Raw genomic sequence first — 137,112 nt, forward strand, 5'->3', positions numbered from 1 at the left:
TCTGTGAGTCTACTGAAGCCGCCTAGTTGTTAAACAGGTCTTAAGACTTTTCACGCACCCACACGCACACGCATACACTCCTGGTTTAAATTTGGTTTTAAATTTTTTATTGTCAACTTGTTATGATGTTTAAATATGTTTTGATATGATATATATTTTAGTATTAATTTTAATATGTTGTTGTGAACTGCCCAGAGAGCTTTGGCTATATAGAAATTTATTAAATAAATAGATAAATAAAAACCAGCATGGCTTTCTCCTGAGCTGGCTGATCTGCCGAAATCAGCAGGAGAAACTTAGGGGTGCCGTTGTTATAATAAGCATCGTCATGCCTGCTGCTGCTGAAAATCCAGGATTTTAGGGTTTCTCTTCCGTAGGCGTGCTGGCTCCCGAGCGATCAGTTCTGACCTTTCCCTTTTCAGAAAAACATCACTGGCTTGCACCGACGAGGTGTCTGCTCACGGATGCCATGTGCTAAGCAACAATGCCACAACAACACACAAACGACAACCCTGGACAAAGCGATCGCGTGGCAAATGGCCCTTTGACTAAACCTCCAGGAAAAGTTCAAGACCTTGATGGAGCCGGCAATGCAGTTACCGGCCTGGTAATGAAGAAAAATGGCAAATTAATGGGAGTTAATCAGGTCTTCTGGCGTGGAACTAATTTGGGCTAATTCAGAGGACAATTTTTGCGCATCCCGGGAGACAGAAATTAAACACGGTACTCAGCGTAATGCACCCCTTGGAGTCAAGGAAAGGTGAGCAGGGAACGAGGTGCGGCTCACCGCCGCGCTCCTCCTCCCGCTTCCTGCTGCCAGTTGTCGAAAAGCCCCGGCCACGTCTGCTGTTAATGAGGCCCGAAGGAATCGTTCATGCTGGACGTGCGTCTGGAACCGAGCGGCGGAGCGGAGCGGCACCTCGGCTGGCCTCCCCCAAGCCGGTCCCTTCCACGTGCACTGGGCTGCAGTTCCCATCGTCTAGCCAGGATGATGGGTGCTGCAGTCCGGTACAACGGCCGGCACCAGCTGGTGTTCGGCTGTGAAGTGGCCCGGAGAAAGCTGCCTTCCGCTTGCCATGCGGCCCCCTGGGTGACTCTGGCCAGTTGCCGGTTCTCAGCCGAGCCTACCTCACAGGGCTGTCGCAAGGATTAGACGAGCACGGTTTGCTTGCTTCTCCATATCCATTGATCAAGAGGGAGCCCGGGCAGGTAGCGCTTACCTGAAAGGAGCACTGATCCCACACCTTGCCAAAGGCAGCCGCACGGCTCCAGGTGCCCCCCCCCGTTCCATCCTGCCCCCACTGCCTCCCTTCATGATGGCGCCGGGTTTCCTCTCCAACTTGCCATGCAAGCCGGCGGAGCAAGAGCCCAGTGGTTAGAGCCCCTGCAGGAAAGCGAGTGCCTCCCGGCCTTCGGGGTCCGGAGGAGGGAAGAACGTTCAGTATCGTGACTATTAAAGCCGATGGCAAAGACAAGCTTCGGGGCCCCAAGAGTTTGATTCAAACAGAAGATGGCTCCCCCTTTGGCCTCTACTCCAGAAGCAAGGCATGGCTGCCAACTTGCTTGTCAGTAGGGGGAGGCAGCCCCGGAGAGGGAACACTGCTCTGAGGAAGAACGTTCTGGCAGCCCCCATCCAGTCCCGATGAGGTCCGGGCTCTCTGCCAGCGGCTCAGAGGACGGAGGTGTCTGCCAGCCTCGTGCTTGGTAAACTGAGTCCTCAGCCCACTCCTGTAGCTTTTGGCTGAAAGGGAAACACCGGGGGGTTTTCCCCGCAAGGTGGGGGTGGGGGGAGCCCCTGCGGAGCTCCGGGCTGGATTGCAGCACTTCACCGGTGCCCACGCACTGGCCTCCCCACCGACTCATTCCAGTAACTCTTGCCCACAGCTGGTGGTTGGAGGTGAAACGGCCGTGAACTTTGGGGCATCCTTGGGCTATTGGGCAATATAGAAATATAACTGAAAACAACTGTATTTCATTATATGCACACAATTAATGATTGTATTATTCTATAGTGGTATGTATTATCTTTTGTACAATTATTATATGAATAGAATTAAGATAATTCTAATCCTTCTGATGCTCCCTCCGCAGCAATGCCGGCCGTTGCAGTCACGCATCATGCGGACTTGGCCTCCGAAGGCCACATGACGCAGTTGCAAGGGAAGATCTGCAGAGCTCTGGGAAGAAAGGCAAGAAAGAGGCTCGGCAGGAAGAAGCCACTGAATGTTTATTGGAAGGTCTGGCGTTGAGAGCACCACGTTGGTTTCCTGGGCCGGGCAGAGCTCAGGGCCCCCCCGTGCCCTGCCCTCCCCGCTGCCCCCAGCCAACCCTTCCAGCCTGCAGGCGTTTCGAGAGCAAGGAGGACAAGCCACATGCGGGTTAATGCAGGAGGATGCTTAGGCCGAGGTACCACAGGTGCAGCCCTGGACCGTGCGCTGAAAGACACGCGCCGGCCCGGGTGAGAAAGCGCTGTGGTGGAGCTGTGTTCGTATGGCTACGGGGACATCACACCAAGGGGAGGCAGACAAGTGACCACTACGTACAACACGCCCCCCCCCCCCCCGGTTGCTGCGTCACACCCCAGCTTAGAGCTCAGAGGAAGATGCAGCTGGAGGCGCCGTTCCCGAGCACCACGACGCGGAAACCTCCTCGGGACTCACAGCACGATGCAGAAGAGCCGCTTCTCGCGGAAGGGGTTCTCCGCCGAGGGCACGGGGGTCACCAGCGGGTCCTCCTTGGCGTGGGCCTCGCAGTAAGCCAGGAGGTCGGCCGCCGCCTTGGACACCTGCGGCAGAGAGCGCGAGAGTGAGAACGGGACGGGACGGAGGCGCGCACACTCCTGCAGGCTGGGGTGCAGGGGGGGGTGGGGACACATCCCCGCACCTCCGAGAAATAGGGGGGGCCCGTTGGAAGCTCCCCTGGAGGCAGTGTGGCGCAGTGGCCAGAGGGCTGGAAGGGGCCCCCGGGAGATTCTGGCACAGCGCTGACTCGGGGGCTTTGGGCCAGTCACAGACTCTCATCCTGGCCCGGGGGCTGCTGGCAGGATGGAGAAGGGGCGCGGGGGTCCGCCGAAGCTGCTTCGTCCTCCTGACGCGAGGAGCAAAGGCCAGGTGTAAAAGTAATAGTACAACAGGTAACCACAGACCTTCATGCGGTCGATGTTCACTTCCAGTTTGAGCTGCTCCACTGTTTTCCGGGCTTCTGCGATCTTGGCCATGCTGTTCGACATAACCGTCCGCAAGGCGAGGCTGAGCCTTTGCTGTCCGCTGGGGGGGGGGGGGGGGGGGACGAAGACACAGTGAGGGCCCCAGAACACGCAGGCCTTTGGGGCAGTGCCCCCCCCCCGATGACAGGCAGTGTTCAAGTGGCCATTTTATTTATTTATTTGTTTAGCATCTTCGTATGCTGTCCCTTCGCATAGCCTCGGGACGGCTTACATAAAATGAAATCAAACATCATACAAATAATAATTGTTATTATTGCCGCCCCCTGCTCTTCGCTGTGGCGGTTCTGGGGGTCATGGAAGCCCCCGAGGGGAGTGGGTGGCTCAGGCAACGGACCCTCTGCTGTCGCCCAGCGTCACCCAGCACTTCGGGACGTCAGAAGGCAGCGCAGAGGAGGCCCGCCGGGTTGGACCGAGCTCTCGTTCTGCGCTGTGCAGCTGCCGTTCGACACCCTGGAGGAGGGCCAGGCTGGCCTAGACCACGCCGGGCCCCGTAATCACGCGGCACCAGCCCTCCTGACAGGGCTACTGCAAAGATCGCCAAGGTGAGGGAAGCCAAGCACTTTCCATGAAGCGTGAACGCTCACTATTACGCAACGAGAAACCGCAGCGTGCCGCCACAGGAGTGTGCGAGAGCCTGGGTTGTGGGAGCCCTTCCACTCCAGAGGCCGAATCAGCCGCCGGACCCCGAGAACGGGTTGCAACCGGCTTCTGCCAGCCAAGTCACACCACCGTCTCCACGAGCGAGCGCAGTCCAGGGCAGGATCGCCACGCTGGGCTGCCCAGCGGGGAATGGGGAAACCCGACACTCTCGCTGGCCTTCAGCTCCAATTAGCCCCGGCCAGCAGGGCCAGGGATTATGGGGGCTGGAGTCCAAGGACATTGAGGGAGCCACAGGTTCGCCAGTCCTGGTGAATACCTAATCTTACAAATCAATGCCTTTGGGGAAGAATATTAAATCGTTGCCGTTCGTTCGTGCAGAAAAAAGGGAGCCCTTTGCAGGGATGCTCTTTAGCTTGATTCAAAGCTGCCCCCCCGTCTCGCTCCGAGAGAGAGAGAGAGAGAGAGAGAGAGAGAGAGAGAGAGAGAGAGAGAGACGGTCCCCCTGCCCGGGAAGGCGCATGCTTAAAGGCAAGGCGGCCAAAGGGAAGCGGCTTCGGGGAGGGGGCAGCCCGGCTGCTTGGTGCCCGGGCCGGCAGGAGGCCCGGAAGCTGGGGCGCGATCCAAGAGAATAGGCTAGCATGTCGCCACGGGAGGGCCCCCAGGGTGGCGGGGGGCAAATGCCACTAATTAGCCCTCCTCCTTCCCTGCCCTGCACCCCACCCTCATCAGCAATGTTCAAAGCCGCTGGCTAATTGCTCTCCTGCAAGGGAGAAGGAAAGGTCATTAGCCGCCTGGATGATGAAACCCCGAGAAACAGCAGGGGCTGCGCCGAGTCCATGAAGCGCGTGTGGTGGCGGTGGAGGGAGCACCGGAGCTGCCCTTTCTTCTCTTTTGTTTTTATTCTCTCAATATCAAGAACCAGCCCTGGCATAAAAGGCCAGCAGTGCCTCTGAGCATATGCGGAGTCATTCCGGCCACAGAGTAAGTCAAGCCAGACGTTTCTCACACACGCCCAGCTGGACCAAGCCTTGACGGGCTTGGCCGGTCTCATTTGCAATGCCAGTGGCCAGAGAAGCTGATGCAATAGCAGCAGGCCTCTGAGCGCATGCAGAGTACAAACACTTGTGAGTGGCTCGCCAAACAGCGGCTGCTGTTGGTAAGCCCTGGGGGGCATCTCTGCTTTGTCCCCTCCCTTTGGAGGAGCCAACTAGGCAGCAAGCCGCCCCGCCAGCTGTGCCGAGAACGTTCCTCGGTCCCTCAGCACCGCCTCCAAGCAGGTAAATAAGCAGAAGGGATGAGCTGCTACTGGGAGAAGACGAAACGGGCAGCCCCACAAGAAGCGCTATAAAACTGCCTCTCTCAAACCTGGTGCACTCCTGTTGGGCAGTATTGCAACTCCCATCTGCTATGCTGGTTGGGAATGATGGGCGTGGCAGTCCAACCCACCCGGAGAACTGCTAGGCTGCTTTAGAGTGTCCCAAAGCCAAAGTTCACAGCCCCTCTCCGGCAGTCGGGCAGCTCCACACCGCCCAGCGCCAACGTTCTCCGGGCAGGCGCAGCGTTCCTTATCGCCCATCCAGATTCCAAGCAGGGCCTGATCCTGCTCAGTTCCCACAGTTAAGCAGCGTCACGCACTTCAAGCTATGTGCAAGCGTCTGCGTGTGGGCAGAATCGAGGGGGCAGGACTTGCAGTGACCTCCAGGCACGGTCCAGAAGAGGACGAAGCGGGAGAGCCAGCAGTGAGCCCGCGAGGCCGGGACCGGGGCAATCCGGGCGCGAGTCCCCACTCAGCCACAAAGCGCACTGGGTGACTTGGGGCCAGCTGCTCGGCCTCGGCCGGACCTACCTTGCAGGGTTGTTGTTGAGAGGGGAAGATGGAGGCCCTTGTAAAGCATATTATGGGTCTGTGCGAGGGGAAGAAAGGCGAGGTATGCATGCCTTGTAAGAAAAATCAACGTGTAAAAGCGATACTTGATGAAGCAAGCATGAAAAAGACACTGTCCTGTGCCAGTTCAGGCAGGCCAAGCCGCATGTGGGTCTCCTCTCCCGCGTGCCGAAGCCCCTCAACCTTCCCCTCGAAGAGCCTCAAGAAGGCTTTAAGGGGGCACTGGCGGCGGGGGTGGGCTTCACTTCTGAAGCCCTCCAAGAGCTCTGCAGAACCTGAAGCTTTCAGCTCCCGTCACTCATGGACCATCTGAGGAAACATTTCGTGCGCTGCCGTCATTAAGTGTGGGGTGGCTTAGGAGCCGCTTCCACCCTGTTTTCCACACCGCGCACACACAAACCCGGCACCCCGCTTGCCCTTCCTCTCGTATTAGCTTGGCAAAACTTTCTTCCCCCCAAGTCACTTGGGGAGGGTCATTATGGCTCTTAACCAGCCTCCCCCCAACCTGCCACCGCCCAGATGGATCGGACTGCAACTCCTATCATTCCCAGCCGGCATGGCCGATGGGAGTAGGAAAGCAGCAGCTTCAGGGAGCCGGGTCCAGTCCTTGGGGATTCTGAGAAAAGCGTAAGTTGAAAATCAAGAGACAAAGGGGCTGAAAAGAACGACTAGTGAGACCCCCGGGGAGCAGAAGCCCCTTCCCTTCCCACGGACTTTCTGGGGGGCTTCGGATGCTGCACTGGTCTCTCCCGTGCTCTCCAAGCAGCTGGAAGAGCCAGCATTCAGCTCCCTGAACCCGGCCTGCCTGGGGCGCCCTGGCTGTCCCCCTCGTGCCCGCCAGCTGGGGTGCAGCAGGGCTGAGAGAGAAAGCAAGACGAGCGGACGGACGGAGAGCTGCGCCTACCTGTTGCCCGATGCGTCTTCCCAGGAACGACCCTCTCCGCGTCTCTGGCAGCAGTGAGCAGCTGCCTCCCGCGGCCCCCTGGGGCAGGCGCAGCTGCAGGAAGGGAGGCACCTCCCCTCGTGCCCCCGGGAGACTCGCCCGGCTGCAGAGCAGGGTGGCGGGGCACGAGGCGTGGGGGGGGCAGCGCCTGAGCCAGGCTGGGCGCCCCTGCTTCCCAGATGCTCATCAGCTGGCACAGCTGGGACTCGGCCGCTCTGATCCTGCACCCCTCGAAAGCAGCCCCCCCCCCGGGGGGTTCAGGCAAGGCACCTCAGAGGGAATTTGCCCGTTCTTCCTCCGACTTCCATGCCTCTTGCCCCCTTGCCCCCATCTGCCTCGCATCAGGACCTCTTGCGGCTGCCGGGTCCTTGGGAGGCACGGGCGGAAGTGCCCCGGCGCAGCTGCAGGGCGAATGTGCCGGGTGCGCAGCCGGCCTGGCGAAGAGCAGGGTGCCGTTTCACTCAAAGAAACAGGCGACGGGGGGCCCCCACTCTCTTGATGCTGCTCTCCCAGAGGTACGGCAATGCACAGCCGTTACCGTGCGCTTCATGTTGCTTCCCTTGCAGGCTTTTATGCACAAAAGGCTGTGAGTTGCATCTTGCTCAGGAAAGCCAAGGCATGCTCTGGAGCAGGGGAAGCAACTCCAGGATCCCCTCCGGCAAGCGGAGCGGCTCTCCCGGGCACCACCACAAAATGGCCGCTACTGCGGATGCGGCAAAGGGCAGGCCATTCCCCAAAGGGCAGGGCGCAAAGACTGCGCCCATGACTCCTTTGAACCTGCAGTTTTCAGCACTGGCAGAAGCCCGTTTCCCCGCAATCTCGGCGGCTGCTGAGAAATTTGGGGACTGCTTTTAAAAAGAGCGGCCATTTGGTGGCCATCGCGGGCTGGGGCCCCGCTGGGAAAGATACAGCGGCTCATCGGCAGGACTACGGAGAAGGCGCCCACCTCCAAGCCCTCCGCGACTTCGGGGCCGTTCTTTGTTCTTGGCACCCCCCTGCAGTGCCCTCTGCGCTCGCACCGGGGCGCTGCAGCCTCGCGGATGACGCAGGAATCCTCGGCATCCTCGAGGAACCCTCCCCGCTGCGTCCTTTGGCCTCCGCTCCGCGTTTGGGACGCGAAGGGGAGGATCCTGTGTGAGCTGAAAGGCCCTCTCCGTCCCGTTCAGAGAATGCCGGAGCCGTGGGGCTTACTAGAATCTCGAGGCCTCCTGTTGGACCGGGAAGGCTTTTTAGTGTTGCCCTACTTAAGGCACAGACCTATGCATTTTAGACAGGATAAAAAGTGGCAAGTTGTGCGTGGAGACACGCATAGGATTGCAGCCTTAAAGACAGGCGTGCCATCCAGCAAGTCTCCTGGACAGAACGCTGGAGTTTGACCGGGGAGACCTGGGTTTAAATCCTTTTTTCATCGTACTGTTTGAACAAGCCGCTCTAACCTGTTTTTCCCTTTGTCCGAAACAACCTCACAGGGTTGTTGTGAAGATAAAATGACACAAACCTTGTGGACAGTAACCCTTACGGTCCTTGGAAGAATGGCAGGATATACTTTGCTACATTACATTTATACCCTGCCGTTTTGTTTTTTTTTCCTTTTGCAAAGAACTCAAGTTCTACGCTCCATTTTAATTTCACAACAGCAGTCCTGCAGAGTAGGCTCAGCTGAGAGTCCGTGGCTGCCCCGAAGGCACCCGGTGATCTGCAAGGCTGAGCGGTGACTAGAACTCAGCCCCCACGTCCTACGCACCAAGCCACGCAGCTCCCAAAGAGTTGCGTTTCTAGCCTTTTCATATCGTTTTACCACCTCTGCCAACGGCCGAACCTTCATGCCCCTGCATTGTTTTAACTGGGTTTGCTGAGCACGGCTCCGTGGCGGAGCTTTCCAAACGACTGCGGCGCTTCCGATCGCCCTTCACCAGCTTTGGCTCTCCTGGGCTGGGGGAGCTTGGCCCAGGCTGGACTTGGAGGCGGCTGTTGGGAGCAGCTGTCCCTTTCCAGCAAGAAACTCTTCCCGGAGTGGCCTGCCCGGCCTCCCTTCCTGCACTGGTGTGTGCAGCCGTGGACAGCAAGGCACCAGGATGCCTGGAGAAAGCTTCCTGCCTTCGCCCACCTGCCCAGTCCCTGAACTCACTGGGAGGCACTTCCTGATGGCGAATCGTGGCCCGACTGGAGCCTGCCCAGAGAAGAGTCTTCCGTGTCGTGGCTCCTTTTGTGCGCGACTCCCTGCCTCTGGAGGCCAGCCTGGCACCAAGACAGAAAGACACCTCCTTCCCGATTTAATGTGCCGCAGCTGCATGGATATAATTTTTGAGACACTGTTTTGCCCTTTGATGTGGTTATCTTCTATTATCCCTCCCAAATCTCTCTGCTGGAACTGACAGTGGTCTATCGATCTTGTGAATAATTACACGCACAATCTCCCCCTTTATGATTGCACATAGGGGACCTCCAAAGAGGCTTGACGAAGGCTCCAGCCGGAAGCGCCAGGGAGCTGCTTGGCTGTCCAAGTTGCAAGCACCTCCGCTGCAGGCAGGAAGGCCAGCTAGCAAGGCACACCCTCTGTCGCAGTCCCTTCGGTGATCTGGGTTCCTCCCCATCCATTGCTGGGAGATCAAGAACGCGGAGAGAGTGAGAAAGGATTGTGCTTTCTCGGCCTCCTCCTGCAGCATGTTTCCTTGCAGAACTGGGGAGGGATCGTCACCTGTCAAAACTTCCAGGGAGGCAGAATAAGGCCCTCATCCTGTGCCGGCTGGACAGGAAGACGTGCTAAAACAGTAGGACTTTTCATCCTGTTTTGTGTCTAAGCACTTACAGGATCACACTAAGGACTAAACACGACGCCGGCATCACTTCTACCCCTCACAACACCCCTATATGCACTCCCGAAGGTCTGCAACCCTCCACAGCAGATCTGGAGCAGAAACGGAGCTGGGGGGGGGGGTCTCTGTGGGGAGAGGAAAACCCATCAGTCAGTGCCAGGTGTGTCCATTTCTAACAACAACTTTAACAAAGTGTTAGTCCGTGAGGCGCAAAAGAAAAATCTATCTGTATTGTTACCTGTGGAAGGGGGGGGGGTGCTTAACACACGTCCCCGCAGCGAGCCCAGGACGCTGGCTGCAAGAGCCTTTCCGCGGGATGCCGGGGCCTGTGCTGGGCCACTGCCCCCTCCCTGCATTGTTATGATTCCTTCCCAGCCCATAAAATGTGTTAATAAATAGATCGGAGGGCTTGGCCTCGGGGAGGCTCAGCACGCGGCCACTTCCAGCGGCATCCCGCTTGTTGAGCTAGTGGGGGCTAAGCCGGCCGATGCGGCTCCGCTTCAGACAAAGGGATGGTGCGGGCGACCCTGGCGCATCGTCGTGGAGGGCTTTCGCTGGGGGAGCTTTGCTGAGGGAAGTGGCATCTGACCGAATGCAGATGGAATGCCGGTTCCCTTGACTTGAAGTCCTCTGTGTGTGTGTGTGTGTGTGTGTGTGTGTGTGTGTGTGTGTGAGAGCACACGTTTGTGTGTGTGCGCACAAAGGCACACAGGAGCGAGGTGGTCACCTCCCGACTCCAGTTTCGCCATCCCCTCGACAGCAGCTGTGATAAGGATGCCGAGGGGCTAAAATTAACTCCAGAAAAATCCGGCCCAGTGTCTGGAACCGATCAGGGTAATCCCAGGGACCCGGAGAGGGCCGGCCGGCCAGCCAGAAGGGTGTGTGTGCACATAATTCAGAGCAAGGCAGTGGAAGGGGGACTGCGGGCGAGCGAGCGGAAGAAGGCGAGGGAGAGGAGAGAACGGGAAAGCCAGGAGCCCTCTAAACAGGCCGGGAGTGAGAAGAGCGCCCAAGGCAGAGCCTCACAGCGGAAGGGGTGGCTGAAGTCGCACTACAGCAGGGGAAAAGGGAGAGAGAAGCAAGCGGGGAGGGGGCAGGCCACTCTGCACATGCTCAGATGCACGTCCTATTTATCATAGGGAATGTCATAGGTTTGCCTGGAGATGCCAGAGAAGGAATCTGGAACTTCTTTCACGTGAAACAGGCACCCCACGGCCCTTCCCTGCACCAGGTCTCCTCCCTCAAGCCAAGAACCCTTCCATCCTTTCCTCCTCTTCCTGCAAGCTGTTGTCCACTTCTCTTTCAAGCCCATCTTAGGCTGGGTTCAGACAGTTCGATAGCCCGCATTCCACTGCTGGGTATGGGATGAGGGCCAGTGACTGCTGGAACCCAGTCTAGCTTGTGGCCTGGGTCCAGCTGGGAGAGCAAACCCGGGTCAACAACCCCCTGCAGGCAGCCCGTGGCTTGCCGTGCATTCTCCACATGGGTCGTTTGTGATGAAGGAACCACGGCTTGCTCGCACAGCCGGCTTCACGGGAGAGAATAACCCACAGCGCAAGGCCAGCCCAGGCCCAGCTCATGCTCAGCCCTTGTGCGCGAGCTCATGACTAACGTCTTGGAGCAAGTCTCGTAAATTAAGTCTGCACTGGGAGAAAACGGACTTCTTGTCTCTGCAGAAGTGAGTTCCCACCACCAGTTCGTTAAGTGGCTCCAGGCTGTAGTAGGTAACGAAGAGAGAAAAGCTGCCCCATGCTGCCCCAAGCTCCGTGCATTTATTTTGCAAGCGCTGCTCATCGCAGACTTCTTTTTCTCTAAACTGCACGCCCACAATGAAGAATCTGCCTCCTCAAACCTGCTGGATATTTTGGCTTCAACTCCCAGCTTTGCTGGCAAGAAGTGAGGGGAGCTGCAACCGAGGCCAGGAGGGACACCCGGCTGGGCTACGGCCTCTCCTTCCACGGAAGGCACTCCCATTCTGGCCACCCATGTGTAAAAATCGTTACTCGCTGTTGTTCGCCTGTGTACGGCAAATCAGAGAAACAGCACGCTCCCGCAGTCTTCTTTACAGCAACCCTGCAAGGTAGACCTGCTCAACAGGAGAGGCAATGTGGCGGAGTGGTTAAGAGCATGGGACTGGACTCAGATGATCTGGGTTCTAGTCCCCGCTCAGCCATGGAGCCAACTGGGTGACTTTGGGCCAGTCACAGACTCTCAGCCCAGCCTACCTCACAGGGTTGTTGTTGTGGGGATAAGATGGAGGAGCAGAATGATGTAAGCTGCCTTGAACCCTTTGTAGGAAAAAGGCAGGATATAAATCGAAAAATAAATAAACTGTCCTGACTCTTGGAGGAGGAGGGCATGGGGTGATGGCAGGAAGGGGCAGCGACTGGGCATCTCCACAGAAATACCGGACGAGCCCCGCTGGGTCAGATGCAGCTGCACCTCGTCCGGCATTCTGGCCACCCGGTGGCCAGCCACGGGCAACACCCAAGCAGGACAAGAGTACGGCAGCCCCCGTGGCCCCCGGCGTGCCCAGGCAGCCCCACTCTCTGGGGCTGGACTGCCCCCGTCCTCCCCCCACCACCCTCCCGCACCAAGCCCTCCCCCACAGTCTCCGCTGCTCTTTTCCTCTTTGGAGAGGCGAGACACCCGTCTCCTCTCTCCCACTTCCGGCATCGGTACTAGCTGGTGCCGTTGCCATGGCGACATGGCTGGCAGTCCCTGCCTCCTCCAGGCAGTGGGTGAAGGAGATGCGCACCTTAACCCATGCAGGGTACCCTGGGGGTGGGAGGGGATTCGGCACCAGGTTTGCAGCTTCTGCACGCAGGCCAGTGGAAAGTGGCTCATTTGCCATTGACCACGGCCCATCAAGACCCCGTGGGCCTCCAGATGCTGCAGTCCTGGGAGAACAGGGGTGGCAAAGGTCCAAAGACCCCCTTCCCATGAGGTCTTGAAGCACAGCTGGGGAGAGCCTGGGGAGAGCAGACTACATCTGCCCGCAGGATCAGTCCCTCAAGGCCTCATGTGCATGTGTGTGTGTGTGTGTGTCCGTCCTATCAACTCTGGAAGCAAACATTGCTTCATAGAAGTGGATGTGACAGAGAAGAAAGTGTGTGTGGGGGTGAACGGGGAAGATACCTTGTTTTCCTCATTTCGGGCTTTTCAAAAGCAGGCTCTGACTCTGCCACTTTACGGAGGTTTCTGCCTCCAGAGTCTCTGTAGGATCAAGATGGGCTCCTTCGCAGATCTCGCTCCTTGCTTTGCCTTCTAGCCATCCCATGATGCAACCTCCAGCAGAGCAGAATGGTGGCGATGTGAAGTCCAAAGGAACACACACTTTCCTCGCTTTGGCAAAATTTCTGGAAAGCCCGGGAAAGGCCTCCGAGGAGGAAGATGCGCTACACTCACCTGCAAAGGACCATGAGTGAGGAATCGCGTAGAGACGCCCTTCCACCTTCCACACAGCCTTTCCCAGGCCCTGTCTTGGATCGTTACGTGAAACCCCCCAGTGGTGTGATGGCTGGGGCAGAAATGGTGGGCACAGACATCTCACCAAGGGCAGCCAATTCAATTTCAGAGAAGATCCCTGGGCGCTATTCCTTTTGTTTACTTATTAGATAAAGTGTGAGACCGCCGGGGAATAAGCCTTGCTACAAAGCTGAAAGTCTACCAAGCAGTAGTGCTAACTACCCTGATGTATGCCAGTGAGACTTGGGCTGTATACAGGAGGCACGCTAGGCAACTGAACCACTTCCGCACGACTTGCCTCCGCAGACTTTTGAGGATCCAGTGGCAGGACAAGGTGCCAGACACAGAGGTCCTCTCCAGAGCAGGCCTGCCGTCAGTTCACACCCTGCCGATGAAAGCCCAGATGCGCTGGGCGGGCCATGTTGCAAGGATGCCGGACCACCACATCCCCAGACAGCTCTTCTGTGGTGAGCTGTCTCAAGGAAAGCGATCTCATGGGGGACAAAAGAAGCGATACAAAGACACGCTGAAAGCCTCTCTCAAGTCCCTGGTTATCGACACCACCTCCTGGGAGACCCGGGCACAAGACCGATCGACATGGCGCACGCTGATCCACCAAGGCTGCCAAACTTCTGAAGCCGGAAGGACAACCGTAGCACAAGAGAAGCGAGCGCTCCGTAAAGCCAGAGTTGCAAACGCTGCAACAGTGGTGCCCACACGTGTCTGCCCGACATGTGGCAGAACACTCCGTGCCCGTATCGGCCTTATCAGCCACCTGCGGACACACCGTGGACAACTCACAACCCATGAGATGTCAAGGTCCTCATCGAAGACGAAGGACGAACTTCATCACCGCCATCTATTAGATGCCATATCCTGCTTTTTCTCTGCAATGAATTCCATGGACCATTTGGGTCAAATGGGGAGGGGGGGTTGGAATGGACCCCTTATCTAATCTGATAGACCCTTATCTTATCCAAGGGTCTAATGTCTTTCAGCTTTAGACAGGCATTTCCATAAAACCACCAGGGCAGGGGAAAGGTGGGAGAGAGACAGGGGCCATGGTCATCTGGAGAGCCCGAGAGCCAGACTGGCACTCCGGGAGGGCTGGGGATCCCCCAGACGGAAGACCGCCCACCTCATGTTTTGTGGCCACCTCTGGGGGCACCCCTTCTGCTCTGATGCGCTGCAGACCCTGCAAGGGGCAGGAGGGCAGCCTAGCTGGCCCTCGAGCCGGCCTCTGCCTCCCAGGGCTGGATCAGCCCTTTCCCCTTGGGGCTGAGCTGTCCTAGCCCTGATTTCTGCACCTGAATTTCTGGTGCACACGTGCTGGGGGGGGGGGGGGCAAGGTCAATGGCAAGAGTTACGGGCAGACAAAACCCCAAAGCCCACCCTGCCATGTGGAGTGAGATATAAATCTTGCAAATACATAAATTTCGGTTGTTGGTGGGGAACAAGAAAACCTGCAAAAACTGGCTGATCTCATGGAGCGAAAATGAAATGAGCCGAGAGCGGCTGCCTGGTTTCCCGCCACCCCAGGAAATCGGATGTCCTTGAAGTAACCTTTGCAAACCCAAACCAGCCACGAATTCAACCAGCGTTTATGCTGGAAAGGACAATGATTCAAGGGGCAGGCAGGGGAAGCTCGGGGGAACAGCTGAGGTGCAGCACAATTTAATGCGTGTTTACTCAGAATTAAATCTCGCTGCGCACCGTGGGGTTTATTCCCAAGCGGGGTTTGGGTTGCAGCCATTGCTTGTTACAAGAAACGGACACAAATAACAGGGCCAGTGGCACCTTAAAAGGCCGGCCATGTTTCATGGAATACAGACAACTTTATCATCCAGGCTTCGATGTGGGAGGGGCAGCAGCGGAGGAGTCACATGCCCCCAGCTCAAATCCTAAATTCTTGCAGTACGAAGCAACTGAACATTAAGGGGTTTTTTAAGGGGTCCACTGTCTTCCATCTGGAAAGCATTAGGAGAAGCCCTGGGTCCACATGCCGTGTTCAAAGGGAACAGTCAGCCCTAGCCTAGACCAAAATGACTCCGAAAACAGTCTCCTCCCTCGCGTCTCCCTCACTCAGGTTTGCACGGCAGCGACCTGAGGAGAGTCAGATGGTACAAATTAGACACACACTTCATAAAAGGACACCCCCGCCCCCCGTCCTCTCCGCCCAGTGCAACTCCCAGCCCGTGGGGTCAGGCCAGATGAATAAATCAAACCTTGAAGAGCACCCAGATTTCTCACCAAGAGGAGAGTTCTCTCGTTGCACCCCTGCATGACTCGCTGAAGTGGCCTTCGTGGCTCCCAGCAGCCTCCACTGGGGGGGGGGGGTGTGGTGGAGCCCCGCCTTGGCACTGGGTGCAGCTGGAGTATTCAAGCGCTGCCCACACAGAGGCACGACGGAGAGACTCAACTTTGCACTCCACAGGTGGGGCTGCTACGCCACGTGAACCACGGTCTCGTCTCATCGGGGCATACAGACAATGTGAAGAAGCGCCCTAAATCAAGGCAAGCAATCCTCTGTCTGGCGCCATTATCACACCCGGACCAGTGGCAGGCCTCCAAGGAACCAGTCAGACAGATCCTGGCCGTTCCCCATCTCCAGCGCCTTTTCAATGGAAGAAGATGAGGTCACACCTGCATCGCCCGCCCCCCAATACACACATAGAACCAGAGCCCCCTGCCATATGGAAAAACCAGGGAGTTCCCTTTCCAAGAAAAAAGGGGGCATAAATCTAAAAATAACAATAGCCAGATGTTGCTCCAATTTTAATTCACAAGAACTCTCTTTCATTCTTCAGGACTGGGAAACAACTGGGTTAGGAAAAGCGGGGCTCAGGGCAGAAGTGCCGCCTCCCTCCCCCCGTGGAAGAGCCACTCCGCCAGCGTCTGATGCGGAGCACTCCTCAGCCCCCCCCCCCCCATGCCTGTCTCCCGGAGACTTTGACGTGCATCAGACATGAAGGGGCCAGGCTGGGGCCCCCGGGGTCTCTCCACCTCAGGGAAGAAACTGGGCAAGGCGGGCCGCATGTGGAGCGACCGACTGCCCAGCCCGTGCCCCCGGGGACTGGGCGAGGGGCAGCGGTCAGCGTGGGGCGGTGCGGTGCGGTGCGGGGACGCAGCTTCGGGGCGAGGCGGCTCGCTCTGTCCGGGCAGCGGCCATGGCCTGCGGGCGCGGAGGGGGCGCGGGGGGCGCGCTCGCCCTCCCTCTGCAGAGGCGGCTCTGCCAGCTCGCCGCGGAGGCCGCCTGGCCGGCGGGCTGAGCGGGCCGAGGCACTCGCTGCAGGGGGAAGCGCGCCTGGTGCGCCCCCGGCCCCGCGGGGGACCCAGGGCCAGGCGCGCCGCAGGCGCAGGGGCGCGCACGGCGACCCGGCGGCGGGCTCGGCGGAAGGGGCCCCGAGTGCCGCCCGGGAAGCCGTGGAGCCGCGACTGCTGGGAAGGAGGAGAGGGCGGCCTCTTCGCTTCCCCGACGCTGGGGGAGGGGAGGGGGGAGGGGAGGCGCGTGCGTTCCTGGGGAAGGAATTTCGAAAGTGCGACCGCTTTCCTGGCTGCGCACGGAGCATCTGGTTTTCATAAGGGGCTCTGCGCCGGGCAGACGCTTGGAGCTCAGCAGAGAGGAGGAGGAGGGAGAGGAGAGGGGAGAGGGGGAGAGATGCACCCCAGATAGGCAGAAAGTTGGATCCGGCCCCACGGCCATCTACAGCTGGCGAAGATGCACTCAGCGGATCAAGCACTTCGTTTTAAACGGGGGGCGTTCAGCGCTGCAGGGCTCGGACTGAAGGTCTCCTCTGGAGGGGAAAACAAGGGACCTTCGGGGAGTTTTGTGTTGCTTTCTTTAAAAAGGGACAAGGCGCGTCCCGGCTCTGAAACTACAAAGCGTTACCTCTGAGCAAATGCAGAGTGCCTTCCCCCTTGCAGCTTAGTCCACACCAGACACCCAGGATGAGGAGGAAATGCCTCTGTGGGACACACAAGCACAATCAGCGTTTTCCCATTACAGTTTCAGCCTTCACTCTGTCCTACAAGAGTCGACTTTGACAAACATCTGATCCTTCCACTTGTATTTCTTTCGTTTCCCAGGAAGGAAACACGGATGCGTAAACCCGTCTTTCTGCTTCCCACAGTCTCAAACCATCAGCAAACCCCTATTAAAAAGACACACCAATGCGAGAGTTAGTGACTCTCTGACTGGAGAATGCGCTCAGCCAGCAACTCTGCTTCATGGGTGTTTGGCTTTTTTTAAAGCCAAAAAAACCCCCCTGCCAAACCATTAGGGCCTGGGGCAAGGAGGGATCCCAGCCCCGCCTGCGGGATCCATCTTTCATCTTGACCCAACAGATGAAGCTCAGAGAAAGTTAGCTGCATCCAGAGATCTTACGGGAAATCGGCAGGACTGAGCACGGCTGACTTCTCAACTTACTTCTGGATCTTTACCGTGGCACTTAAACAAGAGAGCAAGTTCTTCTGACTGCACTGGGATTTGGCCAGTTTTGCTGTGGCAAACATGTTCAAAACTGGGAAGAGAAAACGTGCATTTCTGAAAGACGAAACAAAAGAATCGGCCGCTGGGCGCTCCAGGGACCCACTGGCTCTCCCCACCAAACCACCAGCTGCCAACCCCAGAAGCAAAAGTGCAAAGCCATCCCAGGTTGATCCGAAGGGACTTTCTGGCTGTGGGAGAACTCAGGACCGTCTTCTTTGAATGATCCTCTTATGAAGATACTAAGCAGCATCTCTGACCAAAGCACAGAAACAAAACCACAGAAGTTTTATTTACACACGCACACACACACACAGAAGGGATATTTGTGTTGAAATACAAGATTGGCAGCATGGGTTTGTTTTCTAGGTTTTTGCACCCAAAGATGGACTCCTGAGAAGTTAACTGTACAAAAACCATAATAAATACCTCTCCTTTAAAAATGGACTGGATGAGAAAGCTGGCCGGGGCCAGAGGAAGTGAGACACACGTGGTCTTGGCGACGTTCGCGCAGCTGAGAAAGCAAATGGGGCCCCAAAACCACAGGCGGACTTGCCCCCCTCCGCCGTGGGCCTTCCCAGGACGAAGGTGAAGCGGACAAGTCCCGGGTGGGAGCCAGATGGGATGCTGGCAATCGGAAGGGAGGGTGGAAAGCCTCTGGAAGGAACTTTCAGCCGGAAGGAGGGTGCAGGGAGATTGCGGGAGCCGTGACAGGATTCGGCTGGCGCTGCTCACACGGTCGTCATGACTTTGAGGGAGCCGGAGCGGAAGCGCATGATCTTCTTCTTCAGCGCATGCGAGGCCTTGATCTTGACAAAGACCTTAGGCTGCCCGCCGGCTGCCTTCCCAGGCCCAGAAGCCGACACGAGCTGTGGGGAGAGCTGCTGCGGCCACACCAGGCCGCCGCTCTCGTCCGTGTCGCTGGACGCCCCGCTGCTGTAGGCGGTGGGCGAGTCCCCGTCACTCAGGCTGGACTCACTGTCGCCGTAGACCAGGCCCTCCTCCAGGCGGCACATGGGTGCTTGGCGGGCTTGTTCACCTGAGCATTCGGAGTCGCTGCCGGCGTAGCTGTACCCGACGGGGCCTGCTCCTCGCTGGCCCCGTCGGGGCTCGGCAGCACCCCCCGGGGACCGCTCGTCTTGGCAGATCTCGGCCGTCGAGCGCCACTTTCGGTACCCGCTGGCCGAGCTACCGTGAGATCGCCGAGGCCGGGATGGCTTCAGGGCTGGCTCCTCCCGTTCGGCCGTCCCGTATTTGACTCCCGGCTTGTTCAGGAGGCTGTTCTCGGATTGGGACCGAGCAGCTTTCCGGGACCGGGGGGAGCTCTTCTTCCCAGCGCCCTTCCTCCCCACGGCCTCTCCCCCGTCCTCGGTGAAGCGGCACTTCTTGGGGGGCGCCGGCACCCGGGGCTGCTCCCTGGCGAGCAGCGGGACCCGCTCGGGCGAGAGCTCCACCGAGCGGCCCTTGGTGAGGGGCGGGGGCTTCTTCTTGCCGGGTCGGTGCGCCTGCTGGGCCCGCGGGGGCTGCTGGGCCGGGATGTACTGGGCCTTGACCATTAGGCACGCGCCATCCTCGTGCTCCTGGCTGCTCCCCCGGGAGGCCACGCCCCCCCCGTCCAGCAGCGGGGAGGAAGGGAAGGCGGCCTCATGCTGGTTCACCGAGGGCGGCCGCCCGTGGGCCAGGGCCTGCAGCTTCGGTGGCTTCTGGAGGCTGGAGTGGGGCGGGCTGCGGTCCTCGGCCGGCAGCGGCGTGGCCATGGCCCGGGCGGCCAGCGTTCTCTCGGCCGCGGCGTCCCACGAGGACCAGATGCGCGTGGCGGCGGCCCCGGCCTCGTGGCCGCAGGGCGAGGGGGTGCTGCTGCCCCGCTCCATGGCCGGCGGGGGCTTGCGCTCCGCCTGGGGCGGGAGCAGCTCCGGGGGGCCCCTGCAGAGGCTGTTCTGCCTGGCCAGGCCGCCCTTGGCGGGGGGCTCCGAGACGAGGCTAGTCCGGGGCTTGCTGCCTCTCACCAGCTGGCTGCGGCGGCGCAGCAGGCGCGAGATGTAGCTCTCCACCCTGTGGCCGTGCGCGGCCGCCTCTGAGTAGAGCCGGAAGTCGCCGTCGTAGGGCTCCAGGCCCGCGTCGCGCTCGGCGGGGAAGGCCGGGCCCGGGGAGGCGGCCGAGGGGAACGTGGGGTCCTCGTACAGGTGGCTCTGGAGCAGCGGGTTCTGCAGGGCCACGGCGTGCAGCGGGCTGGGGTACAGGAAGGGGTCTGGCGGGTAGCGGGGGGGCAGCGGCTCCGCGGGGTAGTCCTGCGCGCTGGAGTAGGGGGCCGAGAAGGAGCGGGGCACCGTGCCGCGGGCGGCCCCCTCCTTGTTGGAGGTCGCCATGTCACCTGTGGAGAGGGGTGGGGGAAGGAGGGGGGCAGAGAGAGAGAGAGAGAGAATGAGGAAAGGAACTGGGGCCTTCTGAGCCAGATCCAGCGGGAAAGGTGCCGAAGGAAAGGACTCGCCCTCAGCCTTGCTATCCCCGTTTGTTTATAGGGCTGCCGCTCTCCGTCTGCACAAAACTGAAGGAAACAGGTGCCCCGCTGTTTCATCAGGCAGCCAAGCTCAAAGTTAACATGTCGATAGAAGTACAAGGAAAGAAAAACCCCAAGTGGCTGGTGCCATTTGGGGGGGGGGCATTCCCCTCTCCGCCTCACCTACCCGCGTGGGAGAGGACCCCCTTCTAAGATGGTGCCGAGTCACCAAATGCGTGTTTCATGCTGAACCTGCTTTTCTGTCATTCACATTGCTTTTACTTATATGCCGATTTAAACATAAATTTGTTTGTTTGTTTATTTAAAACTTTGTATACCATCCGCTACCAAATGGTCTCAGGATGGTCTTGCAATAAAACCAAGTGGAACCTAGCATCTGTTCAATACAATAAAAAGCCACCTAAAATCTCAATCTAAGCCTCAAAATACTGGGAAAATAAAAAGGTTTTGGCCTTTGCCTTTTTGGTGACCACATCCCTTACTGGGAATTCACCCCTGCAGCTGTGCCCCAAGTAAGTACATAAATAAACCTTCTCACTGAGCCTTACACCTGCTCAGGACCAGGGTGTAGCAGATCCAGGGTCCAGAGCGACACCGCCCCAGGACCCTTCCGTAGCAGGAGCATGGATGCCCTCCGCCTGCACCCCAACAGCATTTCCCTCCCTTCCCCTCTGAATTTAGCTGTAATCTTGGGGGGGGGGGTTGCATTTTCCCAGCAGCTCTAGATTGTCCCCTATTGTAATGCAAAGTATCCTGGAGGAAGATGGGCAGCGCTTGTGCTCGAGCTTTTGCAAAGGTCTGAGCGTGCAGGTGAAAGGCTAAAGCCAGTTTGTTGCAATCGGTCATCAGGGCAGCAGCTTTCGGGATCCCCCTCCGGGCTCTGCGGACGAACGCGGCCTGGGCCTGGGCTTCAAAATTCAGCACTGCTCAAAACTGCCGGTCATTTCCCCACATGATCTGTTCCAACAAACCCCAGGCCTGTGGGCTTCCCACTCTGCCCCACTCGTGTCCCTGGGAACTTCCCCGTTTCCGGAAGGCTCATCCTGTTGCAGCCTGGAAACTTCATGGCCAAGCAGAGGACGGGAGCGGGGGGGGGGGGGGGGCTGGCTGCCTTCTTTTTGCGGAGCTCATTCTCAATACAGCATCTTTGCCAGAAGGCAGCTGCCCTGAGGTCTCCCCGGGGAGGGCCAGCACACCCCCTCCCAGCACGTCCAGCGAAACGTCCCCACAGATTCATTCTGCTCCGCGCACTCACCGACAGACTTGGGGCGCTCGCTGGCGTAGCCAAAGACGGACTCCGGACGGCCGATGCGGGAGTAGGACCCAGAGGCAGACGGGAAGCTGAACGACGAGTCCCCGAAGCAGGACGCGGGTGAGTCGGAGGCGATGGCCGACTGTGGCCCCTCGTAGAAACCTGCGCGGGATGGGCACCATCGGAGGGGTGCAGCAGTTCAGACCCAGGAGCCCCCTGCAGCCCCATCGCGAGGCGCTTGGGGCTCTGCCACTTCGCCCACCCCACCCATTCCCCCCTCCTAAAAGGTGGAAAAGCCCACAGTGCCCGGAAGGAAAGGAGGAGCTCGCGGCGTATTTTGGGACCACGCTCCTGCCCCTTTCGTCTTCGGCCCGCCTGCCACTGGAACACATTCAGAGCGTCCCAAAATGGACTCCAGGCCTCGGCCGGAGGAGGCCGCATGACCTGGGCTGCGTCCCGCCTTGGACCTGGCAGCCCAGCCCCGGAATCCAGCACCAGGCAGAGGGTTCTGCCAGCGCCTGGCCTGGCCTGGCCAGGCAGGGAGGAAAAGGGCCGCAGCTCAGCCTGCCGCCTGCAAGCCAGAGGAGAGCATGCGTCCTGGGCCATGCGCCATGCGGCCAAGGCCAGGGGCTCCTCTTCCTACCTGAGCTGGGCCAGCTGTCTGTCTCCGTGGCCTCCCCACTGGGCTTCTCTGGGCACAGGCGCAGGAGCCCCAGCTGCTGTTCCAGCTCCCACATCAGGCCCGGGAGGGCATCCTGCAAAACCGGAAGAACAGAAAGGTTCACCCTTGGAGAAGCCAAGAGCAGTGGGCACCCCAGGCCTGCAAGCCGCTTTCTCCCAACGCTGCGGTGGGACACCCGGCCACCTCTGCCCCTGTTTGTCATCTGGAAGACAGAAGGCCGCTTGTGCAGAGACCCGTGGCGGCTGATGTTGTCTAGGTAAAAGGAAAGCAAGACTGTAGTCCTCATGAATGCAAGGTTGCAGTCCTCATTGTTTCAGACTATGTATGTGTGCATGTAAACTCACTGTAACATTTTCCAGATGTGTTACACTGCAGTGCTGGCTGGGGATGATGGAAGTTGGTTTGTTTGTTTGCCTGTTTCTGCACTGGGCAATAGCTGAAGCTCCCTGCATGGGTTACAACCATCCATAACATACAATAAAAGACATAAAATCTGTCCAAACCGCCTTTCTTTCCCCTGCAGTCAAGCCACTCTCCCCAACTGGGTTTGGCAAGGGCAGAGCGGGGAGGGCAATGGTCCAGGCACACACGGCCACGAGCAACGCGGTCAGCTGGATCCCGGACCCCCGGCACCCCAAGGGGGGAGCCCAGACTGGGAGAAGGAAACCGCCCAGACTATGGGCGACATTTGCCCTCCAGACAGATGGGAGCACCGAGGACAAAGGGGGATCATTTGGGAGCGTCAGTCAAGCTCCGGCTTGGAGACAAAGGGGCAAAATTCTTACCCCACCAAGGGAGATTGAGAGAGAGGCGAGAGGAAGGGCGAACTTTAGGGAGAGTCCTGATACGGCCACGGGGATTTCTTCCTGCTAACTAACCCTGCAAACTGCTTTTGTAGGCGATTACAAGGGCTTGGGGGCACATGACCCACAACACCCTCTTTTAGGGACTGCGGCCTGGCAGAAAGTGAACTTCGCCAGAGCTGCCCCACGGCAACAAGGGGAACAGCTTGGGGGTCTCTCCCTGCAGCCCCCACACACGGGGACTCGGGCGAGGCTGTTGGGCCGTGCGCCGTCAGAAGCTTTGTGCAGTCAGAAAATAATTAAACGAGCATCACATCTGCACAGCGAGCGCTGCTCATTTGGAAGTGGTGCGATTGAACTCCGATGCAAATCAGAAGAGGTCACAGAGATGGCAAGCGGAGGGGCTAATTTTAAATCTGCATGCATTTAAATAAATTAGCACATTGGAAAGAGCGTGGCCTTCATCCTGACTCTAGTACACAGATGAAATGGATCGGCAGAAAGAGATGCTGAAAAATGGCAGGTCGCTTTCCCGGACCAGCGTATTTTGCAAAGAAACATCAAGTCGAGGGCCCCCCCTCCATCTCCCCCTCCTGGGCTCATTCCTTTTCCATTGCACCCAAGGCACCAATCTGATCAAGACGAGACCAGCAGCAGAATTCAGATTGGGATTTCAAGCATGCATAAAATCAAAATCATGTTGCCCTCTGGGCTTGGCAGACGACGGGGTTGCCGCGGGTTTGGGGTCTCTCCCCGCCCAGTCCTCTCCCGGATATCCTGGGGGGCACGGCAAGAGGAAGGGCTTGTCCACCCCACCCGATTCCGTGACCTGCTCAGGTTCCCCCTAGCGACTTTGCTGCACCGCAGGTGTCTTTCCCTGGGAGCCTTCCCAGCCGGCTTTCGCGGCCCCTGTGTCTACGGACGGTCCCTTCAGAGTAGCTCAGCAACACATTGAACGGATGGCCAACCTCGCTTCCATCACTCTTTTGCATAGAAAGTGCTTTTTCATAAAAGATGCCCTTCTATTCCATTTGCTGTTTCCTCGGGGGCAGTGGTGCCCATGTGGGGTTTCGAAGCGCATCTGTCAAGTGCACCTGTCTTGCGTGCCGAAGGCGGCCGGTTCAATCCCCGTGTGTCCAGGTGTGAACACCTGGAGAGCCACTGTTAGCAGCGGCAGCAGCAGGCTGGAAAGACAGAGCTGCAGCTTCGAGGGTCATGCATTTCGCTCCGTGCTTGTACCGCTCTGGGCCATGTGATTCAGAGGAGTTGGCTGAAGACCGAAGGCTGGATGAACCCCTCTTTAATTCCGGAGACGGCCAGCAGTCACGCGTCTGGGGGACCCTCGAGCCCTTCCGGTGACCCTCTGCTTGCTGCCAACATCTGCTTCTATCAGCCACAGCAGGCAGCCACCCATGGGCAGGGGAAGAGGGGTCCTCACAGCCCCCTGAATCAGTTGCCAGTTGCCTTCTTCCCCATAGCTAATGGATTTCTATCCATAGAAAATTTATTTTCTTCTGATCCTCTCTCGCCTCGCCGCGTCTGCTGTTCTTATGCCTATAAATTTCTAATCCCTCCTGGAATCCCGTTAAGCTCAAAGCTATCTGGCTGTAAGAAGCGCCAATACCCACAAACATTTAAATCCATGCAAATGAGGCTTGCGGAAGCCAATTGCTTGCTGGGGTTCGCCAGAGCGCCCTGTGTAGGCTCCGGCCCAGGCCTTGCTCCCAGCCACGCAACACGCCATCGCCGGGTCTTCAGAGACGCCGCGGCCTGCGCCACGCCAGCGCTCCCGGCCAAGTGCGCGGACTGAGCTGATTTCTCACCTGGCTGAAAATGCATTTGAGAATTCAAAACAAGGCTGCACCAAAGCTGCCATGCCATGTACGCCTGGGGGAAAAGCAAAACGGAACAACCGGCTGGTTTCAGAATTCAGCTTCTGCCACCCCCTTCCAGGCCCACTCCTTGGCACCTTTTCTCTCCACGTCGGCCTGCCTGTCAAAATTAAAATCTAATCTACTTTTCACCCGATGCCGTTTTTGAGATTATTCTAGCCATTATAAGCAGGCAAGCATCTCTCAAGGGAATAGACAGGATAACTTCAAAGCCAGGGCCTTTTTAGAATTCCTGTTTGTGATGCTGCGGCTTCATTCCGTTTGGCAAACCGATGCTGGCATGAGATGGTTTCTCTCTCTCTCTCTTTCTTTAACTGACTTCTAAAACAGACCTAATTCGTTCCACAGGTGGCTCCATGCCAGCAGTGGAGAACCAAGTGCGATTCACTGCTACGTCCGTGGCTCCCTCCTGGAGCTACTTCCTTCTCGAAAGCTCCCACGCTGCTCCTCCTCCATGGATCAAAGCTGCACGGGCGGGTCCAGAGTGTCTCCCACATGGGCAAGGCCCACAATTTGGAAAGAAACGCATTCACAATGCCACAAGAGCAATCAGTGCGCTGTTGCACTGGCCTTGCCGGACCGCAGGTGCCACCGACCTGCTCCTCAGGTTCAGCAAAGGTTCGGCAGGAGCGGGCTTGCCTGACAGATGACAGAAAAATCAAAAACAGAAAGAAAACAAAGGCATTGGCAGCTCTTAATGCACTTTTGGCTTTTGGCCACGATCTGAAATAAGCCTTGGTGATATCAAGCGATGGGGCTTGTCTTTCTCCTTGTGCTTTTGGAATGGGAGGCCGCGTGGACAACAGGGCAAGACATCGAGACGGCAGAAGGAGTTTCCCCCGTCTCCCTTTCCTGTGTTTCGAATCTTGGCAGGGAGCATGACTGGATTTGGGAAGCAACCAGCTCAGAAAGTCTTCATTTGCGGTCAGTGGAAGCCCCGCCAAGGGCGACGTAACATGAAGCGAGCACTGACGCGGATTTTCCTCCCTCGGATCAGTCAAGTCTCTTCTGGCCTTCATAGAGCAGATCACCAGTATTCACAGCAGCAAATCCACCGCTGGTTCAACTGTCCCTTTCTACCTCTGATGTATTTACTGTTTGACTGCTTCGTGCGCCCCTATTTATGTGCCCGTCCTTCTTTTAAAGGAAAAACTAGTGACGGGAAAAGGGTGCAAATCTGAGTGGGTTCGTGACATCAGCAGCTGCTGTGCATGGCCGGGTTTCGCCACAAACTCACTCTGGACTCTTACTCCTCTGCTGCCTGAGCTTAACCCTGGAGGGGAGGGGGCATCCGAACAGGGATCTGCCATAAAGCTCCAATTCTCCCGCTGCTTCTGCCCCCACATTTACCAGCATCCTGCCCTTGCCCCCCCCCCCCCAAGAGTCTTCCTCTTGGCATGGATGGATGGCTATCTTTGGATAAAAAGTTGGTGGCCCAGCTTCGAGCACCTTCCCAGACAGGTCCCGAAAATGCCAAGGGACGAAATCATGTGGTTTTAACCGTAGGGCTCAGGGCTCAGGAACTGAGCTGCGAGCAGCCCGCCCCCCCTGCACCCCCGCCGCCGGTTTCGCCTCCGTGCTTTTCCTAATGAAAGAGCCTTTGGCATCCCGGCTGATGGAGCTGCCATGCTCTCCGGCCTGCCTGCCAAGAGGCAGCGGGGGGGCTGCGGAAGGGGGGGGCGGCAGCAGTCTATAAAATCTTGTCAGATAGAAAGCACAGCTCCTGTTTTTCCGGGGAAGAGTGGTCCTTGAATGGTTCCGCCTGCTTTCCTGAGCTGAAAGACAGGGAGGTATAAAAGCGGGGTGGAGGGGGCACAGATACGTCTGTGGGGATGTGTGTGTGGGGATGTGTGTGTGTGTGTGTGTGTGTAAAAAGGACTCGGTGTTCCCCAGCAACACATTTTTGCAACCTCTCTCTATTCAAGTGGGCTACAGACAGGCGCCTGGAATCACAGGACATGCTCCTGTCAGCAAAATCCTGAAGGGCCTTGCTTGGAACCGGCCCGCTTGCTCCCCAGGGACCTGCGCTCTCCCAGCCCCGGTGGCCACGGACAAGAGGCTGGTTCTTTCCCACGACCACTTGGCAAGACGGTCCCTTGGTGGGGGCTGCAGAGAGTGGAGGAAGCCCCTGACAGCCACCCCGAGTGCCGCTTGGCCGCTTGGGGGCGGCTGTCAGAGCCACTCACTGGCTAGCCCCTGGGCAAGAAGAGCAGGAGGCTTCTGGCACCCTGTGCCAAGTGGCCCTGCTGGCTCCTAGCTTTGACTCACGATGGGTCGGTGTCCTCATGTGCGTGGACAACATGGGAATTATAAACCAGTCTGACCACCCCTAATTACACATGGTGGGTGGCCAGACTGGTCTATAAAATCAGGTCCACCCCAGGCTCACACAAGATGAGCCACGCCGGTTGTCCTGTTGTGTTGCTGAATCAGAGAGAGAACCGGTTCAGCATTCGCCCTCATCCTCCTGAAAGATCTCAGCGCAGATCTTCTTCCTCCAGGGAAACTAATCAATAGTTAAACTGTGCAGAATCTTATTGCAGACTAAACCTGCAGCCCACCATCCATCACGGAGCAGATAGGCTGGCTTAATATGCAGCTACGCCGTACACAATGAAGCGCTTCCCAGTGTTAGCCAGATTTAGAGACCTGGAGGGAAACACACACACACACACACACACACACACACACACACACACACACACACAACCTGGGTTCCACTTCAAATTATAAGATACACCAAGAATGAGAATGTACCCCAATATCTTCAGTGAGAAGTCAAACAACATAGACCGACATGAAAAAACGACTTGATGCAAAGGCAAAACACATAGCGTTCTTATAGGGGTATTTGTTGTGGGCTGCACAAGAACCTGGTACTGACCCAGTCCCCCCTCCCCAAGCATTTTGGAATCCGCACATCCCATGTTCTTGCTGCAGAAAAACTTCCAAGGAAATGCTACTTAATGAAAGTCCCACAGCATCTCTCCTGGCACCATGCCACAAGCAGCCCTCGGAATAACAACTATGGAGGAAAAGATAACACCGCCATTGTGAGCCAGGGTTTTACTCCAGAAGCAGTTCAGTTTTATGTGATTGTGCTTGGCTGTACAGGACTTAGATTAGAGCAAGCCTTTGAAACATCTTCTGCAAAGCTTCCCGCCTCCTCTTTTGTGCATCTTTTCAGCTTAATTGTGGAGGAGATCTCGATTTGGGCTGAGGGGAGAGTGCCTTTTGTTCCGTACCAGCTGTTTTCCTCCTGGAAGCTCTGCGACCAGATTCCAACAGAGGGCTGAAGATTACAGAACCCTCTCTGGAAAGGGGAAGAAAGCCTGTTCGTTCTGGCACCTGAGCGCTGAAATAGAAGCGTGTGATGCAGCACATCTCTTGAAAGCCTCACCATTTCCTCCTCCTCCTCCTCCTCCTCCTCCTCCTCCTCCCCTTTTAGATCTTTTTTGCAAGGTTATTGCTCAACAGCCGAATGCATGGGGCTGGGAGCCCCACACACCCAGCACAAGCCCAGTGCCGGAAGCTAGAGTTCAGACCGAGCTGCCATCCTGCACGGGCCAAGGGGCGAAATGCCGGGGCAGCTGCCAGGGACCCCTGGGGCCCATCTGGCTCCAAACCGTGGCCACCTGCTTGCTCACCTGTCCCTTACTCTGGTCTGGACAGGGGTGCGAATGAGAAGAGCCAAAGCTGAGCCGCTCCTCCTGGCCTGGCGGCCAAATGTGCCCCGGAGCCCCAGAGCAGGAAGGGGAACCTCTTTAGCCGGAGGGATGGATGCCATTTGAAGAAGCTCGTGGGCCCTTGAGGGCTGACAAGAAGACCCCCCCCCCACCCAGGTTCTACTCTTCCCCACGGATTGTTTGCTTGCCTCTCGCTGGTGGAATACGAAGGGGCTGAAATCAGAAATTTTGAGAGAGAGGCTGCAGTTCCCCAGAGCAGTCTCCTCTCAAGGCGAACCAGAGAATACAGCCAGCCAGCTCTGCTGAAGATTCGTACATGGAGCCGTTCCCTCCGGTGGTCGCCTTTCCTAGATCCATCTGCTCATACAGCTTGCAAACCTGCACGGAAGCATCACCCCACATTGGCTGATGACAAGCATGAATGCAGATTTTCCCCTGCACACTGTATAATTTTATCTCTTTAATAAAGCTGGCAGAAAACAGGTCTTCTCCGCAGTTTCTTCCCACTCCCATTTATTACTTGGCCGGCGTTTGCCAAGTTGGCAATCCATGACATGCCTGTTCATTAAATCCTGACTGACTAGACATAGGATTGTGATATCCACGATCAGGACCCACTATCCTGATCGTGATAGAAAACAACCAGAGAGGAGCAGCAGCTCTATCGTGAAGCCTCGCGGGCAGACCAGAAATAAGAGCGGGGAATAAATGGCATTTCCAGGCAGTTACCTTCAGCGTAACACCACAGAGGGTTGGGACTGGCTTCTTTCCGAGTTGTTTATGATTGATCAAGGCTTCGGATCCCGTTGCATTTTGGGATGTGCCGTCCCATCGTAGGCATTCCTGGGTTTTGTCGTCACTCACGCCATGGCCCTCGGGACCAGGCAGGACAGACGTTTAAACCCCAAGCGAAGCCCCACACAGACCCAGGCCAGCACACGCTCCCCCCCACCTCGGGATGTGAACTGACATCTTTGTCAACGGAAAGCAATGTAATTACAGAGGCGGCTGGCGATTCGAGGGAAAAGAAGCTTTGCAAGCTTCTGAAAAGCCACCCAGACCACAACCCGATGCCCATTATCCTCGCCATCAGCCTCCTTGAGCTCATTGCAACATACTCCTGAAAAAACATGCAGGACTGGGATGCAGTTCTTGCAAAAATTCCAAATTTGGACATTGGGGAGCAGACCAATATGCACACGGTTGTAATTTTGGAGACTGGAAGAATCAATCATTTCCCCATTCGAAATCTAAATCTGTTTTTAATGACGACTTAGAAAGTTTCTCTAGAAAGAAAAAGTAAAAAAATCTAGGGTGGTTTTTCTTTTTTTCTTTAAAAAGAGATGTGATATTTGAGTTGCCTGTTCTTTGCGAGGGGAATTCCAGTCCATTTAATCAGCATTCAAGCAGTTTGCATGCACAGAAATGCACATGCTCCGGACTTCAAGCCCATCGGAGAGAGAAAGCGGCTGGACTGGACGGGACAGACTGGAGGCACTCACTGGGCGGCTTGGGGCCATCACCAGCCCAGCTCAACCTAGGCCTAGCCTAACCTAATCTCCTCCATCTGCTGTTATGTGGATAAAACAGAGGGGAGGAGGGAAAAGGTCAGGCTACAATCCAAATGTTTAAAAAGGGGGTCTGAATTTCCATAATTCCACTCAACACACATCCGAAGAGACAAAGAGATGTGCCTGCCACTTATTCAGTCCGAACTATGAGACCAAAAGAGCAAGTGCGCTGAGCAGTAACTCCTTGATGTGCTCGGACAGGAACCGCTGTTCCAGGTGGCAGGTAAATGCACCATTTTTGTAAACTCCCCTGCTTAGAAACAACCATCACCAAACTCCCTGCCAGCAGAAAGCTAGTGCAGCAGGCTGGACAGCTTCCCCCGCATATCAAATACACTAGCATTCGCGGGGATTCTGGCTTGTTCTGGCTTCGTTTTTACTGGGAGGGAAAGTACCTCATATCATCCAAGTTATACAATCCACTTTCCAGCTTTGCAATTTGATCATCACATGGGTATCGATTCTTCCTTCCTACCACCCCAAAACTGCAGTCTGACCTTTTGTTTTGAGGTTAGAATGCTGGAAGAGCAGCTTCGATTCATAATCTCCAATGTCTTTGTGGAAGAAATAAGGCCCTTCGGCTGCCAAAGCAGGACTCCTCCAGGTAGGGGTGGGGGCCGGAATTCAGGGGAGCAGGAAATTCCAGGGTCAAGCGAGGCCAGGGTCTCTTAGGTCACCCACATCGGCCGATCTCCACTACTCTCAGCAGGACAGCAGGTAGGAACAGATAGTTTGTGTCCCCCCCACCCCCCACCCCCCTCTCCCACAATAAATCCAAAGATAAGAATCCAGACAGAGGGAGGGAGGGAGGGAGGGAGAGAGATCTATCAAGACTGTCCATTGGCCTTGGATCAACTTCTCCCCCGCCAAACCGAGGAGGATGCAACGCTGGTTGTGTGAAACCGGGGGAGCCCTCACCCCACCCTTCGGGTCCCGCAGGCCCAGCATGAGAAGGACAATCCCGTTTCCCACCCAATTCCAAGCGGTCCACAGAACAGAAGGAGAGTCTCAGCAACCTGATGAGCAACCTGCATATGGACTCCATCTTCTGCCACACTTAACCTCTTTATGTGGTTTCTACAGTGACCCACCCAGACTTTACTCAGGAATAATTCATCCAAAACGAAACATCACCATGAAGTTTTGTGCTCTTCCGTCTTTAGAACTAGGCAAGCACGACTTTGTAAAATCAGTTCTGCCCACATCAGGGATTTTCAGTGTTGCTTTTTCATCCACTCTTGGATGGAGCCAGATTTTGCAAAAAATGCACTTGTACATGTGTGCAAATGCACACATTTCCTCCAAATGCATATTTTCACACCTACAGGAAAAAGCACATTTTGGGCCAGTTCTGATTTTTCTACAGCTACATTTGTGCAAAATTAGGCCGAGGGAAAGAGTCTGCAGATCCACAGAATCCGCGTGATGCGGGATGAACCAGGTAACAGCACAATCCACAGAGCTGATTCACAAATTCCACACTCACTGGAACCCACTGTGCATTTTTCCGGCATCCCTGACTGGAACCCTTTGAGAGCCAGCCGTCAATTAGATGAATGCGGGTGTGACTGGGGACAACATGCGTCCTAGTAGCCTGACCCGAGGAGAGCGTTAAAAGGGGCAAGGGTGCAAATACTAATGCACACAGCCAGGTGTGTACATGACTTCCTTAGTGTGAAGGAACTGCACACTCTTGACTCAGTAGACAACTGTGACCGAGGTCGTGGACGGCCCACGGTGGCATTGCTGGCACAGCTCACTGCAAGGAGCCCAGAAAGGCTCTAGGTGGGGTGGACTACGATGCCCACCATCCATCCTAGCCATCACAGCCAGGGTTAGCACGATCGGGCACCTGCCGAGGGTCTCTGCACCGAGAGGGTCCCACTCGCAAGGGACATCTGGTGCTGCCCCTCCTCCTCCTCCCCATCACCCCGCTTGTCTGCCCCTTCTCACTCCGGTCCAGAAAATTGTGGGGGTGGGAAGGGGACGCCCCGGCCCCTCTCCCTGTCTCTGGCCAGTGCCCGGCCCCTCCTCTTGGAAGTCCAGCGCCTGGGGCCCAAGAGGCCCCCATGCCCCACAGCGGGGCTGCGGGGGCTCTCGCTGCCCCAGGGCCAGTTTCCATTTGGAGGCGCTCTCGGGGGCTCTTGCCGGGGGGGGGGCTGGTCTTCGCAGCTCCTCTTCCTCACTGCCTGCCCACTCTTCTCTTCTCTTCTCTTCTCTTCTCTTCTCTTCTCTTCTCTTCTCTTCTCTTCTCTTCTCTTCTCTTCTCTTCTCTTCTCTTCTCTTGCTCTGGCCCAGGAGGTGTTGCTGGCGAGACGGAGCGAGGGCAGGTGCCCGGCCACCCAGCACCCGGCTCCCTGCCCGCCTGACGAGCGAGCGGCAACCGCAGGGAGGAGCTGGGCAACGGCAGATGCACAGAGGGGCTTTCCGAGGACCCCCCAAGGCTTGCGCTGGCCCTGCCCAGCTGCATCCGCCGCCCCGAATTGCCCGGGACACCCCTCGCTGCTTCCCACCCAGCCGCCCGCAGGAGCTTCCCCCAGCAGCGGCCCAGGCCCCGGCCCGGCTGCCTGCCATCACCTAGACAGGGACCCTGCCCTCCCCGGCGCCTGGGCCTCCTTATCGCCCTTCCTCCCCCTTCGGAGCAAAGCACCCTGGCTTGGCTTGCAGTGTTTGCCTGGCCTTCCTGCTAAGCCGCCCCCACCCGCCCCCCCCAGTTTCTGCCCCAAGTGCACGGAAAGGCTGGGAAGGTGAAGGGACGCGCCGCAGAGCAGTTGGGAAACGGGCAGGGTGATGTTGATTCAACAAGTTTCTGCCCACGGCTCCCAATCCCACCCGCCCCGCTAAGAGGACACATCAACATGCCACACGGAGAGGCCATCGCCATCCTTGCAGAGGACAGTCCTCTATTTGGAAAGGCCACCCAGCCTAGAAATAAAGCCGAGCAAAGCAACCGGGTCAACTAGTTCCCCTCCCATACAAAGAGAAGATGATCGGCACTTCGGTCCAAACGCAAATGATCATCCCTCCGGTTTCACCGCCACTTTCGTATGATCCTACTTGCAACCCAAATGTCAGGAGCGAAAGCCGAAAAGCCTGAGTCACGCGTGTTTGCACAGCGGCCACTCGCCATAAAGCACGGAGTCACCCGGGGTCTGAGTCGAAGGCCAGCGTGGGGGGGAGAGCACAGATCCCCCCTTGTCCAGCCCAGCCCAGCCGGATCCCAGGGGCAAGGACGTCTGGGAGACGCCGCCGGAGAACCATGACTCAGCACCGCCCCCCCCCCCCCCAAAGCCGGGCCGGGACTCAGCAAGCCAGGGAGGTTCAGGGTGGAAGAGTGGCTCCAGCACTGGGAAGGGGCGGGGGGGGGACCTGGCCCCCTTGCCTTTCGTGACAGCCCCTCCCCTGCCGCTTGCAGGTTAACGCCTTCTTCTGTGCCTGCTGGCGGAGGGACACTGAAGAGAGAGCAAGCAGAGCCCCGCGGTCTGGGAGCAGCCACCAAGAAGGCCCCGTCTCGTGTTGCCGCCAAATGATCCTCTGGCAGCCACAGCCCTGGAAGCAGTGGCTCTCCAGAAGTCCGGGAGGAGAAGGCGGGTAGCTTGACCTCAGGCCACACGGGCCCTACCTGGCGCACTGCCTTCCACAGGGAGCCAGCACAGCAGCCGTAACACGCGCGTCGCACACTCCTTTTCGCCAGCTCCAGGCAACAGCATTCTGGACCAGCTGCGATTTCAGGACAGCTTTCAAAGGCGGCCCCACACGGGGAGCACGGCAGGAGTCCAACACGGCACAACTAAGGCGTGTGCGACCAGGGCCAGCTTAGGCATCTTGGCACTGTTGGCACACCAGCCCGAGCCGTGCGAACGCACTCCTGGCCCCTGCCGAGACCTGAGCCAGCACACTCGAAACACACCCATGGAGCCAGCTGGAAAAAGAAGTCTATGGACACACGCACAGGCTGCCAAACACCACGCCCCTCCGTCTAAGCAGCACACGATGACACCCGCCAGTCCGCTTCAACTTGCTAAGCAGTGTCTCGGCCACAAAGTCCAGTTTGCGGCACTGGGCCAGCCAGTTCCAGGTGATTCCTGCCATTCTGCCCCCCTGGATCTCTGAAGGCTTCAACAAGGAGTTGGATCTCCTGCTGTGAAGTGTTGTTGTTGCTGTTTTATATGGGGTGAGAGGAGGGAAACAATCCCGTCCCAGAGCTAGCCAAGACAAGAAACAGCGTGGCATTTTTTAAAAATGGCCTGTGAGCTACCAGGAACAGTGGAGAACGTTGGTTGTCTTTAGCACCATTCAAGAGACCGAGAATGCAGGCTGTATTGTATGCAGACAATGGCGTTCTCGTTAAATACCGTGATATCTGTCCGCAGTCCCGCCACTGCCGGCAAGAAGCATCGCTCGCTTGGCCAGCAGTAGCCGAACTCCCCCATGCGATGTTTGTGAACATTCCCAGCGGTGCGGTTTTAGTGAGGGAAGTGAAAACTCGGCTCGAATGGGGGAAGATACTTCACACGTGGGCTGGAGATGGTACAGCACGGGAAAAATGGAGTGCCGCACCTCTCGGGAGTTGTGTTGGCCCAAGACACGGCACTGGAAGAGGACTTGGATGCAAGATGGCTGGAAAACAGGCAGCGGGGCTGGAGGGAAAGGCTGCAGCTCCTGCTCTGGGTGCACTTTGCAGAGGTCTCAATCTCTGGCATCAGCCAAAGGGCCCCAAAGATCCCCGATGCTTTGCAGAGCTACTGATGTTTGCACAGACCATGTGCAGAGTCCCTCCCCCGTTCTAAAAGGTTGACATGCATCTCGTAAGGGCTGGTGGGGAGAGCATTCAGCTAAAATAGGTGGGTATTTTGGGATTGCAACCTTGCCTTTTGATCTCCCCACTTCCCTTCTGGAGAGCGTCTCCAACATGGACTTTGACCATCAAGCTCAACACCCCGGTGCAAAACAACTGTATTCCAGCAGGACCAGCAGCCTGATGGGAATCCAGGAAGCGGCCTTCCATTCTACCCAAGAGGCTTCAGGGGAACACAATAGAGGCCAGGAAAGAGAGGGACGGAGGAGACAGAAGTGCTGGGGGAGCCTTACCCAGAGCGTAAGTGAGAAGGGCACGTGACTGCTGGAAAACTGTGCCAAGGAAGGATGGGAACTGTAGGACGCGGGCAGCAAAACGCCAGTGAGGCCAAGCAGTCTGGGAACGTGCCATCTTTGAACTAGCCAGCCAAAGCACCAGCGACCTACTACTGATGATTTTATCATGTTCCGGAAGACTCATTCTTACCCTAATGAAGGCAAAGGACAGGCAGAGGGACCCAAAGCCAGGAATCATGCACCCCCAGGAAGCACCCGGCCACCACAGAAGGAAAAGGCACAATTTGGCCACATTTAGACAGGCAAAAGACGGGCCAACTCCAGCATCAGAAGCTCTTGGTTTGCACCCCTGGGCCAGCTCAGCCTCCAATTCCATGCTTGAACACACATGAATGCAGTCAAGCCTCGAGCAAATGGGGGAAGCCCCCAAAGAACCAACAGTGGGCAAGATCCAGACCACAACCTTGAGGGGGCTTTGATGCCCCTGTGAGGGAGCCCAAGATTCGGGGGTCCCATGGTATCTGACACACTTTTGCTCCATGCAAACAGGGTAAATTCAAAAGCTTCCAAGGGGCATCACTCGCTCTCCTGTGTTTGGACTGCAGTCCTGGGCACACCTACTCAGCAGAAAGCGCTGCTGAACTGTTGGAGACTTTGTTCTGCATAAACATGCATAGGATTGCACCAGAAATCAAACGCACTTCATTGGCGGCTTCCGGCTCGCTTTGGTATTCCCCATACGAAGCGTGTGTGCTGAGCTTTGACAGCGGTGCTAGAAATTTGCATTAGAGCAAGGAGGATTTTTTTGCAGGGAGACAGGAGGAGAAAATGAAGCAAAACAGTTCATTAAAATCAGTAAATGCCTGGCTGCACTTCAGGGAAGGGGAACCAGGAGAGCCACCTGCCGCTCCTCAAAGTCTCTGCTATGGCAACCTGGATCCCAGAAGCACAGGATTTCAGCACTGGCCTTCTGCTGGGGGCTTAGGGCTCCGGCTGCGCTGGGGGACACACAACCACAGTGTGACCACACTTTGCAATGCCAGCAGCGGTGCTGATCATCTGCACAAACCCCAGGACTGCTTAGAACACCAGCCTAAGAAGATGGAATACACAAGACGCCAGAATTCAATATCAGGGGCTGCTCAAGGCCACGAATGGCTTCAGAGAGCTAGCTTTCCATAGGGCGGGGGCCAAAGTGGGGGAGGCCCCGCTGCATGTTCCTGTCCCGCAAAAGTCCATATTGTCAGTGTTGTGGGGAACAAGGCCTCCTCTGATGCTTGCTGTGACCTGGGAGGTTGGTAGCAGGGAGATTTTTCATATGGCAAAAAATTAAGACATGGACCCCTGATGCAAGTTTGAGCCAGTCCCATGCAGCAGCTAGAGGGTCCGGGTTGTAGTCCCGTTTGTCCATGGAACTGAATGGGTGACTTTGGGCCCGTTACTGACTCCAAGCCCAGGTTATATGCGAGGCTGTTGGGAGCATCCAGTGGAAAGACTTTGCAAGCAGCTTTGGGTCCCTTCAAGACTGGAAAAGGATAGAGGTAATAATCATGAATGTGGGTTCCAGGTTGAAAAACTCAGCTCCACAACGTTTCACTTCACAAATACGCCTGAGCGTGTGCGAGCCCTTCACGACCACCCCCCAGGGACTTGGGCACACACCTGCAGGCACATACCTGTCCCTGAAGAAGCAACTCCCACCCCCTGTTGATAGTCAGGCTCCTGAACCAATCTGTGTGCCCACTGCTGGCTCACTCTTTTCCATGCACACACAGTGCAGGATTCTGGGCTTAGTGGGCTACACATTAGCCCCATCTTGCACTGGGAGCAATATCTGGATTTTTGAGCTGTACTTTAAATAAGGCAGTTCTCTGCTGGTATTAATATTTCATGCTTAATCACAGAATAGCTGCTGATTCAACCACAGGCAGTGAAATATGTTATTAAAAGTTCCCATTTCCAAATAAGCATTTATTTACCAAGGAGAGGCAAGCGTTCCCGTCACACAGGTGACGATTCTCCTTTTCTCACCTCTGCCCTTGATGGCTCCCAGCTGCAGTTTGCCAGACCTGCAAAGTTCCCAGCAATCTTTCACCCAGCCCTGCTGTCTCTTTCTGGTTTGTGTGTCTGTCTGTTTTTTAATGATGTTAATGGAGACCTCAGCTGGAAAATGATGGTGCTCAGCTTGGAAGGTGCTTGTGGTACAGGCAGTCAGTACTTGGGCCCAAGCACCAAATGCAAACGTTATGCAAATGACTCTTCTTTCTTGGTGATGTGCGTCCTGTTTTTCGGGGAACACCTGAGTTCCCATCCAGGATCCTTCTGATGCCATCTCTCCGGTCTTCCCGCAATGCATGGAAAAGCCTTTTGCTGAGGCTTCTGTGGCCTGGCCTGGCCCGGCTAAATCAGAATCCATTGCAAGAATGCAGAGCAGGAAACTGCCTCAGCCTCCCGGCACTCATAGAATTCACCTGCAAAAGAGGGCCACCAACTCGGGCAGCTTTAAAAGGGGCCGGGCAGACGGTGGAGAACCGGCCCATCTGCCAGTGACTCTGAGTCGGGATTCCAGCATTCTGCACGCCAGAGGGGCAGAGCAGGAGGTGCCCCGTCTGGGAAGCGGCTGCTGTGGGACCGGAATGCTTGGGGACCTGAATCCCCCGCTGTGGGACCGGAATGCTTGGCCTTTACTCTGATCCAGCCGGGCTCCTCTTGCGTTCGCACTGCGGTGGAGACGGACCGCTGGGTTGCATCCATTCCGCCTGCATTTTGGGGATAGCCCGGCATCCTTCGTTCTGTCCTCCACTCATTGCCTGTCTGTGGAAAACCTCCCCCCCCGCCCCCGCCCCCGCCCCCTGAATCTGCAGGACCCAGAAACAGCTGGTCCGCTCTGCTGGGGGGGAACTGCAAAAAATAAAAATAGAGAAAAAGAAAAAGCCAAGAAAGCCCCAAATGGAGGGCCATTTGGAGAGGCCAGGCTGGGTTTGGCCCGCCCGCCGCTGGGGGCTTGGCACCCCGGCCCTCAGCCTTGCGGCGGGCAGGTCCACACGACCGGCCAGCGGCGGGCGCGGGCGGCCTCGCGTCCCCGGTGCGAGCGCAACGCTGGCGGGCGGCGCAGCTCCGAGGCTCCGGCACCCTCGGCTCAGCCGCGCGCCTTGCGGGCTCGGCCCAACCCCCGCCGCCCCCGGGCGGAATCGGGGTGGGAAGCCCGGCGCGACCCGCGCGGCTCGGCCTCTCCGGCGGGCCGATCCTCGCGGCCGCCGCTCTCCAGACCGGGCGGGGAATCCGGAGACCGAGCCCGGCCCGCCGCGCTCCGCGGCGCCCGGGAACTTCCTCGCCCCTCCGAGGGGCGTCCTGGCCTTGCGCAACGAGGGCCGGGAACGCGCCCCGGGAGGAGGAGGGCGCCTCGTGCCGGGCGCGGGGAGGGGACGCGGCCCCGCGCCGCCCTCGCTCCCGGGCGAGGTCCCGCAGCCGGGAGCGAAAAGAGCCGGGAGACGTCGCGGGTGGCGGGCGGGGGGGCACCCAGGCCCGCGCCTCCCCGCATTTGTGCCCCCGGCCCCACCGTGCGAGCCTCCTGGCACGGCCTGCCCGGGCTGAAGCCCCCTCCCCTTTCCCAAGAAAATCAAGATAAAATAAAATGGGACCGATGCGAGCGTCCCGGACCAAAGCGCAAGGCGCCCGACGCGGAGCAAGAGGCGGACGACTCGGAAGCCCCCCGCCCAGAGTCACGTTGCAGCAGGATCGCCCCCTTTCCCGAACGGAGCTCCCGGTTTACTCCCGGGTAAGTCAGTCCCCCGTGTCCCAGGGCTTGCTCTCGGGAAAGGCGCGCAGGATCGCAGCCTTCAAGCCCCCTGCCGGGCTTCGCCAAAGGCCGGGATGGATACGCAGCGGTGGCGGTCGTGCCGCCGCCTGAATCCCCCCTTCCCGCTTTCAGCCCCGCGCCCTCCGCAGCCGGACCGCTGCTCCCGCACAGCCCCCTCCCCGGCTGCCCGGCTGCCGCTCCCGCAGCCCCACGCCGAACCGGCTCCGGACCGCCGCGCCGGAGGAGAAGGGGAGGGCGGCGGCGCAGGGGAAGCACTCCCGCGGTCCGGGCGGACAATGGACCGGCTCGCCGGCCCCTCACTCACCAGCTGGTCCTCCGGAGCCGCCTCGCCGCCGCCGCCGGCCTCGCCATCGCCCGCCTTGCTCGGGGACTCGGCGGCGAGACGCAGCGCCTGCCTGACGCGCCGCTCCTGGCGCTCCCGCAGCAGATGCAGCTCGCACAGGCCGGCCAGGGTGCCTTCCAGCCAGCCGCGCAGCCGGCCGCGCTCGGGGCTGGAGGGGAACGAGAACGCCCGAATCATCCTTCCGCAGAGCTCCGCCGACGGACGGACGGACGGCCGGCCGGCCAGCCTCTCGCTCCGCGAAAGCGCGGCGGCGCAAGAGCCTCGGCCACTGCGCCCGGCCGCCGCAGCCCGGGCGCTGTCACCGCCTCATCTGCATAGCGGCGCCCGTTGGCCAGCGCGCCGGAGCGCATTTGTGTACCAGGCCCTTCATTGGCCCATGGCCACGCCTCTCATTCAAACCATTGGTCCCCCGCCCACACCCTCGCTTTGCATAATTTCTGCCAGGGAAGAGCCATTGGCCTGCCGGGCTCCGCTTTATTTACACAGCCGCGCCCCCCGTCGGAATTGGACTCGCATGGCCGCGCCCAGAACGGGGCACGCTGGGCTACCTGAGACGCGTTATTTGCATGGCCGCGCCCTCCACTCAAGCCATTGGCTCTTCGCCCTCGGTTTCTCCGCTTTGGCCACACCCCTAAGCCGAGTGATTGGCTCGCACGGGGGGAAAAATCCAAACCGAAACGGTTGAGTCACACCGTAGCTCCGCGCCATTGACTCACCTGCCATGCTTCGTTTGCATAATTGCCTGCGCTTTCCGCGATTTGCATGCCGGGCCCGTTGATTCAAGCCATTGGTCCGTGCTTGCCCCGTATCTGGATAGCCACGCCCTGCAGCCATGCCATTGGCTCGCTAGCCCTGACTTATCTGAATGATCGCAGCCCCGATTCAAGCCGAGGATGCCGCTGAACTCCGTTATATGCGATCAATCATCCAATTCAATCATCAAGACCGCCGGGACGGAATGACGCGCCAGTGAAGTCAAATTTAAACTTTTCTGGTGTTCTTCCCTGCAGATCCCCCGCACCCGCCGCTTTTAATCGTCACTTTGAAAGCGGAGGGGATATACATGGGGAACAAGTTGTGGGGGGCTAGAGCTTAGTACCCCCTTTTCTGCAATGGGATTTTGGCCCCAACGACTAGGTATCAGATGCAGAGAACATCTCGTGCTCAAAGAAACCAAGAGTTTCTTATATACTGCCCTATAGCTGAAGCTCTTTGGGCAGTTTGTGTATATTAAAGGCTTAAAATCCATTCTAAAAACTATAAACATGCAAACATGCAACACAGAGAGAGACATCTATCTAAAAACCAATTTTAAGCTGTCTTGCGGCCCTTGAAAGGCAAATACATTCAGAATGGCTTGAGTTTTTGTGGAATCCGCCTGCATTTGAGTGCTTGTCCGCCCCATGAGTCTGCGTCTAGCTGTCTCAGCGGATGCAGGCAACGTGACGTTCTCCAGAGGTTTTAGCCTACGACTCCCATCATTCCACACCTTTGGCAATGCCAGCTATGGATGATGGGAACTACAGCCCAAACCCTCTGACGGACTGCAGGTTGCCGTCTCTGCTGGAATCTGGCGTAGTCGGAAAGAGCATCTTTCCCGTCCTTTGGGAACAGGACAGCTGCAAAGGGCAGGCGGGTGGCTCCTTTGCTCAAGGAGGTTTCCTGAGGCCGTAAGCAGCCCCACGTTAGACCCGTGTCCTTTCCTCCCACCTTCTCTGGTGACACCCAACTGGGGAAGCCTGGCACAAGGACGGGAGCGCAGTGAGGGAGAGAGAATGCCCCACCCTATACCCTGGAGGAACAGGGTATCCTGGGTCCCTAACACACGGACACCCCTACCAAGGCATTTCTTTCTGTGCCACGAAATTATTGGCGGAGATATTAACAACAGATCTCCTTTTCTGATGAATCCCTCGGCAGGAGCAACCCCAGCAGGGTCCAGAACGTGAATGTCAACATTTGCGCCACTACGCAGGCTTGTGATGGCCGTGGCTGGCAGGCGGCCTTTGGGGTCCAGGCACCCCAATCCAGGCTGCCAGAGGGAAGCGCTAAGACTCCCACATAACAGATTCCCAATTTCCAAAGCTCTTGAGGAAGACCGAGCTGCACTACAGAGCTAATTGTCATGCGGTAGCGGCGGCAGCAATGACTCTGAAAATGTGGGCAAGAAGAGTTTCTTGGGTTTTTTGCGTTTGCAGCAAAAAACACAGATTAGCCCCGTACATTTTGGAAAGGTTAATGGTAAAAATATGAGCACAGAATGTTTTGAATTTAAATGAGATGGGTTTATATTACTCTGTATCTTCGCTCTCTCTGCTGTCCAAACTTGCAGCCAGCAGAAGAAAGTTAGTCCTTCTGATAGGGTAGCTGTCAAAAACGGCTACTCCAGCAAACGGCCAACGCTTGTGTCCAGAAACTGGGATTCCTATATGGGCGGTGAAGCGGCCTCATGACTATGGGGCAAACCGGGCCGTTCCGGGGGCACTGCACTGCCTTCCCCAGGCCCTGCCTCCTTCCCCCCGCCAGGAGCTTTTCGGGGTCTTCCTGGCTTTTTCGCAGCCCCCCCCCCCCCACACCTATCCTAAAAGGTTGAAATCAGAGGTTGCAGAGATGCAACGGAGTCACTGCGTCTCCACCAGGGATTCCTCAGCGGACCAACTCTCCCAGGCCGGAAAGGCATCGCCTCAGTCTGCCCCATTTTTCCTATCCTGGCACAGATGGGGGGCAGGAACGCCGCTCCGTGCAGCGTGCCGACTCTGGCAAGAGAGAGACTCAGGCGGACGAAGGGGAGACACACCCAGGCGGCTCCCAGGCAAAGTTGTTGTGGTCGCGTTGTGCCCCATTCGTGACTTTCATCTGGACACGGACAGCTGCCTTCCTCTTCGGTCGCTTCTTCCCACCACGCAGCCCGTTTCCAGACGGAGGGCTCCTGGCGCTACGGATGAGGAGGCGCCGTGTGGCGATCCGGGCCCCTTCGCTCAGCAGATTTTCTGCAGTGAGAAACCAGGCAGGAGAACATAGACGGGCTGTGCATGGAAGACGTCGAATCATCTGGAAGCACCCGGAAATTCTGAGCATGAGCTGGGGTGATGGTTGGATCAGTCCAAAGAGCCCTTGAGGGGGAAAGCCCAAGGGAAGGGCCTTTGTCTGTGGAATGGTCGCACTAGGAAACTTCCATCTTGAAATCTTGAAGCCCCCCCCCCCCCCGCACAAAGCACCGCTTCTCCGTTTTCCCCACGGCTGCAGCCTCTCGTTACATCTGGACTCCTCCGCTGAACGGCTTCACACAAGCTGGGCCGAGATCCGGGGCCCCTGTGCGACGGAGCCGCTGTTTCGGGGCGTCTCTTAGGGCAAGCCACCCTGCGCGAGGGTGGCTCAGTCCCGCCCTCACGACAGACCTGGGGGGCTGCTTTCAGTCACTGATCTGGCTTCGCACAGGTGGGGGGATAGAATTGCGAGGGCAGGACCAACCGCACCGAGCGTTTGTGGCAGTGTGGCAACGGTCCAGCGGGCGTGCGAAAGGGGCTGGCGGAAGTGTCAGGGACGAGGCAGGGTAGCAACAATGGTTTATAAATGGTTGTGATAATAATAGTGCGAGCAACGTAGCCATGGCGATGGAGGGGGTGGTAGCCATGGCGATGGAGGGAGGGGCCGGCTCCCAGCGCTTGCAAGGAGGAAGGAGCAGCGCTGGCCTGGGGGGCGCTGGGGGGCGCTGGGGGAAGGCCAGGCCAGCCATGCCCCCCGGGGGTGGTGCGGAAAAATACCTGTCTCTTCTCACCCTCCCCTGGTCACGGGGGGGGGGGGGGGATCTGCAGGGCGCCGTGGGCCGCACCTGTCAGCCGAATTGAATTGAATTGTCGTCGCTGGTGTGACCAGCGCAGATTCTAAGGACCGATGACGGTGTGGGCCTGAAATTTCAAGCTCCGGGACTCAAAATGTCTCACATAAAGCCTACCAGGGGGTGTTGGCGATGCAAACGCGTTTATCCGTCCGAGAGGCACACACGACCCCCCCTCACACGTGTCCCATGCGCACTTGCACGCCTTTAAACCGGCTTTCCCCAACCTCGCGCCCTCCAGGTCCCACCATCTTCCAGCTTTTCCCATTAAACATGCAACTGCTTGTGTGTCGCTGCTGCTGCAGGCACAGCCCACTCCCTCCCTCTACTCAAGAGTAGCTGCGTGGCTGCTTGGGACAGAACTCCAGAAGGTCTCCGGAGGACGGGCACCCCCTGCCAACCTGACCAGCAGTGCTGCCATCAACGAAGGACCCACCTTGCTGTGGGGCAGAGCTCTGAGAGAGACCCCTGTTTTGCACTGCACAGTTCCTGGTTTGACCCCCGGCAGCACAGGTGGGGCAAATGAGACCCATTTGCTTCCCGAAAAGCTGCTCCTGGCCCAGGTGGAAATGCCTGGAGCGCCACAATGAGCATCTTCCTTGCAGAACTGCGCATGGCACGGGGCACAGCAGGCGGGCAGCTGGCCACCAAGAGCCGGTCAGAGAGCCACCAAGTCCTGTGCCCCGCCGGCCCGGGCCCTCCAGGCAAAGGCTCTCCTGAGGTCCGCCTTGGCCCCAGGGCTCAGCAGGGTGTAGAGCACGGGGTCCAGAGCACTGCTCAGGCTGGACAGGGCCAGGAGAGAGAGAAGGGGAGCTGGAGGCGCCGCTCCCAGGCGCAGAGCGAGCGGCAGTCCGAGCGGGAGAAGGCCAGGCTCCGCGCCAGCAGCAGGACGTGGCAGGGGGCGGAGCAGAGCAGGAGGATGGCCGTGACGCCCAGGGACAGGTGCCGCACCTTGGCCTTCCGGCAGCCCAGCGGCGTCTCACTGGCCTGCACGCTCCGGGCGACCTTCAGGTAAGAGATGCCCAGGATGAGAAGAGGAGGAGCCAAGCCGGTGGCCACCCGGAGGTAGTTGAAGGTGGCCACTCCCGGCTGCAGCGGGTAGCTGTCGTAGCAGGAAGCGCCCTGCAGGCCACCTGCGCGGGACGAGGTGGCCAGGTGGGACAGGAAGACCGGGAGGGCCACGGACGCGCAGGCCACGGTGGCGGAGAAGCGGCTGCGCGAGCCCAGGGAGCGGAGGGGGTGCGCCACGGCCAGGTAGTGCTCCAGCGAGACAGCGCACAGCACCACGATGCTGACACGTATGTTGGAGTGGAAGAGGAAGCCGGCCCCGTGGCACGCTGGGCCGCCCAGGGGCCACTGGTGGTTGTGGGACACACACACCATCCAGAGAGGCCAGGGGGAGAGGCAGAGGATGTCGGCGACCCCCAGGCTCAGCAGGTAGATGGCCAGCACGTTCCCGAGGTGCACCTGCTGCAGCAGCGGCCTCAGCATCAGCCCATTGGTGGCCAAGCCAAGCAGGAAAATGGCGCCGGAAAGGCAGAGCACGGGGGTCCTGCCGGACTGGAAGTCCACGCCGCAGCGGGATGCCGACGGAGCGCCTGGGCAGGAGGATCCATTTGCGGTGTTGCAGGCATCAGGCGAGCCTGGAAGGAGAAGTCTGACGGGTGGAACCACTGCAGGACGAGACAGACGGAGCACCAGCACGCATCCGAGCGCCTGTGAGGGGCACCACAAAGGCACACGGCATGTCGGGTTCTGCTGGGGGCCTCAGCTCTGCTTCACCTGAGGTGGGGGGCTCCCCTTCCGGGGCAGTGAGAGGATCCCTGGACTGCACAGGCCCCGCTTCCCCTCTACTAAACGTGAGCCAGCAGTGTGACGTGGCGACCAAGCGGGCGAACACCACTTGGGAGGCAGAGCCAGAAGCGTGGCTTCTCGTCAAGAGAGGGACCACCGCCACTTGATGAGACTCTGGTGCTCCTGCAACTGGAGTGTTGAGTCCAGTTCTGGGCACCTCATTGCAAGAGGGATGTAGCAAGGTTGGAATCAGTGCAGCGAAGGGCCGCTGGGACGGTGGCTGGTTTGGAGGGGAAGCCGCATGAGGAGAGGCTGAGGGCGCTGGTCTTTTCAGCTTGAGAGGAGGAGACTCCAAGGGGACCTGCCAGCGACATGCAGGTACGCGAGGGGGTGCCACGCAGAGGTGGGTCCTGACCATTTTTCCCCTGCAGTGGAGGGCAGGATGCATTCCAACAGAGCCAAGCTCAGGGAACCAAGATCTAGGATGGATGCCAGGAAGTACTTCCTGCCGGTTAGGCCCCCCAGGGCGTGGTATGGGCTTCCACGGGAGGCGGTTGAGGCCCCAACGATGAGGGTGTTCAAGGACAGGCTAGACATGCACATGGTAGGCATGTCATGAGCAGAACTGGGGGTCAGACTAGATGAACCAGGAGGCCCCTTCTGACTCACTCTGCTTCTGTGTTTCTACTCTGAAAGGTGGAAAGAATTAGACCTGGCTGTGGTGCAGAGGAACCGAAATAACTGGAGAATCTCCCCCAAAACCTCCAGCTTCACACTATGACCAATTCCAATTTTCTGCCTTCTAAAATGTGGCATGGGAAAGGAGAAGTAGCTTTCTTGATGCCGACGTGCAGCCGAGGAACTGCGGTTTAAAATAGAATCCCTTTATTAGAAAAAAGGAGTAATACGCACACACCTCTCACATTTACGGCAGAATAGGAAAAAAACAGAATTGACTTGCCGTATTCGCTAGCGGAGGGTCTGTCTGAGTGCACAGACTCATGTAGGGGGTGGGAAAAGACCCTTGGACCCTCGAATGAAAGCAGAGCTCAGTGTTTGGGGCGAGGCTGTGAGACACCAGTGCATTTTGCCAGTTCCCACACCTGTTTCCATATGTTTTGAACTATGACATTTCTAAACTTGCCAGTGCCTTATCATGAATCGAAGTCCTCCCCCTCTCCTAACATCGCTGTTGACACTTTTGCCAGTGCCAGAAAACTAAAAAAACCCAATTTTTCCCTGGATATCATGAATATAGAAGGTGAGTCAGAAGCAGACTCCCTGGAACCTCTTCCTCAGGGTCCCTCTGGCTCAAACGAGGCCCCCAAAGCCAGCCTTGGACGAGGCCTGTGGAAGCAGTCTCTGGCCAGGTCCAGGCAACGCTCGTTTCCCTTAGCTGCCCCTCCTATACCTGTCGATATCATAGAAGGCCACCTGTCCGCGCTGTGCCGATCGGAAAGCAGGGGCCCAGAGCAGGTTCATACAGGCTTCTGTCTCAGAGAAGCTCAGTTACGGCACCTTTTCAGCTTCTGACTTCAGCAGTGAGAGCTCTCCGTGAAAATATGGCACTTTCGGCCCAGGACTTTTCCTCTCTGGCCCAGCCCACCCCGGCACGGGCCCCCGAGGGAGCCTGCAGATGGGGAGAGCTGAAAGAGGCTCCACACCCTTGCTTTGGGGCTCGGAAGCATGTCGGGTCCAGGGCACTGGACTGCCCAACGGAGAGACTGGGCCCCGGCCAGGACCAAGAGCGGCGAAGAAGCAGGTGGCAGTGGAGACGCATGGAGCGAGTCTTTCGGCCGATCAGGCTCGTCTCCAGCACCAGCCCGGGCAAATACACGGCAGACCGTGGTGTCCGGCTTTCCCGATTGCACAGCCTGTGCACCGGTTTCGGCGAGGCCTTTCTGGGCAAGAGAGGGCCATCCGAGCCCCAGCCTTGCTGCAGAGCGGCTGAAAAAGCAGAGCCGTGCCTTTGTGGATCCGGGCACAGCCTGCACCGCCTTCCTCCTGCGCAATCGCTGCTAGTTTGACCGTGCCCAGGATCAGACGTTCCTGAGCTCTTACACCAGACTCTTCCAGGCCCCTGCCCTAAACCTGCCCCCCCCTTCACTAACTCCATTCTTGGCAGCTGTATCCATTCTAGACAAGCAGACGAAGCCCCAGCACCTCCCAGAGCACCTGCCTCTTTGCATATTTACCAGGTAGCTTTTTCGCGTGACGCGAGACGCTTGCACGTGGGCGACTGCGAGTGAGGAGGCGGCGCTGGGGTGGTGGCCGTCACCCTGCCGCCCCTCCAGGACACGGCACATGCCCATGCCAGGCACTGCGGGTGCCGCCCCTGGCCAACATCTTGCCCACAAGGCAGAGGCACACGGCTTTCCTACTGAAATTGTAGCCATCATTTCCACGTTTCCGCTCTGTGCATACAGAGCAGCCTCCACAAATGTCACGCCAATTAGTGCCTCCTTTTCGCCTTCCAGTTTTGCTCATCAGTGGCCCATCTACCCGCCTGAAGAATTCCCAAATGGGAAAGCGCGAATCAGGTGCGGAGGGCGCAGAAGCTGGCTCCGTTTTCCTAAATGCTGCAAATGATTAGTTCAAGCAGGGGCAGATCAAATTCCTTTTCCCCTGCCAGCCACTGCAGCAAGTTAAAAGGCCACGATTCCGTGCAGGGCCTCAGTGGAAAATGCCTCAGCGCATCAGCCACGATCCCGGATTGTGTCCTCGCTCCCAACCCCCGTGTGCTGCCCGGCAGAGATGAACATTTAATGTTCACAGACCGGTAAGAAGCCAAGATTCCTTACAGATGCATTGAAGTCAGGCATATAGCAATATTGCCAACAGATATAAAAAGGAGGACCTTTCTTTTTCTATCACAGCCAGCCGAGGATGATGGGAGCTGTAGTCCAAGGGATCAGTACAGTCCTGGTTTTGTAACCAGGTTTATGTGGCCAGCTACTGCATTCAAAGGTATCTAACCTCTGGAACGAATTGCTGTACTGTCTTCCGGGCAAACATGATCTTGCCTTCACAATAAGCACAAAGGCAGCGCACATTTTTTTAAAAAAAGAAAAGCATCCACCTGGGCAAACCCCTCTCGCCAGATCCTTACCGTGCGGAGGGGGACCGCAGCTGGTTGGTTTTGCCTCTGGGGGCAAAGGACTGGCCCCGGGGCTCTGGAGGCACATCCTGTCAGCCTCCTGCTCCACCGGTGGACCCTCCCTGCCTCGCGTCTGCTGAGGGAACCGGCAGCCGCCGCGGGCTCAGCACCAGCCCAGGAGCAAGACCGCCTTCTGCGGCCTTCCTGTGCCGCCCCACCTCCCGTCACCGAGGGGCAATTTCGGCGAGCTCCCCCACACGTCACGGGCTGCATGCTGGAAGCAGCCTTCTGAGCGGCACAGCGAGCGACATCCCCAGCAGGCCGGGCGCCATGCAGCCACAGCGGAGCCATTTCCACCCCCGGAGTCAGGTGTGTGGGTGTGCAAGTGGCACAAACGTCATTGCTCTTTTGCGTGGCGGAGTCCCAGTAAGGGGCACCAGCCAGCACTCACCTGTCACTGTTCCCCGAGCTGGTGCCCCCCATCAGCCTTGCCGAGAGCCCACTTCATTTCCCCCCCTTCCCTCCCCGTGCCTTTTCCTTGTGTGCCATGTCTTTTTAGTCTGTCAGCCTCCAGGCAGGGACTCCTTTTGGCCCATCGGGGACCAGGATGCAAATACCGTGAGCATGCGTGAACAGGCTGGGCCCGGGAAAGGAGGAGTCCTTCGGGGGAAATTCAGATTTAGTCACCGAGCCTTGGCTTCAACTGCAGCGGGACTCAGGACACCGGAAGGCAGCACTGCAGAAGGCTTCCTAACAGCCCTGCAAGGCAGGCCTTCCTTCCCCCCATTTTTCAGAGGGGGAAAGTGTGGCCCTCCCGGAAGCTGCCATGAGCTTCGGCAGGAGGAGAGGCATCCCCGGGCCCCCGACACGCCTGCTCCCCCTTGGAGGCCGTCCCTTTGGCTAGCTTGGGGCCAGCCTGGTAGCCATGCTGCCCATGCGGCTGCTCGCCTGGTTCAAGCCCAGGGCATTTCCACGGTTCCGGGAACAAGCTGCATCCGAAAATAGCAGTGTGCGCGACAGGAAAAGTGCGTGAGCCGGCTGAATCAGAGGCGGCGGCGGCAAGTTTACAAGAGTCATCGATAGAAACCCCGATAAACAGAACAGGCGAACGGCTTTTGTGGAACTTCCTAGAACGATTTCAGCTGAAATAGACGTGCGTATTCAGTGCCGACAAGTGACACAGAACCAAACCTGGCTGGGACTGAGCAGTTTCGTGGTAATGGGGGCTGGAGAGCGAGGAGACACCGAGCCCTCCCACGTGTGCGAGGGCCAAAAGTCCTCTCAGCAGAGATGCCTTGCAGGGGCCAAGCTAGCCCCGCTCTGCACCTAGTTTTTGATTGCTTTTTATTTCCTCTTCAAGGGGATCAGATAAGGGTTCCTAAGCACCCTACCCTGGGGTGGTCAATGGGCATAGAAACAGAGCGAGTCAGAGGGGCCTCCCGGGCCATCTAGTCTGACCCCAGCACCAGCCGGCTCCACTCATGACATGCCCACCATGTGCACGTCCAGCCTGTCCTTGAACACCCACACCGGTGGGGCCTCAACCACCTCCTGTGGAAGCCCATTCCACACCCTCGGGGAATAATAATAACTGCCAGGAAGTACTTCCCGGCATCCACCCTAAATCTTGGTTCCCTGAGCTTAGCTCCGTTGGAACGCATCCTGCCCTCCACTGCAGGGGAAAAATGGTCAGGACCCACCTCTGCGTGGCACCCCCTCGCGTACCTGCATGTCGCTAGCAGGTCCCCTCAGAGTCTCCTCCTCTCAAGCTGAAAAGACCAGCGCCCTCAGCCTCTCCTCATATAGCTTACCCTGCAAACCATCCGCTGTTTTGGGGCTCAAGCCCTTGCCAGCTCCAGACAGCACAGGGATGAGGTTCCGTGTAGAGCTGGGGGCCACGACATCCGCAAGGCCCCCGCGCGCCACCCCGGCCTTCCCAGTCAGTTCCTGGCACTCTGCTCAAGCCAGGTGGGCCAGGTGGCACCTCAAGCCCCATCCCCTGAACTCTGGAACGGCTGCCAAGGAAGAGGGGCCCCGTGCCTTGGCTAGTTAGCAGGAAGACATCTCTACCAGGAGCCGAGAGACCGGCTCCTCGCTTCGCAGGACGCGCCAAGCAGGCCAACACCTGGCCCGGCCTTCCAGCTGCCGACGCTCCTCCTGGGCAGCCCATGCCCACTAATGCCGTGGGTGCCGCTGGTGCTGCAAGGCCCAGTTCTCTCGTTGAGTTCCTTCACGTCCTCCGGGTGCACCCTAGCAGCCCTCTGGATTAACCCAGGAACATGCAGGGGGTTCACCCCCTCGGTGCCAAGCCCTGCTGGGGCCAACGGCCTGTACTGGAATGTGTGCCTAGCGGCCCCCCTACTCTGGAGAGCACCCCGCGATCTTCAAAGCCTTCCCCCTCCGTGCCAGCGTCGTGATCGAGAGCGGCTGCACCGCACCCACTTTCAGGAATGCAAGAACAAGCAAGGGGGGCAACATCTTCGCCCCATTTGTGTTCAAGGGAGGTTCACCCCCCGCCGCCGCCGCCCCCGTCGAGACCCAGTCTGGCGGGAGATCTTGGCGCGGACAGCCCCCCTCACCGCCCGAGCAATTCAAGGCCTTCCGGTGGGGTCTATTTCCAAGCCAGGATCCGGATTTTATTTACAAGATAGCCCATGTGTCTGTGCAAGCAGGGTACGCGGCAGCTCCACGCGGTGGCGCCCGGGCGCAGCGGCCGGTCCGCTCCTGCCTCCAGCGGGATGGGGGCGCTCCGTTTCGGGGCGCAGGGGCCGGGGCGGCGCAGCGCCATCCGCCCACGGGCGGCGCGGGGCGCGAGGGCAGCGGCCTCCCGGGACGGCGAAGGGGCGCAGCTCCCACGCGGCCGCCGAAGCCCCGGAGATCCCGGCAGAGCGCCGCGGGCTCGGCTTCCCCCTAGGCCGGCCTTTCCAGGCGCGGCAGACCACAGCCCCCATCATCCCCGCCCGCTGCCCATGGGAGGAACGCCCCAGCGCATCTGGAGGGCGCCAGCTGGGCCGGGTCCTTCCGTTCCGCCCTCCTTTGCGCAGGAGGCCCCCGCGCGCCGCTCCAGGCGGCCCTCGCCCCACGGCTCGGCTCGGCGCTGCGCCTGCGGGGGAGGCGGGCCGGGGGGACCTCGCCGAGGCGGCTGCCCTGCCCTCCCCTCCGCTCGGCGCCCGGGCTCTGGACGCCCTTGGCCCGCGCGCGAGGAGCCCCGCGGCCGCCCCGGCCCCGGACGGCGGACGCTGCCCGCTGAGCGCTGGCGCCAGTCACGATCCTGCCCCCAATGCGCGGCTACACAGAGCAGCTCCCCACTGCAAGCGGGGGGGCGGGCGCGGGGGAGAGCTCCCCGTCCGCTTCACTGGGAGACCGATCTGACGCCGCCCCAGCAGATCCCAGTCCGGCGGAGAGAACTGGGGCAAGTCCGGAGACGGAGTCCGCTCGCTGGCGCGCACGCTCAGAGCACGCTGACCCTCTCAGCCAAGCCCGTCATCTCGACCTCCCGCCGCCGCTCCTCCTCCTCTTCCTCCTCCAGGCGGCGCACCCGCAGGTGGGCCGGGTAGGGCAGGCCGTGCTCGGCCGCGAAGTGCTCCCAGCGCGCGTCGTCGCTCTCGTGCGTGATGTAGCGCTCGCCCATCCGGCCCTCCAGCTCCCGCAGGTCCAGCCACGTCTGGTGGTCCTGCAGGGAAGAGGCGGCGGGGGGCTAGCTGAGGCCGCGGCTCGGGACGGGCTTCTTCGGCAGGGCCTCCCTCCGGCTGGGACGCCCGGGGGCCACAGGCCATTCTGCCCCCCCCCCTTCTGAAAGGCTGAAATGCCTCGTCACCAGCAGGAAGGGCAGCGGCCAAGATGCACCGGTGCGCTGGCTTCATCTCCCCTGCCTTTGGCCCGGCCCATCTCCCGAACGCGGCCCCGAGAGCTCTCCCCACGCAGCGTTTGGCCCTCGAGCAGAGGGGCGCTTTGCCCCCTCGCTCCGTGCCCTTCTTGCCCCCACCACGCCGCACGGCAGCGCGGCTGATCTGCCCCACCCTCGCTGCGCAGCCTGTGGCAGCGTACCTGTAGCCACGAGTGGCTGAGCGACTTATCGACGCTGAAGCGCTTCCGCATCTTCACCTGGAGCAAGTTGTTGATCAGATCGATGGCTGGGAAGAAGGGAGGGAGAGGGGGAGAGATCAAGGCTGCGCCCCCCACCGGCCCCCCATCTGTGGAAGGCACACGCGGAAGTTGCCAGCCGCGGAATGGGCGTGAGATGCATGCAAGGGTTAAAACCAGCAGGGCCCCTCGCCCCCCCCCCCCCCCCCGCAGACCCGCACCACACTCTGGGAGTCTAGATGCATCTAACGAGGGCAAGCCTCGTTAAAGAAAGCAACCCAGCCGGGTGGAGGAAGCCCAATTCGGGTGAGCCGACTGTGGGGTGGCCCGATGGACCGCGTGGCTCAAGGGTGCCAGCTCCCTTGTCCCCTCTGGGTGCAACTGGGACGAGTCGGGACGCCCTGAAAAGCCACGCGCCCCGAAGGCCCGGCTGGGCCTGCAAACGAACCAGAGGGCAAGTCCCTCTCGCCACCCAAGGAGCCGGTGCCCACGAGCAGCTGCTGCCCCCCCAGATGACTTCCAGTTGTGTCAAAGAAATGGTGCCCAGACCCCCAGGGGTCCAACTAGCCTGCGAAGAAGCCAGCTTTGGAGGCTTCAGAGCTGCTTGGACAAAGAAATCCTGCTCCACAGGAGAGGGTCTGGGAGGGGGCCCAGCCTTGCAGGAAGCGCAGGCAGAGAAATTGTGGGGGTGGCCAGGGCCCCCCTCCCGGTGCTGCTGCTGTGCACTGGGCATGCCGCCACGGACAGGTACCTTCGACCGAAATCTGGCGCCACGGATTGGCTGGGTACATGAAGGCGGCGTTCTGGATCTGGTCATTGATGTCTTCGTCCTCGTTAAAGGGGAAGGTGCCGCTCAGGCTGACGTACATGATGACCCCCACGGACCACATGTCCAGGGAGCGGTTGTAGCCCTGGTTGAGCAGCACCTCGGGGGCCAGGTAGGCCGGGGTGCCCACCACGGAGCGTCGGAACGACTTCTCGCCGATGATGCGGGCAAAGCCAAAGTCACACAGCTTCACCTGCACAGCACCAGAAAACGGGGTCACAGGCTCCGAGGGCCCGCCAGTCCCCTTATGTTAAAACACATCATCCTGCGAATTTCGGCTTGGAAGAGAGCAAGTTGCTAGTCCTCATGGTGAAAGAGAAATCGCTCAAGACTCACAAAAGTCTTTCTCAAATACTTAGGGAGGTTGGTAGGGCCTGATAGGAACACTGGAAGTTCCGGACATTGATCCCGGGATCCTGCTGCCGCAGTGTGGGGCGGCCTGCAAAAGCTGCGGCCGCTTCCCAGGCCCGCCCCCCTCTCCTCGCAAACGAATCAGCCCGAAATTCTTCCTCAGCTCGAGGGGAGCACAAGGCTGACCACCAGCACCCTCAAGAGGAAGTGATGGCGAACAAATCAAAGGCAGGATTTCATGCTGATGTTCAAACACACATCTTATCTTCCAGAAACATTATTATGCACAAGGGAGCTGCTTTGGCAAAGAAGCTTGGCATCTCTGCGTAATGCCTGGCATGGCGCCGGGCTGGGGACCCTTGCCCAGCCCAGGAGCCCAATCCAATTTCAGGGACGGGGCAAATGTCCCTATTCAGAGTCTTCTTGCGGGAGATTCGGGCTGGCGAGAGGCATTTCGAGCTTGGAGGAGGAGAAGAAAGCGGCACAAAAGCTGGGGAAGAGCCGGTGGTCATTCTGCAAGGGTGGGGGCCAGGGAAGTGATGCAGCATCGCAGGGGGCCGCGTGGGGTGGGCCGAACTGCAGCGGCCCTGCACTCCAACTGGCCAGGGCAGCTCCACTAGGGCTTCCCGCCCCACAGACACGCACTCTTGCCTGTCTGCCGCAGAGTGAAGTCTGGGCCGCGGGGGAGCTCACCTGGGGGAACGGCTCGGCGGACGCCAGCAGGACGTTCTCCGGCTTCAGGTCGCAGTGCACGATGCTCTTGAAGTGCAGATGCCGCAGAGCCACCAGGATCTGCAAGGGGAGGGATGCAGAGGGGTGGGGAGGAGCGGGGCGGTAGTGTCCCACTGCCCGATCCCACCCCCGGCGGCTCCCCGGCGATGAATGCGTGCTGTCCAGCCCGCGGCCCCGCCGAGGCAGCCTTCCCAGACAGGCTGGGCCGCTGGCAAGCCATCCCTCCTGGTCTGGCGGCCCTGCAGCGGCTGCAGCCCAACGCTTTTAGGAAGGAAAAAATGAGCTGTTCTTGGATGGCACAACGAAGCCACCAGGGGTAGGAAAATATCTGGGGGCTGGCTCGGGGGATCAGGATGGGGAGCGTTTTTAATTGTCGGGTCGTGTAGCAGACCAAGGCTCGGAAGAGGAGGAACTGGGTCCGAATCCTTGCTCTTCCTCGGGCGACTTGGGCCAGTCGCCATCTCTCAGCCTCCCCTACCTCGCAGGGCTGCTGTGAGAATCAAGTAAATTGTGCAGGGAGAAGAATGATGCACGTGACTCTTGGAAGAAGGACGTGCTGCAGGTGGAGGAGACTGAACACAGAAGTCCAGCCTTACGTCCGCGGTAAATGCAGGGCGAGCTGAGGGGGGGTACGTATTCCGTCAGCAACTGCGCCTGTCTCGGGATGGGAAGAGCTACTCTAGAACCCCAATCAACAGTTCCACCCGCATCTTTTAGGCAACACAACATCCGCGTGAAACAAGCATCCATATTATTATTGTCAGTATTAATTGGATGCTTTTCTCCGGCATGTTAAAAAGAGGCGTGGCCTGAGTAAAGCTGGGGGGTAAAGTAAAGCTGGGGGGCTCGGCTCATTTGAACTCGATGGACTTTCTCCTGCTCTGAGGACTGGAAGTGGCCCAAGCCGGGGTCGGGGAGGTGTTTCCCACAGATTTCCTGCTTCACGATGGGTTGTGCTTTGCAAAAACAAGCAAGCAGAAAGAAATGTGCAAAACTGTTCTCTCTGTGCAATGTAAATTTGCACTATTTGCATGAACTGGAAGTTGGAAGCGACGTGGGCTGAGCACAGCTCTAGACCCGCCTCGTCGTCAGCCTCCATTTGTGCGGCGACGGTGAGCTGCGCAGATTTCCCCGGCAGAAGCCACCAAGCGGCTCGCCAGACGACGGCGCAGGGCTCGCCGGCGGCCGGATTTTCGCCCCCTTCCGCCTCTTCGCACACCCAGAGAGCCCGGCGAGGACGCCCAGGCGGGGCCCTGCTGCCACCGCGTGGCCACGGGCTGAATTGCACCCTCCACCGTCTCGGGGGCTTGGGTGCAGGGGTTACCTGCGTGATGAGAAACTTGGTGAGCCTCTCGGGCAGCCGCCCCTTCTCCGACGAGAGGATCATTTCCAGCATGTCGCCATGAAGCTTCTCCATCACCACAAAGACTTTTTCCGGCGTCTCAAACATGCACTCCAGGTGCACGATCCCGGCGTGCCGCAGACTCTGCAGGGGGGCAGGAGGAGCGGCAGCTCGGATGTCCGGTCGGCATGGGCGGGCGGCCAGTGACGGAACCCTTCGGCCGCCCCATCTGCCGCACAACACCTGCCGGCTGCCCCCCCCCCCCCGAGGCGGCCAGCTCCCTCTCACCTGCAAGATGGCGACTTCGTTGCGCAGCTGGCTCTCCTGCTGGGTGGGGAAGCGGAGCTTGTCGATCACCTTCACTGCCACGTCCCGCCCGGTCTTCCGGTGCTTCCCTGTGGATCGGAAGAGGAGGTGCCCTCTCAGCTTTCCCACCAACCCGCTCCCCTCTCGGCCCACGTCCCTGCCGTCGGACATGGCGCTGGGCCCAGATCCACTCAGACTTCAGGGCCTAGTCTTGCCTTCCAAGCCCCACTGATTTCAGGGGGTCTGCTCTAGATTCCACCCACAGTGTTTGTCCAACGTACAGAAAATCCGCTGGAAGGAGAGGAAACGCGCACACCAGCGTGACTCACGCACAAGCACAACACACGTGCCTTTCCCTTTCTGCACGAGGATGTTGCACAGACTTTGTCTGAAGCAGTTACTGGCTTTTCTGCAAGATGTCGGCTCGTCTCCCCGACTTTAGCTTTTGTAGGACAAAAGTCAATGCGCTGCGTGTGTCACGCACGGACTGGCAGCGACGGACATGGGCACAATTTAGACACACGCACGGACACACCCCGCGGTGTATGGCATGCAGTTAGCTCAATGCAAGAGAAAAGCCATGGGTAAAAAAAGCATTCAGGCGTCACAGCTTGGGGGCATTTCTATAACCCCCCCACAGAGAAATACTCGTCCATCATTTTCCGGACTTCTTTGGACAGAGCGTAGCTAGCTTTTTATTAAACTCCCCCCATTCCAGGCCAGGTGCAGGAGAGTGGCTTGAAGAGGGGCAGATGGAAATTGGGGTGCAAGATGACCTGTGGGAACAGGTACCAGGCACAGGTGGCTTTCCTCCTGGCCAAGGGTCCTATAACTCCCAGAAAGCCCTCTTAAAACTGCCAGCAGAGCTCAGACAGACCTGCCCAAAAAGCAACCAAGAAATACTCCATCTTTAACAAATGAGGAACGCCAAGAGAAAAACTATGGACACGAAACCAGCCACGGCTGGGAATTGGGGGTGCTTTGTTTCATCACTCACGGTTTTACCAACACAGAGAGAGACAAGAACGGTGGAATCACCTTGAGATCTACCAGGAGACCCTAATCTACATTCTGCATGTAACCCCACTGGCCCTAAATTGCTTGGGGTTATACTAGCCATCAGGAGTCCCCAGAAGCGATTCCCTGAACTGCATCACAAGCCCCAGAATGCTCGCTGCACCAGATTGGAGAACTGCCCCGGCCCCTCGCTCACCTCCATAGACGACCCCAAACTGCCCAGAGCCCAGAACCTCATCCGGGAAGATCTGGTAGACGGTGGAAATATCCTGAAATTGGACAAAGGCATCGTGCCGTTTAGCCTCTTGGCCGGGGGCGGTGAAGGGCCCCATCAGCCTGAGGGGACCACGTGGCCGGGAGCGGGGCGAGCGGGGCTTACGACACGCACCACGTTCTCCTGGATTTGGCTGTTGGACACCGAGATGCGCAGAGACGCCTGTCCTGGAAGGAGAGGAAGCGCCGTCAGGAGCAGCCCCGGGTGCCCTCCAGACCAAGCCCACGCCGGCGCCCCACGGGGAAGGGACCGGCCTCCTGGAGGCAGCTGTGCCACGGAAGACCGCAAGGGGGCGGCCCGCGGCCCGGGCGGAACCCAACCTGCAGGAGGGGGCGAGGCAATACCCAGCCCGTGCGCTGGGGGGCAGCGCAGGGCAAGGACAGGCTCCGAGGGGAGGGGAGGGGAGGGGAGGGGTGGGGGTGCCACTCACGGTGGGGCGCCTGGCCCGGGGCGCCAGCCGCCCCTTGCAGGACGACGGGCATCAGGGCCTGGCGGATGGCCGTCTCCCACGCCCGGGCGTGCTCCAGGCTGTCCCCGCCGTGCGGGTGGTTGCCGGGCACGCCGTTCTCTCCGACGTAGTAGGTGGCCTTGGCCGTGATGATTTCGAAGCAGTGCGGATTGGCGCCCGGCGGCAACAGGGAGACGTCTTTGGCGGTTTCCACTGCCAGGATCTCGGACAAGGGGATCTCCTGCAGGGGTTGGAGAGAGCACCAAAAAATGCCTCTCCCGAGAGGGCCTTCCCAGCCGGGGCCCAGGCAATGCTGCACTGGAGCAGCAACCCACCCCTGCTGCTGGGACACGGCACTCAGCGTCCCCCAGGCAGGCCTCGATTTGAACACCAGAGAGCGAAAACCCTGCAATCTTCTCGTCCTCAAGGCTAGGAAACCCACGGGCCACGCTGCCGAAGCGCACAGAAGCCAGAGAGGGTTAGGAACGGCACAAATGTCCCAGGGACCTGATCCAGTCCGGTGCGGTGCAGCTGTGGGCTCTTGCAAGGTGGGGAACGGAGAGGAGGGGGCAGGAGACCGTTCCCAGGTCCCGCGAATAGCCACCCTCCCCCCAGAAAAAACCAGAAAGGAAGAAAAGAACGAACGGGGGAGCCTCATCTTCTCCACCGCTACATTCAGGGCTGGGCTAAACATGTCAGAGATGCACCCCACTTCTTGGCAGAAGGGGCTCCCCATCTCCGCACGTCTTTGGGACGAAATATTGACCAGCCCGAGAGCACAGTCCTCGCCCTTGATGGGGCAGCGCCAGAAGAGGGACAGGACGCCCTGCCTTCGCTCAGCGTTGGCTTTGCAGCAGCACCCAAAGCCCTTTCACTAACCAAGGATGCCGTGAAGCCAAGTCTGAGCGAGGGCCATGCGCTGCGGACCCTCGCTCCGCTGTGGTCCAAAGGGGAAGCAAGCGCCAGCCAGCAGCAATTCACAGGACTGTGAAGCCGGGCGAGCAGGACAGGCGGGCCTGCATGAACCCTTCGCCATCCCCCGTCCCTCTGCATGCCAACAGCATTTCTTCCGCGACACTGGCTCGCCCCAAGGGGTAGGGCGCTGTATGAAGAGTCACAGCGGAGTGGGCATGGAGGAGACCGCCTGCCCCCCAGGACCCTGCGGCCCTGCTGCTGTCGGCTTCCTGGGGGGGCCCGGCCGTGGGGGACACTCACCTTGTAGTAGCGGCTGCTGGTGTCGTTCTGGAAGAGGGTGAGGCACTTGCTGTCCAGCCGCCAGTAGTGGCGCTTCCGCTGCAAAAGGGGTGGGGGGCGCAGAGAGAGCCTCAGTGCCATGGGGGTCCCAGGGAGGTGAGGGAAGCCCCCGATCCCCAGGGCGCAGGGCCACCAGGCGAGGCGCCCCCCTCCCCAGCACGCCCTGGCGGGGATTCTGCCCCGGTCTGTCAGCCTGCCCGGCCCACCCGGAGCAAGGGGTTTCATGGCCATGAGCACCACGTTCCAGCAAGGACCAAATTCCACTTCAGGGAAGCTCCCGGGAGCCGGATTCCAGTGTGGGCGGGGCCTAAGGCAAATGGGCGGGCCAACCTTTTCCACAACTGCCCTGTTTTGGGCTGGACAGATCTTTTCCTGCTCATAACTGGCCTTTAGCAGAGGCATTTCAACCACTGGGGGGGGGGGGGGGGGAAAAGAAAAACAGGGAACCCCCAAAGGGCGGGGGGGGGGGGGGGGCACAGGAAGGGGCGTGGCCACTGGCAGGCCTGCCCCTGGTGTCCCCCCTGCCCCGCCTTTGTTTCACCAAATGGGTCGCGGTTTGCAGCATTTCATGCAAAAGCAAAGCAGCCCCAGGACAGAAGAGCAACAGCGCCCTGCCCCAAGGTGCTTACAGAATCTAGTGGGCAGGGACAGCAGTGGTGAAGCGGCACTGCTGTCTGCACAAGATGCTAGACGACTGAAGGAATCCATGGTCCAGCTGTGTGTTCAAAACCGGGCCTCTTGCGCCTCTTCCCCAGCCTCAGTGCTTTTTTTGTCATAGAACACACCGGAATGGAGTTCCGGCACCGTTTTTCGACAGATTTTCCAAGTTTTAAAAGTAACTTTTGAAAATTTGATGTTTGGTCCGCGTGGATTCGAATCGCCCTGTCCAGCGTAGCAGGTCGGCGACAAAATCATTAAAACGGTGCATGCGGGCCGCTTGCGTGTCGAGTCCGATGCGTGCGCACCTCGTCCGCGCTGGTTGTGATGGCGCTGCTCTGCTTGTGATTAGTTGTGTGGTCATGTGCTGAGTGCGTACTGCGGGCGGCGACCATCATGTTTCGTTACACAACTGACGTGTGTGGGTGTGTGTGCAGTGACTGACTACGTGCGAAAGGTGATTTCATGAGTTCCGGCACCTTTTTTCTTACAAAAAGCACTGCCCAGTCCCACGCGCCCCCCGCCCGGGACTCACCAGGGTGTCGGTGCTGCTGAAGTGCACCACCCAGCCTTCCTTCAGGGCCGTGCTGGACTTGCGGGTTGTCTGCCGGACGGACTGCACCACTCGCATCAGCGGGATGTACCCCACGGAGCTGGGGAGGCAAAGGGGCAGAGGGGCCCTTGAAACCGTGCGGCTGAGCACCGGGGGGCCCGAATGGGGCCCCACACACGGCAGATGCAAAGCACAGAGGGAGGCGAGAGGCGACGGGAAGGCTGGACGGATCAGCAGTACGGAGAGCGAGCAACGAGCGACGCGGTGGCCATTCAGGGCGGAAGGACGGCGTCACGGTGAGTCTTTCTTTACAGCGGGAGGCGCTGCAGGAACTGTGGGCCCTGAACGCGCTCCAGCTGTAGCCAGCGGCAAGGGGCGATGCAAGTTGCAAGCCGAAGGCCAGGAGGGTCGCAGCTGCTTCTCCCTGCCTTAAACGCACCGTCTGCGCACCTTCCAAGGAGCTCTGGCTGACACGCATCAGTTACCCCGCCTCCAGTGTATCTTCCCAACAACCCTGTGAGGTAGGCCAGACTAGGAGGGAGAGACTAGCCCAAGGTCACCCTGTGAAATGTACTGCTGGCCATTCCAACACTGTGACCTCACCCAGCCAAGTTCGGGGCCCTCCGACATGTTGGGCCAACTAATTACACGCATTAATCCATTCGCTTCCTTTCTGGGCAGCTGACAAAATCCAGATTAAAACACAGATCACGCCACAATTCAAAACGGTAAGTGGCAGCAGCCCAGCACTGGGACTACCGTCCTCATCATCCCCAGCCAGCCGATCACGGATGTGGTGGCCCATCAGGTTGCGGGAAGCCATCCCCACGTTATCTCTGCGGCATCTCCTGAGGGGAGGGCAGGAAACCCACGGGCGGGGGCGAATTTCTCAACCTGCGGTAGCGGCGATGATGCAGGCGAAGGTAACTGGCTTGGCCCCGGCGGGCATCTCCCAAGGGAGGGGTCGGTGACAGGATGTGGCTCTGGGTCGGAAGGAAGCCAAGGCAGGGCGACCGGGTGGGGCAAACCCTAAAATTGCGGCGGGGGGGGCTGTGTCCACGGCTTCCTGAAGAAATAATAGGGGGTTACCGGGGACACGTGAAATAAAACTGCTAGACCTTTCTTCCCGATATCTGAACAGGTGGATTACAGCGAAGACTCCCACGCAAGGTGCCTCTGCATATTTTGCCTGTGGCAAACGTTCTTGCCCCTTCGGGACGCTCCTGCACAGACTTCCCCTCTCTATGCCTGCCTGCCCTTGGTGCGGATCAAACCGAGTTGCTGCAGCAACGGAATGCGAACAAACACTGCAGCTTCGGTAAAGGGAAGCGAAAGGGCGAATCTGGATGTGAAAGAGCCCGTTTGGTTTCGGGGGCACCCGTCCTCACCCCTGGGATTTGCTGATGTCGTCGGCGTCCTCGCCCATCTGCGGCTCGTTCTCTGAATGGGACCCGGGGATGATGCCAGAATCATCCGACTCGTCCATGAGCGAGTTCTTCTCAGCTTCACTGAGATCACTGGGTTCTTCCATCGGCACATCTGGGGGGGGGGGGGCAGGAGACCAGACGGAAGCCAACAGGTCAGCCTGTCGCGAGGGCTGCCTTCCAGCACCCTCTTCTTGCAATCCAACCACCCAGATCTTGTCTCCTCCCCACTCCATGGGGAGCGGTGCTGCTCCCACGTTTAAACAACCGGGGCGGGGGGAGAGTGGCAATTTCGGTCCACCTTTTTCGGAGTGGCGCAGGCCAGCCCCCTGCCATCCCAGCTGCTCCCTCGATCGAAGTCAACTCAGACCGCTCTTTTCTAAGGCAGAACTTAGAAGCGCCTGCCCCTAAACTCCGGAGCTACACGCGGGGAGCAAGGGGGGGCTGAGAGATGCGAGGCCGGAATCGAGCTTCTGGGAGCCGACAGCGGGCGCGCCACCAGCCTCTCCGTGCGGAGCGCCTCGAGGCCCAGTGCGTGCGGCTCCCCTCTCGGCGACACGTGCCGGAAAGCGAGGCCCGGAGCTACGCCGAGCCCACCCTACGGGCTGAACCCGGTCCCCACCCACACCCCCCACCACCGGAACCGGGGCGCGGCTCACCTCCGCCGTTGAAGAGCGTCTCGCCAAGGCAGTCGTTGGGCACCCGCCTGGCACAGCGCTTGTGGCAGTTGAATTTGCAGTCTGCAAGGCGAGCGAGAGGGCCGTGGGGCCAGGGCTCCATGTGTGGCGGCCGGAAGGGCCTTGGGCCTGGCTGCCCCGCACACGCCTCCCCGCCTCCCCACTGGGGCAGCGCGCGGGCAGCCCGAACCTGCATCGCAACAGGCGGGCGGGCGGCCTGGGGAAAGCGGGGCCCCTCCCACCTGGCCCCCTGCCCAGGTGGGTCCACGCAGGTGCATCCCAGAGCAGCCTGGCAGGAAAAGACCCTCCGCCCCGCAGCCCCATCCAGCCCCTGCCTGAGCTCCCTCGAGGCGCAGACCCAAAGTCGTTGTGTGGGGCAGCTTCCCCCGCCAGCTCCTTCCAGAGGCTGTGGGATCCCGACCCCCAGCAGCCCCCGCCACCATCACCAGCGGCCCAGGGCAGCGTGAACCGTGGGCCAGTAACATTCTGGAGGGCCACGTGCTCCCCGCGCCCAGCCCATGGTGCCCCCAGCGCGCGGCCCCCCAGCCCCATCACCTTTGCACTGGAGTCCCTGCCGGAAGAGCCCCTTGAGGAGCTTCTTGCAGTACTGGCAGACCGTGGGGCGGGTGTAGGAGTGGATGAGGAAGGTGTGGGGCACCTTGACCTTCGAGAGGAAGAGCTTGTCCAGCTCTATGGGGCGCCCGATGTAGGTGGAGGACGCCAGCCGGCGGGGGAAGGTCTCTGCAGAGATGAGGCTCTGGGTGGCGGGAGGCACAGAAAAGGGAGGTAGAAGCGTCCGTGGCAGGCCCCCCCGCCCCCACGTGGGGCAGGATAGCCGGAGCCTGTGGTGCCCGTCCTTCGCAGCCGCCCCTCCTGGCCCATCGGGGCCCTGGCAGACCGTTGGCTTCCTCGCACAGGGCATGTGCCAGAGGGACTCCCCCACAGTCCCAGACCACCCGGGCCGCCCCCCCCAGGCCACGGGCCCTGTGCCCCAGTTCCATCTTTTCCCTGGGAACAGGTGTTTTTGCGGAAAGAAAAAGATGGAAGATGCCCTGGAAAAGCCCAGGGGGGGCAAAGGGAGGACGCGGGTGCCCAGAAAGCCCCCGTGAGGGAGGCGGGGGGGCGGCTTCTGCCACAATGGCCCTGCCCCGGGACGGCCTGATCCGGCGCTGCCGGCCGGCGGCCCACGCTCGCTGGCTCACCAGGTCGTCGGACGTGCAGGACGGGGAGCTGGAGGCGGAGAGGCGCAGCGACTGGGCGCTGGCCAGCGAGGTGGACGAGAGCCGCCGCTTGCGGGCGCCGCTGCAGTTGTTGGGGATGCTGAAGGCGCAGCGCTTGTGGTAGTTCAGGCCGCAGCCTGCGGGGAAAGGCGGCACGGTGGGCAGGCCGGAGGCAGGGGGAGCGCGGGCGGCCCGGCCCCCCAGTGGCCCCCAGAGCCCCGCCCCTGCGCCCCGCCGTGGCGTGGGCACGTCTTCCGGCTCCTGGGCAGCATTTCCCCTGTTCCCACAGCCTGAAAGGCCCCCAGCTCAGTTCCTGGCACTGCTGAAATAGGCTGGGCTGGTCGTGGGGTTTGGGCTCTGCCCGCCACCAGAGGCTTCTCCGAAATTCGGTGGGGCCCTCAGGCAGCCCCCCCACCGCACTGTCCTGGATGGGAAGGCCACCTGGTCCAGCCGGCCAGCCAGCCAGGGCATCCCAGAGCGGGAGGGACGGAGGAGGGGGAAGCGGCTGCAGAGCGGTTCTGATCCTGGGCGTTCCAGCCTCTTCCGCGGGCTGGCCAGCGGGTCTTCCCCCTTCCCAGCCCGGAGAGCGTTCGGCATTGCCGGGCTGTGGGAAGGCTGCAGGGCAGGGAGAGGGAGCAGCTGGCCGCAGGGACGGGGGCCTTCCCCACTTCCTCCCCACATGGCAATTTCTGCGTCCGCCCGTCTTCTGCCCTCCTTCCCCACGGAGCAGCACAGCTCTGTGCACGGCCCCACCTGGGGGGCAGCACCCCGAGAGCCAAGCCACTTCCTTCTCCAGTGCATGAAAACTAGAGCTGACAGTAAGGGGGGAAATGGCGAGTTGTGTGTGTGCGTCGCACACACACTCACAACTTTTCAAAGATGTGGAGATGTTATCGCCCACTGGAATTTTTATTTACAGAGTTCGTGCCGTAGCTTTTCTACACATTGTCATGCAGAGTGCTTTGTAGCAGAGAAAAAGCCGTAAAATGGCTTAAAACAGAAGCGTGCACATGAAGCAGAAGCAGAAAGCAATGGAAATAAAGCACAGGAAGGAAGAGCGATTGTTCCATTTTAGCTGGGAGCGGCACAGATTGCTGTGCTGGGTACCACGGTTGGCTTCCTGAGAATCTCATCTTTCTTTTTCAAAATTTAAGTTTCTAGCCCTCATGGCTGGAAAGAAAGATGTATCGGAAAGCATGTAGGCAATAAGCTGAGGGGGAACCCTGAATGACACAGAGGGACCTGCCCCTGCCATCGCTAGCAAGCCCAGAATGGCCTATGCAAAACGGGACAATATATGTAACGATGGCTTGATTTGCATATGGATGGCCTTGATGCAGAATTCTGCATGCAGGACGCAAAACTGCCATACACATCAGCCTTCAGCCCCAGTGTTTTTGACTATAGCTCCCATTGCCCCATGCAGTGGGGTTAAAGGGGCGGGGATGATGGTAGGCCAAGCGCCCCAAGGGCACCAGGTGCGGGAGGCCAGAGTGCAGGATTAAAGGCACCTTGTGAGATCCGGGCCCAGTGCCCACTCGGCCATTTATCTCTCTCTCCCTCCCTCCCTCCCTCCCTCCCTCTCTCCTGCCTTTTTCCTACCAAGGGCTCAAGGCAGCTTACATCTCCTCCTCCATCTTATCCCTACAACAACAACCCTGTGGGGTAGGTTGGGCTGAGAGTCTGTGACTGGTCCAACGTCACCCAGTTGGCTCCATGGCCGAGCAGGGACTCAAACCCGGATTGCCCGAGTCCCAGTCCATGGTCTTAACCACGACACCACACTGGCCATGAAGCTCAGTGGACGACGCTGAACCAGCCGCTGACTTCTGACCTACCTCGCAGGGTTATTGTGAGCATAAAAAGGAACAGAGGTTGTGCCTCACACAAGCCATATTGAGCTGCTTGGGGGAAACAGCAGGGTGTAAACACACACACACACACACACACACACACACACAAATGTTGCATCGTGTACATGCCCATGCCTCGAAAACACTCCCTTCCTCCCTTCCTGCCGAAACTCCGGACTTCGGGATGCGTCAACGTACCGTCACACTTGAGGCCCTGGCGGACCAGGCCGAAGAGCATCTCTCCGCAGTGGTCGCAGAACGCCGGCGCACGGTAGGAGTGCACATTGAGCGCATGGGGGCGGATCCGGAAGTCCTCGAACGTGGCTGAGGCTGAGAAGGAACAAGAGGGCAGCTCAGCAACCGGGACGAGTCCAGGAGCGCCGGTGGCTCAGCTGGGAGGATTGCGGCACATGAACCCGCTTTCTACGCCCTGGACGGCCACGGCGGCTGGGGATGATAGGGGTCGTGGTCCAGCACCTCCAGCAGCCTGGGCAGGGTTCCACGGGGGGGGCGGGGGCACTAAGAGTCTGCTAAACTGGATCGATGGAGAATGTGTCTAGCAGACTATTTTGAAATAGGGAAATAACACCGACTAGGATTTCTCCAGGCTGAGGAAGCCCCAAATCGTCGGAGGGCAGAGGAGACACTCGAGCACGCAGCAGCTCTCTGGAAATCGGCCCGTTCCCTTTTTGCCTGCTGACAACCAAGCAACCCTTGCACGTCCCTGGATCTGCACCTGTTTAAATGCACGGCAATGCACAGCCGTTCTGCAGCGGTGACGCCACACTTTCAAGAAACTGGACATGTGGAACCCTGGAGACAGAAAGACTGCCCATGATCTGACTCTATCTCACTGCAGTATTCATCAGAACCAAGCCAGGATAGCTCAAGCCCCAGGGATGGTTCAAAGTCCCGGGTTCAAATTCAGCTGCAAAGCAAATGGGTCTCCTCAGCTGAGCTGTCCTTGACAGCGCTCCCGCTGACACGAAATCGGGTTTTAAGAACCGCAGCTGCCACCCCAGACAGAACCTGAGAAGCAGGAACCAAGTGGCGAGGGAAAGAAGGCACTCTGTACTCTGTCAGAGGCACTCCTGGTTTAACCACTCCATGCGCCACGCAGCGTGATTCAGAAACAGGTTCTCTCGGCTCACGCTGACTCCTGTCCCCCAGAGGGACTGGGAATCGGTTCCCCTACACAAGCCGGAGCTGAATTTATTTAGAAGTGGGCACCAGGTCACCTCGAGACGATCAAGCGAGGCCATGAAACTGAGCCACCGAGAAGGCACGGTAAGAGGACCCGAGGGGCAGGTACCCCAGGGGCTCTTGTTTTCCAAAGCTCGCTCGTCCGTTCGATTTCACCGAGACGGCCCCATGGCGTCGACGCTCACAAGGCCGCGTTCCGCCTCTGGGGACAGGCGCCGTGTGCCGCAGGCCCGGCTGGGCTGGGCTGGGCACGGCGTGTCCCGGGGAGAGCTGCGTGGGAGGCTGGGAGGCTTCGCTGTACCAAACAAAGGCCATTCCAACGCAGGCAAGGCCGGGCGCGCTGCCAGCCCCACATAAAACGGCCAGCCGGACTGCAGGCGCCAGCATCTCTCCACCTGCTCCCCGCAACCTCCAGTTACGGACTTCTACCAGCTCGCGGCTCCCTCTGCTTGGAGCACCAGGTCAAAATCCGGGCACCCATTTCCGGGGGTCCCTCCACGGGCGGTCACCAGGCAGGTGGGAGAGAGGTCTCTGCCCCTCCGGTGCGGGAGGCTGCCCAGCAGGAAATTTCAGGGCCGAGAGCAGCTGCCTCCCCTTCCCTCCAGACACCAAAGGGGTTGCCTGCCCCGAAACCCACATCCTGCCTCGGTTGCCTACGTATCGGATTTGGAAACATCACCTGCCTGACATGATGATCTAGGCCAGGAGAGAGAAAGAGAGCGCGAGCGAGCAAGCGAGAGAAAGCGTTGCGCCGCTACCTCGACGTCGGCAGTGGGAAGTTCCCAGGAGGCTCTGATGCCTGAGAAAGTGGAAAGTATCAACCCCAGACTGAAATCTTGCGCATTCGTCCTTCTCAGCGTGTTTAGATCACTGCTGGGTTTCTGCTCTGGCATGTGTCTGCTCTTCGCTGCCCACGTCACCTTGGCTTTTACTACCTTCTGCTGCAGGGTGGGGCTCACGGGAGGCCGGGGGGCTCTCTTCTGCCTGACCGCACCTGGGGTGGGCCCCTGCACCTGCTTACCTGAGAGGACCACCTCCACCAGGTCCCCCTCCTGGATGTCGCAGGCCGTGCGGACCAGCTGCAGGATGTTGGCCGAGGAAGGGTCATGCTTGAAAAGCAGGATCTTGTCATAGAGGCCGTAGAAGCCGCACTCGGGAAACTGCCAGGAGAGAGAGGGAGAGGAAGAGTGAGGGGAGCGCCGGGCCACAAGCCCCAGCCAGGCATGTGGTTTTGTGTGAAAGACTCCTGCCAGGGACGCTGGGGAGGATGGAAGGGGAAGAGCTCAGACTGCAATCGTGGGCAGTGCAGATCAGCAATCTAAGCTGCATGAGGCTGTTGCTTCAGCTCTGATGGCCCAACTCATCCTTCTGCTGCTTAGGAAATCCTCTCGGGGCTGCATTTCACTTTGCAAAGAGAGTTCTGATTAGGAGACTTTTCATTCATCTCCTGGCAGCTAAAGAAATATACTGCCTTTCAATGCTCTTCAATGCACTTCTGTGTTGTCCAACTAACCCTAAGGACACCTGAAAGAGGGTAGCATTTAACAGGCTGCTTTTAACCCTGCCTGGGCAAGGCACAAATCTACAGATCTGAGGGTAGTCGAAATTTCAATCCCTTCACATTCCTTGAGGTCACTTCTGGCAGCCGTAAACTCTGAAAAAGAAACCCCGCTGCGAACGGTTGGCTCTCAACATGGACAAGACTGCCGGTCTCAGTGCCCGTGACCCGTAACAATCAGTTCCAGGCAATCAGCTGGAGAACTGCCTGGAAACTGAAAGACAAACGGCTCTTTCTTGCTGCGCTCTGTCGACGCATCACGATTCCACACGAGTGGTAGAAAAACGTGGGCGAAAGAACTGCCGGCTCGCAGCGCTCCATGTGGAACCGCTCCGCTCGAGCCCTGCCCGCCGGGGGGGGGGGGGGACCGGCCTGTGTAATGCAGGGAGGCCACCGCAAAGTGTGTGCTCGCACAACTGTTGCCCACCCGCAGCACTGGTGTCACGCTGCATGTATATCCCACGTGCGGGGCTGCAAGGCTCCTTCCCCTACCAAGGGGCTTGTGAGGCTCCCTTCTTCTGCATACCATCCCCACCACAACAGCCCTGCAAGGTAGGTTAGGCTGAGAGGCAGTGACGGGCCCAAAGCTACCCAGTGCGCTTTGTGGCTGTCGGGACCGGAACCCAGAACACCTGGGTCCCCGTCCCCTGCACTGGGGATCCAGAAGACTGCCTGGGCGGGGGCCAACCTGGTCCTTCTTTTTCCGTGCTGGGAGACGAGGGGCAAACGGACCGGACGGCAGCGACCTGCACCCCGACTGCGCCTTCCCCGGCTGGAGGGGCTTGGAGGCCCGGCTCCCCCCGGGGGATCCCCAGAGGGCTCCGCAGGCCGGATGCGAGGCCAGGTCCACACGCCCGAGGTGCTGCCTGCGCATTCTCGGTGTGGCCACGCTCCAGCGCACTGGCAGTGTGTGAACAAACCAGCAGAGACGCGCCGCGCGACAAGCAAGCGCCCGAAACCATTCAGGCTCTCCGGCTGCCAGAAGCTGCTATGCAAATACGGGCGGCTGTTTTTAACCAGACGCTGACCCGTTCCAGTTGGCCTCCGACCCCTCCCTCCCCATCCAGACAATCACACAGTGGCAAGACGGGGCGATTCCTGCCCCAACCGGCTCCCCACCCCCAGAAATCACCAAAACAAAGCACGGCACATAAGAAGACGGGTGCCGTCCTCCTGTCTCAGCCTGGGCAACCAGCAGAGTTTGCGGCCATTTTGCTGTTGAACTTTGGACACCGAGCACCCCGGGAATCGCTTGAGCCGAGGGCCCCGGCAAGCTGCGGGAGACAACCCCAAGTTCTGCAGAAATGCAAGCCACACGTGGCCTCTCAGGCATGCCCCAGACCGCCCCCCGGGAGCTGCAAACACAGCGCCACTGAGCCCGCTGGCTGAGCCCTGGAGAAGAGTGCCCGGCGAGGGGAAGTCGGGGGCAGGAGAAGAAAGGCAGACGAAACGAGAGACGGGCCGTCTCTGCAAAGGAAGCCGCGGCCTTGAGCTGGGAAGAGCTGAGCGAGGCTGCCGTGGACAGGGAATCGTGGGGGCATCGCGCCAGGGTCGCCACAACCCGGAGGCGACTCCATGGCGCGTAACAACACGCGGCTCGACATAACAAACCTCTGAGCAGCTTCCAAGCAAAGAGTTCAAAACACATGCACGATCGCAGCCCCGGAAGATTTCAGCTTCCAGAGAAGGACACCAGGTCAAAGGCAGTCGTGTAGGAAGAGACGGAATATGGAAGCAGCTTCGTGGCAGCCGATTATGTGCCAGTGAAAGCGGCAACAAGACCCTTGCTTTCGGGGTTTCCACATTTTCCGCCTCCCGGTTCATCCAGGGGAGGGTGCTTCAGAGTCCGGGTATCCACAGCAGGCCCCAGAGGTCAAATATTTGGGGCAGGGCTGGATTCCCCACCTGTCCAGGTATATCTGCGCCCTGCGTCAGCATGAGCACAGGTCTCTGCCCCGCCTTGACAGGAGCAGAAGGGCTGAAGGCACGTGGACAGAGGGGAGCCCCCAGGCCCCCGCCCGGTCACCCCGTGCCGGGCACGAGGGGCACAGCGACCCACCCATGTGTCCCATCAACTGGAATACGGCCTCCCACCCGGAGGCAGCAGTGAGCCACGAATCTGTGCCCCCCTATTTAAATCGGTGGCCACCTTCCGCTAGCACATTTCCCAGCGCAGCTGTGCAGGGTGAGAAGAAGGCCTTCCTTTTCTGACGGGGGTGTGAAACTCCCAGCAGCCATCTTCCGCCACACCGGGCACGACTGTGACTCACGCCTCCCCTCCCCTGCCCGTTTTCTGAGCTGAAGGACCCCACGTCCCTCCGACCCTCCCTGCCTGCCTGCCTGCCTCGCAGCCCCTGCCCCGAGTCGCGCTCTCCGTGCGCCTCCTTTAGGCGTCTCCAGGCAGGACCGTCTTTGGGCGCAGGGGCCGGGGCTGCCCGTGCCCCTCCACGTGCGGTCGCACCAGCCGTTCATGCAAGGGCCGGTTCTTTTCCGATTCCTTTCCTGCTGCAGGAAGTGCCTTCTTGTCGCCGGCACACACGGGGTCAGCACCTTCCTCTCGCACGACCCCGAGCGTGCCTCCTCGGCCTCGCCGAGACCCCGTCGGCGTGCACGAGGCTCTGCCCTTGCCCACCTCCGGCTGCCTCGGCTCCTCTCCTGGGCGGCACCTGGGCCAGTGCGGCAGGAGTTAACCTCTGAATCACGCGTCTCCTGGCTGCCCAAAGCGTTCCAGCTGGGCAGGAAGCGGCGTCCCAAGGAGAGGCCATAAACCAGGCGCTCGCTCGCTCGCTCGCTCCGGGCCAGGCTGAGCCCCGCAGGGCTGCCGTCTGTGACTCACCCAGCCGGGAAGCAAGGCCACGTCCAGGCGACGCGGCGTGGTGCAGAAAGGAGCCGGTCCTCTCCGCAGGGGACCTGGGGGGCCAGAAGCACGGCACCGTGGGTGGGGCCACGAGCGCCATGTGGGCAGAACCATGATTGTGGGGTGGCGCTCTGTAGAAATGAGAAAAGGTCTCTGCCCCTAGGAGCATCCCCTCCATAGTTCAGTCAGTGACGGCTCCTTCCGAAGTCAAACAGTTGCAAGATGACGTGTGAGTTTTCCCTCTCGAAGAATTATTTGGGGGAGGGGGAGTGAGGGGGGCCCCGCTCCGAAGGGGGGGCCAAAAGGGGACTTCTGTGTCCATCCGGCTCAGCACAGACTGGGCATGGGGAGAACGGCCGTCCTGGGGCACTGTTCCCACGGACTGCTGGCTGCATTCCAGATGATGATTCGGGATCGGAAAGCGAAGCACGTTTGGTGAGGCTGGGGAGGATGGGCTAGGGCAAGACGCTGAGATGGAGGAAGAGGAGGAGATGATCCCGAGGCCAGACGCTTCGCCGGGCCAGGCGGTGCCTGGGAATGACCGCGATGAACAGCCGGTGGTCTCTGAGGGCGAGGAACTCTCACACACGGACCGCCCCCCCCGGCCCCCCGGCCAGGCGACAGCAGAGATGGGAGTCCCAGCTGAATACGCAGTGGTGTGCTCGCCCTCGGAGAGCCCCTCCCGAGGGATGGGGCCCAGGCATGTTCATACAGAGATCCTGGAAGGAAACACTGGACAGAGTGCAACAAAGCACTCTGTGCATGCTCAGAGATCCATTCTGGGTGACTTGTACTTGGGCGCAATCGAGCGAGTTTGCATGGAAAATGATCAGCAGCTGGCGAATGCTCAGAGGCCTCGCAGCTCGTGGCACCCAGACGGGGCCGTCCCAAGGCAGCCGGTGCCCCAGGCGAGGCCCGATTCTGCCCGCCCCTCACACCTACTGACGTTCCCAAGCAGCATGCAGTGGGCTCACGGGGGGGGGGGCAGGGATGGTGGGACGGTGACGAGTGGGCAGCTGTCCAGCCTCTCCAGCGCCTGCACGGGCTGAACACCCCCCTTGCCCGATTTCCGGGCTGACTCGCTCAGCTTGCAGCCTCTTGCCCGTTCACCCCTCACCCTCCCAGGAAAACACACCCCATCCATTCTCCTCCGCTACTCCCCCCACGTGCCACAAATGGACCACCCGCACTTGGGGGGCCGCAGCATGCTCCAAGCCCATCTCTTCTGCACATGCTCAAAAGCACGGCCTTCCCTGCTGCCCAGGGCATGCGATGAGGCACAGACCAGTGCTGAAAAGCGCAGTGCAAAGCCGAGAAGTGCCTGCAGCAGCCCGGCATGAAGATTAACTCCGGCAGCCTGGCTTTCTGCCCCATCTCCCCGTGGTTGGAGGCACCAGGAGCAGGGACCAAGGAGGGGGCCCTGTGGGGGGAAGAAGCGGCCCAAGAGCACCGTCCCATCCCACCTCAAGATGCGCTTCACAGCGATGCTTTTGCTTAAGAGGGCATTTGATAAAAAGCCAACCTTCTTCCTCGTGATTTTCATAGCATTCATGGAGCAGTCTTACTGTCGTTCCATGTCTTGCTTTCTCAACATAGTTTTTAGAGGTTACATTACTTTTTTTTCAGCCAATGTCACTTTGGGTGCATTTTCACACAGAAAAAGCAGATTAAAATAAAGTTAAATAAAAGGAAAGCCAATTTCAGGACCCAGCGACAGGAAGCCCTACCTGTAAAAATAGAGTTACAGAGTCCCTATCACGGCACCATGCTGCTTCCTGAGATGTCAGCTTTAATTTAGATGAACAAAGCACAAGTTTCCAGGCCTTATGGGTGTTATAAAAGCCAAAGAGGTGGTCAGTGAGGATTCACAGTGGCCACGGGTCCTTGTGACCCTTGGTCATAATGAGCATGACCAGAATGAATGATTAAAAAAGAGGCAAAACTGGTTGCAGATTAAAGTATGCAAAATAAGAAAGTTTACATAAATTGGCTCTCAGTCTGCATGTTCTCGTATTTTGAGTGCCCAAAATGTACATCCGTCCCTCTTTAAATAATAACAGCATCAGCATGCAAAATGCACAGCCCCAGGCGTTAGAGAAAGCAACCTGGGCAAGCAGCTCCCACTGGACAGCCAGGCAGCCGGGAACAGGTCTGTGCTTTGGGACAGCGAACCCAGGCGTTCCAGCAAGAGGGACACGGAGCACATCTCTCCGCACACACGCACACACGTACGCACGCACGTGTGGCCTGGCCCGGCTGAACCCTCCCTCCCCGGTGCTCCTGCACAGACCATCCCAAGTTTCCTTCAGCCGCACCAAAGGATGTGGACGGAGACGGTTCCATCCTGGAGACATCAGAGATTATCGCGCAGCCCCTCAGAACAGCAAGGTTTCCCTTTCCTGCTCGGTGGACACGGCCTGCCAGCAGGCTTCCGCTCCTTTGCCGAAACATGAAATACAAGTATATATAGCAACGGGCCCTGGACCAGCTGCGAGGGGCAGGCCGGGAGACAGGCAGCCACAGTCCGCCGCCTCTCTTCCCCTGCGACACCCCCTCCAGGGGCTCTGTGGCCTGCTACACCCACAGGCTTGCTGGGGGGGCCTCAGGTGAGCCCTCCTTCTCCACCGCGGGCCTGCACCCCAATTCTTCCCTCACCTGCCTTGCAGGACCGTTCCCTTAAAGAAAGTCTCAGGAGCACAAGCCGGGAAGCCCTGCACCAGCCTCGCTGCGTCTCCAGGCAGAGCGTGCAACCCGATGTCGCAGCGCGGAGTGCGCCTCGCCGAGGATTCCAGGCGCTCTGTGCCCTTCCCTCCCTCCTTCCCACAAGCGGGTCCTTCCACTGCCGGGTGTTTTTCTCTCTCAGGATCCGCTGCATTTCTGCAAGCCTTGCTCCTACGCTGGTGTCAGGCTGGCTGCAAGACTCGTTTCGCTGCGGACTGGAACCAGCCAGCGGCTTCACAGGGGCAAGCCCATGCAGCCCCCCCCCCCCCCCCCGGCCCCCCGCATTGGGCTGCGACTCCTGACATCCCCGACAGCAGGGCCTCTGGAGAGGGTGATGGGAATTGTAGTCTGGCACCTCAGAAGGACACTTGGTTGGCTATGGCTGCACCAACCCATCAGCCTCAGAGCATCCCCTGCCTCCCTACCGGGGGGGCCCTTCTGCAGCCGCCCCTCTGAGATGCAGAAGAAGGGGAGTGTCAGCTCACAGAGTACTCGGGGTGAGGGCAGCCGGAACGGGGTTTCCTGCATGCCCAGGAACACAGGAAGCGCCCTGGGGGCAGAGCACACCCCGGCCCTGCTCCTGCTCCGCAGGGATTCATCGGCTGCCTGCCATCAGCCCGGGGCCTCTTCCGGGCTTCACACATTCAGAAGGACTTGGACTACCCGGTGCGAGTTCAGGGAAGGGAAGCGCAAAGGTTCCCAGGGAAGAAACTCCCGCAGGGGAAGAACGAAGGAACGGGCATCCTGGGGCTTGAGAAGGAAAGGCTGTGGGGGCGAGCGGGGGGGGGAACAGTGGGGAAGAGCCTGTCTTCTGACATCCAGGCCCCCAGGACCGAAATAGCAGCCTCAGGCCACAAGAAGGATGAAACCCTTCCCAGCGTCAGAGCAGCGAGGAGATGGGACTGACCGGCTGGGCGCTGGGAGGGGGACGGTCTTGGGCCACCGCTCCCACGGAGGGCTGGCTGCGTTCCAGACAATTCTTTGGAACAGGAAAATGGAATTTCATTGTCAGTGAGACTGGGGAAGATGGGCTAGGTCAGGATTCTGCGATGTAGGAAGAGGAGGTGCTTTGCCGAGCCATAGAGCCAGCATGAGGGGTAGCGAGGCACTCTGTGCATGCCCAGAAATCCATTCTGGTTGATTTGGACTTGGGAGCAATAAAGAAGGTTTTGTAAGGAAGAGAATCTGTGGCTTTTGACTACTCGGCTCATGACATGGGCGGGGGGCTCCCCATTACTGGGGGTCTTCAGGCAGAGACTGGACAGCCTGTGTCGGGGGGCTGAGCCCGGATCCCTTCACCAAACAGACATGGACTGAAGGGGCCCAGCACCCCCCCGTCTCGCTTTCACATACCCAGCTCACCTGCCGCTCCTTTCTGACACCCCCCAGGTCCTTGGCCACCTTCTTGCTTCAGTGGATGCTCTCCTCTCTCTTCCCTCCCCTCCTCATCTTATTTATTTATTGACTGATTGATTTATATCCTGCCTTTTTCCTCAAAGGGCTCAAGGCAGCTTACCTCATTCTCCTCCTCCATCTTATCCCCACCACAACAACCCTGTGAGGTAGGCTGGGCTGAGAGTCTGTGACTGACCCAGAGTCCCCCAGTGGGCTCCATGGCCGCGCGGGGACTCGAGCCCGGGTCATCTGAGTCCCAGACCCATGCGCTTAATCACGACGCCACACTGGCTCTCTATCGCATAACTAAAACATGCAAAATGTACAAATGCAAAACCAGGCAGGCTCCGCTCCATGCGCTGCCCATGCGCTGCTCTTTGCTTCCGCTGTTTCACCTTTCCATCCCTCCGCAGCAGCACAAGGAAGTACCTCTTCCCTTTATCTCCCCAACAACCCTGCAAGGTAGGCTAGGCTGGGAATGACCAACTCAAACAGCACATGGGGTGATTCATATCTAAGGAGGCATTTCAAACAGAGGATCGCCGATTGTCTTTGGTAGGGCCATTAACCAAGTGCCCGTTTGGCAGAAGCCGGGGAGGTTCCAACACGTAGGCTGGCACTCCAAAGGCTTTGGAGAAATGGACCGAGTCAGTCCAGGCCAAAGGGGCCATCTCCACACAAACCACACGTTTACGGGTGGGTGAGCACACAGCTGGATCCAGTGTACATACACAGCCTCCAGCAGATGCACGAGGGGCCGTGGAAGCCCAGGGCACACGGTGTCCATGTGCAGTGAGATGTACACAGGCAAACCTCTTACAGAACCACTGATGTCCTCGTCTAAGAAAAACCAGAGCTCAAAATGCCACCAATCTTGAAGGAGGCATTTCAAATATCATTAAATATAGGATGCTAATTATTAATTGCACAGTGCACTGATAAAGGTGTCCCTTTGCAGGGCGAACGCACAGTTTAAAAACCTCGCCAAAAAGTCGCTGCCCCGAGGAGTCTGCAATCTAACGTTCGACACTAGGGGAGACAAAGACGCAGGGCCCGCTTTTGGCTGCAGCTGCGGAGGAAGGCGAACGTCTGTAAAGGCGACACCGGAGCGGGCGTGCAGATGCTGCGTTCCAGCACACCTAGTGAAGTTTCGATCGGTATTAAAATCGCGCCTTCCTCGGCTTTGCTCGCGGCGAGGGATGGAAAGGAGGTCGCGCCAGGCTCGGCAGGGAGGGTCGCGGGCCAAAAGCGCGGGACTTAGCGCGGGGCCACTCGCTCGAACGGAGCCCGGGGAGCTGAGTCGCGGGCCGCCTCCCACGCCGCGCGGGGCCCGGGCCCGTCCTCGCGCGGAGGCGCGCTCCCCCGCCGCCTCCCTCCCCGGACCCACCTTCTGATCCACGATGGAGCACGCCAGTTGCTTGACGTGGGCGAGATCGGAGGGCGCGGGCAGGAGGACGAACTCGCGGCTCAGCCCGATCTGGATGTGGAAGGAGACGCCGTGGCACGGGGCCGGGGCGCACGCCGGCGCTGGCTCGGGCGCCGCTCCTCCGGGGCTGGCCGGGGCGAAGGACGCGGCGGCGGCGGCGGCGGCGGCGGTCGGGGAGGCCATGGCGCGGGGCCCAAGCGACGGGTCTGCCCCCCGGCCCCCGCCAGAGCGGATCTCACATGGATGGAGCCGAAGCGCCACGCCGGCCAGGCGCGCCCGCGAACGCGCACGACCAGCGCCCCGACGCCGCGCCGCGCTCCGCTCCGCTCGCCCCAACAAACTTTCTTTCTCGCTCGGCTTTCCCCTGAGAAGGAAGTGCGGTGAGTGACAGGCCGCGGGGCCAATGGCAGGCGGCGGGGATGAAGTCACGACACCCCGCCCCGCCGCTCCGGAGTGGATCCGGAACGACCTGCGCGCCGCGGGGGAACCGCGGGGGAGGAAGGCGGCTCTGCGCCCCGGCGGCGCGGCCGTGGCCGGCGAGCCCCGCTGCTCGGCGCTTGATGGGGATTCGGGGTCCGGGGCGGGGACGTCGCCAGGTGGGTGCGACGAGAGCGCCTCTGAGCTTGTGCAGAATCCCCCCCTTGAGTCCAGCCAGACTCCATTCCTGGCTCAAGGAAGGACTGCAGGTGAGTTTTGAAGCTCTCCTCTCCTCTGTCTTCTGAAGAAACTCGGCACTGACGCGTAGAGAAACGGTCTCTTACAGGAAGCTTTTCCACCCGTCGGAGAGGCGTGCTCTGCGCCCCGCCAGCTGTTGCAGCTTCCCCGGAGCGTGCAGGGAGACGAGCACAAGCCGGCCGTGCCCGCCGTCGGAGCGGTCGGCGTGGAGCAAAGGAGCTGAGCCCTCCGGCGGCGCTGGACGGCAGCTTCCAGCGTCCCCAGCCGCCCTACTCGCCGAAAATGATGGGTGTTGCAGCCCAGCTCCTTTGAAGCTGTCCGGCTGGGGAAGAGTGGCATGGGCACGGCTGGCAGGGGGTGCCTGAGGCGGCTGGCTCGCCTTGCCGAAAATCGGAGCGCACCCAGCGCTGCCCGGGGCCCTGCAAGCCTCCCCCGAGTCCCGACTGCAGAGAGCAAGCGCGACGGCGTGCGCTTCCGCTCCTTTGCGCGAGGCTTCCCGTGCGCCGCTTAAGCCCCTCAAGGTTTGTCTGGGATGAGAGACTCGCGGCTTTTGCTCGCGCCAGACAAGAGGCTTCAAAGAGGCCTCCTCCTGGGAGAGAGGCCCTTGCATCCCGGCCTCGGCGCCCCCGCCCCCAGGCAAAGGAAATCCTTCCCTGCTCCAGGCCGGCAGCGCCCTGTTCCCGGCAGCAGCTCCGTCCCCTCCCGTTTGAGCGGCGAATGCCAAGCGCATCCCTGAGGGGCGGGAGATGCCGAGGGAGCTGCGTGCCTGGAGCAGGGAAGCGCCCATTCCTGCGCAGCAACCAAATCTCAGCCCACTCTCTGGGACCAAAAGGCGAACCCAGCCGCCCAGGTGGAACTGAATTCCAGTGCCAGCGCATTCTCGCAAGGAAAACTCAGTCCCGGGGCAGACAGAAAGCCTCCTTCCCCAGCCCAGTTCCCTCGGGCTGCAGCTCCCAGCTGAGCAAGGTTGGCAAGGGGAACCACAGGGGCCCAGTGTGGCTGGATTTTCCCAAGGAATGCTGGGAAAGGCGAGCCACTTGCTGGGCTGATGCACCTTCCCGAGGAAGGCAGGCTAAAGCGCCTGGGGCTGGTGTGCAGGGAGAGAGCAGGCCCTTTGAGGGAAGCAGGTGGGCTTATGCAGGGTCTGGACCAAGCGGGCCGGGAGAAGGTTCCCTCCCTTGCCCAAGGGAGACCCTCCCCAGGGCCTGGAGGGGTTCATTGCCCCCAGCCGGCACGCGCCAGCCATGGGCGCGGAAGACCTTTGCCTCCAGCAGCTGCTTTCCTGCGCTGAGCAAGGCCGGCCAGAGCGGATTGTTACAAGCCACCCTGAAGCCCTGCTGAAACCCTGCTGAGCCCGGGGTTCTGGAGGCTAGTTGCCACGCACAAGCCCTGCCGGGGCCCCCTGCCGGGGAGCCGCCCTGCTGGAGAGTCACGGCAATCCCCCCTTTCCCCGGCACACCCAGAATAAGCCACAGTGGCTTATTAACCGCTCGGTGATGGGGCAGGGCAGGGCTGGCAGCAGCTGCCCGGGATTCCAGGCAGGGGTCGTTCCCAGCCCCCACTCGGGGGTTGAAACCAGGACCTTCCAACCGCAAAGCAGGCGCTTTTCCACCGAGTGACCGCCGCTTCCCAAGGGGAATCGACCGCAGCCCTTCATGCCTTCTGGAGGCCACGATCAGCTTCACTTCCAGTGAGACAGCAGTGAGAGCTCCTGGAGGATTTGGGGAAGTCTCCAGGTTTCCATCGTCCTGGTAGCAGCCCGGGAGGGTTTCGTGCAGAGGCTGCACTCGTCTTAGGAGAGCTGCGAGTCCTTCGAGGCGCAGCCCTCTGCGTGCCGAAGCAGGAGGGGACCCTGCCTTCCCGGCGTGCCCCCGTCAGCCGGGCTGAAGATGCAGGGCCCCTTTCCTGGCTGAGCTGCAAGGACTTGCACCATCACGTGGCTGCTCTCGTCTGCTGAACAGTCCAAGCTTTCATTCATGGAGTCCCAGGTGCGAATCGTTGCCTTGGATGCTTCAACAGCCCGGACAAGCCGCTCCCTCTGGAGCCTCAGAGCAACACTCTGGCTACTGTGCCACACGCCTCGCTGACCATGAGCCGTGCTGGAGGGTTCTGGGGAGTTCTTTGTGGCAAGCGCTGAGTGCTCCACCTTCTGCCCGTTCTGTCACAGTATAAGTCTGTGTGTATATTCCCAGGGGTGCTTCCTCCCACAGGCTGCAGCTCTTAAGTCGATCAATCTACCGATCCCGCAAGACTAGAAAAGTTATTGACTTTCAACAGTGTTTGCTAGACCAGTTGTCTCTATCTATCTCTGTCAGCTATTTGCAGGACTGACACCCTAGAAGGAAGCAACTGCAAAATCCAACTCTTTCCCAGTTTGCAAAATACTTCTTTACGTGGTCGCCTGGGCGGCAGGTTTTACTCACCAAAGGCGAGTGCGGCACGTGACTGTTTACGGAGCTGCATTAACCTTGCGCAGTAAACAAGTGAACGCAGCCTGGGGAAGGCAGCTTTACTTGGCTAGCACTTCGGATGTATCCCTGCTCTTCCAGGAGAAAAGGAGTCGGATTCCTATTTGGTTTCCTCAGCTTGGTCCCACTCCGCTTCGGAGGCTGATCCCTCTTTGATTTGTGCAGGACATCCACCGCAGTAAACAGCAAACACACTTGTGCAGCTGTGCTGAAGATAATGGATGCACCAGTTTTTAGGAGCTGGACGTTTCCTTCTGGAGGTGTATAGAGGCACCATTTCTAATGCAAATTAGATGCTTAGCATTCTAACCAGGATTTCTGTCCACATAGGTCATGGATGCAGAATCCTGAGATTCCTCTGGTCATCCAGTGGTTTCCCGGCTTTTGCTCCTGCTTTTTCTGTTCTAAAAAGATGTAAATCTCTCGTTGTCATGAAGCCTTCAATTAAAACATGCTTTCTTTGGTTTTGCATTTTAACTCCTTCCCTTTCCCTTTTGCTAAGCACCCGGAGCGCTTCCAGCGTACACTGTGGCCTCACTCTGCCGTGTCGGCCTGGCAGGCCTGCGTGTGCAGTTGCCAGTTTGGGGAACTGGTTCGTCTGGAGCCTTGCCTTTGAGCATTGACGATCCACCCCGAGTGACTTCACAAAAGACCACGAAATGGAGGATATGCAGAGCGACTTGGCCTACAAAGCACGGATTGTCTTCGGAGCACAAGCAGTGGTCTTATACCACTCCTGACCCCATCAGGAGTGAGGTTACCTATGCACTGACCGGCTGCTTTGGGCAGGTGCCCTTTGCCAGCCCAAGCTGGGGACACCCCGGATGCAACCTGCTCGCATGCACTTCCCTTTGGGTACAGCATCTTGCCAGGGTGTGGTTGCTTCCCACACCCTACTGAAAAATCTAGCAAACAGGTGGAGTTGGAGAAGCAGATCATTTTAGGCGGGGCTGCCGCCTTCCGGTCTCCAGTCTTGCCAACATCCTCTTGGCGGGAAAGATGCTCTGGGGCAGGCTGGCCTGAACTCCCTTATGGCACACACGGCCCAGGAATCACAAGGCCCAGAAACCTGGAAGTGTTCGCCTAGCGCCTCCCATCAGCATGCAACCGAGTGCCCTGGTGAGCATCCGCATCGCTCACTGGAGCGATCACGGTCACGGAAAACATCTTGGCATGTTTACCATCCATGTGCTGCCAGGCGTTGTGCCCAGAAATTCCCCCGAGGAGTGCAGGTCTCTGAGAAGCAGAAAAGCAGCTAAAGGGATTGCTGGATAGGTGTTCCTTGGGAGGCGAAAAGGCAGAATATAAATGTAATAAATAAATAAATCCAAGTGATGAGAACGCAGAGCATCTCTGCGAGGGAAGGCTGACGTCCCTGAAACGTGTCAGCTGATGACACAGGATCGGTTGTGGGGAGGATGCAATATAGGTTTGTGGGATTGTGCCGTCTCTAGGTGCCCCCACCAAGTGAAACCAGGTGCCTGGGCTGTGAAGCAGCCGGCCTTCGCGGTGGTGGCCCCCCATTCCTGGGATTGCCCTCCCCATGGTGTCCTAGCTGGTGCGGCATCAGCGGAAGACCCTCTCATTTCCTGCAGCATGTTAGGACTTGCACTTTGGTTCTTGGCTGCTGGTTTTATTGGCGCGGTTTCTGTTCGTTGTTTCTCTGCTTTTTTTGCTTGCGCCTGCCTGCCTGGCGGTGTCAGATCCCAAAAAGCAGCAGAATGCGCCTCTGTGCCCAGCTGGCGGGACTCTGGGCACACGGTCGGTAGAGGCAGCGAGGTGACGAAATGACTTGTGATCCAACACGGCGCTTCTGTGCTCAGGTGGGACGACCTGGCTGATCCATGTCTGCACCTGGTGTGGAATTTATCCAGCAGCGGTGTGGGAACGCTCCTGAACATTGTTCCGTATTTGCAGAAGGGGTGCGGAAAATGTCTCTGGCGGGACTTCAGAGCCACTGATCTCCCACAGTCGTTTCATGTGTTCCGTCCGGGAGCCCAGGTGTCGGGAACGGCTTGCGAGACCTGCCTGCTCACGTTCTCTCTCTCTCACACACACAGTCTCAAATTAACTCTTGTCTCTCTCCTGTCCACTTTTTCCCTACTGCTTAATCCTCTCAAACGATCCAGCTTCGCAACTAATAGTTGATGCCAAGTGATGGAGCTTGATAAATGTGTAAAGAGCCCAAAGGCAATTTGTACCAGTGCTTATAGAAGTTATTAATAATATATTTGTACCCATACTAATCAGGGTTGTCAAAAGCATTTAATTACCTGCCTGGCTTTTAGCTGATTAATGAATTAAATTAAAATAAATTACTTTTTGCAGCATTTCAGCCAAGGGGCCTTCCTGGAGGCCTGGAAGCGACACATTCTTTTTTCATGCAAGGTAAATGACACAGCATAAACTCGGGGACAAAATACCACCCGCTATAAAAGCTTCCATGTTTTCATCATTCCAAGTTTGGGAATATGGAGTAGCACATTCTATTTACCACCGAGTCCCTACTTGCCCACTGGAGCCAAGATGACTTCCAGATTGCTCAAATGTTCGTGGCTCATGGGCATTTGCCGGAGACGCAGGACCTCGTGGCACCGCAAGGCAAGCTTCAGAGGGACGCCTTCCTTCCTGTGGGTGATGGCCGGGAGCGCATGGCCTGAGCCTCTGCTGGAGAGGCTTGACCCCAGACCTGGTTGGGCAGAATTGCAGCCCTGTGGGGCAGGGGCATGGGGCAGCCAGGGCGTGGGAGGCTCTGTATCGCTGAGGATGATGGGAGCCCAAACCCCTTGGGGGTTAAAGCCACCCACTTCCAGGGCCTTTCGCAGACACGAGCTCCCCTTGAGATGGCAGACGGGGAGGCCACCTGTCTGGGCTTGCCCCCCTTCTTGGCCCGGGGACCCCCTTGCTGTGGCTCCTCCGGGGGCCAGACGCAGCGGCACCGCCCCCTTCCCGCGTGCCAGGCCTGCCGCACCCGGCCCGGCCATCCCGAGGAGACCCAGCAGGCCTAGCAGCATTTTCCGGCGAGCTGCGGGGCCGCCCCTGCCCCGGGCACTGCGGACGTGCCTTGGCCCGAAGCCACAGCACCTGCCTGAGCCAGGCAGGCACTTCGCCTCCAGGAAGGGCAGCGGGCATGCGCTGACGGGGCAAGGCCACCGGCAGGGTGTGCACTCCTCGCGAGTATGCCCCCCCCCCCTAGGCCTGGCCCTCAGCGGTCCCGTCTGCAAGCCGAGACGCTCTCCCAGAGCGCTTCCCAGCCTGGGAAACAGCAGCCGTCCTCGCGCAAATCCAAGTGCTCCTTCCAAGCCCCTTCTGCCACCACGGCCTGCCCGGCGAGAGCCCGTCGCCCATCGCTTGAGTCACAGGGTGCGATCCGGGGCTGGAGGCAGAGCTGTTTCTCCTGAACTTTGACCGAACTTCCTGGGTGCCACGCCGTGGCAAAGGCGTAGCTGCTCCCAAGCTCGCCCTTTCCGGAGCAGCCTTTCCTCGCTCAGCAGCACTTTGGAGGGGGCGTTCAGAGAAGGGGACACATGCACACGATGCTTTTGGGGCCTGAACCCAGAAGGGGATTTCGAAGGAAACCAGACGGCTTGGGGATGGGCTTAGAACAAATCGGCTGCTAAACCAGTCACTCCTAAGAGGACGCAGGCTGCAACAGGCGGCGAGTCAGTTCAAGAAGAACCAGGAGTCTGACCTCAGCTTCACAGGTGCATGTCAGTTCAGACATGCAGGGATGGTACGGAAGGGGACGAGCTTGGCAAGCGCCTGGGAGATGCTGAAGAGAACAGGCCATGACTGTGAGACTCTGGGTGGAATGTTTGTGTGATCGGTGTACCTCCAGGCAACTGGATCAACTTCACCATGTGGGAAATTGCAACGTATCACTCAAATGCAACTTGGAAAGGATTGCATGTTCCCTTCCTCCAGGAGTCCACCTTTGGTATCACCAGAACCTCGAATGGCAAAATAAACACATCTTTATAGATCATTGACCCTTAAGGAAAGTTGGGTGGTTAAGACTGCAATCCTAGGCACACATTTCCAGTGAATGAATAAAGAAGCAAGCCATATGCACTACAAGACAATTTACTTCCTGGTAAACAGACATAACTTGGCATCACAACTCTCTCTTTGTTTGGAGCTGTGGAATAGAAAAGACTCACAGCTTTGTAGCTAAAAGGATTGCAAGCATTCCATTTTTTCTTCAAGTACTGGACATTTGGCTGAGGGTGCTGAACGTCATGCTTACAGGATACATTCATCGCATTTCCAGTGTGGCTATTATAGAAAATAAAGTTTGCTGTTTTCCAATAAAGTTGCGACTGCCTTTTCCTTAGTTTTGTTTGGAAGCACAGGAAGCTTCTGCCGGGGAGAAGCTGCACTCTTGCATGGCTTGGATAAGGCTCCTTACACCCCACGGTTGCTGCCGGACTCGAGCTAATTCCGTGCCCTGCACAGCTTCCAGGCACGTGGCAGTCGCAGTGAAAAGACCGGTTGTCTCTCTTCACAAGCACAGCTTTGTTGAGGCCATGCCTGCAGGTGTGGGCCCTGGCAGCCTTGACTGTTGTGCCCCCCCACACCCCCCCAAGCAAAGGCTTCCTTCAACCACCCCGCTCTGTGGGGCTTGGCATTTAGAACAAAGGCGAGCGAGAGGGTAAGCCGGGAAGAGGCGGAGAGCGCGGCGAAAGGGAAGGAGAGAGATCCTTTCATCAGGCTGGATTCCGCCCGAGGAGCGATGCTCGGGCCAAGCGCACAAGCCGAGGGCGCTGGGGCCGTCTCCTCTCATTGCCCCGGTTTGCACGCGGCTGCTCTCGTGCCCCGGACAGACTGTGTGTCGGGCACGCCAGAACCGGGCTCGGTGGATAAGGAAGCAGAGAAGTCCCAAGGCGCCCCCAACGCAATCCATGTGGGGCCCCGAAGGAGGACGGTGCCGCTGCACCAGCGCCACTTCGGAAGGCCCTGCAGCACGGCCCGCACCAGGCCGATTCAGCACTGTTGCCCCCTTCTTAAAGGAGTCAAGGTGCGCAGAAGGAAAGCGTCCCAGCTTGGACCGTGCTGCTCCACCCCACCGGGTGAACGGCGGCCTGCCCTCTCCACCCTCCCAGCTGGGGGCTCCCCGGACGTGCGGCGTTCCAGTGCCCCCAGCCAGGGTGGCTGCGAGAGCCTGGCTCACTCGCGACAGGCCCCAGGGCAGGCAGGGGAAGACCCCATCCCAGAGGGGGCCCCGGCTTCGTCACTGCTGGCCCGGCTCAAGAGCACCTCCTGTGCCCCATCAAGCCCCCCCAAACTGGCAAGGGGGAGCAGCCGCCGGCACCAAGGACGATTCCCGCTTTGCTCACTTCTACCGGGAAGGTCGTGCCGGACTGGCACGCTGGCAGCCCTGGCCATCTGCATGCAGCCCTGCCAAAAAAGTTCACGCTCTGCCAGAGGAATTTTGCATTATTATTATTAATTTTATTATTGAGGCAGGTTTTGTCCCACATACAACTGAGTCTTGTGGTTAAACAGGACAAAAATAAAACATAAAAAGACGGAGTTCAAATAAATATGCATTAAAAAGCTAGCCGGCATTTTCAAAAGCAGGAGTGCCCCCCCCCCACCCAGGGATAATTACAGCACACACATACGCTTTGGGGATGGGGGGGGGGACGGGGAGAGGAGCCCACGCGTCGGGAATGGCGGGTGGCCGGCGGCAGCTCCCCATCTGGGGGCGGTGGTGAAGAGGCAAGGGGCCGATCCGCGTGCTCAGGAGGTCGGCGGGGCTGCTCCCCCCCCCCGCCCGCCCCAGCCCGATTGTTAAAAAGACCATGGCTCATGGGAACTATCACACAGTGATAACGTCGTCGTGGCGACTTCAGCATCAGCCCTTTGGGTGTCCCTTGGGTTTCGTTTTTCCAATCGGGTTTCCTTTCACTATACAGCATATAAAAAAAGGGTTTACCGCAGGGAAGCGCCATTCAAACCTTGGCCGTAAAAATAAACCTTAGCCCAACGGAAGAGGGGAGGGGGGCTAAGCAGTTCCCGGTTTCCAGAAGCGTCTCCCAGCGCTGGCACAGCCGTTCCCCGACCTTCTTGACTGGTGCAGCAGGCAGCTGGGGCAGAGCCATCCAGAAGACTCCCCTGGCCACGGAGGGGTCCGTGAGACACAAGGACCACTCCAGCAGGAGGAGGGGAAGCCTGCGATTCTCCAGCTCCGGCCTCGGGCGGCCAGGTCCAGCCCAGTGCAGAAATGTTCTGGGAGGCGCTGGAGATGCCAGTGCGAAAGGGCAGTTGTTGCGTGGCTCAGTTGCCACGTCTCTAGGCTCCCTTTACCAGCAGCAGCAGCAAGATGCTGCAAGAGCTGCCCAGGCGGTGCAAGAGCGCATGGCCACGGCTGGGAGCCACGCGCGGGCCTGCAGGAAACGGCCACAGGCTCCCGAAGTTATTCACGTGACTCAGATCATGCCGGAGCGCTCCCACCCGCTTAGGGTGTGCATCCTTCCCTGAAGAGCCCCTCCCCATGAACGGGGGCCAGGTTTAATTACTCCCACCCCCATACACACACACACACACCCTCACAAGGGCATCCTCAAACTCACGTGCAAGGGTATTCCCAAATCTAGTACATTTTTTTAGTGTTTTTGGATTGCCAACTGCAAGGGTAAGTTACACAACAAATAGAAAAGAATTTAAAAAACAGTAGCAGACCTCCAAACATAAATTAACAGGAGAGCTGACCTCCGTATTAGCTCTAAAGTACTGGTCCCTTCCCTGCGTTCAGCCAGGACTTGCCCTGACCCCGTGCGCAACAGCTCTTTCCCAGACTCCGAATGTCCACAGTTCCCCACGTGTTGACTCGGATCCAGGATATCACGACAGAGTCGCTGCTTGGCAAAGCACACCTGCGGCCACAGGACCCCCCCCCCACCCCCCGACACACACATGCGGCTTGTGCTTCCAGAGTGAGGGGTGAGGTGGCGTCCGCTGCTTTCCAGTGGGGTTTGCAACGGCTCCCTTTCGTGGCTCCAGGCCTTGCGAAGTGATGGCCGCGTTCCGGCCAGGCTGCGGGCGGCAGGCGCGAGGGGTCCAACGGGAGGGAGTTTTATTGCTGAGATGGGACTGGGTTGGGGGAGGGGGCAATGGCTTTTTTAGGAAGGAAGAAAAGACCGGCGATTCTCCGGGGGTTTTGAATGAGCAAAGCAAACTGGAAAGCCGTGGCTCCCGGCAGGAATACATGCAAGCTCAAAAGCCAGCGCACTCCTGGGGGGCCTGGACCCTCGGAAGGAAAGGCGGACCTCTGGCTGACCCATGACAAGCCAGCACAGTCTCGGCCTGACCCAGCCCCGTGCACTGCCCACTTCCCCCCCCCCCCAAGGTCACCAGGAGCTAGCCCCACCTGGGATCCCTCCCCCTACTCACAGGCGGATCTCCCATTTAAGCAAAGCAGCCACAAGCAACGAGGGCGACGGCCCACCCCTGGCTCCCAGGCACCCGCAACGTGCCACCTCGAGCTCCCCGCTTCACTTACCTAGAGCTGCTTCTTTCCACTGCGCCTCCTCCTCCCTCTTACCTGCGGCCTCTTCCAGAGGGAGGATGCCAGTGCGGCCAGGGCCAGGGCAAGGGCTCCTGCTTCGTCCGGGGTATCTGGAAGCGGTCCTGGGGGGGCACCCTTCCCCACACCCCCCGTCCCCCCAGCTCACGCCTCCCCCGTTGCTCACACACATGGTAAGTGCTTTGACTGGGTGTACGTGCACCTGGACTTGGGGGCGGGAGGAGCAGGAGACAGAAGGACTGAAGGAAGCACGAGGGGGTGGTGGAGACACCTGGCAGGGCCCAGGCAGCCCAACCGTTGGCACCTTTTGCCCCAAGATGGGGTGCTGCTGACAGGCCGCGTGGGCACCCCTGCAGCTGCAAAGCGCTGGTGCTCGGGAATGGCCCGGGGAGGGCCGGCAGAGCTCCCCCGACTGCATCGCGGTCCTCCGGTGGCGTGGGCGAGGGAGCTCAGCCGGGAGGGGGCGGTCATGGTGGCCTGCGCTGGGTCTGGGCAGAGACGTTGCTGCTGCTGCTGCTGCTGCATTCAGTCTGCACAATGTTCTTATTCCGAGAGTCAAAAGCGCGAGGGAGAGCCCAGAACTCTCTGCTCGAGCCGGCCTGGAGGTTGGCCGGGGTCCCCCCCCACAGATCCCGTGCCGTGGCTCCCTCCTCCCCTGCCTGCAGTCCAGGAAAGTTTTTCCATTCCCTGAGCTGGGAAATAAAAACCAGGCGACCTTGAAATGAACGGAAAGTATTTCAGTGCTGGTGCAGGTTAGCCCCAAGGCCAGGGAAGCAGCTGCCCTTCCCCCTGGTCGATCGCCCCGGTCACCACGGTTGTCCAGCAGGGGTCAGTCCTGAGCTCAGACGGAGATGATGGAAGGTGCCCATGGCAAGGAGCGGAGTTGTTAGCACCACTGGCTGGGCCAGAGAAGGAGAAAAAAGCGACAGAGGAGTCCTGGGGACGCTCCTGGCGGGTGGGGAGAAAGACGAGACCGTGAGCGGCCCGCACGGAAGCAGGGCCCCCCCCAGAACCGCCCCTCCCTGCCCTGCCCTGCCAGGCCCGGCTCACCTGTGGGCCCGCCCTCCTTTCATACGAAGACCTTGGCGAGAGCGTCTGCCCCGGCGCTGGCGATCAGGGCCTTGCTGGGATGGAAGGCCACGTCGTGGATGGCCTCCTCGTGCTTCTTGCGGTGGGCTGTGATCTCCTGCGTGCACGTCTTGTTGTCCAGGTTCCACAGCCGGAGGGAGCAGTCGTGGCCTGGGAGAAGCAGAGCAGCATTTGCCTCCTCTGCCCGAAACCTAGGCGGGGCTTTTTGGCTGTACCTGCCTGCTGGAAGGGTGGGGAAGGGGAGCTGCACAGGGCTGCCAACAGGTGAGCAGAGCAGGGCAGACCAAAGCCAGACATGGGGCCGGCTGCCATGCCCTCTTGCCCCAGAGGCTTTGCCGCCGCACCCCCGGTTGGCCTCTGGGTGGGGCAGTGTGAGGGCTCAGCCGCAGCCGTGAGGCATCTGGGCTGCCGGATCCCAATGCCGAGGCTGCCGAAGTTCCGAATCAGCTGCAGCAAGGGCTTCAGGGCCCACGTGAAGCGACGTGCTGCAAGGGCAGGAAGGACTTACTTCCTGACATGAGGAAGACTCCGTTGGGATCTGCAGCAAGGCAGGTGACGGCATCCAGGTGAGCCACCATGGAGTGCATGGCTTTACCTGCACGGAGGAAGGAGAAGTCGTCAGTCTTGCACAGCTCCTGCTGCGGCTGCCAGTATTCTGGAGGAGACTCTTCAGGCCAGAGGAGTGGCTACCAACCTGGCCAGCTTTTGAAAAGCAGCTGCTCTTTGTAACGCCATGAAGGGGGCAAACATTAAGTGATAATCGTTCAGGCAAAAAATCTCAACTTCAAATAGAAGCTGATCGGATCTGAGCTAGCAGTGAATGACCAAGCAAAAGACCTTGGGCAGCACCGTGAAAATTGTGTGTGGCTGCAGCGAAAACGGCAAACCCCAGACCTCCTAGTCCTCGTGCTCTATCAGCATCGGAAGCCGGATGCCTCTGTGCACCAGCTGCTGTGGAACAGGGGTGGGCGGGTGCAGTTGCCCTCATGCCCAGCACGTGGGTTTCCTTGGGCAGCCACGTGACCAGGCTGCCGGGCCCCCCAGGCCGGTCCAGCCTCAGGGCTCCTCTGAGGCCCTGAAGCTCCCGGTTGGCCCCACCTCGCCAACTTGGCCCTACCTGTCCGATTGTCCAGGAAGCGGATCCCACGGTCATCGTGGGCTGTGATGGTGACTGGCTGGGTTGGGTGGCTCACAACCTGGTTGATCTGACTGGCCCCTGTGCGGAGGAGAGAGAGGCATTCAGAATCGGGACCCGGCAAAGGAGTCGCCTCACCCTGTGCTTTGGACGGGGGCAAGGATGCCGTGGCGACGGCTCTGCAAAGCAGCGGGGACTTGCACCCGGGGAACCTGGCCGGGAACGCTACACACGCGCCTTTGGTCTGCAGTGTTTGTAATGTATCGATTTCCAACTAAAACCTCAATTCAACTCAGCAGGCGGGTTTTTAAAAGGCACCTTTAGCCATCAGGGTCGCTGTGAAAGGGACGTTTCCCCTTCTTCATTCCCCCGGCAGGAACACCTCTCCTCCAGGGACACCGACCCTCCTGCCCCCTTGCCCCAGGAAAGGACGTGCTCTGCTTCAGAACTACCACTTCTGCTCATTTGCACATTTAAAGATTGACCAGCCAACTAACATGCTTTAAATGATTATGTTTTATTTAATGGAGCAACGAAAACCACACACAAGAGGCAGCAAATGCAGGAAATGACCAAGGGAGAAACAATGCTCAGAAGCGCCTAAATTTATTAAGGCCTGACTTGTTTTGAAAAGCAAAGTTTCCTTCCTTAGGGCATTTGGCAACCAGCAAAAGTAAACTCGCTTAGCTATCAGTCACGAGAAAATGCAGCCAGTTAATCTTACTGTCCAGACAAACTGTGGCTTCAACTTAATTCTTCAACAATATTGTCAAATATTTCATTATTTTATGTTTGTGATCCGCCCAGAACATCATGCTAGAAATAAAATTAAGGTTAATCAAACCAAACCAACATCAATCTGTACTTTACTCAGCTGGCTTCTTTTCACTAAGTGCAGTGTTTGGACGCTCCGGTTTGTCTGAAATGGAAACGGGAGCTTCCGATCATCTTCTTGTGACTGTGGAAGAATGTGAGGGGAGGGGGGCGCACGAGCTCGAGGGGGGGTCAGGTTCATTTCTGAAATGCTAAATGATTCAGACTTACACCTGAACAGGACTGTACACACACAGCACACCTGCGCATAAAAGGTGCATTTCCACTAGGGCAAGAAAGTGCGTCAAGCTCAGGTTGGCAGTTTCTTATTTTTCCTGTGCTGAGTTCGTTCCGAGTACTTCTGGCCGGCAATTTCACTGATTATGTGCATCTGAGCATGATTTTATGCATGCATGGATTTCTGCATCCATGTTTGTGCGCACTTTTGCATCAGGAGTGTGAGCAACATTCAGAGAGGCGCAAATACCCAGGGACACTTGCATCTGGTGCCACAAATGGGCTCAGGAAGGGCAAGGAACACGCTGGCATCGAAATGCAAGCTGAACAAATGAGTCCCTATTGTCAGTCTGAACTCTGTGCCAAACGCGAGTGCGGCATTTCCCCACCGCCTTCCAAAAATACTTACGGCACCATCCTGTGTGTCCTTCGGTAGAGAAGAGCCCCACAAGCCCCGGCCTTCCCTAGCCAACGGGCTCGCTGGAGAACGCCGGAAGCCACAGGACCCGTATCCATGCATGCATGCGCAGCACTGGGCCCCGGCCGTACCTCCCCTGAGCTGGAACACTTTGTGCAACCCGTGCCTCTCACTCCTGGAGCCTGGTCCTCCCAGGCCCCACGCCATGCAGCTCTACGCCCTTTCGCCTCTCAGCAAGACCCAGGCCTTCTGAGCATCCCCTTCTCCTGCCTCCCGCTCCTCCTTCGAGGCACTTCAGGGCACCCCCGCTCCGCTCTGTCGCTCTCTGGGAGTCTCTTCACATGGGGCATGAGCACGTGGTCTTGCAGTGGCATCTTGGCTCGCAGCCCGTCTGCTCTGCCTCCCTGCGTCACTGACGCTCCCTCACTCGTGTTACAGAAGCAAGCCAGCAGCTCCCCGACGCGCCCCCCCGCCCCCGCCCCCGCACCCAACTCACCACTGGCCGGTCTCGACTCCAGCGTCAGCACAGGGCAGGCGGCTTCCACGTCATAGAGCACCGCGCGGCCGGTCTGGAAGGCTGCCACGGCGTGTGCAGGGTTGGTGCTGGCGAATGTGATGGAGGTGGGGACCCCATTTTCTGCAGAGGAAGAGAGAGGGTGATGGAGGGGGCGCCTGGGGGCCAGCACGCCATGTCCCAGCAGTCGGGGGACAGCCAAGGCTGCTGTCGGCCCCGGCACACGCTCCTGCTTTCTGTGCCACTTGACTCTGGGGCGTCTCAACCACTCCCCGTTGCCTGTTCTCCTGCACCCACGGCTGCGCTCCGAGGCGGCATCACTGGGGCGCTCCTCCCGGCCTCCTTCGCCTGGCGCTTTGGCGGGCTTGCCGCCTCCCCTCCCCTCCCCTCCCCGAAAGACGCCTCTGCTTCCCACTGCAAAGCCAGGTGCCCAGCGGGGACTCCTGCAGCCTTCCGCATCCTGCTGCCCTCTATCCTCCAGCGGACGCAGCAGCCCAGCACATCTGGAGGGTGCCAGGTTGGGGAAAGCAGACTCCCCATTTCACATCTGGCAACTGTACGAGTCACTGTGATTCCTTTTTCCGCAGCAGAGAAACTGAACTTCTCTGAGGGAGATGCAGTGCAGTGTCAAAGAGCCGAGGCGTAGCAAGCCCTCAGCGGGATCTCGGGGCCCACCTCGGCCTACCTGGCCACCCGGCCAACCCGGGGCAGCCCCCTTCCACAGCCCAGCTCACCACTTTCCACGTTGTAGGTGCTGAGGCAGGAGGCGCTGCCGCTGCTGGCTGGGTCCCATATCCTCACGGTGCCGTCCGCGGAACAGGAAGCCAGGCGGTTCTTCGAGGGGCTGAATGCCAGGCCCCAGACAGCATCCGTGTGACCATCCAGGATGTTGCTGAGGACACTGGGATCTGCGGCAGAAATACAAATGGGGACCCAGCACTGCCAGCCCCCACCGGCGCTTTGCCCAGCACTCGCGGGGTCCAGACACCGACAGGATGCCGTTTGCTCAAGCTTAAAGCCGGGCCCAAGACAAACCTGGCACCCATCGTATTTATTCGGACATTCGCACCCAGCTTCTCAACACGTGTATACGCAAGGTGGGCCAATGGATTTGCCAGGAAGCGCCAGCCACTGCCTGACAGCAGCAGCACAAAAGCTGTCACGGGCCTTTTGGTACTGGGCGGGAGCTACAGGCCCGTGCAGGTGCCGGGGAGCCTTCCTGGAGTGGGCACTCCAGACACGAGGTGGGGTGCCCTCTCTCGAGGCACAGCAAGATGGCCAGCCAACCAGAGGAGAGGCCCCTAAGTTTGCCTCCAGGTCCACACAAATGGGCCAGACCCCATGCGTTCTGCCCTCGAACCCGCAGAAGGGCACGGGCGGGGGCTGCCACAGCCGTCATCCTCGCTGCCAGTGGCAAGTCACTGGCCCCATGACACCATTTCGTGCAGAAGCGGCCACCTGACAAAAGCTGAAGGGATGCGGCAACGCCCTTCCCGCTGAAAGGCAACTTGGCCCCAGTCCTGACTTCGTGTGCTGGGCCGAGCTGCCCACGGCTCCAGCCTCGGACTTGGGGTGACCGTGGCATTTGCCACTGGGTGAAAGAAGGCAAGGAACACAAGGGAAAAGCTGCGGCTGGACAGTCGGGTGCGCAGCTCGCTGTCCCTACCATAACCGTCGTAGGGGTCCATGTTGAGATCCGGGATCCTCCAGCAGCGGATCCGTGCGTCCGCTCCCCCACTGTAGCAGAATTCGCTGTTGCAGCCCATGGCGACGGAGAGCACCGGGCCCCTGGCAGGGTTCAACAACAGCAGGCACGTGAGGGGGTGGAAGGGGCACGAGGGGGCCCTGCTTTCCAGATGGGGGCCATTCCAGAGAGGGGGCGGGGTGGCTCTCGCGGCACGTTCCTGGGGATCCCGGGATGGCCCCGTGGAGTGGGCAGTGGTGGACAACCGCCCACTGCAAAGGAAAGGCCGCTGGGCCAGGTGCCCTAGACTGCCCTCTCAGCCACAGCGGGGCGAGAGGCAGGCAGGCCGGCCCAGCTGGGCTCATGCCGGGTCACCCAAGTGCACACCACAGCACACCCCCCCCCCCCTCTGCAGAAGCAATGCCCTGGAGTTCCTCAGCAGGCAGCTGGACGGAACAAGCTCCCAGGAAAGACGGCTGGAGGCTGCCGTGTTGCAGAACCGCATTTGTCCTTTTGGCACAAAGATGCTTCTGGAGCTCCCTTACGGAGAAAATCTTTCGCCTTGGCTCCTGAGGCCAGCCTCCCTTCAGGGAGGGTGGAGACTGATTGCCACAGGCTTGGGGGTGTAATCAATGAATGGCAAGCTACTAATCAGACGAGAATTACTGTGCTTCTACTGCCAAGAAAAGGGGAAAGGCACCTGTGGAATTTTCTTCCTCAGGTGCACAGATAACATGGCTGGTCTTGGGCGTGATCCACTCCGACATGGAGAGCTGGAGCGGGGCTCCCCTGCAGTGCTTCTGGCCACCAGGTGCTTTGGGCCAGCCCTGCATGCGGCTCACTCGAGTCTAGGGACAAAAGCCCGCTCCCCACATACACACCTGTGTGCCCGGAATGCATAGACTGGCTCCACATCCAAAGCCGCATTCCTGAAACAGCAGAGAAGAGGGAGGAGAGAGAAGAGGGCGTCAGGCGGGCGGCCTTGGCTACTGCCCGTTCGGGACCATTTGCCGCGGCGCCCCACCCGGGGGATCTGGTCGCTTCAGCCGGGTCCCCAGCACAGCACACACTTTCCATCCTCCGTGCTCAGCCTTTGGCGTGGCCAGAGAACACTGGAAAAGGCCCTTGCCCGGGAGCGCCTGGTGCCGGTCGCAGCGACAGCCCTGGCCTAGAGGGACCGACGTCCTCGCTTCGCACACGGCGGCTCGAGATTCCCTGCAGGATGCAGAGCAGGGACGCTGCATCCGAGGACGACATCACTGACCTTCGGGTCGGGCATGCGCTAGCAGAAAGCTGGGGGTTCTGGCATTCTTTGTGTTGCAGCTGCGTTCACCTTCTTTGGCTGGTTAAGTTATGCATGCTTTGCGACCTATTACACATTTATACGAGGTTCAAAAACACGGATCCCCCACCCCCAAGGGACTGTGGAGCTGCACTCTGTGAGACTGCCGCGCTCATCTGGTTAGTGGTCCAAAGCCCTCACAGAACTACGGCATCCCTCCGTGGGGAAGCACAGCGAGAGGAAGGTTCTCCCCGGCAGAAATGCCACTGGCTGGCTGAGCCGCCGGGTCCTTTCAGCAGCAGAGGCGGCCACTTGGCTATCGTGCACGGACAAGCTATGCAACTGCTTCCTCTCTCGTCACTCACTTTTTCGCAGCAACCGTCTTCTGGAGGTTCCACAGCTTAAGTGTACCATCTTCCGAGGCAGTGACCAGCGCAGACTCGGCGTGGTGGAACACCAGCGCCCGGATCCCGTCGTAATGGCTCCGGAGGGTGAACTTGGGGTTCCATGTCTTCTTAAAGGCATCCTTGCTGTCTGAGAGCTGGCAAAGAGGGTGCAGAGAAGAGAGAATGGCTTGGCTGGACTGTCCCCCCGCTCCAGCAGCGCTTCTCCTTCCCCTGCTAAGGTGCCACTGCCACTGGACGGGCAGGATGGAGCTCGAGAAGGCTGGGGAAGGGACGGTGGGGGCCGGCAAGAGCCCGGAGCTGCGCCTCCGCGGTACTCACATCGCAGCTCAGCTCGTTGTCATTGGTGACCGTCAGGTCGGCCAGGTCACCCAGACTGACCTCCCCTCCACCAATGGTGTCCATGATAAACACATCCGAAGAGAAGCCCAGCGACCCTGATGCGGAGAGGGAAGAGAAGATACGTTACGAGCCTGGCAACACACCGGCCAGAGGAAAGGGGAAAGGGAGTGGGGGAGTGTTCGAAAGAGACCCAGGAGGACACTCGGACAGCTGCAAGCGTAGAGGGTGAACCAAGCCTCACCTTCGTGCGACCTGGGCTGGCTGGAGAGGGCCGATGGCATGGATGGCTTAGGAGGAAGCCCATCAACGTCCCGGAGATCCGCAAGCATGCCTTGCAACTTCACCCGGCGGGTTTCTGCGAGAGAAAGGGGGAACTGCTGACATGGGAAAGCCAGCCTCCGGCAGCCGCAGATCAACAAAGATGGAAGCCATGGAGGCCGAGGGTGACAAAGGTTTCCAGTCACGCTGGCCGTACGTTGCTTCGCCTGCGCACACCGGTTGTTGGGAATGGGGTCAGGAGGGGTCCCTGCACCCGTGTCCTTTGGCTTGCCCTGCAGGGCTCTTCCAGCGCAGCGGTCATGGAGCAGCCCCGACACACAGCTGCCATAGGACAAATCTCTTAGGAGCGATGGTGCGCGTCTCATGGATCCTGGTGATTTATGGGGTGTTCAAGGAGAAACTCCTCCTTCACAGCCAGCTTGACAACTTTCCCCACCTGGCACCCTCTAAACGTGGTGCACAGCAACATCCGGGAGCCCCCAGCCAGCTTAGAGGGCGCCTGGCTGAGAAAGGCTTGGTTGAATAACGTATCCAGGACCGAGGAAGCCTGGCTTAGCGCCATGATTACCAAATGCATTGCCATCTCCGGCCCGCCGTGTGTCCCCAGAGCCCTCGCCGTTCTCCCCAGAGCCCAAGAAGTCGAACTCGCTCAGGGCATCCTCTGAGTCCTCATCATCATCTTCATCCTCCACTTCCGGGATCAGGGGCTTGTTGGTGAGCTGCTGAGAAGCACGCAGTCGTTAGAGCGCTGGCAGACAGAGAGGAACAGTCCCAGCATGGCAACAGGAAAATTTAAGTGTGAGCAGGCCAATCACTGAGCCTGTTGTGGGACGGGACGTGACGGGACGAGAGGGGCTGCGAGGACCCAGGTGCCTGTGTGTCAAAAAACGAACTAATGCCTCCATCTCTTTGCCCTCTTCCAGGAAGGGAGAAGGTACCTTTACTCGTTGTTTCTTGTGCTGCCGCTGCGTCTCAAGGGGCAGGCCTTCCAAGTCCTCCTCTTCATCACTGTCCTCTTCCTCACAACCCTGTAAGAAGGGGATCTTCTCCATCACTGCACTGCTGATCCGGTCCTTTGCCTCCTTCCCAGCATTCCTGCCAGCCAGAAAAGTAAGAATAGTTGACCAGGGAAGATCCAACTGGGGTCCATGGTATCCCAATGGAGGGGGGGTTCCCTAAGGATTTGAGAGAGGCAATGGAAATGTTATTCTTTGCCTTTTTAATCCCAAGAGAAGCTGGAAATAAATTAACTCCCCACCCTCTGTGGTTCCACCATCCTTTAATCGTCATCTGAGTACACCTGGATCCAACCTGACAACCCCAAGGTTCTACTGCCGTGCTCTTCTGGACCTTCCTGGTATGTCCCAAGCAAGACTGAGGGCAGCCTTCCCTGACCAGAAGTGCCTCACGCACGTTTTCTCTTTCCTCCACAGAGGTAAGAAAAGACTGGAGTAACATGATGCGAACATCTGGCAGCCCCATGCCTGTCTATGGATGCAGATTCAGTGCCACCTTCCCCGCAACTCTGTGGCGAACGCTGGTGCAGCCAGCACTAGCCAGTAAAACGAACAGCCAGCTCCACGGGGGAACTAACAGCAGAGGCGGCGGCGGCACGGGCTCCTCTTTGGAGCGGGCGTCATTCCTGCAGGAAGGCTGCCAAAGGCAGCAGTGGGCAAACAGGATGGGAAGAAGATGCCGGGAAGGTGACACGCACACAAGGAGAAGCCCCCCCTTGCCCCATGACTGAGGCCACGAACCTTTTGATCTGCTCCTCTATCTGCTTCACAAGGAGGGATTCGCCTCCATTCAGCCCGGCGGGCCCTGAGGTGGGCCCGGTCCCCAGGCCACTGGGTTCAGCGGCGCCATTCAACTCCACGGAGCAGCGGCCCAGCAGCGAGCGAACCCGCTTGGAACGCATGTCTAGGATCGTGTCTGTGTATCCCACTTCTTCGAGGTACCTGTGGGAGCCGGGTGCGAGCGAGTCTTCCGTTTAATGCAGTGAGCCAAGGGCAGCCCCCCAGCCAAACCTGTCCCGCGTGCGGCCACCAAGGAGGCCAGCCACTCAAGACTCCATGTGCCGAAGGACCTGCATGCCTTCCCCCGCCCCCCCCACCCCATCAGCCCGGGGAGTCCCTCTACTCACTGCCGGAGGAGCTGGCGCCCTTCTTTCCACATGAACTGATTGCTTTCCAGTGAAATTGGCTCAGCTGGCCCATTGGAGACTAGGCACAAAACAAGGAAAGGGATCCATCAGCCGCTCACCCTGCGACCAGGGAGCTCCCGGTGGCTGCGTGGGGCTGCCACCAGCCAGGACGCAGAGGGCAGGCGGCGACGCATTTCCAGAAACAGGCCTTACAGAAACAATGCCACCCTTCTCCTTAACATCAGCCCTTCTCCTTAACTCTGCGGAAGGGGCAGGCCGCCACTTGCTGGGCGGAAAGGCACTTTCTATGTGCTCAGAAGCACTCTGACAGCATCCTTGCTCTCTAGAAGGAATGATTGTTGGCTGCTAAGCATGGACGTAAATATGGTGGCAAGTATAAGAATGGGGAGTTCAGTATTTGCTTTTTTAAAAAGAGGGTCTTGACGAGGCCTGGAAAAGCATCTCAGGACCAAGAAGGTGGAATTCCCCAGCGCCTCAGAGTTCTGTGCTCATCCATGTGAAGGGATACAACTGCTTCTGGCCCACGGGGCCCAGTCTGTCTCCCTCTGGCAGGCATCAGCTCTCCCCCATCTCAGGTAGCTCCCCCACCTCCACCCGTGGACACACTGCTCCGGATCTTTGTTTTTTAATTTTCCCTTTATTTATTCAATGCCATCTGTGCCATGGCACTTTACCAAGCACAAGAGGATGCGCCCCCGGGGATCAAAGCAACAATCCTGCTTAAATGTATGAAGCCAGGGCCCATCCGATTCCCCAAAACCCACATTCCCGTCCTTCTGCCTTTCTTCTCATTGCAAAGTGGGAGTATAGCGCTGGCAAAATGCCAGCTCCAGTAAAATATTTATCGCCATGTATTTTTGGCATCCAAGGCAAATAACGAAAGCAAAGGAACAATTAAAAATAAAACGAACTCCAGAGACCAAGCTGTAAAACCTACTTAAACAAATGTAGCCATAGGAAAGCAATAAAACGCCATTAGACATTTGGAACAGTCTGAAAGGTAAGAGTGGGCAGCCAGAAATATTTTGAGGCAGGGTATCTTTTATCCGGAATACCCCCAGAAAAAAGGGTCTATGCCAGCTTCCCCCAACCTGGTGAGCTTCAGGTGTGCGGGACTGCAGCTCCCATAATCCCCAACCACCAGGTTGCCGGAGACTGCTCCGTGCTGGCAGAGGGCAGGGGACATCAGCTGGCGCCTGGGAGGCCGGCTGCTGGCTCCTGCTCATCGTTATAGGATGCTTCTTGCCACGTCACCCCAAAAGCAGCCCTCCTGGCAAAGGGGCACCACTGCTGGTGCCGGGAGTTCGCCACACTGCGGGCGAGCACGTCACGGCAGCAAGCACAATACCTGGTTCCAACATATCCGGTTTCTTTTCCCCCTGATTCAGTTCAGTGCCGAATTTCAATTTGTGGTACTTTGACCTGGAACAAGAAAAGAAACCTTAGCACTGGATACAGGAAACGAAGGCAGCTGTCACATCATCTTCACACGGGGTATGCTGCCAAGCACAAAATGGTGAAGCGACCAGCACCCCACCCCACTGGGGTGGCATGGGGGCAAGAGGGAAGGGCCTGGAAGGAGCCTCCCCACCACCCCAGCAGGGGGCTCCCCGCTCTCCCGAAACGCTGGCCTTGCCGAGGTGCCTGAGCAGCCATCCACGGAGCGTTTGACTCCCAGGTACGCACGCTTGCCCAGTCACCAAGCAGAGGGTGGACCGGAACGCAGCATGGCTCACCTCTCCTGCTTCAAAGCGTATTCTAGCATCTTTATCCTCCGCACAAGATCCGTCTTCAGGTTCTCCTGGCCCTTCCTTTCCCCCTGAAGAAAGGCGACTTGTGCCTGGAGGGTGCAAGATGCAACCGTCAGGGGCACGGGATTCAGGCAACACCCTCACACCCTCTCCTCCCCAGCCACCAATCCAGAAGAGGCACAATGAGCTGCAAACCTCTCCAGTAAAGTTCAGCACAAACGACTTTCATTAGCATATTATGGATTCTTAAAAACGTTTTCCCCCTGCCTGTGGACTCCCTTATCTCACTGGCTTAGCTGCTATGATGTCATGGGATTAGTGGGCGGCAATGCAACTGCTAAGAGAAGAGGAAAGAGGGTCAGGCTGAACGAAGAAAAATACCTGTGCTGCTGGGAGGCTTGGGAAGTAAGAGAGTTAAGAAGGCAAGAGGGGTGAGGAAATCACTCGCGCAGCATCTAGGCTCAAGGCAGAGAGCTGGCAGCATGAGGAGGGACAGGATTTTGCATGCCAAGCCAGAGGCGGAAGCTCCTTATTCATCACATACAGCGACTGACGGCACTGGACAACAAATGAGGAGACTCGGCTCCTTCCAAGTTTTCTTTCGGCAGGCCACAGATCGAAGTGAGACGCAGAGGCCCTGTTGTTGGCGTCATGGTCACCTGACAAGCATCCTTAAAACATTGTCGTGGGAGCCTGCTTGTGGCGACACAAGCACAAACCGGCCAGTAAACTGCCAGGAACATTCCCTATCAGATAAGTGAATACTGTATTCCGGCGCATCCCAGAAGAACAGGACTGACACGGCCTGAATAAGGAAAGAAGTTTGTGACGGGTGGCGACCTGCGGCACCCCACCGACGGGCAAAGTCCTGTTTACTCAGCTCCAGCAGCAGCTCTAGCATCTCATCACAAATTCACGCATAATACAGCAGGAGAATCCAGCTAAGCCTCGTAAGTGAAGGCGCTGAATGAGCTGCTGGTTACTGAGCCCTCTTGAAAAAGCAAGGCCGCTCTAACAATGCCATTATATGCACGACTGAACGCCAGAGGCCCAGGGAGACAGTCTCTGTTACAGTTGTGAGAGCATCACAAATGGAGCGCTGGTGATAGCGTATTTTCCAGAACTCCGGCCAGTTTGGAAGGAGGAATTTGTTGTTTCTGCTCCTCGGTGGCTTTCCCACCATTCGGTCTCCAAAGTGGCTCCGCTCACGGCCCACAGCGCATGAACTCCCCCACTTTCACTTCCGGGTTTCACAAGTGTTTGCACTGTTTAACACCATTCAATGGGAAGCTGCAGCGGGGCAAGGGACACCGGGGCACTCCGGAAAGTAAGATTCTCAGCTAGTCCTGCTACAAGAACCAACATACTGGATGGGCCCCTAGAGGAGCTCACAAGCAAGATACGGAGGTGGGCACTGAGCTGGGTTGTCTTTGGAATCTACAAAGCCAAGGTAGGCTGTTTCTGAACACTGCAGGGCTGTTTTAACCAATAATGACTAGCCGTCTAAACTGTTACTCTTATGGACCTATCTGACCTATCTTGAAAGCCACCCTCCCATTCAGGATGTAGTCAATCAGCCAAGTAAACTGAATGCAAATTCACTCATTCTATAGGACCTAAAGCTTTTGCCACTCAGCCCCTCCAGACAATTTGTAAATACCTCTTTTATGAACAAACAAACAATCCTGACTGAGCCTCCCGTGTTCTTTTGGTTGCAGACAATCTGTCGGTTCTTGAGAGAACCAGGAGTGGTTTGACAGAGACACACTTCCCTCTGTCCATATTGCGATTTCTGCACCACGCATTGCCTCTGGTAAAGCAAGTTTTTAACACAATACAGAATCTGGTTTACCAAAGGAATAAAAGGGGGATTTCTCACACATATCATGACCATTAAGCCCTCTGTCAAACTGCCTGTGGCTTTTAGGGAAAATACATAGCCTGTCGCCAGACTTAAGGTGATCTGCCAGTTTTGACTGCTGGCTCCCCACCATTTTGGAATCAACTTAAAATACAAATGCCTCCTGCCATCCCCATTCCCACGTGTTATTATGACAGGAAAAGACAGCTGCTTCCCAGACACCTGGGAAAAAAGCAGGTGTTGGTGTCCGTTCACACCTTCAAAACCCTTCCCCCAGGTTGTCCCTTGTGCTACTGAGCTATGATATTCACCCAGACCATCACAGGGACGGTAGAGACGTGATCCTTCCACATGCCTCCAATCACATTCTTTAAAATGCCAATTGTCTTCAGCCCTCAGTATTTGATTAATTGCTGTGAGCCACCCAGAGCGTTTCGGTTACTGGGTGTGTAGACATTAAATAAATAAGAAAAGCCTTGCTGGATTAGACCAAGTGCCTACCTTATCCAGCATTCTTTTCACCCAGTGCCAACCAGCTGCCCAAAAGATCCCACAAGCAGGATCTGAGTGCAAAAGCGCCCTCCACTAAAGTTCCTTGGCAGCTGGTGAATGGAGATACCTCTGATATGCAGGTAGTCCACTCCAGTGTCAGATCAATCCATGCCCCAAAGAGACCTCAGAATATTCCCCAACCACCAAAAGCACCAGTCACTACAGACCAGTGTCGCACATCTCTTTCTCCCCGTTTATGTGCTAACTACTAGGTAGCCAGGGAATGACTGGTCTGAATTTTCTTCTTAACCCTAAACACCCACTCTGAGCAAATTTCATTGAACTCAGTGGGGTGGTCCTGGTCTCTATTCTGGGAGGGCAAACAGAGTTCTGTGCCACATAATCCCAAACTGCCTTCAGTCTGAGGGCCCAGTACGTGGTCCCTCCCCAGAAGTCAGCTTCTGGTGCACTGATGCCCCTTATGCGCATTTCGTCCACTGAGCATGCATAATGTACAGTGGTGGAGACTGTTCTCCCTGCTGCACCCACCTAGCAGGACAGCTGTAAATACTCATGCAGATAAGCTTCTAGGTCTTCTGTGGAGGTCAGAGGACCTCTGCACCACACACACACACCAGCCAGCCCAGCCCTAGAAAAAGGGGGAGAGACCAGCAAAAGCAATCCTAATGCACACCTTTCCAAATAAGGCTGGGGGAATCCACTGCAAAATAAAGAAAGTAATCTCTCTCTAACAGTAGCAGCAATCTGCCTTTCAATTACAGGTACCCCTAGTGGGTTGCGGAGTGGAAGGTATGACTGCTCCCCGTAAGCTGCATTCCCCAGGGTGAGGGCCCCCCAGGTGTGCTGGAGCACCTCTGAGCAGCACCATGTTCGAGAAGGTGGAGTTCCAGAGTTATAGCACAAGCCCAGATGCGTTTTCTGCATGTGCTCCAATATAGGAGAAAAGAAATAATCTATTTCAGGATGCTAACTCTATTACTTAGATGCGGGAACTGGGTGGCCTTAGGAGTGTAGGAACATGCCTACACTGAGTTTTTTCAGCTCTGCCCGGAGATGCTGGGAGGCAAGGTTCTCCGCATGCGAGGCACATTTCTCCCCCTGCCATCCAAGCCATGCAGTGGAAGTCGCAGCCATCGCCGCTAAGATGCTTCCGGTGAAATCAGGCGCAAACCCCTGCAGGAACTGCCAGAGCAGCTTAGGCCAAAATTTCTGTGGGAGATGCAGGCGTCTTACTCGTTTTCACATACAGTTGCATCACCAGGATGGGGTGCAACAGGGATGATGCATCCCCCTTTCAAGGAAAGAGGTACATGTTAAAGTGGGGGGGGGGTTGCCTGTACCCCATGATAAACAACTGTGCCATCTGAAACAATGCCATGAGACTGGGCAGCATGAGAAAACTTTCAGGCGTATACCACCTCAGTCAAGGTGGGACAGGATGCCCAGGTATAACTTTCCCTTAATCTTGTTCAGGAGGAGAGGGAAGGAACGAGCCATGCCTTCCTGCCACTGCTGCAGGGTGGCACTGACCAGCTCCCCACAAATCACGTGTATTGAAGGAGGCATCAGCGACGTGCAGATACTCCTGGAATGAGAGCGATGCCCCCGTGGCCCTTGCACCAATCCAGCCGAAGGGGAGAGGGCGCCCTGGCCCGTGCCCTCCGACCGCACGTCGGGAAGGGGCGCCGGTGCCCGCGAGGATGGAAGAAGGGGCCGCATCCGCGCCGTTCCGGCACAGCCCCGGCCGCACTTGCGACGGGAACGCTCCCCGCACCTGCCGCGTCCGGGACCGGGACCGGGACCGGGCCACCCCTCCCGCCCGGCCTCCGTCGGGGGCGCTCGGTCTCTGAGGAGGGCGCAGGTAGGCCGCGCCGCCTCCCGGGGGCCCGCGTCGGGCGGGGGGGCGGCCCGAGCCGGCCGTCTCCGCCGGGGGTGCCTCGCCACCTGCCCCCACCCCACCCGCCAGTCCCGTCGGCCACCATTTCCCACCAAGATGGCGACGGCGACGGCGGGAGCCGCGGGAAGAAGCGGGCGCCCCGGCGCCGAGGCCCGCCCGCGCCGGTCCCGGTATGCTCCCCTCGCCCCGACCCCTCGCCCCAGGCCGGCCCGCACCTGCAGCTCGGCCCGCTCGGCCTCCCAGCGGCTCTTCTCGGCCTCGAAGCGCGCCCACTCGTGCTGGATGAAGTGCAGGATGCCCGGCAGGCTCAGCTCGCCGCGCCCGGGGGCGCCCTGCGTCGCCGTCCCCGTCCCCGGCGGCAGCGGCTGCGGCGGCGCGGGCGGCGGCGGCGCCTGGTCGCCTCCCGCGGCCAGGGCCTGGGCCTGGGCCGCCGCGGCCTGCTGGTGCAGCTGCTGGGCCCGCGCCGCCACCCGCTCGGCCTCCATGGGCGATCCCGTCGACGAGGGAGGCGGCGGCGGCGGCGGAGGCGGTGGCGGCGGCTGCTGCGGCGGCGGCTGTTGCCACATAGTGAGCTTACCGCGGGGGAAGCGGCCCCGGCCTGCGAGGGAGGCGGAGAGAGGACGTGCGGGGGGCACTTCCTGCCAAATAGTGAGCCAGCCAGGAAATGCGGCCTAAGACGGGACGGCGCCGCCGCCGCCGCCACTACTACTCCTCCTCTCTCCCGGCAGGAGCGCTAGAATGGCGAGGAGGAGTGGTCTCCATGGCAACGGGAGGCGAGGGCCGCATCCTCTCGCGGGAACCAGGGGGTGCCATGGCAACGGGGGGGAGTGCGGCACGCGCCGCTCCTTCCCCCTCGGTTGCTCCTCTCCCACCCCACGAACTTCAGCTGCTGTTCGAACGAAGGAGGGGTCTCCATGGCAACGGGGCCTTGCCTGGTAGGCGAGGTGGCGGGCCGGTCACTTAGCAACCCTCTCCATCCTTTCCTTGGCCTTCCCGGGACGGAGCTCCCCGAGACCCCCTTTGCGGTAGTCCATTAAAATAAGGCACAATGCACGAGACCGGGGGCTCGTGGAATTACGACGGGGCACACAAAATCATATCAGGCTGGAAAGGGGGACATAGAAGTGAGGTTGCCATGGTGACAAGCGAGAAGAGAAAGGAGGGAGGAGCAGGCGTTGCCATAGTAATGGAGCTCCCCTCTGTGTGGGGACATATCCCCCCCCCCGCATGTGATGGCAAGGATCAATTAAGAAATTCAGACTGGGCCTTAGCCTTAAGCAACAGCTGGAGTTCGCATAGTAATTGGCCGTCCCAAACCCTGTGTTGGCCCTTGGAGGAACAGTTTCAGGAGCTTGGTTTGCTCCTGGCTTGTGCCCCAGCACCTCTTTTCTCTGAATGAGCTATTCTGCCCATCTCTGATGGGAACAGAATGCGGGATGGCGTCACGTGCCTGCCCTGATCCAGCATGGCTCCTTTTGTGTACTTACTGGAAGTGTACAAAAGTGCGTGCAGCTCCATCCAGCCTAGTCCCCTGAAGGAGTGGGTGTTCGTCAGGCACAGGTGCGGCCCAGGGGCTCTCAGCTTTTGAAAACGGGAACAACTGTGGTTGTCCACAGGTCACCTCCGATTCCCTGGGACTCTCCTGCCAGCCCTCTGTGCTGCTGCTGCTGCTTTCACTTTGCCCGTCCTTCCTCACTGCTCTCCGCTATTTAGCATGGCAGCTGGTCCCCTGGTCACCGCTGCCTCAGTGCCTCATCAGGTGCACCAGATAACACAGTGTGCAAGTTGAGGATAGGTTGACCTATTCCATAATCTAACAAAGAAAATACAATCTCAGAGGGCAGAGGCAAGATGTGGCTTGGATGGGATCTTGACAAAAGAAACCATGTTAATGTAGAGCCAAAGAGGAGGGTTTGGAATGGGCTGGAAAGTGTTGCTGGTGATCAGCCTTGAATTCATACATTTTTTGTTAAATTTTCTTTTCAGCTGAGAGTTGCTTTTGGGAGAAGGAAGCATCTTGTGGATAGTTCTGGAATCCTTGGTCCTGTCTCTTCCAAAACAGGTAATCCTTATAACATAACCATATCTCACCATTCCTCTAAGGAGCTCAAATGACACAGGTGGTTCTTTTCCCACCCAATTCATCCTCACAAATAGCCTATTTATTTTTTAAAAAATCATTTTTTACTACTGTTAAGGGTGTAACCCTCCCAATAGGCAGAGAAAGAGTGACAAGTCCAAGACCACCTAGCAAGATTCATGGCTGAGGGGCAATTTGAACCAGCTCTCCTCTTTAATCCCTTGTCCAGCTCGATGCGCCATGCATCACCTTGGTCCTCACAGCAGCTGCCACCCACTGCTGTGCCACTCAGTGTTCGACTGGGGTTTGAAATGGGATGAATCGTTTGTAAATAATACAAGATGAGTACGTGGGATGAGTTCTGATGCTTCTTGGTTCATTGATTTGATGTTTATCACACCCTATTCCAAAGGACTCCAAGGCAAGTAACAGCACATCTAGGGCAACCATCTCATAAAATAACATCTTCAAAAAACTGCATGAATTAGGAATTTTTTAATTCATGTAGTATTTTAGTAGTATTTCTTAACCCTAACCCCAATTCTTAAGAATTACAAATACTCCATGAATTAAGAATTCAGTTAAGATCTTTTTAACTCTTCTGGCTTGCTTAGCCTCACATGTTGAAACTTCGCCCAAACATGACTAGTCCTTTATACTGTTGTTTCTCACACACCACTCCCCGCACATAGCCTCTACGATATGTGGCTCACTTTGTATTGTATTTCCAAGCCACCACAGGACCTGTGTTTTTTGTAATTGAATTGTGATTCAACATGGCTTGACAATGTTCTGCATCAAGAAAAGTACTTTATAAACACCAAAGTTTAATCCTATACATGTTTGGGCAGAGAAAGGTCTTGCAGCTCCCAGTGTTCTCCAGCCAGTCATGCTGTGGAATGCATCTTTAGACATCTCTCACTCACCCCTTTTTCTGTAAAGAACCTATGGCAGCATGCCTAATCTTTCTCCACCTCTTCCTCCCTAGTTTATCCCAACAACCCCCTGTTGTTGTTAAGCTGAGAGTTCATGACTGGCCCAGCATCACCCACTGAACTTGGCGGTTGAGTGGGGACTTGAACCTGTATCTTCCAAGTCCCAGTCCAGCACTTTACACGGGCTCTCGATTGTACCTTGGGTGTTTTTATTCTCATGTGCGGGAAAACGCCTGTTATGGTTGTGAACTTTTTAAGGAAGGAGGATTTGCAGTTTGCAAGGGCCATCTTGGTAGTGCACCTTCTTGTGCTGTATATTTTTTTCTCTGCCTCCTTTTTGGATCTGTGACAGTGGTCTGCATTATTTTGTCTCTGTCACAGATTTTGGCCTCCAAAAACAAACCCAAGGCCATTTTTGATAACAAAATAACTAAGAAAGATATAAAGCATATGCCTCAACTGTACATAGAGCAGTAGTTATGGAAAGACAATAATTAGGGCGACCGCTCCCAAATCAATGACAATAATGCAATTCCTAAAACTTGGAGCAGCCTAACAGGCAGAAGAGAACCATCGCAAAATGCCCGCCCAAAGCCATCTTAACAAAATGTTAACCAAATGTCGAAAGGCAGACAATGTCCAGGCTTCCCGGATCACACCTGGAAGAGGTTGGTGCTACCACCAAGAAAGCCCTGCATTTTGTCACCACCCACTGCGGTTCACGTGGCTAGGGAGTCTGAATCAAGGCCTCAAATGCTGAGAGGAGCATGCAGGCAAGCACTTATGCACCAGGCATGCTTGGAACATGGATTCTTCACCTGCAGTGGGAGACCGCAGGACCGCCAGCTCTCGGAGAAGACTCTTGGTGAAGAGCTGCTTGGGACTCGCTTCCTCCCAGGCAGGAGCTCAGTGATTCATGCAAGAACAGAGAAATGGGTTGCCGACAGAGTTTCAGCCACTGGGCAGCAGAGAAACTAATTATACAGACTAAAAAGAGAAACATTTGGGGTAAAATTGTGCCTGGTGGGAATGCGGCCGTCTCTAGAAGCTGGGGGGTGGGCTGGAAAAGTGTTTTCCTCTCCCGTGGCAGGATTATAAATTGTGCCGATATCTCACACCACAGTCACCCTCTTCCTCTTATTTGTCCTTTTTGGTAATCAGGTCAAATAAATTTGGATGGACGGGTCTGGACCTGTGAGACCCTCTGCGGGCCAAAGACCAGAGCCCTTCAGGAACCACCCTGTGCTCCCACGATGCGCATCTTCTTCTGCCAAGGCGTGCTTGCGGTTGCCTTTGTCATCAACCTGCTGATCCTCTACTACATTTCACAGCTTCAGCAGCGCATCTTGCACCTGCACAGGGACCGGGCGCAGCTTGGCTCCCGTCAGCCACTGGGGCTCCTGAGGCCTGGCGTGACCATCCTCATCAGGGAGTTTGAGGATTTTGAAAACTATGTTCCGGATGTGGTGAGGTCGTTTCTGAAGCAGAGCCCAGAGCTGCCCGTGGTGGTGGTGGCAGACCGCTTGCCGTACCCGCCATTGCTTCTGCCCCGTACTGCAAACATCCAGGTGGTGCTGCTCAGGCCAACCCCGGACCAGGCCGCTGTCGTATTCAGGCCCGAGAACTACGTGCGGACAGAACACGTGGCGCTGGTGCCAGATGGAGCGAAGGCGGATGCCACATCCCAGCTGGAGCGAATGCTGGAGGAGTTTAAGAGTAGCCAGGGAAAGGCCGAGATGGTTGCCGCGCCAGTGAACTCGCTGGCGCCCCTCCAGTGCTTGAACCTCAGGGTTAGCCTGAAGGAGTGGACGGCCGAGTACGCAGAAGCTCCTTCGCCCTCCAAGCTGTGTGCAGCCTTGAAGGGGCAGGCTGTCCTCCTCCTGCGCACCAAGGACCTCTTCAATCTCTCCATGCCCTTGGCCAAGCCCCTTCTGACCTCCCTCTTCGTCCAGACTTCCCTGCGAGGCTGGACCGTCCGCATCCTTGACATTTCCTTCCCGGCACTTCACCTGCCTCTGCTCACCTCTTCTCACAACCAGTGGAAGGCTGACAACCTTGACAAGTCCAACCGACAGCAGCTCTTTCGCGACTTCGGCATCAAGCGGGTGATCCTGGAGGACGGGAAGCAGCAGTGGTTTGGATGCAGTAAGGAGACGCCACGATGCTTCGGCACCATCCATGACGACACTCCGGAGTACCTCTACCAGAACCGCTGGACCCCACCTTGTTGCCTCAAAGCGCTGAGAGAAACGGCCAAGTACGTCATCAACATCCTGGAGACGTCTGGGGTGCGGTACTGGCTGGAAGGGGGAACGCTGCTTGGGGCGGCCCGTTACCAGGACATCATCCCGTGGGATTATGATGTTGACCTTGGCATCTACCTGGAGGATATCCCCAACTGTGAGCTGCTCAGGAATGCGGAGTCGGGCTCCATTGTGGATGAGAAGGGCTTTGTCTGGGAGAAGGCCATCGAGGGGGACTTCTACCGAGTGCAGTACAGCGAGCGCAACCACTTGCATGTTGACCTGTGGCCCTTCTACCCCAAGAACGGCTTGATGACCAAGGACACGTGGATGGACCACCGGCAGGACATCGAGTTCCCCGAGCATTTCCTGAAGCCGCTGGTTCCCATCCATTTTGCAGGCTTCATTGCCCTGGCGCCTAATGACTACCGGAGCTTCCTGGAGCTGAAGTTTGGAGAGGGCGTGATCGAAAACCCAGAGTATCCAAACCCAGCACTGAAGAGCATGAAGAAAGGAAACCGAATGGATGCCCACGAAGCTCCAAGCCTGACAGGGAGAGAATCTCAGAAATGAGATCTTTCCTTTCACGGAAAGGAGTTGCGTGCACACCATGCCGCTTACCGCTTCAGCGATTGGGCGGTATTAAAATTAATTAAATAAATACGTAAATAAGCAAGCGCCGTGTTTGCCATACAATCCGCTGCCAGTATCTCAGCATCTCTGCGAACCCAGGAGAGGGGGCTGCAGTGGTGAATGCATGCCAAGGTAACCACGTGGAATGCGTGTCCGAACGGCCTTGCTAGATCCGACCAGAGGCCCGCCTAGCCCGGCATCGTTTCCGGTGCCCCCAGCCATGCTCCCGAAAGGTTCATGAGCCGGGCACGAGGGGGGCGGCGTGTTTGCCCCCGGGGAGCCATGCCGCCGCTCAGGCTAGTTGCTGTCGTGCCAGTTTTCTGTTTGCAGGGAGCACTTTGCTTTAACACGGGGGAAGATTACCAATGTGAGCCCCCCCCCCCCGCCTTCACCGTCTGAAAGAGCACTTGATGGTTGTCACTTCAGTGTGTTGCGTGTGTAACTCCACATCTTTGCGTCTGTGAAGAGGGTCGGGCAGGAGGGAGCGCTGTCACCCTTGCAGCTGGCTGCCTTTTCCGCAAGCAGGAGGGGTTGCTCAGACATGTTTATTCCCGCGAATGAGTTTATTCCTTTGTAATTCTTGCTCTCCCCGCTCAGAAGCACTTTCCCCCGCCCTCAGAGGCAGCTCATGGGCCGGCAGGCTGCGCACGCATTTCCACGGTAACTCATTAATTGCCTTCTTCGAAGGAATGCAAGGTCATTTTAGCGGTCTGCCAGGAACGTGTCCGTACCGGGTGTCCTCTGGCAGGACAAAACCCTGATTGAACCCGGACCCTGCGAGGCGCACGGCCCGGCCTCTCCCTTACGCCCCTCATGCCACCCATTCAGTGGTGTGCCAGGATCCCAACCCTAAAACGCCTGGGGTATTGAGGCTGAAATGATTACGAAAAGCTCCTGCCTCCGTGGCCAGCTCCCTGCCCTGAGCCACACGAGCTGGCGCCCCAGGTGGCAGCCCCGCCTGGTGGGGAAGGGGTGTCCCCCGTGATGAGCCCCTGCACTCCAACGCACCTCACCACAGGTAGCCAACCAACAGGAAAGGAAGCATCTCCCGGGCGGCAAACGGGTCGCACTGGAAGGGAAGCGGGAATGTGCGTGACGGCTCGGTTCTGGAGCTGCAGCGGGATCCTTGGGCAGGGCCACTGCTTTGAGCACCAAGAGGCGCAGCCCCGCCGGCCCCTCTCCCTGCGGTCTGGTCGGGGCGCTCGCCAGCAGAGGGCAGCAGCGGTCGGCGGTGGATGCCTCCTCGAGAACAATGCCGAAAGTGGCACAGGGAACCCGGAGCCATCGCTGCCTGCCTGCTGGGCAGCAGTCCCCGCGTCCAAAATGCGCAGACCCAACTCCCAACGCGAGCGGTACCGTCTTGCACCTCCGTAGGAACTTTCCCTAATGCCCAGCGGATTGGAAACGCACACAGTGCGGCATCGGGAGGAGCCGGGAAGGGAGCTTGGGAGGGCTCTACTGGTCTTGGCGAGATTTCCTTCTGAGAAAACACGCTCAGGACCGGGCTACCCATAAATGAAATAACAGCTCGTGGAGATTGGTCTTGGGAGGCAGATGTTTTGCTGCCAACACATTTTGCAAGAAGCAGCGCTTCTCTTTCTGTACCATGTAGTTTAACTCAAGTTTCCGCCCAGCTCTCATTCAGCAGCTAGTGCAGCTTCCCAGTGAAGATGCACCCTAGAGCCACGCTCGCTGAATCCCGCTAGAACGCGTTTGCTATGCAGCTGCCTCCAGCCGTTGACAGCACTTTCAGTCTCATCCCAGGGGACTTGCATTCCGGAAAATGCACACAGAAAGCCCCTGGGAGAAGGGGGTGCATTGAGCCTTCTAGCCCAAGGCTGGTGGTGGCTTTCCCAGGCCTCAAGCAGGCCGTTCTCTGCCCTGCTGCCAAAGACCCTTGCACTGTAGCTGCTAGAGACCTTCCACGCACGGAAGAGCCAGGCCCCACGCCTTGCGGAGGGGGGCAGCACCCAAGCCTCTGCCCCAACGAGCTGCTGCATGCCGGGTTCCACAGCGCCTGCCTTCTCACACACAGACTGGGTGGGTTGCGTGCCAGGTGCTTCCTGGCACACCAAGGACAAGAGAACAAGCAGAGGCGCATCCCAGAGAACAGGAGGCTGCGCTCCCCCAAAGCCTTGTTTTTCTTGTGCACATCTTTGCTCAGGCGCAGCCTGGCGAGCGACCAGGCGCTGCCCCCGCATTGCTGCTCAGCTCAAGCACCGGCAGCTCGAGAAAGGTGTTGGGGCAGGCCAGGATTGGCAGCTTGGCCGGTGCTCACTTTGCGCCGTTTTCTTGTTGATTTGCTAGTCACGGGAGGGGAAAAGCCCAGGACCGCTTGCACCACGTGGCTGGATAGCCTGGCCAGCCCTTCAGCTCTCAGGATTTCAGCAGCCATTCCGCACTTCCAAAGCCACTGCTGCGGCTCCTGCGTGGGAAGCGTGATGTGCAGGGCCAGACTCCTCGTGGTGCCCACAGCCCTGCCTGAAATCCCGTTCGCTTTCCCGATTCCCACTGCTCCTTCTCCAGAAATCGCAGCTGTGCTTGCCTGGAGCGAAGATCAAAACCCAGGTACTCCAGATGGGATGATGCGGAGCCTGCGCCCACGAGCAGAGTTCTCCAGGGACACCGCTGCCGCAGGCACCGCCACTGCCGCTTCCTTCCCTCACCTGGAGCCCTGATCCCAACAGACATAAACCGGCGAGTTGCCTTGGCAATGGTTGTCAGGGGAACCGTTGGCACACACCTGCTTCACAACACTAAAACGTACCTTTGCAGAGATCCCGTTTCGTGGCAATGGCCTCCACACTGTGGACAGACATCCTTGTGTTGTTCTTGGCAAAGGGCAAGGAGCTGCACTGGTGGGAAGGCAAGGGACTCCCAGCTCTTCACCGGCACTGTGCAGACCTCCTGCTTCAGCTTAATATTTCCCATATTAAATACCATATAATCTGATCCACCAGCTGCGTCCCTACCTGGAGAATGACTGCCTGGCAACAGTGACACATGCATTGGTTACTTCCCAGTTGGATTTCTGTAATGCGCTCTACGTGGGGCTGCCCTTGAAGGCGGTCCGGATACTTCAGATGGTGCAAAACAAAGGGTTGTTCTCCTATAACCCCAGTCCTCCATCAGCTTCACTGGCTCCCCATCGAAGTCTGGGTCCAATTCAAGATGTTGGTTATCACCTATAAAGCCCTTAACGGCTTGGGGCCTGGTTATCTAAAGGCGCGCATATATGCCCGTCCGCCCTGAGATCAGTGGAGGAGGCCCTCCTCCGGGAGCCCTCCGTGAAGGATATTAGGAGGGCGAGTACTTGGAGGAGGGCCTTCTCTGCGGTGGCGCCCTACTTACGGAATGCGCTCCTCAGAGAGGTCCACCTGGTGTCGTCATTTGTCTTTTGGCACCAGGCCAAGACCTTTTAATTTAAAAGTTATTTTAATTGTTAACTGTTGATTATTTATGGGGTTTTATATTGTGCCGAGATGTCTCCGGGTTTTTAAGGTTAATTGTGAGTATAGTTGTTTTGTAAGCCGCCCCGAGGCTCTTTGCGAATGGGGCGGCATAGAAATGTTTAAAATAAATAAATAAATAAAATATATAGCACCTCATTCCCACAGGCTCCTGTGTGTGTGCTGCATGCATCTGGGAAAATGGCTGCTTAAGAGTGGAGTGTAACATCCCGTGCAGAATTTAACATTCAGAGAACTTCACAGCTTCCACAGTCAAAAAAGCAAGTTGCTAGCCCTCACTGCTATTCAGGAATCACAACCTAGAGAGAGAGGTGTGTGCAAATTGAACTTTCAGAGGTTGGGACAGAATTGTGCTCTGAGCCCCCCTATCTTTTTCCCCTACGGCTGGCAACTATTACAATTTTGGGGGAGTACCCCCAGTCTTGTATCCTTATTTTCCCTTCCTGACCACCACAAAGACTGCTCAGAAAGAAGGCCAGGATATGGTCCCAGGTGGGACAGCAGAATTTTCTTAGAGATGGATCCACCTTCAGACAACTGGCACTACCAGACTTTTTTGCTAAAGAAATTAAAACAAAAGATCTGGGATTACAGAGCTCTTTCATCAGTAACGTTTTAATCACGTGACACATTCAGGAATGGAAATCTCTTAAAAGAAATGTTTTTGTACTGGAATGAATTCTGTTTCATCATCATCATTAGAACGTAAAACAAAGCTCCCCTGCAGCGGATGCCAAGCTTACTTTTTTGAAATCATGCCTGCAAAGTCACTGTTACTGCCAAACCCCAGTGGATCCTTGGTGGCAAGCAATTGCCCACACCTCCTTCAAAGTCCAGCTCGAGGCCCTTCTAATGCAAAATCCTGCTAAACTGTACTGTAGATCCAGGCGGGAGATGCTGTGCCCAACTAATTTGTAGGAAATCAAGTGCAGAATCTACCTTTGCATTTCTGAAGTTTTAGTAGCTTGTTTTTTAAAAGGATCGCAACACATCTCCAGCAAAATGCTTCAGATGACGACAGACAGGCCAGGAACCCCTCCAGTCAGGCACGTTTCTAAATTTGCAAAAAAATCCAAGGCTATTCCAAGCTCAAAACTCTGGGCTGAGCATAGCACCCCCAGATCCATCTGGATTCCAGCCTAGAGACTCAAACACAGCAGGGGACAGAAGAATCAGACCTGCATCTTGAAGAGTCTTGCCTAAGGAAAGCTAGACAAGCGGACTTTGTTCCCAGCTCTCATCGTTCCAGAGACACTTGAAAAGATGACTTTGAATATTGTTTCCTCTCTACCCTCTGAAATACCTGTTGCAACATATTTTTTATTATTATTATTGTTATTATAACATATGCCAGAGCTTAGGGAAAATCAGACAGTGGTCAAAACTCGGTCGAGGGCTCACAGCAAAGTTACTACTGCAAGGTCATCGTCTTCCCATATGAAGCTGCTTCAGCACAAGACTGGAAAAACAGTGGAAAGCCGCGAGGGAGCACTGCCCATGGCTCTCTCGATTCGTAGAATAAAGGTGGTGTCATCCCTTCTCCCACCCCCAAGTTCTTGTGGAGAGAAAAACCGTGTGTGTCAAGTTCCAAAAATAAATAAAATCAAATCTCAGTGGGGCAAATGCGCTGCCACTTAAAAGATAACGCTGGAGGGCCATCCTGTTCGTTCATCCACACGGATACCCCACTTGGGAGAGCAAGAAGAGACTTGGCTTTTAGGCAACGGAAGAAGTTGGCTGCTGTGGCAGTCATGGAAGTTCCCGAGATCCTAAAAGATGGTGGGCGTTTTTAAGAAAATGTGAAAGGAAAGCATCTCTTCCCCCAGTCTGATGAACTGTTTGCTGTCTGTCAGAAGCACATAAGTTCTTGGATTTGAAGAGCATCTTCATGGAACCCACCTGGGCTTCATATCTTCCCCAAGCAAGTTATTTCTCTCCACTGCAGTAGCAAAGGCAGAACAGCAAATAGGAGTGCAGAGGTGGTCGTGGGAAGGACAGTGACAAAAATTGCCAGAGGAAAAAACCAAAGGCTTGTCCTTCTGCTCATTTGGTCCAAAGCACGTTGAGAAAAAAGGTGAAGCGGCAAAGACGGCGGGGCTCTGCTGGAGGAAAGGGAGTGTTTGAGACGCCTCCGCGGAAGCAACCATTTTTTGTACCGTGAATTAAAAAGGAGCTCAGCTTGGAAGGTGCCAGGTGGGCTGGACAGAGTAGCGTTTTGCTTGCTGCTAAAATCCTGCAGCCGCCACTGTGACCCCCTGTGGAGGAGGCCCTTTCTGGCTCAGAGGGAGTGACGTCCAGTCAGGACTGAGCGCCCAAGCACCTGTCACTAAAATATATTTTCAAGTCTAGGAGCACTGTGCGAAGTGTGAGCAACTGTACCTAAGAAAGTGGGAAGGGGTGTGCTTAGCAAAGTCTCACTGGAAAGGTTCCCCATCACAAAGCCGGCAGCCCCTTCCTAGGTGAAGGCTGAGTCTCAAAGGTTAGACACGAGGGCTACACTCAAACGTGGAACCCACAAGTTTTTAAAAAGTCTTCCAGAAAGTCCAGCTTCTTCCTTAGGCCTGTTACATCACGGATTCCTTTTCGCAAGAATTGATGCGCTCTAAAAGGGGGGGCCCATCTCTCTTGATCAGTGGGGACCCCTCCTCGATATGCGTTTCCTTACTGGGGTCCAGGGCGTTCCTCTTGACCTCCACCAACTCTTCCACCTCTACCTTGCCCATTGTTTTTTCAGTGTATACCTGCAGGAGTCCTGCACCGAAGGCGTCACCCTCAACGTTCAAGATGGTGCAGGTGCGGTCTCTGGAGAGAGAGGGAAAGCGGTGCTGACCAAGGATGCCAGAGGATGAGGCAGGCAGGCGCAGGGAAAGGGGCACCGGGGCATGGCTCTGGGGAGGCAGGGCGGGAGCTCGGCTGCCCCACCAGCCCTCTCGACCACCTGTCGCTCTCCCCTCCCCTCCCCATCCATTTGCTTTGCATGTTGAGCCTCTTCAGACTGTACGTCTGCAGACAAGGACGGCCTTTTTTGCTAATTAATTGCAAGCCACTCTGGGAGAGCTCTTGGGCTGAGGAACAGGATAAGAGCTCTCTCTTGGCTCTTGTCTTCTCCTGCATGTATTCAGATAAGCTGACTTTATAGCCACATGGGCAAACGGCCGCTTCCATGTTCAGAGAACCCGATGCTTGGGAGAACACAGGAGGCGAGGAGTGTGGTGCCCTGCTAGTGTGGAGGCATTTGCTGAGCGGCCACAGGGTGCTGGACCAATGAGCCTTGCTCCGATGCGGCAGGACTGGGCTTGCCGGGCCCTGGGTGCACATTCCACCCCCCCCCCCCCACAAACGAGAGGACAATGTGCCGAACTCCAGACTGGAAGCTCGGCTGCCTTAACCTCACTCCTGGCTCACCAGGGCCCCTTCATGCAGCCAGCACCCCCACCCACCCAGCAACCGGCCAGCCTGCTGAACAAGCCCAGGCGGTACACAGACCACCACCGAGTGTGGATCAGGCATCCGGGGAGCCCAGCGTGAAGGAGGCCTGCTGGCGAGCAGCCGGTCCTGCTTCCTGGCCTTTCCTGGGAGGGCTCGATAGAGAACTTTGTAGAGGGTGCCGCCTGCTCCCAGATTTGGGGGCCAACACAGAGCCTGCCCCCAGCCCAATGCCCCAAGGCCCCCTCTAGGTGATGTTCCACACGGGCTTCTGCATTCCTGCCTCCCGCGCTGGAGTCGCTTGTCCCGCAGACCCTTTTTCAGCCTGCAGCACAATGCCCAGCAGATTGGGGCGGGGAGCTAGCAGGGCTTGGAGCTGCGGAAGCGTCTGTCGCATTTGACCCCAGGCGCGTGGCGCCAACTTGCCCCCTGAAACTTACACAAGCCAGTCCACTGCCAAGATCAGGGAGATGTCATTGGTGGGCAGCCCGACAGCTTCCAAGATGATGGCAAGGGTGAGGACGCCGCCCGCAGGAATCCCAGCCGCCCCGACGCTGGACGCCGTCGCGGTGATGCTGTGGGTGGAAGCACTCGGTGGTCAGAGGGGGCTGCGCAAGCTCCCAGCTCACTCCGAAAGAGGCTCGGATTCACTGCGCATGCCAGCGGTGACGAAGGCCCTAGGCGGACCTCCTATTTTAACAATGTTGGTGGGTCCATGAGGGAGGTCGCCACTCGAGCCACCAGAGAAAGCAGTCTCCAGCTGGAAGCTCTTTCTCCAGGCTACAGAGCCAACGCTCGGGGTTGGGGGACAAGCCCCCTGCCGGGCCTCTTCACAGACTAGAGCTCCGGTTTTCTACACCCAACGGCAACTTCGTGGCCGGGTTTGTGCACCTCTGCCGTAGGGTCCCCCAGTTTTACTTAATTAGACTGTAACTCAGTGTTGAGATGTGCAACGTTTCACACCCCCCAGCTGGCCAGGCTGAACAGCTGCGCAAATGCATCCTGACAGGGCTCCAAACAGCGACTTCAGAAGCTGTGCGATCTTCCTTGCCCCAGGAACACCCCCCCCCCACTGAACCATCTGTTGAAGCCAAGAGCTGCTTCCCAGTCCTTTGCCATGCCACAGGGGATGCTGGGATACTACGCGCTGCTTTATTGCCCCCCTCCACTCCTCGGAGTCTGCAAGAGCACCTCCTGCCTGCAGCTCAAACGGAATGTGCTCCCGGGGAAGGCAGGGCTGGATTGCCGGAAGGGCAGCTGCACTTTCAACCCCAGACAGATGCGCAAACATGGAGGGGGGGTGAGTGGCTTGGGGCAAATCCGCCCCAGGCAGAGGCCACCAGCAGCCCCTCCCCACCCAATTCTGGAAGCGCAATCTGGCAACGCACTTTTGTGTCTATGCAATCTCTTGTCAAGAGGACTCGGCTGAGGTTGATGATTAAGCCCCTGAGACCAGGAGGAACCGGCCGATGCCCTGGGACGGAGAAATATTTCACTCAGAAATGCCTCTGCTCTGCATTTTTCTGTTTTATTTTAGAAAAACAACCACACTCCTGTGCCAAGGCAAGTCCGTCACCGCTCCTTGGCCAGACTAGTTTCTATCCTCCCTTTTGGTCCCAAGGCGATGCTAGAGCTGTGAAGGTGAAGCATTAGAGGAGAAAAGAACCCAAGGAGGCAGTTCCACGCAGGGGGCACGTCCAGAGGCGCTGGAGTCACGCTCGGCACTCAGTTTAGTGCTCGGGAGTTCGAGTCCGCTCGACAAGTCTCCCCAGGCAGGAGGGCCAAGGGCCTTCCCCGAAAAAGTGAGATGCTCAGCACTGGGCCGGCTGCCAGGTCCTTCTCCAGGCAGCGGGGGAACGGAGCCCTTCCCGATCCACCAGCAGCCCACCTCTGCAATTTCTACAGAATTCCAGTCATGCTGAGGAGGTCTAGGGAATCTTTGACATGCAGCCGCCTGGCCTACAATTGTAGTTGTGTTTACTCATCTGCAGGACCTGGGTCATTATGTGGCAGTAAACGGCAAGCAGTGGGACGTGCAGGCAGAAGTAAGGTGCAGGGGGACTTTCCGAAAGAGGTGAGACAAAGTAAACATTTGCAGGAGTCTCGGAAGGGAATCTGACCATCCGGTATCAAACCCTGAACACAACCAGAGTTTTGTGCAGGGTGCAAAGCTTGCCGCCCTGTCTCAGTTTTGTTCCAAAGAGATAAAGGCAAATGTTTCGCCCTGGGAGAGACCCAGAAAGCTGCTGTGGAGGCAGCCTGCTGAGCCCAGCCCAGGCACCAAGCGACAGCCACAGGCGGTCTTTTTCAAAGGCCCCCACATTAACCACTTCAGCCATTTGCTCTGAACTGTTTCGCACAAGACATTTTTAAAGTTCTCCTCTTCTCCGTCCCTCCTGCATGGCCCAAACTGACCTCTTGGAAGGCATCTTCCCTCTGCTCTGACAGCCTCACGATCCCACGTCCCCCGAGAGAACTGCGTCTTGCTGAAGCTCTAACCAGTTTTATCCTGCCAAAGCAGGGCTCTGCCAGGGCCAACAGGCGCACGCAGCGGCACTGCCGGGTGGTAAGGCAGGAGCAGACCGGATGCACCAGGAAACGGGGGCCTGCGAGCCGCAGGACGGTGGCCTGCCCACAGCAAACAGCGTGGTTTTGGCAGTCCCAGCCGGAGCAGTTTTACGGCCCGGAGGCATCCAACGCTCCGTACCAAGCAGCTCCCCACAGGGCTGGAAACATTTTCCACCAGCAGCCCGTTTCTGCTTGGTTCTGAAGACCCGAGAAAACTGCCAGCCAGCCGCCCTTGTGCAACAGGCAGACTGGCACGAACGGCCTCTCCCCGAGGATGAGTGGATGGTCCAGAGAGCACCGGCCAGGAGAGTGAGTTGGCGGGCACATCCTGTGCGTGCTGGGAGCAGTGGGGCAGAAACGCTTCCTGCGCACAAGTCAAATTCCATCTTGGACAACCTCTCAGAGGCTGCAACCCGCGAAAGGGGACACAGACGCCCATGGGTTTCGGCATAAGGCCAGTAACGAAGCCTCAAGAGGAACTCCAGGTTTCGGAATGGCGGCTAGGCAGGTCTTTTGATGCATCGATCAGTGGCGAGGGGAAGGGGCACGGTCTTCTGTGGAACCCCAGGGGGGCGTGCCGAGACCCCCAGAGAGCCAGATGGGGGGGCAGCCTTGCCGTGCTGTGCCTCTGCTTTCTGGCACAATCCCCTTCCCATTTAGGCAGGGACACCTGCCTACAGTTCTCCTCCTGGGAGCTGCAGGCAGGCTGTTTTTCCTGTCTATCAACGCGCACCGCTGTAGAAATGAAGGGTGCCAGTGCTGAGCCACGCAGAAAGGGACCACGCGGGGCCCGCTGCACTTCCAGGTGAGCAGGCGTGTTGGCCAGCCTGGCATGGCCCTCGTGAGCCACTAGCCATGACTGCTGGGCCGTGGCTTGCTGGGGAAGGCACGTGGATTGTGCCTGCTGCAAGCACTTTCCCCCCCCCCCCCCGCAAACAAAGCCCTTTGTAAAAATCAGAGGCAGGAAAAGGCCTGAATACTCACAGGATAGTGATGACCTGGATGAAGTTGAGAGGAAAATTTTTGAGCTGGGCGATGAAGACGGTGGCCACACACTGGAAGAGGGCGGCCCCGTCCATGTTGACGGTGGCCCCGATGGGCAAAATGAAGCGGCTGATGTGCTTGGAGACGCCGTTGTTCTCCTCGACACACTTCATCATCAGAGGCAGCGTGGCAGAGCTGCATGGAGGAGGCAGGAGGAGGTCACCACACCGTCCGGGAGCGCTCCCAACCCAGACCACACGCGTCACAGAAGGTGCCCGCCACAGGCTGGGCCTGGACACCCAGGCACCTGCCCTCGGACACTCGCTTCTGCCTTCTGAGGCAGCACCCCTCTCTTCCCTGTCGCTCTCAAGATGCAGCCAGTGAGTAAGCAGAATATTTGCATTAATTTTACACCGGCTTTATGATAATTTCCTAGCCCTTAAAATCAGCCTGTCCATTTCTACAGTAGCATAAAGGAAGGGCCTTCTCTGTGGTGGCACCCAGGCTGAGCGATCGATGTCCCGTCTCTTTTCTGTGCCTTGAGGCACTGATTAAAAACCAAGACGGTTCTAACAGACTTCCCGGTGGATTAATCCTAATGAACTGATTACTGCCATGACATTAGTTTTTAGCAGGAGACAGCTGTGTTCTTGCCACACACTGTGAATAAGTCCACACCAACCACACAGCTCCTCCACTCTTGGACCATGCAGCAGAAGTCCTTATAAACCCACCCCTTCCTGGCTTCCTGCAGCACCGCTAGCCTTTTCCGTACCTGGAGGAGGTGCCGAAGGCGGTGGCCAAGGCTGTGAAGATGCCCCACAGGAACCGGTACGGATTCCGGCGCGTGAAGATGAAATAGATGGCCGGCAAGACAACCAGGCCATGGATGGCGTGGCCCACCAGGCAGCAGCAGATGTACTTCCCCAGGCTGGAGAAAAGGGACAAGACGTCCTCCATCTCCACAATCTTACCAGCGACCAGGAACATGATACCCAGGGGGGCGTACCTAGGGGATAGAAGACGACTCTCAGCAAAGCAGGGCAGCGGGATCACAAGCAAGGGTAGGCTGGAGCACGCCGGTCTCGGCTCCTTCTCTGCAAAGCTGCAGGCGCAGAATAAGTGCAGCATGGGTGGGCAGTGTGGGATAGTGGTTAGAGCACGAGACCCAAAGCAGGTCCAGATCGCCATTTAGCTAAAACCCTTGTCAGCAGCTCTCACAGCCTAACCGGTCCCCCCTCAGGTTGTTGGGAGGACAAAGGCATCAGCCCCCAAACTTTTTCCAATTGTGACTGTGGGCAATCCGTAGCCACATTTCAGAAGTCAGGAAGAAGCGCTGCTTGCCGGGGTAGGGCTCGAACGGTCCTCCCCGTGCACAGCGAAACCAGGACAAACAAGCCATAGAGCAGGAAGCGATGGGCCTGATCCACATCACTCAATTTCTGCCTGCACCTACTGCAGAAATGCGGACGAAAAATAAATGGGCACACACGGAGCCCTGGCCGCCTGCTCAGGGGGGTGCACAAAGTGACCCAAATCCTTGAGGCTGCCTGCCAGCCCAGCTGTCTCGTTTGGGGCCTCCGTCCCGGCCAGCCTTCAGAGCGGCGGAGCAGGCGGGCTGCTTACCACATGATCCAGGAGACCAGCACCATGGTGGCTTCGTTGAAGGAGTTGAAAAACTTGATCAGGTTCTCCCCCTCGGCCCCAAGTTTCCGCAGCGCGATCCCGAGGACAATGGCGAAGACGACCAGCCCCAAGATGTTCATCCCTTCCTCCTCCTTGCCGACCGGGACCTGAGGAAACAGAGGTGGACGGATCAGCACCGCGCAGGCATGCCAAGTGTCCAGAGGCGGCGGAAGGCTTCCTACCCTCCAGGCCATGAGATCCCATGAACCGTGAAACGACCGTTTGCCACCTGGTACAGGTACGCCACCATCGGAAGCGCCCTGCTGCGTTTCTGCTGGCGTGGTGCCCAGCATCTCTTGCTCGGCCCGCTTTCCTCACCCACTGATCCCAGGCCTCGTAAGATCACGCTCATCTGCTGCTTGAGTCACTTTTAATGACCTGTTTAATGGGCTGCGTTTTAAAAGAACCTCTTTCAGCATTTCAGCTGTTTGGAGTTCTCGCTTCTGCACATATGGATGACTGTTGCTGTGCTTCAAATTCGTGTTTCAAGCCCCTCGCGGAGGGCATCACTCAGCCTGTGGCACCTCCGATTGAGGCCAACAGCCCAAGCTGCGGCCTCACCCACAGGCAGTGCCATTGCTGTACCCTTGCGTGACAACTCCCTGGGCCACGGGAGAGACCCAGGAAGTGCTTTTCAGAAGGGAATGCGCCTGCAGAGCCTGGCAGGAGGTTGGCCCCAGGCCAAGACGCAGCATGGGGCAGCAGAAAGTCGTGGGCCAAGCCAGCCCAGGGTGTCGGCCATTCCCAAGGCCCCGAGAACAGCAGACGCACGAACCTCCCTCAGGGGACTCTTGCAGAGCTCAGGCAGGAAGGCGGATGGCACACTGCAGGGCAAGGCCGGCTCCAGGCAAGCCCAGGATCCCATGCCATGGGGCCCAGTGGGACAAACTAGGGCACTAGGCCCAGGAGGCCAGGGAGGTGAGGCATGTCATGACCGGAGCCAGCTGGAGCTGTGGGTCAGACTAGATTGGATTTATTTAATGAAAACATTTATATCCCGTCCTTTCCGGTGGAGGTCCCTTCTGTTTTCATGTTTCTAAGTTGAGAGAGCCTTCTTCTACTCGTGGGCTTGCATGTTTTAGCACCAGGCCTCCCCAAAATCTTTGGGGGTCCAAGTGAACGCTACCTGCCAGTACTGCCCACTAAAACCCACAAAAGTCCAGCATCCTCCACCCATTTTGCAAGCCACAAGCCCAACTGGCTAGGCCGTCCAACATGGCTCAGCCCACCCCGCTTACCTTCCAAATGGCTTCCCTGATGTTGCTGACTTCAGTCATGTTTTCTGTTACATTCTTCCCAATTTGCACCTGCTTGTATTCGGTCACGTACTGGAGGTGGGGACACAATGAGGAAAACACCGTGTCAGTTACGCTCAGAACAAAGGGTGTTTCTCGGAGTCTCTGGGTGTCTCAGGTGCAGATACAAAAACTGCAACGGGTTTCTTGCCCCCACCTGCCTGTTCAGAAACCGGCTTGCTGCTGGGGAGCAACAGGGCAGAAAGGCGAACAAGGCACATCATTCCAATCCAGACAACATCTGTCCCGGGCCTCTGAATGCCCAAGTAGAGGCGGCACGTCCTTTATGGTCAGCAGAGCGCTGGCATAGGGGCACTCTTGCTTATTCTGGGGACAGCTGTGTCCTGGGGTGTTCTCCCAACAGAATGGCTGAGTGTGTGGGTGTGTTCACATACACACCCCTACCTTTCCCCCCTTGCAAGGAAGAGACTGTTCCTTTGAACAAAGGGTGGCTGCTGTAGATTCTGGCTGCTTTGTCAAGTCAGGCTTGGGCCCAGCTGAGCTCAGGACTGCCAGTGCGGGGTGGCAGTGGCTCGTGGAGGCTTCGGTCCGCACTCCACTGCCCTGAGCCAAGGCCGCTCTGCGGGGAAAGCGGGGGCCACGCCACACGGACACGGCTCTTCTGGCCCTGGGAGCTGAAGATGTGCAGGCCACTGTGGGGCTCGGCTTTTGCTACCTGGGAGCTCACATGAGGGAAGGAGGGATGGCTAGGAGAGAAATTACCTGCAGACTATCGCAAAAAAGCTGTCTGTGTTGCACTGTTGATGGACAGAGCCATCCATGTCAAAAGCCTGATTATTCAAGCACTCCGTGTTCCAGCAGTCGCAGCTGGAAAGACGGCCTGCAATTTCAAAGCAGGTGGGTGCAACTCTCCTGCAACAGCAGCCTGTGTCTCTGCCCTGCTCTTGCCCCTTCCTCTCCCTCGGGATTTGCCTTTGTTACTTTAACAAGGTTATTAAAAATTAAGCCGAATTGGGCTTTGTTGTCCTGGACCTGCTGAGGTCCTGAAGAGGATTAACACCTCACAAGGAAGAGTTAATAAAGAAAACACAGGGAAACATTAACAGCAGCAGGGTGTGACTTTGCAGACAGAGATTAGAGGCCCTTAAAAAAAATGTCGGCAGTTTCATGAGCTTTTGGTTAGGATAAGTAGCAAATGGCTGCTACCTGTAAAAAAGCCAACTGCATCATCTTTGGTTTGGTGTTTTTTGTCTCCTCCTCAAGCATCACACAGGGCGGGGGGACCAGCTTTCCCAGTGCGAGGGCCAGCATCTCCAGTTAGAACTATCTTGACAGGACTGGGAAACCTGGAGCAGACACCAGGCCAGGCTTGCCCTCAGCCGGCTCCACACAGCCCCCTGTGGATGCCCCTTGAAAAGGTGCAGATGCCTCGGCACCCTCGAGATCTGGTGGATGGCAACTCCAGGATTCCTGCCCATTGGTTCTGTGGGCTGGGGAAGATGGGAGCTGAAGTCCCAAGCATCCAAAGGGCAACGGAAGCCTGCTGTAAGAAAAGGTTTTCAATTTCCAAAGGAAAGGTATGCTCCAGCAGCTACTGTGGTCCAAGTGACAGCTACCTGGGAAATGAGCTGCAGAGCCAGTTCATAGCCTACAGGAATATCTGCTCCGATTTCCTCCTTCCCTTCTGGAGTAAATCCCTCCCAGCCAACCCCCCCCCCCCCCCCCCCTTCCCCCCCCCCCCCCCCCCCCCTCCTTGGAGAATCCAGCCTGCGAAGAGCTCCAGATACTGAAGCGCAACCCAATTCCACTCCTCAAAGGGGACAAATTCCTTCGTTAGCAACTCACCGAGCGAAAGGTGGCCGACACCAGGTTGGAGGGGAAGATGTTCCTGTTGGAGAATAAGGACAAAAATGTTCAGAACAGGCCTCCAGAGGAGCAATCGCTCTTCTTGCTCAGTGATGCCCATCTTCTCCAGACACCCACCCTCTCGCAGCCCAAGCCATCCTGCCCCTTCCTGCAATTTCAGCTGCAGGTGTTTGCTGCCTCTGCGCCCCCCACACGCCCAGGTAATAGCAGCAAGATGCTCACTCCACCCCCAGCAGGCAGGCAGGCAGGCAGGCAGGCAGGCAGGCAGGCAGGCAGGCAGGCAGCAACAGCAACCACAGGACATAAAGAACTAACAAACATGGAAGTCAAACTTTTAATTCCCGTCAGCCCCAGCCTTGGGGGACCACATTCCAGTGGAGGGCCTGGCATGCTTTTATGAAACTTGAGATTTTAGCCAAAGGAGAGACATCTCAGCCTTCCAGACTGGGGAGAGGCAGCACGCAAACACCATGGAACCAAAGGTTGGGGGGAAGGCAGTGGGCATGTCCTCAGGTGAAACCTGGGGGGCTGGCTTAGGACCCCAAGTGGGCTGAGTTTGGCCTACAGGCAGGCCTATGCCCAGGGACTTCCTGGCTCACAGCTTCCATTTCTAGCTTCTCTCTTAGTTCTTAAGAGAAGGGTCATCTCGGTGTGCGTGTCCCCAGGCTATCCGAGCCTTGGCCGAGAATAACCTGCTCCTCCGTTGCTCTAACTCCTGGAAAGATCAGATATCATGAACTTAACCTTTGCTCACTGGGGCCTTCCTCCGCCCTGATCCCCTTGTGCGCCCCCCCCCAACCTTGTCCAGTTCAGAGCATCCCTCTGCCAGGGGGCAGAACGGGCAGCACAAGCGAGATTAAACACTAATCCCTGGGTGTAGCCAGAGACCGTGTGGGTGATCATCCCCGCCAAGGCTGCCCAGACCTTTTTCCTCGGCCAGGCAGGCCGGAGGTACTGGCAGCCGCAGTCCAACAGACCCAAAGGCCACAGGGTTGCAGAATACTGCCCTGCAGAGCACCTCGGTATGTGGCCCGCATCCTGACAAACAGCTGCCCCGGGATGGAAGCCAAGAAGTCCAGCCAGGTGGGACCAGGACTCAGGGTCCACTGCGCTGCCCCCTCACCCATTTTCCCTCCATGGGCAACCATGTGTGTTCTGAGTGCCCGCTGCAGTTTGCACGCAGCCACTAAATAACCCACAGGAGTAGCCTATAGCTTTAAATACATGCTACATAATAAAATAAAATAAATAAAATGAACTTTCCTCACTGGAGGAAGACGATCATAGCAGGGAGAAAAATGGCTGAGCCAGAATTTTTCTTCAGGCTGGCGCTTCGTTTTACTTTAACATACAGGGAAGCATGCACATCCAGGTGCAAATGCTACGGTCTTCAGGACACCGCCACCTAATGCAGCCAGAATGCGCTTTTCCTTGCAGACACTTGCACTCCCATTCCCCACCCGGCCTCGCTTTATCGTGCCAGTTACAGTACTTTTCTATTTTCACACTGCACTTCACAACTCCGAGTGACACTTCTCTTTCACATGTAAGCCAGGTGTGCCCACACTCCCCGCTGCAGCGTTGGCAACAGCTGTGGGAGGACATGGGGCAGAGGCTGCATCCGGCCAGGTGCTGCTCCCAATTTAGAGACAGAGGAGTCCGGGAGCCCATGGGGGGAGAGTGGCATTAAGCGTCCGGTTACCGAAGCATCGCTTCAGCCAAAAGGAAGACTGGCGCACCCTGTGTGGAAAAAGGGGCGTTTTGAAGGCAGAAGAAGATGCGGGTTCTAGTAGCTGGGGGAAGATTTTTTCTTGAACTGGGATCTCTGCAGCTCGCTCAATGAGCTCAACAGGCAGAAGATTAATCCCAGCAGCTTCTCATCTCCTGGACCCATCAAGGGAGCCACCACCCTGGGCACCACAAGGGACTGTCTTCTTTTTCCACTGAGAAGGTCTGACCTGCAGGCGCATTTGCATACTTAAAAAGAAAGTTATGGCTGGTGTGCTAAATGCCGGCTCCACGGCTGCCCCATCCTTCTCCACAGGCCTACGGAGACTGCCTTGGCTCACCGATCCTCAGACAGAGTCTCTGGCCCAGCCATTTCTTGCACAAAGAACCCCACAAGCCGACACTCGATTTTTAACCCCATGTGGGATCTGTTTCTGTGCACTCACAAACCCGCAGGGAGAGCATGCCAGCTCCTGCCCCATCTACTTTTCTGTGGGTCAGGAGGTGTAGTGTAATATAAAGCAGCACACTCAGGACGCCAGAGCTCCAAATTCACAGCTTGGCCTCTGCCAGCCATGAACTCAAGGGGTTACTTTACGCAAGCACGTGTCCCTGTATCCCTCAGTAGGAATGCTGGGGGAGTAACGGCACTAACCGCTCTGCAGGACCGCTGATGAACTGTCTTGACTACTTATGCAAGACTCGCTGTTTATGAATGAGCCACCGACAAATGTCAGGTGAGCGACCGAGTTCCTCCAGTGCAGCAAACAGTTTGGCGATCGAAGGGCAGTTAAGCAGCTGCGCTCATTTCTTGCGGCAGAAGCTTGTGTGAACAGCTGAGGTACATACACACGATGGAAGGGTCAACCAAGCCCAGCACGGGGGGGGGGGGTTCGGGGGGGCGCAAAGGGGCATCCTCCCTCCAGACACAGCCCACCTGCCAGAGGTGCTGGACCAATGTCACAGTGCAAACCGTTCGGCAACGACCCAGCCAAACAGTGCAGCGCACTTCCTCTTTGTTGACAGCCGGAGGCAGAAAGCTCTCCAGTTCCTGCCACGCGGAGTCAACAAATCCGTTTGGCTGGCGGTCAAGAAACCTCCCATCCCTTTGAGCACAAACCATTTGCTCCCGGTTCCTCTTCCCTTCCCTTGCTCTTTCCCTTCCCTTTTCTCTTCCCCATTTTCTTCATTTGGGCAGGACTTGTACCTGTGCAACCCATCTGGCACCCCCTTGTCCTTCCTTTTTGCAGATTTCGTCGGGGCATCTCCTCCTGTGGCCCTGAGGAACTGCCTCAGAGGGCCTGAGCACCCTGGCTGAACAATTCCCTTCAGGGCACTCCCTCCTTTCAGGAGAATGCCTTCTGCAGCTCCAGGGGACTGCACTGGATTCCAAGGATTGTCCACTTCTGCTGCTCCAGGTGCATCATGGTTGCGCTCCTTGCTCCCAGTTTTGGCAACAAATACTCAAAGACCCACAGTAGGGGCTGCCCCATCTTCAGAACCAGCCAAAAGGTCACAAAATAGCAAGCGAGCTCTCCGGAGGACCTTTTTCAGTGCCCCCCCTCCCATGTGAAGCACGTTCCTCACCGAGGTCCAGACTTGGTGCCAACAGTCACCCTCTCCACACCCACAAAGGCCTTTCCTCTACTGGCACATTGGTTTTAAATTGTTTTCAAGTAAATGGTTCTTATCTTGCACACTTCCTGATTTGTGTGGGGGGGCAAAAGGGGTTTTATTTATTTATTTAAAATTTTTATATGCCGTCCCCTTGCTATATAGCCTCGGGATGGCTCACAGTTTTCAGAGTTCATGTTCCAGTGGAACATTTTTTTTTTCAGTTGTAAAATAATCCTCTCTCTCAGCCTAAGTCAACCCTTTCTGCTACCGCATGGACAGTCAAAAAAAGATGCCTGAAGGAAGCCTGTGAAACTCAATACCCAGAGCATGTTGCATCAGACGCTAAAGGGCCACCTCCTTCTTGAGACACCCAGAACGGGTTGGGCAAAGGAGGCGTTACGAAAAAGCAGATTCTGACACACGCCCCCGCGGCAGCACCCAGGTTCCACCACAAGCAGAATGGCCGAGGGAGCCAAAGCAATCCTCACTCGTCAGACCCTTCAAGACAGCTCCGTTCCCCCGCCCCGTCTCTTTTCCTTAGAAACATCAGATGTTTAAATGTCAGTTTTCCCAATGAGTCACATCCCATGCAGTCTTGACTGGAAATGCTCTGGAAGAGCGCATTACGAGTTAGCAAGTTGGAGGGATCTTGTGCCGGCGGGTGAACTCTCTGCTCAGGGGGGGAAGGCAGCATCACCCAAAGTCCAGGTGACTCTTTCCCAGGCACACAGGAGCTCTGCCCGCAGACTTTGGAGGGGGAAAGGAAAGATGGGGAGAATATTCTGCACATGTTATGTTAAACCACCACATGCGCTTCTCCCTGCTTTTCCAGACTTCTCACAATATCCTCAACACTTGGCTTACTACGTTCAAAAGAAAAAGGAAGGCAAAGTTTTAAAAGCCATGTGTAAAAGCCTCTGATCACACCTGTTCTTAAAATCTCTGGACTGCCAGTCAGTTCTCAAAAGACGCAGCATCCCACCACCCAAGGGATGTGCCCCCAGACTCCTGTCTATTCGATGACCCAGGCATTACGAATCAGGGCCCGATGGTGGGTTTTGAAATCGGCAAATAGTTCTAAGCCACTGTGGCATCGTGGTTAAGAGCATGGGACCGGGACTCAGGCAATCTGGGTTCTAGTTTCCACTCAGCCATGGAGCCAATTGGGCAGCTTTGGGCCAGTCACAGACTCTCAGCTCAACTCTACTATTCTATGACCTACCTCACAGGGCTGTTGTGGGGATAAAATTGAGAGCAGCAAGAGAATGATGTAAACTGCATTATATTCTCGGAAGGAAAAAGGTAGAATAGAACTGTAATAATAAAAAGTAAGCCCAAGAAGGGAAGGACTTCAGCGGTGGTGACTTGTCCAGGCAAATCATCCACTCTGGTTTGCTTCTGCCTCTGAAGCAAAATAGGAGACCTGCTTCCCATGCTGGAGTGGGCCTGGCTGGCTGAGCGGAGCTACTGCTTGAGGAGCTGGGGGGTGCAAGGAAGCCCGGCTCTGTGGTGGTGCTGACATCTCTGGATAAGGCTGGGAAGGATTTCTTCCCGGTAGGAAAATGGTGGGACTTAGCATCAAGGTGGGTTACTAAGCCGTGGCTTCCCTGTCTGGTTTGAATGGATGCAACACAACACAGTCTTGCAAAAGGAGAAGAGACAGACACGATTTGGCTTTTCCCCACTTGTTTCGACATCCAGGAGGAGGCCCTGCCTTTCCACCCCTCCAGACACCTTCTCTCCATCTAGGAGGCTCCTCCGCTTTCTACTGTAGAGACCAAAGTCAGCCTCCAACATCAGCACTGACTCCTTGCTCCATTCACAATAGCTTAATTCAGAAGTTCTGCACAGTACCCTGGATTTTGGCAGGTCATGGGGAAAAACTGTGCTCATGTTTCCCCACCAATAAACCAAACTCCTACATCGAGACAGACTCAGAAAATACTGGTTTTCTTGCTTACAGATGTGCCCAGGGCTGCCCCGCACAGCATCGAGAATGTCATCTGTGCTTCACTGGGACAAAGGTCTGACTCTCCTGGAGCACCAATTTACTGAAAATGCATCAGTGAGATATACATAATTATAGTTTACTACCAGCTTAGACCAGATGTCCAAGCCAGGCCAAAGTAACCTCACGTAAAGAAGACTCACCAACTGATTCTCTAGACATGCAGCGTTCCAGCCAGGGAGAGGACCTCCCAGTACAGAAATTGACCGAATCCTGCAAACACTAGTTCTCTTTTTCTGGGCTAAGGAGCAAGAGCAGGAATCCGCTGGGTTGATGCATAAACCCAACGATGGCCAATATAATAATTGAAATTGTGCGGCATCTCCTGGCTTAAGCACATTCAGATGTCTGGCTGCAGGCAGGCAGGCCAGGATCATACCCTCTGTACGAGCATCGCTGTCCTGGTCCAACTAGGAGAAGGCAGAATGGTTACCTGGATGGCTGTGCCTTTAAGGTCCCATGAAACGGCAAGGCAACGTTTTTTGTCAAGGCTGATACTTAAGCACAGGTTAGAGCTCAGAAGTTTAGAACAGGAAAAGCAGAGAGATGTAAATCATTCAGATGGATGTTTTTGCGCTCACAAAAGGGAGCTGAGAAGCCATCCTGCAAGCAGAGAATCTGAATCCATGACATACATGAACTCTGGACAAACAGTTGGCTCAAAAGGACCAGGAAATGCAGAAGCAGGCAGTCTTAAAGTTACAAATCCCCACTTAGAGCAAGGGAAATGGCATGACATAAATGCCAGTTGCACCCGCTGCACCAAACTATAACAGAGATCTTGTCACAGATCCAGGAGCATGTGTCTGGGCAAAGGGAGAGGGGAGGCCTGGTCACTGCAGCCTCCTTCAGAGCCCTCCATCAAAGCACTCCTTGCCTAGAGGAGTCCCCAGGTTCCAAAGGGAAGGGAAAAAAGACTGGAATAGCTCCACAGCTTATCGTCTCTCTCCCAAATGACCAATTCATGCATTGTGTCTGTACTGCACATTGTATTCTTTCCAGCTTGTGGGTCACACTGGGGGCAGGGTTCTCTGCCCATGCCCAGAGGCATTCTCCAACCTGTCCACAAAATGCAAGCAACTTCATTTCCAGCATGACGAGGGATGCTCCAGTATTTACAACATCCAAATGGGCCGGACTGCAACTCCCACCGTTTCTGGTCAGCAGGAACAATGGGAATTCGGCCATCAGCCCTGCTAGCCTCAGTCATGGGTGCTACAGTCCAAACACCCAGAAAGTACAAGGCTGGGGAAGATGGCTTACATCGCAGCACTTGGGAGAAATAAGCTGGGCATAGACAGAGCTGCCTTCCTGCCGGGCATGTGACGATCCCAAGGGTGCTCGCTGAAAGAATTCTCTTTCCTCGCAGGCACTCCTGAAGCAGCATAAGACGCCAGACACAAGCTTAATCCCCAAACATTCCCTCTTCTCCCTCTTCATGTTTTGAGATCGTCTCTGACACCCCTCTAAATGCTTCGTCAGGAGGAAGGATGTCCTATTTCAGCAAATGCCAGGAAAGGACAGCCCAAGGAGCTCGCCATTGCCCCAGAACATTCTGTTCCACCATCAGTGGTGGAAAAGTAATATTTCGTAACAGACTAGCCGGCTTTTTTAGGTAGGGTGTTGAAACATTTAGACCTTTTTTGAGCAGAAAAGAAGGCATTCCCAATTCGTTTTACATACTGAGAAACACGATCCACCTCTGATGATTATATTCCAGCTCATGAAAGTGCATGCGCATGTTGTGTAATGCAGGGGGGGGAGGAGGTGAGGAGGGAAGATGGAAAGGAATAAACAGATCTGAGAAAATATGACTCAGGAAAGGGCTGTTTGTCCACAAACAGCCCTTGCACCCCAAAGACCAGATCAGCCTTTCCCAGTCTGTAGCCTCTGGACATGTGGAACTCTTGGCTTCTAACAAGTTGGCCAGGGATGATGGGAGCTGTAGTTCTACAAAGAACAAGATCTCACACAGTTTTGGGTCCCTATCCCATCTAACATGTAGTTCAACCAGCCTCACAGTCATGGCGGTTAAAACATTCAAGCGTAATTAAACCACAGTTTTTAATCCCAACCCACAAGTTAATACCTGAAGGAACTCAATGGCACACACTAGGTTTAATTTGTAAGTTTTGAGTGTCTTAAATAAAAGTTAGTGTTCCAAATGTACCTAGGACACATTTTCTGTAGCACTCACACATGCAAGTTGGCCCTTTGCACTCATTCACTGACCTCAATAGCATATATGATTTATTGATTTCCCACCTTTTTATGTTTCAAGAAACTCAAGGCAGCTCACGTAATTCTCTTCCTCCTCTCAAGCTTATCCTCATAACAACCCTGTGAGGTACATTGGGCCAAGAGTCAGTGACTGACCCAGGATCACCCACTGAGCTCCATGGGTGAGTGAGGACTAGAACCCAGATCTCCTGAGTCCTAATCCTGTGCTCTGAACCTCCCATGGAAAAACACTATTCATGGAGTGGGCACTAACCCACCTCCATTTTGGATCATATTCAGACTTTGGCCTGCTGAAATCTATGCACCCACTGTTAAATCTCTCTAATCTGGTTCCAAGCCTGTACCTCTGATGAGAAACTTGCAAAAGCTTGTTCACACAGAGATGTACCTCTGACACGTGGCTGAGTGACAAAAAGCACGTGTGAACTTGCCTTCACAGCCAGCGTGCCTGAGATGGAGCTCGGGTGTCCGGAAGATTCACCCTCTAGCAGATGTGAGCTCCACACGGCTCTGAGGAAAGGCAACTAATTTAAACAGCTGGAACAGGGCTCTCCATCCCAGCTGTTCTGTTCCTCTGAGGATGCACCTAGCACTTCCATATGGATTTAGCAAGAGTGCCTCTGAGCACATGACGCCCCTGGGAACAAAAGGACAGTGCAGCTGCTCACCTGATGAGGTCGAGGAAGGAATCGACCACCTCCTTGGGCTCGGGCACGCCTGCGTCCCCCACGTGGAAGCTGGGGGGGTGGGCGCTCACGCCGGGCTTGATGATGAAGCCCAGGGCCACGCCGATGGACGACGCCAGCAAGGTGGTGACGAAGAAGAAGAGCATGGCCCAGCCGCCCAGGCGCCCCAGCGCGGCCGGGTCCAGGCTGGCCGCGCCGGCCACCAGGCTGCAGACCACCAGCGGCAGGATGATCATCTTCAGCAGGCGCAGCAGCAGCTCGCCCGGGAAGGAGAGGAGCAGGATGTCCGTCGGGCTCAGGCGCCTGGGCAGCTGCCGCACGGCCAGCCCCACCGCCACGCCGGCCACCACGCCGGCCACCGTCAGCAGCACCAGCAGGTTGGCCCGCAGGCAGCCCCGCAGCCGGCGGGCCCGGGCTCGGGCCCCGGGGGGGCCCCGCTTCCCCCGGGGGCAGCTCGATCGCCACGTGATGCAGGCCGAGGGCCCCGTTGGAGGCGCCTTTGTCCGCACAGGCCGGGTAGTTCTCCGCCGTCATGGTCGCCAGGGGGCAAGCCGAGCGGCGGGCGGGCGGCGAGGCAGCCGGGGCGGGGGGGGACTTTACTTTCTGAGCCTCAAGGACCCTCCCTCCCGAATTACAGGCAGTCTGCACTGGGAGGGGCTTCCAAAGCAGAGGGCGAGCCACCCGAAAGTATATTGAGAAAAGCCGCCCAGAAAGCAAACCAAGGGGCCTTCGAGCCCCACTCCCTCCGAAAGGGCGCGGCGGAGAGCGCGGCGCGGCGCGGCGCGGCGGGAAGCGCGAACAGCGGCGCAGCAGTGCTGAAAAGGCAACTCCACGTCTTCCGCCCGACGGAGCGGCGCTGCAGGCTCGACCGCCACGGGGCTCTCTCGGGCCCGGCTTCTTCTCGGGGCGGCGGTCGGCCGAGCTCCCACGTGGCGCCCACAACGCTTCCTGGAGGCTTCGCCGCGGCCACGCGGGCTGTGCTGGGCCGCCCCACGCGCGGTCTCTTTTGAGGCGAGGAGGACTCTGCGATTGGCTGAGGGGACGGCGGACGTCACCGGCGAAAGCCTAGAGAAGAGGCGGGCTGCGGCAACGTCATCCTGGCGGGGGGAGGTGAGGGAAGGCGCGCGGCGCGGCGCGAGGGGCGCCTCGATTTTCCCGCCCAAACGGGGCGCCTGGCCTCGCCTCGCCTCAGAGCGCGGCCGGGGGAGTCGCCTCAGCGAAGAAGGCGCGGGTGGCCGGCGGGGTCTCGCCCGCACGCCCCCCGGACACGAACCCTGCGCCTGCCGGCTCCCCCTGTTCCGGACGGCTGGCCGGCCGGCTTCCTTCTGCCTGAACAGGCGGGGGGTCGGGTCCTCAGGGCGCAAGCCTGTGGAGATTGCGTGGAGCCGCTGGAAATGGTGGCTAATCCAGGGCAGGGCCGGAGAGGCGGCCAGAAGGAGGCTGGAGTGGCCCCTTTGGTGTGCTCCCCTCCCCTGGACCACCCCCTTCCCTCAGAAACTGGGCAGCCCTCTGAGTGGGAGGGTATGAATGGGTGTCCTGCAACAGCAGCGGGTTAGACTGGATGGCCTTCATGGCCCCTTCCAACTCTTCTATGATTCCCCCCCCCCGTCTCACTTTTCTCAGAGGGCCACTGGCACTGCTCTTTCTGAACAGGAGGATGATGGGTGCTTCAATCACCAGCTCTGATGTTGGAGGACCCACAAAGAGAAGAAAATGGAGAATTGTGATTCAGCAGTGGTGACTTGCAAAATATGCAGGATGTTTGCTTTCTCTCTCAAGATAACTTGGTGTATATTAGCAGCAAGTGCAAGCAGGTTGCATAATTAGAAGCAAAGTTAAGAGGTCTGGAATGGCAAATGCCTCACCTGAATGTAGAGAAGATGAGCAAATCTTGGACTGAAAACAGGAGACCAAGAATAACTGCCTGGGGCCACTCAGAGCAGGAAGAACAACCCCTATGGACAGCTGACACTCTGCAGCAGGAGTTTCAGAAGGCCTCTGGTAGTGCTTTGAAGGTCATGTGGAAGAAAGCAGTTCTGAGCCTTCAGGATAAGATCTACAGCAGACTAAACAGTGGAGGACACAAAATGTGGAACAGAATGGAACTACTCTCTGCAGCAAGAGCTGGAGAAGAGCAGCCATAGTTGGTGATCTGCAAGCAGGAGAAGAGGATGTGTGCCAACCAGGCCCATTGGCCTGAGATTGCATTTTTGGAGCATGGATTGGCAATGAGGCAGAACAACCGTCAACCTCATCAAGTCCATCAATTATCATTTCCTCTGCTTATTCATCTGAGAGTGAACAACTGCCAAGCACAGCTACGACTGCATCCTGTTGGACTATGGCACTCTAGAAAGGAGGCTTAAAACCTTTAGGTTAAGGGAGAAGCTGGACTACTTGTTAAAATGTGCATAGTTGCACATAAATTCAGGAGAATAAATTTGGTAGCCCCAGTGAAAGTATCCACAGTGAAATAAATGGAGGAAGACACAATCAAAAATAAATCAATGGCAGACAACAGAAGAAGCAAATCTATCTATACAAAAAGTATAGATGATCAATGGCAATGATGGGAAAATGCAAAAGGACATACAGGTGAATAAAAGGTGGGGCAGGTCACTAAGGAAGTGTACAGTCAGATAACCCAGTATTGCAGAAATGGTGGCAGGAAAGCTAAAACTTAGAATGAGCTGAGGTCCATGAAGGATGCTGAGGAGAACAAACACCTTCAGATGTGAGGACAAGATTCATTACACCAGCTACTCAGCCAAGATGGCAAAATGCTGACAAGTGATAAGGAAAAGGCAAAACTGCTCAACTCCTATTTTGATTCAGGCATCTCAAAAGAGAATCCATGTCTATTCTAGCTTATGTGAAAGGCTTAAGCACAGCTTGAGGTGGACAAAGGGATAGTAAATGACTGAGTTCAAGCTCCCAGGTCCAGATAAATTGCATCCAAGGGTGGCGAAGCAGCTAGTGGACGGACTCTTCGAACCTTATCATCTTTGAGAAATCCTGGGGAAAAGAAGGACTGCAGGAGAGTGAATATTGCCCATCTCTTCAAAAGGAGCAAAAAGGAAGATTAGGAAATTATATACCATCATTGGAAGTCAGTGTGTGTTTGTCAAGAACAACCCTTGCCTTTCTAGGCTACAGTGATGGAAGAAAGCTTGAGGATGGAGGGAGAGGAGAGAAAACCAGGAATGGACTTTTGTGTGACTAGACCATGAGCTCAGTTCTGGTAGTGAGAGCAAATTCCTGTGCTGAGCATGTATTCTGAGTTTCTTGTTCTTTAGTTCTAAACTTCTGTTCCCACCTGACCATTTTTGCACCTGGCTCCAGTTGGTGAACTTCGAGGTTCTAGCAGGGGAGAACATAATAGATCACACAAGTCTGAAGCCTGCCCAATATTGATTTGAGGAAGCTAGAGACGTTTAGGTAGTGGAGGGTAGATGCCAGGTAAGCACTGCACCACAGCAACCTTTTACCTACAGACCTTGTTGCAACTTCCCTCCAACAATGAAAGGAGGGTGGTCTTAAGAACATGGAAACGTACCATACCCTGAATCAGATCTTTGGTGATCTGGCCCATGTCTTTCAAGACCAACTGGCAGCAGTGGCTTTTCGAAGCTGTGGGAGTCAACCCTACCTCGAGATGCCAGAGACTGAATCTGGGACCTTCTACATGCAAGTCAATTGCTCTGCCACTGAGCTACTCCCACGGCAAGGACCTTTATGGCTCACTCACAGCACTAGCAGCAACAACCAAAAGCTCCTGATTGGAGTTCTGATCGCCTTGACCCTGCCATAAGAATAGAAATCCCAGCAGTTAAAACAATGCATTACCTTTCTGTTGCATGGATTCCCCTGCCCCCATCAACACAGCAAGCTGTTGAGATGCCTTCCTGGATGGGAAATGTATAGCTCTAGAGAGAGAGACAAGTCCAAAGGTTTAGCATTGGTTGCCATGGAGATCTACCTACATCAGAAGCAGATATCCAAAGAATGACTTATCTGTTACCTGAAAGTGAGCTCAATTTTCTGTCCTGACACACAATGCAAACAAGGAGACAATAAAACTGTGTAATGACAGGTGAGACCCCCCTAGGCAGTTTTTTTAGAGTAGTGAGCATACAAGAAACAACACATGAAAAGTTGTTATGGAAAATCAGTTGCTATCTTCACTCAAAGCAAAATGTGTTGTGCTGGGCAGGCATAAGGAAGAAGGCATTGTTACACAAAGCAGACATAATTCATGGTATTCATCTCCACAAAACAGCAATGACTGCTGCCTGGGATGACTGTAAAGCAGGATTCAGCAAATGTATGAAGAACAAGCCTAGATAGTTAAAGGGATAACTAAATGGATTCTCCATGGATTCTCTGAGCACCAGGTGGTGGGAACAAATATTCCCAACTTGTAAGCATCCCAGAGGCATGACCACTAGCAGGAACCATGTGCTGTTCCAAATGCACCTTTGGTCTGATACAAGGCAACTCTGTTGCTGTTCTTTGCTGATTAAATCGGAAAGCAGCACAGCTTGCTTAGAACTCTTTATTTCTATGTAGGCACGAAAACCTTTTGTTGGAAGGTTCAGGCTAGAACACATACCTGTAAGTAGATCTAATTTTTAGTAAAT

General features: G+C 57.6%; 7 protein-coding genes across 10 annotated transcripts; 1 reads left to right on the forward strand and 6 right to left on the reverse strand.

Moving 5' to 3' along the window:
* Window positions 1-2,656: 2,656 nt before the first annotated feature.
* On the reverse strand, window positions 2,657-3,235 carry GNG8 (G protein subunit gamma 8). Its single transcript, XM_044435518.1, has 2 exons — window positions 3,146-3,235; window positions 2,657-2,785 (listed from the first exon to the last, which is right to left on the reverse strand). Exons 1-2 carry the CDS (start codon window positions 3,227-3,229, stop codon window positions 2,657-2,659), a joined length of 213 nt encoding a protein of 70 aa, XP_044291453.1. The 5' UTR covers window positions 3,230-3,235.
* A 14,920-nt stretch (window positions 3,236-18,155) lies between these two features.
* On the reverse strand, window positions 18,156-39,262 carry DACT3 (dishevelled binding antagonist of beta catenin 3). Its single transcript, XM_044435430.1, has 4 exons — window positions 39,047-39,262; window positions 21,838-21,949; window positions 21,198-21,356; window positions 18,156-19,795 (listed from the first exon to the last, which is right to left on the reverse strand). The coding sequence occupies exons 1-4, from the start codon at window positions 39,260-39,262 to the stop codon at window positions 18,156-18,158; spliced, it is 2,127 nt and encodes a 708-aa protein (XP_044291365.1).
* A 4,319-nt stretch (window positions 39,263-43,581) lies between these two features.
* On the reverse strand, window positions 43,582-50,602 carry LOC123026136 (probable G-protein coupled receptor 132). The gene is given in 3 exon segments (XM_044435431.1): window positions 43,582-43,718; window positions 43,721-44,639; window positions 50,492-50,602. Coding segments are annotated over 3 exon segments (1,167 nt in total).
* Window positions 50,603-51,061: 459 nt separating this feature from the next.
* Window positions 51,062-76,114, reverse strand: PRKD2 (protein kinase D2). The gene is made up of 18 exons (XM_044435564.1): window positions 75,953-76,114; window positions 67,056-67,194; window positions 65,030-65,161; window positions 62,961-63,115; window positions 62,314-62,515; window positions 61,741-61,821; window positions 61,046-61,196; window positions 59,640-59,757; window positions 58,409-58,486; window positions 57,176-57,434; window positions 56,860-56,912; window positions 56,668-56,740; window positions 55,437-55,543; window positions 55,131-55,292; window positions 53,768-53,866; window positions 52,649-52,916; window positions 51,862-51,947; window positions 51,062-51,487 (listed from the first exon to the last, which is right to left on the reverse strand). The coding sequence occupies exons 3-18, from the start codon at window positions 65,067-65,069 to the stop codon at window positions 51,266-51,268; spliced, it is 2,154 nt and encodes a 717-aa protein (XP_044291499.1). The 5' UTR covers window positions 65,070-65,161; window positions 67,056-67,194; window positions 75,953-76,114; the 3' UTR covers window positions 51,062-51,265.
* A 10,380-nt stretch (window positions 76,115-86,494) lies between these two features.
* On the reverse strand, window positions 86,495-103,363 carry STRN4 (striatin 4). Of its 2 annotated transcripts, XM_044435507.1 has the most exons (18): window positions 103,261-103,363; window positions 98,760-98,863; window positions 98,372-98,445; window positions 97,003-97,081; window positions 96,617-96,817; window positions 95,798-95,954; window positions 95,428-95,578; window positions 94,822-94,935; window positions 94,560-94,675; window positions 94,200-94,375; window positions 93,434-93,481; window positions 92,535-92,656; window positions 91,603-91,776; window positions 90,851-90,991; window positions 88,869-88,967; window positions 88,260-88,346; window positions 87,713-87,901; window positions 86,495-87,610 (listed from the first exon to the last, which is right to left on the reverse strand). In XM_044435507.1, the coding sequence occupies exons 2-17, from the start codon at window positions 98,786-98,788 to the stop codon at window positions 87,732-87,734; spliced, it is 1,938 nt and encodes a 645-aa protein (XP_044291442.1). In that variant the 5' UTR covers window positions 98,789-98,863; window positions 103,261-103,363; the 3' UTR covers window positions 86,495-87,610; window positions 87,713-87,731. The 2 variants fall into 2 exon arrangements, with proteins under 2 accessions (XP_044291442.1, XP_044291441.1); XM_044435506.1 differs by lacking the exon at window positions 103,261-103,363 and having other exon boundaries at window positions 95,428-95,581; window positions 98,760-101,875.
* Window positions 103,133-108,979, forward strand: LOC123026190 (fukutin related protein). 3 transcript variants are annotated; one of them, XM_044435511.1, is made up of 3 exons: window positions 103,133-103,215; window positions 105,032-105,107; window positions 107,222-108,979. In XM_044435511.1, exon 3 carries the CDS (start codon window positions 107,314-107,316, stop codon window positions 108,874-108,876), a length of 1,563 nt encoding a protein of 520 aa, XP_044291446.1. In that variant the 5' UTR covers window positions 103,133-103,215; window positions 105,032-105,107; window positions 107,222-107,313; the 3' UTR covers window positions 108,877-108,979. The 3 variants fall into 3 exon arrangements, with proteins under 3 accessions (XP_044291446.1, XP_044291445.1, XP_044291443.1); XM_044435510.1 differs by lacking the exon at window positions 103,133-103,215 and adding an exon at window positions 103,746-103,980; XM_044435508.1 differs by lacking the exon at window positions 103,133-103,215 and adding an exon at window positions 104,300-104,804.
* A 4,024-nt stretch (window positions 108,980-113,003) lies between these two features.
* SLC1A5 (solute carrier family 1 member 5) lies at window positions 113,004-136,064 on the reverse strand. The gene is made up of 9 exons (XM_044435432.1): window positions 136,029-136,064; window positions 132,455-132,969; window positions 124,172-124,214; window positions 122,309-122,398; window positions 121,011-121,177; window positions 120,160-120,393; window positions 119,385-119,579; window positions 116,273-116,407; window positions 113,004-115,208 (listed from the first exon to the last, which is right to left on the reverse strand). Exons 1-9 carry the CDS (start codon window positions 136,062-136,064, stop codon window positions 114,971-114,973), a joined length of 1,653 nt encoding a protein of 550 aa, XP_044291367.1. The 3' UTR covers window positions 113,004-114,970.
* Between the last annotated feature and the right edge of the window lie 1,048 nt (window positions 136,065-137,112).

Source organism: Varanus komodoensis, unplaced genomic scaffold (genome assembly GCF_004798865.1).
Source record: "Varanus komodoensis strain SLA01 unplaced genomic scaffold, ASM479886v1 scaffold29_3, whole genome shotgun sequence".
NCBI classification, from domain to species: Eukaryota; Metazoa; Chordata; class Lepidosauria; order Squamata; family Varanidae; genus Varanus; species Varanus komodoensis.

Excerpts from the sequence above, each read along its gene's own strand:
- GNG8 (XM_044435518.1), bottom strand. The coding sequence starts at position 3,229 with ATGTCGAACAGCATGGCCAAGATCGCAGAAGCCCGGAAAACAGTGGAG. Across the intron at positions 2,786-3,145 it reads TGAACATCGACCGCATGAAG|GTGTCCAAGGCGGCGGCCGA; the intron begins GTCTGTGGTTAC and ends TCTCTGCCGCAG.
- DACT3 (XM_044435430.1), bottom strand. The coding sequence starts at position 39,262 with ATGATTCGGGCGTTCTCGTTCCCCTCCAGCCCCGAGCGCGGCCGGCTG. Across the intron at positions 21,950-39,046 it reads CGGCTCCGGAGGACCAGCTG|GATGCCCTCCCGGGCCTGAT; the intron begins GTGAGTGAGGGG and ends CCGGTTTTGCAG. Across the intron at positions 21,357-21,837 it reads AGACAGCTGGCCCAGCTCAG|GTTTCTACGAGGGGCCACAG; the intron begins GTAGGAAGAGGA and ends CATCCCGCGCAG.
- PRKD2 (XM_044435564.1), bottom strand. The coding sequence starts at position 65,069 with ATGCTCTTCGGCCTGGTCCGCCAGGGCCTCAAGTGTGACG. Across the intron at positions 62,516-62,960 it reads CCTGCACGTCCGACGACCTG|AGCCTCATCTCTGCAGAGAC; the intron begins GTGAGCCAGCGA and ends CCCGCCACCCAG. Across the intron at positions 53,867-55,130 it reads CCAAGTTTCTCATCACGCAG|ATCCTGGTGGCTCTGCGGCA; the intron begins GTAACCCCTGCA and ends CTCCCCTTGCAG.
- STRN4 (XM_044435506.1), bottom strand. The coding sequence starts at position 98,788 with ATGCTAGAATACGCTTTGAAGCAGGAGAG. Across the intron at positions 94,676-94,821 it reads CCAGCCCAGGTCGCACGAAG|GGTCGCTGGGCTTCTCTTCG; the intron begins GTGAGGCTTGGT and ends TCTCCGCATCAG. Across the intron at positions 88,968-90,850 it reads GGAGTCGAGACCGGCCAGTG|GGGCCAGTCAGATCAACCAG; the intron begins GTGAGTTGGGTG and ends TCCTCCGCACAG.
- LOC123026190 (XM_044435508.1), top strand. The coding sequence starts at position 104,760 with ATGGCAGCTGGTCCCCTGGTCACCGCTGCCTCAGTGCCTCATCAG. Across the intron at positions 104,805-105,031 it reads CTGCCTCAGTGCCTCATCAG|CTGAGAGTTGCTTTTGGGAG; the intron begins GTGCACCAGATA and ends TTTTCTTTTCAG. Across the intron at positions 105,108-107,221 it reads TCCTGTCTCTTCCAAAACAG|GTCAAATAAATTTGGATGGA; the intron begins GTAATCCTTATA and ends TTTGGTAATCAG.
- SLC1A5 (XM_044435432.1), bottom strand. The coding sequence starts at position 136,064 with ATGGGCCAGATCACCAAAGATCTGATTCAGGGTATG. Across the intron at positions 132,970-136,028 it reads AAGATCTGATTCAGGGTATG|GCGCCTCCAACGGGGCCCTC; the intron begins GTACGTTTCCAT and ends GTGCGGACAAAG. Across the intron at positions 124,215-132,454 it reads TCCTTCCTCGACCTCATCAG|GAACATCTTCCCCTCCAACC; the intron begins GTGAGCAGCTGC and ends ATTCTCCAACAG.